Source organism: Ranitomeya imitator, chromosome 4, assembly GCF_032444005.1.
Source record: "Ranitomeya imitator isolate aRanImi1 chromosome 4, aRanImi1.pri, whole genome shotgun sequence".
NCBI classification, from domain to species: Eukaryota; Metazoa; Chordata; class Amphibia; order Anura; family Dendrobatidae; genus Ranitomeya; species Ranitomeya imitator.
In genome coordinates this window covers 428,064,125-428,186,020 of record NC_091285.1, presented here as the reverse complement: position 1 = coordinate 428,186,020, position 121,896 = coordinate 428,064,125, and the positions used below count along the sequence as shown (strand labels likewise).

General features: G+C 44.3%; 1 protein-coding gene across 1 annotated transcript; it reads right to left on the bottom strand.

Moving 5' to 3' along the window:
- Positions 1-760: 760 nt before the first annotated feature.
- LOC138676326 (TRPM8 channel-associated factor homolog) lies at positions 761-81,574 on the bottom strand. The gene is made up of 8 exons (XM_069765512.1): positions 81,408-81,574; positions 25,064-25,690; positions 23,982-24,934; positions 22,329-22,423; positions 21,951-22,164; positions 7,770-8,009; positions 7,228-7,562; positions 761-1,677 (listed from the first exon to the last, which is right to left on the bottom strand). The coding sequence occupies exons 2-8, from the start codon at positions 25,678-25,680 to the stop codon at positions 1,426-1,428; spliced, it is 2,706 nt and encodes a 901-aa protein (XP_069621613.1). The 5' UTR covers positions 25,681-25,690; positions 81,408-81,574; the 3' UTR covers positions 761-1,425.
- Positions 81,575-121,896: the final 40,322 nt, after the last annotated feature.

The following is a 121,896-nucleotide window of genomic DNA, read 5'->3' as shown; positions in this document are numbered from 1 at the left end:
GAAGAGGATTCTTTACTGTTAGGGCAGTGAGAATCTGGAATTGCTTGCCTGAGGAGGTGGTGATGGCGAACTCAGTCGAGGGGTTCAAGAGAGGCCTGGATGTCTTCCTGGAGCAGAACAATATTGTATCATACAATTATTAGGTTCTGTAGAAGGACGTAGATCTGGGGATTTATTATGATGGAATATAGGCTGAACTGGATGGACAAATGTCTTTTTTCGGCCTTACTAACTGTTACTATGTTACTATGCCTGACTGCTGTTGTGCTCATCTCATCTCTGTTTTTATGGTCTGCAGTCTATTGCAGCTATGAATCAATAGTATGTGTGCATTTAAAGACTGCACTTTGCAAGAAACGTACGGGAGTTGGCAGTAGGCTGCTAGTATACAACTTTCGGCAAGTGCAGGGTGCATTGCAAGAGCCTTGGTGGTGTGCATATAGTGCAGGTTTGGGAGAAGTCTTTATGTGACCACTGAAGAGGACCAAGCTGGTTCTAATGTGACAGCTAAGATGGAATGGGAGTGGGGGAATAGTGCTTCTGAACATTAAAAGGAGATGTGGGTCTGAGGTGGCTTGCTTTGACTTCTCTTCGGTCAAGGGCCACTTCTGCTATGACGTGTGTACTTGAGAGGTGACTGTACTGCTGTGACTGCTAATGAAATATCAGTGGGCAGTCTTTACTGTGGTGTTTTGGCAATTGAAATGAAGCCAATCTCACCATCTTTCCATGTAAAGAATGCACTGAACACACTTGCAAGTCAATAAAGGTTACCGGTAACCCAAATCCTTTTTATTTAAACATGGAATAATACAATTACAAAACCATGGATGTCGTGACCATACGTTGAACAGAACTACATATTTATACAGTAGTTTCTGCTTATTTCCAACCCATATAAGCCCATAATGATAAAAGTAGATTAAAATAAATTACAAGAACAAATGTGTTGTAGAGTTATAGCATAATACATCAACATTTATAAGAAGCATATTATATAACTTAAAGGGACACTGTCACCTGAATTTGGAGGGAACAATCTTCAGCCATGGAGGCGGGGTTTTGGGGTTTTTGATTCACCCTTTCCTTACCCGCTGGCTGCATGCTGGCTGCAATATTGGATTGAAGTTCATTCTCTGTCCTCCGTAGTACATGCCTGCACAAGGTAAGATTGCAGCTTGTGCAGGCGTGTACTATGGAGGACAGAGAATGAACTTTAATCCAATATTGCAGCCAGCATGCAGCCAGCGGGTAAGGAAAGGGTGAATCAAAAACCCCAAAACCCCGCCTCCATGGCTGAAGATTGTTCCCTCCAAATTCAGGTGACAGTGTCCCTTTAATAGTTAAACAGGAGATGGCATATTGCTTAGATTCCTGAATTATTAAGAAATTAGAATTCACTTTCAGATATTTTAAGTTTTTGGATTACTTTGAAGTGACATAAGACTTCATAGGATCCTTGTCCCATGCAGGCAGTGTAGATAGTTTGTTGTTGGTTGCATCATCAATGGGCCATCCCCAGGCCTTGAAGAATGGCGCTAAGTTTTTATTAACTGCATGAGAGAACTTCTCTGCCCAAAGATTCATCTTGACATTCTTGACTTTGCTGACATTGGTCATTGTTTGGTACTCTGAGAAAACTTGTTTAAATGGATCCCAACCAAAGCCTTCTTGTAGCTGAAAAAAGTAAAACCCACAAAGACTTTATCATGATTATCATGTTATCTTGATTACTGTGCAATATTCATTATTAGAAATTATATAATTAAAGTGGAACGGTCATTAAATTTCACAGTTTAAGCTTTAATAGATCTCTTACACCTGATTATAATGGTGAACTTACATTGAAAAGATATTTCAGAATGCCAACAGAATTCTGATTTACAGATAAGTATTTTATGAGTCAGGCATGAAAACTTTCAGAAAGTTTACATACTGAAATCTAGTGATAGATTATCTCTAAAGGGGCTTCCCTTAATTTAAAACTTATTGTGTATGCACCCCGAATGGGAAGTGAAAAACATGTACTCACTCCCCAAACTGGCATCACTTCTCTGCTACGGATTTTGTGTCTCCTCTGGTTTCCTTGGTATAAATAAAGTCACATGATGGTTGACACTAATCAGCAGCTACTAATAGGCTGCAGCCCCTCATATTGTTTCTGAACAGGAGCCTACATCCATTCTCTATTATACACTTACTGTGAGCAAGTGTGTGTAGGAATGCTTCTTTCACGATATTCAGTCTAAAGAGGATGCCAATCACCCAAAGACTAAAACAAACACTTGTTCGTCTGATGAAATTCAAATTTGCTGTGTTCAAAAAATCATTGTTCTAAGGGTACCGTCACCTTTAGCGACGCTGCAGCGATCTAGACAACGATGCCGATTGCTGCAGCGTCGCTGTGTGGTCACTGGAGAGCTGTCACACAGACAGCTCTCCAGCGACCAACGATGCCGACGTCCCCGGGTAACCAGGGTAAACATCGGGTTACTAAGCGCAGGGACGCGCTTAGTAACCCGATGTTTACCCTGGTTACCAGTGTAAATGTAAAAAAAAAAAAACACTACATACTTACATTCCGGTGTCTGTCGCGTCCCCCGGCATTCTTCTTCCCTGCACTGCTTTACGGCCAGCCGGCGCTGACACAGGATAGAGGAGGAGTGCAGGGAAGCAGAACGCCGGGGGACAGACACCGGAATGTAAGTATGTAGTGTTTTTTTTTTTTTACATTTACACTGGTAACCAGGGTAAATATCGGGTTACTAAGCGCGGCCCTGCGCTTAGTACCCCGATGTTTACCCTGGTTACCAGTGAAGACATCGCTGAATCGGCGTCACACACGCCGATTCAGCGATGTCTGCGGGAGATCCAGTGACTAAATAAAGTCCTGGCCTTTCTGCTCCGACCAACGATGTCACAGCAGGATCCAGATCGCTGCTGCGTGTCAAACAACAATATCACTATCCAGGACACTGCAACGTCACGGATCGCTAGCGATACCGTTGTTAAGTTGTTCAGTGTGACGGTACCTTAAGAGGCATACTATCCTTAATAAACAGGACATATGACGCAGAGACAATGGCAGTCTATGAGCACTGAATGACCGATTACATATTGTCCAGTGAACACCTGATCTGATTGCCAGTCATTTAACGGTGCAAAATTGATAAATTTGAAAGTAGAAGAAAAAATCCCATTTAGGCTCTTGCAGACCCCAGGGCAACCACCAAGTTTTCCTAACCTAAGCTGTTTCAGGAAAATGGCAGCGGTAGTTTTACCGAAGCAGCTTTGCCAGCAGTTTCACAGTTATTCTTGCTGCAGCCCGCATCTTTTACTCTATAGTAAAAACTTCTTGTGTACATAGCCTACAGATAAAATACACAGATAGGCTATTCTCTTGCTTAAATAGAAAACAACTAATGGGCCAAATCATTAAGCAGTTTACACCAGAAAACTGGTGTTAAAAAGAGGTAAAGTTTTGTCCAAAATTAGAAATAATCACAGATTTACTTAGGATCGTATAGTATAGATATAATTAGAACACTTAATTCACCATAGAGAGTACTGTACTTAAAAAATACTCATAAAATATAACTTTGATTGATCAGCTTAGAATTAAAAACCAAACAATAGTGAAACCACAAACAAATAATACTACTGTCACCAGAATGAACCAAAGGGCTGTGCCTGGCCCTGTTTCTCCACAGTAAATCCCTACCTTGCAGCGGAGGTTGGCACCCTATAGATAACGTGATAGGATCATTGAGGCACAAGTAATGATTCCTCCTGATAATATGCCAGATAGTACAAAACTAATAATAAACCTACACTCACCATATAAAATCAGGCATATCATCAGAGGGAATCATACCTTGTGCCTCTTTGACCCTACCACAAAATCTATGTGCATTATGTGACTTTACAATGACATCTGTTGGCTAAGTAACTTTTCAATACTATATTACCATTATCTAATACTCCTGATGAACCTTTGTAATAATGGAAAATGTGTCCAGTTATATGGTAATAAGATTGATATATTGACAATTTCTGTGACATGGTATAGTAACAGGTGTTAGAGGCCAGGACTTTCCTGATGGATGGCATGTATTGCAGGCACTATTGCTCTGGTCTGGTGCTTAGTGCAGATTTTGGTCCCAGCATCTTGCTCAGGCTCCAGTTTTACGAGTGGTTACTGCTGGCTCTCCAGCTAAAGTCTATGGTAACCAGTGGTATTCAGAGGCAACCCCACTCTCTGGAGTCTAAGTCTAGAAATCATCTTAATGAGCATTTCCATGATGTGGTGCCTTGTCATTGGTGCTTGTATGCTTTCTGCTCTGGTGATGTGCAGCTCTGGATTGGCCCATGGACAATGCCCTGTCCGACTTGGTGTGAGTGTTTGGGGTGGAGCCTGGGGCATAAAGGGCTTTCAGCGAAGCATGCGGTCATGCTAGTGTCACTTGTGTTTGGTGTGTGAGTGGGTGGATACGCTACCGCTCTGTCTGTGCTTTTGGTGTGTTTTGCACTGTATCAGCTACCAGTGGGACGTCAGTGATCTGTGTCAGCAAGTGTTCAGGGCTGGCCCAGTGCCAACAGAACTCCGGCACCTCTGGAGAGGAGATTGGCTGTGTGAGTTCAGGGCTGGCATCAAGCCATTAGAATTCCGGCTCCTCTGGAGAGGAGGTTTGCTGCATGTTCTGCTGACTGAGTTTTTGCTATCTGTTTTGTCCTGTGTGTATGCTATACTTCCCTGTGGAGTTAACAGGGTATTGCACCACAGATCAAGTTCTACCCACGTGTTATTTAGTATTGGTAACGGGTTATTGCACACTTCCTATAGTCCGTTGGTGAGGCCATATGGCTCCGGGCACTCCTGGTGAGGCTAAATGGCTCCGTGTACCTCTTAGTGGTTAGCTGATCTGGTACTAACCTTCCTTGTACCCCTCGTTGATTAGCTGAGCTGGTACTTACTGTCCCTGTACCTCTCAGTGGTTAGCTGAGTAGGTACTCTTTTCCCTGTGCACCTCTGAGTTATATTTCGGTTTGTTTTTTTGCGTTCCATTCACACTGTGTCGAGTTTAACTCAGTGTGTTTAAGTAGGAACGTTCACTAGTTATTTATCCGTCATTGTTCACACTAACAGCAGTTTAACATCTCTGCATGGTGAACCCCAGGTTGCGATTGCACTTTATAGTTTAATTTTGTGCAATCCGCCAACCCTAACAGGCTTACAGAATTGCAAGTTAAAAATTATTCTAATCTGGTATAGCAGCAATCCTATACTGACTGAAAATCTTATAAAGGTTGAAACATTTGCATAATATCCAGAGATCTGTTTGACCCCTGGACATGGGGATTACACTGTAGGTCTTCACTGGTGACTGTAAATCTCCACTTGTGTCAAGATGTGACTGTCCTGGTGTGACACGACCTGGCAGGAATGTCACGAAATGGCGAAACACACAAGGGTACACCGGGGACACTTTAACAACGGTGGGCCCTGTCGGTAGGGAATGGGGAATCGGCACCTCCTGCACTCTCCTGAGGCTGTGCCCTGATGTTGCTACCGTCCCTATACAGGTTCTTTCAACCCGTCGCCGACCAGGATACCTAGTCCCTCACTTGCCCTGGTCTAATCCCTATGTAGGGAACTGGCAGGTCAGAGCACTGGTCCCACCGCTGCACTAATACAACACTGGGAAAGTTACAAACAACAAAGGGACAATGAAACAATAACACCACACTTAGCTTTCTCTGCTGCAATGAACCGCACAGCAGAGTAAGGCACAAGGAATAAGTTTTCAGCTGTATAACAACAGCACTCAGCAAGCTCCTATTCCAGCAAGGTTGGTATCCAAAGGACCTGTATAACTAACAGTCAGCTGATGCACCAGGTGACCTTTTAAAGGAAGGTGGGAGTGGTCACCACCCACAACAGCAGAACAAGCTGCAATGCAATTACACCAGCGGCCACCGGGGAAAAACTGCATTAACCGCCAATGACCTGAAAGGAAAAAAGGTTTTAATCTGAAGGAAACCAGATCTGCCACAGATCCAAACATGGATCGTGACAACTTGATAATTCTTCCGAATGGATTTACCCTTAACCAAGTATCCCTAGAGAAATACGTTTTGAAATGCACTTGCACTTTTATGTAGTTATTTGTTTGACAAACGTGGTCATTCTAGGGTTTCCCTTCCAATACTAGGGCCTATTAGGGCCAGAAGGGATATCCACCTTTGAGTGGGGGCGCCAATAGCACAAATGATAGGGTGCCAAACTCTGCTGCCAAGGCAGGGATAATTTAGTGATTTAATAGGGTGAGTGTGGCTATATTAATAGCTTTGTACTACATGCACATTGTAATATGATGTGTGGTTCTTTTTTAAAGGAATTACTCTCTTATTGTAAAGTGGATGTTAACCTTCTGATGATCAACCTTTTATGTTGTGCTTAATATCTTGGGCACAAGAAACAAAGGATTCCCCTTTATCCAGTAGTGTGTTTTTACATATAGCATACAGATAAATCCTTGGTTCTTATTTAAGTCCCTTTTTCCTTTCCAAATTCAGGGCCTGGTAGGGGTCAGAAGGGATAGCCGTCGGTGAACAGGGTCACCATTTGCATTATTTCTAGGCTGTCAACCTCCACAGCAAGGTAAGGATTTACAGTGGAGAAATAGGCCCAGACACAGCCCTTTGGTTCATTCTGGTGGTGATGTTTGTTTGTGGTATCACTATTGTTTTTTTTATATGTTAAGCTAATCCAATAAAAATTATTGATATTTTGAATATTTTTTAAGTACAGTGCTCTATGTTGAAATAAAAGTTTTGCGCAACAAATAATTGTGTAAAAACTTTGCTACTTTTGGCGTTTTTATGTTAGCTCTGGCAGCTTTTTTAAAAGTATGTGGGGTGGAGCTTAGAGAAAGGGGAGTGGCCTACAGCACCTAACCTAATTCACTATGATCTGACTGGAGTGCAGTTTCTAATGCTGGTGCATGGACAGCTCTTAATGAATTTGGCATATCTTACTCCATCGGACTCTGGATCAAGTCTAGCATACCAGATGCCAGTCTTTATTAATTCTCCCCATAGAATATTCTTTTACAGCTACACTTTACATTAAAAATATAGGTATAGTAGACTATTAGTATCTTGCACAATATGATGAATTCTCCATGTTAACTATTATTTTTAAAATTATGAGTTTTACAAAAGTACCTGAAGATAAGTCTCAAGTGCTGTCCACATGCTCCACTCTTTAAGATTGGCTCCATTCTTCACATACTGCTTGATTCTGTTTTCCCTGGTGTCTGGCTTGAGGGCAGGATGTGCGTTACTCCTTGGAATTCCGAGAACTGTTTCATGCACATATACCGACCACAAGTTACAGGTGGCTTCTGTGGTGTGAGGAGGGAATTCCCAAACTCCTCTCTGCTCGTTGTGACCAAGCTCATGTATCGGCCCCCACAGACCTTCATTTATTTTTGTAACGCTTACTAAAGTTGATGCTGTTGGCAAATGACACATTATTGGGTATCCAGCATGCATCCAACCTGTAGTAGTAATTAAAAAAAAAAGTTAATGTGAAAAATAATAGCTACAATACAACCACTCTGAATACGGTAAATTAGTTATTTCTGCCATAATAAAATATACATGTTCTACCTATGTAACTATCATTAACACAATTATTAAATTAACTCTTAGAAATTTTGTTCAAAAGTACTGACATGAATAAAGTGTCGTGATGGTCTACATACCATTTGAAATTTGCACATCTGTAACGAATCTTTCTGGACGTGGAAACTTCTTTGGAATTACAGCAAGATCAGCTATAGCTTCCATAATCTTATCCCACTGAGCCATTAAAGCATCTGGATCTTCAAGTGAGCGAATCACATCAGAGGGGACAGTGAGAATAATGCTATCTGTAATAAGCTCAGCCCAGGGAGATGGATAGTTCCGGATTTCTTGCACCCAAGATGATTGGGTTGTCTTACCTAATGAAAAGTTAAGAATTACAAGATATTTGTGTTTTCAGGCACTTTGCTTGGTTACGTTGTTTTAAAGGAGAAAAAAAAATTATAAAATATATCACAATTACAGATGAGCTAATTGCTTCTAATCAAATCGTATTTATGTAGAAATTCAATGAATTTGCACAATTCAAACAATATCTACTTCACTTCCCATGAATCCTCTTAAATGGCAGTGTCAGGTGTCCAGGTTCAAACACTTGAACCTGTGCTTTTTGGTCAGCTTCTGTGACCACTGAGCCACAGCAAATACAATTTTTCTTATTTTGTTTAGTTTCTATTATCTTTGCTTCTGTCGTTTTAGAGTAACAGGTGTTTTCATTTTCTCAATTGTTTGCCCTATTACCTTTGAAGTGCAGTTTTATATACTTTTCCCCTGCTGGTATTTCCTGCTGGTGATAGTCTCATTTGGTTGCACAGCAATACTGAGATAGTTTAAGCCAGTTAGTGAAAGACTAGCTAGGGTTTCTCTCTTTGTTGTTTATGTTCTTTACTCTGCACCTATCTTATGTTTCTTTTTAGGAAGTAGGCAGCATATTCTCTAACAGTACGTTCTTAATACTTTATTTTGTATTTGATAGTTTGTTTTACTCACTCTGGGATCTCTTTCTATTTCAGCACACTTTATTCTTTTGCAGGTAATTTTCCCTCTGCTTTGCCTTCTGGTTCTTTTGGAGGAACGTAAAGCGCTCAACGGCCTTTCAAGTACCATAGGTCAGAATTACCATCATCTAGTCTGTGGTTAGCGCTATCTCATCTTGTGCAGAAACCACTAAAGACTGCGTGGTCAGGATCTCTAGTCTGTACAGGAATCGGGAAGGTAAGTTGCAGTTTTCAGTGTGTTATCTATCTTCCTGAATGAGTTGCTACATTATTCTACTGGCAGTTGCCATTTTACACATTGTTCAATGGCTGATGCAATTTTTGGTAATCACATTACGTCAGGTTTGATGGGGCAGGCTTTCCCATAATATTTGCAGCTATCAGATTACATTGGATAGTACAGTCAATTAATCAGTAGGGACTATCATAGCATGTACAGAAGCCGAAGCATGAAATGCAACAGCCATTTTGTGGTGAATCTGGATAGTGAGAATACATCACAGCTTAGTCATAGAGATAGGTAGAAATAGTCATAAAATGCTGAAGAAACTGTACTGATACTGTGGTTCAACACAGTAATGAAGTTAAGTATGTGAGGAAAAAAGGGAAATACAGATTTAGTTGATAGAGATAGAAGAGTTACTGTGTCTGATATATTGTGAGGCAGGGCCAGAGAGGGAGACATAGTTGCTTGCTTAAAGTGGACCTTTAGCTAAATTTTTCATGTTGAACTGGACATAGTAGAATTAAACATTAATTTTGATTTTCCTTTTCAAAGATATTAGCAAAGTATTTGGATCCTAATGAGTAAACTTTTTTTAAGTCCAAGTGGGTGCTGTGAGAGTCTTCACTTGCAGCACATACTTCTTTTCCCCGTATGATGTTGAGCAATCATAATCATTCAGCAACACTCAAAGGAAAGAACATGCTCCACCATAGTTTATAGAAATACCCTGGTTTAGGGAAAGAGGGGAAAAAAAGAGACAAGTGCGGCGCTTCCTCTGAGCGTAATACGTTTTTACCAACAAGTTAAAAACATTTCTTTTATTTGTAGTTATGCTCACCTTCTATCGGTAAGAAATGCACGTTGAGATTCTCAAGGAATCAATTCTTTAGGCAACTCTTCTTCGTATGTTGTATAATCCAATAAGGTGTACAGCTCACTTTGGAGAACTATGTGTTGATCCTACTTCAGATCCACATAGGTGGCGATTTCAAAGGGAAAAAAAACTCCAAGTAAATGTGGCGCTAAGCACCTACGGATTTTTTGAATACATCCACTTCAAGTGAAAAATGTTAAAAAATTCATTTATTTTCTCAAAATAAAAAAAAATAAAATATATTTGTAAAATATTTTTAAAAAACAGTACAACGCATTTCGGCTGCTATTTTTACAGTGCAGCCTTCATCAGGTAGCAAAAAAACAAAAAGAACAAACAATACAATAAGCACTATAAAATGATGTTACAACCTCCAAGTTCTCTTATTTATGAGGGTTCCTAGAAGGGATTAGCAGGGCGGGACCCGGGATCAGGTTCTCCTTTCCTGATGACTAACTACATGGTAGCCTCTAAAGAGACACATTTTTCTTATATATATAAAAGAGCAGTTTAGTACTTCTATTCTATCCAAAATAAGCTTTTAAATACATGGTATTACACTGTTCCGAACAAACACAACATTAAAAATATAGGTATATACACAGTCATAAATATGATTCACTCCAATACCTCATCAATACCATTACTATCAATTCATCCCATAAAATACATTTAAAAAAAAAAAAAAAAAACGAAACAAAAAAAAAAAAAAATATAAAAAAATATACAAACAAAAAAAAAAAAAAAAAAGGGAAATTTTTTTGTTGTTGTATTGACCCATGCGCGATGATGATGAAGGCTGCACTGTAAAAATAGCAGCCGAAACGCGTTGTACTGTTTTTTTAAAAATATTTTACAAATATATTTTATTTTTTTTTATTTTGAGAAAATAAATGAATTTTTTAACATTTTTCACTTGAAGTGGATGTATTCAAAAAATCCGTAGGTGCTTAGCGCCACATTTACTTGGAGTTTTTTTTTCCCTTTGAAACCACCATAGTTTATAGCAGAGATCTCAGTGTGAGAGAGGTACTGTATAATGACGGCCAGCTCTGATCTACTGGTCTAACCTCCTGCATGAGTCAATGTGGGAGTGAGCAGTGGCACTGAATTTAGCTGTGCCACATTACAAACCCTTCTATTAGCTCTCCTTATAGTGTTGACAGTAATGACACTTATGTCTGCTTTGCTTAAGCAACTTGTAATCGCTCTGCAATGAGATCAGGGCTGCTTGAACTCTCTTGTTGGAAGACCATTTCCGGTGACTACCTCTTGAGGCTCATCAAGAGAATGCCAAGAGTGTGCAAAGCAGTCATCAAAGCAAAAGATGGCTACTTTGAAGAACCGAGAATATAAAACATATTTTCAGTTGTTTCACACTTTTTTGTTCAGTATATAATTCCACATGTGTTAATTCATAGTTTTGATGCCTTCAGTGTGAATTTGCAATTTTCATAGTCATGAAAATGCAGAAAAATCTTTAAATGAGAAGGTGTGTCCAAACTTTTGGTCTGTACTGTATGATAAAAAGTAGTGGTGATTGCAATAACTGGCAGAAAGTAGAAGAAAGAATCCTATACCATGGTATCTGGCAATACGAATGTGACAAAAAGTAACAGCAAACGCACCACTATTGCCAGTTAGGGCTGTAGTGCTGCCAAATGCAAGTCACAATTATCTTTGTTTGTCTTCTGGAAGCATATTAGTGGGGAGATAACATTATGGGCTATATGGCACACCATTCATCTCAGTCCCAGAAAGATGATGTTCTTTTTGACACTGTCAATTTGAGTCAATTTCCTGTGCATCACTCCTCCTCAATCACCATAACAGGTAATCATTTTGATTGTGGACTTTAAATTCAAAAAATGACATCTCTGTCTTCTCTGACTGCTAGTGAAGTGCTTTGTCCCCAAATCCACTGCTCTTTAGATGTAGAAGAATATAATTCTTCTTTTACACCCAGATAATAACTTCTTCTATTTGACACATTGAATGAGAACATCCAGAATTTTGGTTTGGAAGAGACTAGGATGGAGGACATGACTAAAATGCCGAGCTGTGTTGGTGATGGTAGTAATAGTGGTGGCACTGTCAGCTATGGTAGCAGGGGCACTGGATGTAATGATGCTGAAGGTACTCACAGTATGGTCAAAATTAGGGATGGAAATCAGGAGGGGTCGAAGTACTCAAGACATTTCCCACACTTAGACACCTCACTTGATTGAGGGATGATGATTATGGTGGCTTGCAAAAGTATTCACATCCCTTTTTACCTATTTTGTTACATTACAACCTGCGTTTAAATATTTTTGTAATAGTCTAATTAGTCTAAGTTGGTGAAGTGAAAAATATATAGGCATAAATTAAATGTATGGGATCAAATAACTAAAAATTAGCATGTGCATATGCAGTCACCCCTTTTGTGATGAAACCCCTAAAAATTTCTGGTGCAAACAATTACCTCCATAAATCACATGGTTAGTGAAAGGAAGTCCACCTGTGTGCAATCTAAGTGTCCCATGGTCTATCAGTATATATACATCTTTCCTGAAAGGCCACAGAGGCTGCAACACCATTAAGCAAGAGGCACCACTAAGCAAACAATGATGACCAAGGAGATCTCCAAACAAGTCAGGGACAAAGTTGTTGAAAAGTACAAGTCAGGGTTAGGTTATAAAAAATATCCTAATCTCTGCAAATTCCCCAGAGCATCATCAAATCTATTAGCACCAAATGGAAAGAACATGGTATTACAAAATAATCTGTCCTATTGTTTGCTTCACAATAAAAATAAAACCAAATGTTCACAGTTGCAGTCATGTTCTTTACATGAACTGGTGCAAACCCTAAAACAAATTCCAGGCTGTGAGTTAACTAAAGACAAAAAATGCCAAGGCAATGGGGGGGGGGGAATACTTTCGCAAGCCACTGTATATGGTTAACAGGACCTGGGAACCAGATTTGGATGCTCTGTAGCAGATGTCAGAGAAGAAGGATGATAAAGTATGGAGCCGACATCCAGACAAAAGATCTTCCAGAGACAGATCTGCTTCGAATGTGGTCAGCTTGGGTGATGCTGATGCTGCAGCTGCTATTGTTAGAGAAGACTCAAGAGTGCATGAAAACTCTGGTCATGGTCTTGGTGGTGGCAAATCCAATCTGTGTCATATCCAGTGTGGGAATTCTTCTCCACATTGCTGGATGACAAATCTTTTGAACTGTGCAGGTTCTGCAGTAGGAAAATAAACCATGGATCTCCCAGCACAAATCGACTAGGAACTACAGGTCTACATCAGCACTTGAAACAGCATAACCTGCTTATATGTTAAAAGCAAACTGACCAGCAATATAAACAAGTCTGAAGACTGTTCTCCTCATCATGGTTGTTTTTCTTGTTGCCAGGCGACTTCTAAAGTAGTATATGGTTGGTGTCACCATCATCAGTTTCATCATCTACTGCTTGCCATAATCATCCTATGTTGCAGCATCACCCATACATGAATGTGTGGTCAGGAAACAACTACAAGTGCAAGTGCCCAGTCATTGGCTTCTGTGTCTACTGCTACCTGGTCAAGTTGCTGGTGGTGTAGTCTTGGCCCTGCCACTTATACTATGTGCTAATAGAGTGGTTTGAACATTTTGTGTGTGTGGATCGCTCAAGTAACAAATATAGCGTACCAACTGTTTGAATTTCTCTACTTATAAATATCAATGTAAATCTTCTTACATGTCACATGTAGAGTTTTAGCACTTTTTTCATTTTAGACTTTGAAAATGCTTTGTCAAAAATAAGAAAGTACAGGTGCTTCTCACAAAATTAGAATATCAAAACATTAAAGTATTTCAGTTCTTCAATACAAAAAGTGAAACTCATATATTATCTAGAGTCATTACAGAGTGATCTATTTAATGTATTTATTTCTATTAATGTTGATGATTATTGCTTACAGCCAATGAAAACCCAAAATTCATTATCTCAGTAAATTAGAATACTTTATAACACCAGCATGAAAAATGATTTTAAAATCTGATATGTTGGCCTACTGAAATGTATGCTCAGTAAATGCACTCAATACTTGGTCGGGGCTCCGGTTGCATCAATTACTGCATCAATGCCATGTGGCATGGAGGCGATCAGCCTGTGGCACGGCTGAGGTGTTTTGGAAGCCCAGGTGCTTTGATAACAGCCTTCAGCTCATCTGCATTGTTGAGTCTGGTGTCTCTCATCATCCTCTTGACAATGCACCATAGATTCTCTACGGGGTTAAGGTCCGGTGAGTTGGCTGGCCAATCAAGCACAGTGATACTGATGTTTTTAAAGCAGGTATTGATACTTTTGTCAGTGTGGACAGGTGCCAAGTCCTTCTGGAGAATGAAATTTCCATTAAACAAAAAGCTTGATGGCAGAGGGAAGCATGAAGTGCTATAAAATTTCCGGGTGGACGGCTGCGCTAATTTTGGTCTTGATAAAACACACTGGACCTACACCAGCAGATGACATGGCTCCACAAACCATCACTGGTTGTGGAAACTTCACACTAGACCTCAAGCAGCTTGGATTGTGTGTCTCTCCATTCTTCCTCCAGACTCTGGGACCTTGATTTCCAAATGAAATGCAACATTTACTTTCATCTGAAAACAACAACTTGGACCACTGAGCAACAGTCCAGTTCTTTTTCTCCTTGACCCAGTTAAGATGCTTCTGGCGTTGTCTATTGGTCATGAATGCCTTGATACAAAGAATGCAACACTTGTAGCTCATGTCCTGGATACATCTGTGTGTGGTGGCTCTTGAAGCAATGACTCCAGCAGCAGTCCACTGCTTGTGAATCTCTCCCAAATTTTTTTAATGGACTTTTCTTAACAATCCTTTCAAGTCTGCAGTTATCCCGGTTGCTTTTGCACCTTTTTCTAGCACACTTTTTCCTTCCACTCAACTTTCCATTAATGTGCTTGGATACAGCACTCTTTGAATAGCCAACTTCTTTAACAATGACCTTTTGTGGCTTAGCCTCCTTATGGAGTGTGTTAATAACTGCCTTCTGGACATCAGTCAAGCCAACAGTCTTCCCCATGATTGTGGAGCCTACTGAAACAGAGTAAGGCACTTTTTAAACACCTTTGCAGGTGTTTTTGTTAATTATTCTAATTTACTGAGCTAATGACTTTTGGGTTTTCATTGGCTGTAAGCCATAATCATCGACATTAACAGAAATAAAAACTTGAAAGAGATCACTCTGTAATGACAAGAATTATAATGGAAGAATTGAAATAAATTACATTTTTGCTGATGTTCTAATTTTGGGAGAAGCACCTGTATATGTCATATCTTTAAAACAGATCCTGATGGAAGTAGCTCTACACTCGGAACTTCCAAATCAAAAACCTACAATAACGCTTCAGGAAAAAACTGTTCCAAAATGCATCAGAATTGCTTAAAAAACTATTGTTTTTGAACAGCATATAAAATTCAATCTGCCCAGTAGATTCCATTGCCTTTTTAGGAAATTATGGTGTGAAATCAGCCTTGAAAGAGGATATCTAGCTGCCATTATGGCTCACAGAAAGTGGTGTCCACTCTATGCTCTCTCATACAATAGAAAGTGACCTGCACCTTGGTCTTACAATTGTGCTTGAAAAAGTGAATTGCTCAACTTGTGAAATAGCAATTCTAACCAAGAATACATGTTTTTGAGAGATCACTGGTTAAATTTGTTGATTGGCATGCATGTCTTCAGCAAGGATAGTTGGTGACACCTTCACAGTTGGGCACTACATCTGGTTCCAACACCAGGTGCAGTTTAGTAACCTTCTCAATGGACATATCCCTGTCCCCAACAGCAACATGTCAGAACCCTGAATTCACTCCCCACTCTCAGTCTTTTAGTTCTTGAATGCTAAGCACTGCCAAGCTATCTCACTTCTTTTAGACATGGGCAACAATAGTACAGTTGGGCAAAGCAGCAAGTGTTTCCCTATCAACTACAAATGGGCAACATAGCAAATGACAATGTCAGGAAGACTGTGCCTGCACTGCATTTGGGCACAGTAACACATGATCCGTGTATGATGCATGACTTGAATTTGAATGTGCAAAATTTTTTATCACTTGAAAAAGATGATACACATGGCCAGAAGCATGTCTGGGCATTTCAACTGTTCTATTTCTGCAAAGCCATTCTTCATTTAGTCTGACTGAGAACTGCCTGATTTCTGACATTTCAATGATATGGAATTAAATGCTGCATATGTTGGATTCACTGTATGAGCAGCGTAAAGCAGGGACAGCCTATATCATACAGTAGGCAAGCTGGAATTTGGGTTACTTTGAAAATTTACTATGGCAGCTGATGAGAGGGTGTGGAGCCTAATGAGGCCTTTCGAGGAGGCTACTAATTTTGTCAGTAGGGAAAACTGTCACGTCAATGATATCATTCCTCTCATATTTATATTGGAAAAAATGGTCCTAAGAATGCAACATGGGATGGAGGAAGATAAGCAACTTCTACATGATCATTGCTGCCCTTGGGCTGTTTATAACACACCATACACACCATACATGTGTATAGACATCAGCATGGCATGCATTTGCCCCCCAAAAGGGATCATTTTTGGTTAGATTTTTTTAATTTAAAAAAGCATAGAAAAATCTGACAGTACATGTGTTATTAACCCCTTAATCCCATATGACGTACTATACCGTCGAGGTGGGGTGGGCTTTAATTCCCACCGACGGTATAGTACGTCATAGGCGATTGGCCGCGCTCACGGGGGGAGCGCCGCCGATCGCGGCCGGGTGTCAGCTGCCTATCGCAGCTGACATCCGGCACTATGTGCCAGGAACGGTCACGGACCGCTCCCGGCACATTAACCCCTGACACACCGCTATCAAACATGATCGCGATGTGCCGGCGGTATAGGGAAGCTTCCCGCAGGGAGGGGGCTCCCTGCGGGCTTCCCTGAGCCCCCCGCAGCAACGCGATGTTATCGCGTTGCTGCGAGGGACTCCTACCTCCTTCCTCCTTGCTGGACCCGGATCCAAGATGGCCGCGGCATCCGGGTCCTGCAGGGAGGGAGGTGGCTTCACAGAGCCTGCTCAGAGCAGGCACTGTGAAGGCTGCAGCGCTGCATGTCAGATCAGTGATCTGACAGAGTGCTGTGCACACTGTCAGATCACTGATCTGTGATGTCCCCACCTGGGACAAAGTAAAAAAGTTAAAAAAAAAAATTCCAAATGTGTAAAAAAAATAAAAATATTCCTAAATAATGAAAAAAATATATATATTATTCCCATAAATACATTTCTTTATCTAAATAATAAAAAAAAACAATAAAAGTACACATATTTAGTTTCCGTAACGACCCGACCCACTAGTTAACCCCTTCAGTAAACACCGTAAGAAAAAAAAAAAAACGAGGCAAAAAACAACGCTTCATTATCATAACCGCCGAACATAAAGTGGAATAACACGCGATCGATCAAAAAGACAGATATAAATAACCATGGTACCGCTGAAAGCGTCATCTTGTCCCGCAAAAAACTAGCCGCCATACAGCATCATCAGCGAAAAAATAAAAAAGTTATAGTCCTGAGAATAAAGCGATGCAAAAATAATTATTTTTTCCATAAAATAGTTTTTATCGTATAAAAGCACCAAAACATAAAAAAATGATTTAAATGAGGTATCGCTGTTATCGTACTGACCCGAAGAATAAAACTGCTTTAGCAATTTTACCAAACGCGGAACGGTATAAACGCCTCCCCCAAAAGAAATTCATGAATAGCTGGTTTTTGGTCATTCTGCCTCACAAAAATCGTAATAAAAAGCGATCTAAAAATGTCACGTGCCCGAAAATGTTACCAATAGAAACGTCAACTCGTCCCGCAAAAAACAAGACCTCACATGACTCTGTGGACCAAAATATTGAAAAATTATAGCTCTCAAAATGTGGTAACGCAAAAAATATTTTTTGCAATAAAAAGCATCTTTCAGTGTGTGACAGCTGCCAATCATAAAAATCCGCTAAAAAACCCGCTATAAAAGTAAATCAAACCCCCCTTCATCACCCCCTTAGTTAGGGAAAAATTAAAAAAATGTATTTATTTCCATTTTCCCATTAGGGTTAGGGTTAGGGCTAGGGTTAGGGCTAGGGTTAGGGATAGGGTTAGGGATAGGGTTAGGGCTAGGGCTAGGGTTGGGGTTAGGGTTAGGGCTAGGGTTAGGGATAGGGTTAGGGATAGGGTTAGGGATAGGGCTAGGGTTAGGGCTAGGGTTAGGGCTAGGGTTGGGGCCACAGTTAGGGTTGGAGCTAAAGTTAGGGTTAGGGTTGGGGCTAAAGTTAGGGTTAGGGTTGGTGCTAAAGTTAGGGTTAGGGTTGGGGCTAAAGTTACGGTTAGGGTTTAGATTACATTTACAGTTGGGAATAGGGTTGGGATTAGGGTTAGGGGTGTGGTTAGGGTTACTGTTGGGATTAGGGTTAGGGGTGTGTTTGGATTAGGGTTTCAGTTATAATTGAGGGGTTTCCACTGTTTAGGCACATCAGGGGCTCTCCAAACGCGACATGGCGTCCGATCTCAATTCCAGCCAATTCTGCGTTGAAAAAGTAAAACAGTGCTCCTTCCCTTCCGAGCTCTCCCGTGTGCCCAAACAGGGGTTTACTCCAACATATTGGGTATCAGCGTACTCAGGACAAATAGGACAACAACTTTTGGGGTCCAATTTCTCCTGTTACCCTTGGGAAAATACAAAACTGGGGCTAAAAATTATTTTTTGTGGGATAAAAAAGATTTTTTATTTTCAAGGCTCTGCGTTATAAACTGTAGTGAAACACTTGGGGGTTCAAAGTTCTCACAACACATCTAGATGAGTTCCCTGGGGGGTCTAGTTTCCAATATGGTGTCACTTGTGGGGGGTTTCTACTGTTTAGGTACATTAGGGGCTCTGCAAACGCAATGTGACACCTGCAGACCATTCCATCTAAGTCTGCATTCCAAATGGCGCTCCTTCCCTTCCGAGCCCTCCCATGCGGCCAAACAGTGGTTCCCCCCCACATATGGGGTATCAGCGCACTCAGGACAAATTGGACAACAACTTTTGGGGTCGAATTTCTCTTCTTACCCTCGGGAAAATACAAAACTGGGGGCTAAAAAATAATTTTTGTGGGAAAAAAAATTTTTGTTTTATTTTTACGGCTCTGCATTATAAACTTCTGTGAAGCCCTTGGTGGGTCAAAGCGCTCAAAACACATCTAGATAAATTCCTTAGGGGGTCTACTTTCCAAAATGGTGTCACTTGTGGGGGGTTTCAATGTTTAGGTACAATATAAACACAGGGTGCACTCTAGCCGTAATTAAAATTAAAGAAAAAGGAAAGGGTGCAAGGCCAAGCCCACTATAATATAGCACGAAAAAGGAAGAAAAAAGAATGGACTAAATCAGGCCTGCACAACCATGTAACAAAAATACCAAAACATGTTTATTGAACACCACAAAAAACACTTAAAAACATTTAAAATACAACCGTGTGTAAAACACCCCAGTATATCCTGATAAGTAAACAGCAACCCATATATAATGTATAACATCCGACCATCCTACATATATAATTACATATGCCAATAGACCTACATATACCGTTCAAGGGAGCAATGTAAGCAGGTTTATGCTCCTATTTATATGTGGGTTGAACACCACATACCCCACTTCCCCTGAAGAAGCCGCTGCGGCGGCGATACGCGTGGGGCTCTGCTTTCACACCCCCTCCTGACCACTGACTGGCCATTCATGGCATGTGGCTCTGCAGCTGTATCTTTATCCTCTGACCCTCTGGTTCGCATCCATCATGACTTTAGACCCAGCTGAGCATGTATTCGGCGGCATGCCGACTTTATAGATCTTCCACAGGGGAGCTTTGCTCTACTTACTTAGGTCATATCTTACCTGGGTCACATTTTTTGGTTACTCACTCATTATTAACTCTGCCATCGATTGGTAATGTAATTTGATTTCTATATTCTATGTACCTTGGTTTGCATATGATATTATATTACATTGCTCCCTTGAACGGTATATGTAGGTCTATTGGCATATGTAATTATATATTTAGGATGGTCGGATGTTATACATTATATATGGGTTGCTGTTTACTTATCAGGATATACTGGGGTGTTTTACACACGGTTGTATTTTAAATGTTTTTAAGTGTTTTTTGTGGTGTTCAATAAACATGTTTTGGTATTTTTGTTACATGGTTGTGCAGGCCTGATTTAGTCCATTCTTTTTTCTTCCTTTTTCGGGTTTCAATGTTTAGGCACATCAGTGGCTCTCCAAACGCAACATGGCGTCCCATCTCAATTCCTGTCAATTTTGCATTGAAAAGTCAAACGGCGCTCCTTCCCTTCCGAGCTCTCCCATTCGCCCAAACAGTGGTTTACCCCCACATATGAGGTATCAGCGTACTCAGGACAAATTGTACATCAACTTTTGGGGTCCAATTTCTTCTCTTACCCTTGGGAAAATAAAAAATTGGGGGCGAAAAAATAATTTTTGTGAAAAAATATGATTTTTTATTTTTACGGTTCTGCATTATAAACTTCTGTGAAGCACTTGGTGGGTCAAAGTGCTCACCACACCTCTAGATAAGTTCCTTAGGGGGTCTACTTTCCAAAATGGTGTCACTTGTGGGAGGTTTCAATGTTTAGGCACATCAGGGGCTCTCCAAACGCAACATGGTGTCCCATCTCGATTCCAGTCAATTTTGCATTGGAAAGTCAAATGGCGCTCCTTCGCTTCCGAGCTCTGTCATGTGCCCAAAAAGTGGTTTACCCCCACATATGGGGTATCGGTGTCCTCAGGACAAATTGTACAACAACTTTTGGGGTCCACTTTCTCCTGTTACCCTTGGTAAAATAAAACAAATTGGAGCTGAATTAAATTTTTTGTGAAAAAAAGTTAAATGTTCATTTTTATTTAAACATTCCAAAAATTCCTGTGAAACACCTGAAGGGTTAATAAACTTCTTGAATATAGTTTTGAGCACCTTGAGGGGTGCAGTTTTTAGAATGGTGTCACACTTGGGTATTTTCTATCATATAGACCCCTCAAAATGACTTCAAATGAGATGTGGTCCCTAAAAAAAAAATGGTGTTGTAAAAATGAGAAATTGCTGGTCAACTTTTAACCCTTATAACTCCCTAACAAAAAAAAATTTTGGTTCCAAAATTGTGCTGATGTAAAGTAGACATGTGGGAAATGTTACTTATTAAGTATTTTGTGTGACATATCTCTGTGATTTAATTGCATAAAAATTCAAAGTTGGAAAATTGCGAAATTTTCATAATTTTCGCCAAATTTCCGTTTTTTTCACAAACAAACGCAGGTACTATCAAAGAATTTTTACCACTATCATGAAGTATAATATGTCCCGAGAAAACAATGTCAGAATCACTGGGATCTGTTGAAGCGTTCCAGAGTTATAACCTCATAAAGGGACAGTGGTCAGAATTGTAAAAATTGGCCCGGTCATTAACGTGCAAACTACCCTCGGGGCTTAAGGGGTTAAACACGCTGTTGGTTACCACCAATTACTATACATTTACCTGAAACCATATGTTTAGGAGACTTAGACATTACTAAGGCTGTCTTTCATTAAAGAGCTTGAATGAGGTTGGATACAGTCGTAGGAGTCATACAGTGTAATAAATCAGGACAATTGGAGGTTTTGGAGTACTTTCATCGCAAATCTATTTGCAGCACATTGAATTTCCCTGGCAAATTCGGCATCGATCCTTTCAGAAAAATCATTAATCACTCTTCTCAATGTCATATCTAAGCATTTGGAATGAAAGCTTTTGAAGCAAAAGTGGACACAACGCAAATTGTTTAGTTATTTCTAGGTTACTAATAGCATGTACTGTATTTCTAGATTATTGATGGCTACTTGATGTGACTATTGTGTTTTTGTTTGGCAGATCAACTGTGCTGTGGCCGTAAAAAAGTGGCAGATGCAAAATAAAATGTTGGTTGTAAGATAAAGGAGCAGCACCACTGATGACAAATTATTAACATGGCCTTCACTGGAATACGGTAGTATTCAGAGTTTCTGGAATATATGACTTGGCTATAGAGCACTGCCATTTATTGTGTGTGGTTCTGTTGACTTTAAGACCTATAGAGAAAATTAGGGCATTCTATACTTACCTTTTATAAACATAGGAGCAAGTTCTACTCCTTGAACTGAAATCGGAACATTGCCCAGTTGACTCTTGGCTTTGACAATAATGTACAGAAGTCCGCCCCAGACACAGGATATAGAAACCTTCTCATCAACCACGGCTTTTCTACGCACAACCACTGGTGCACGACAATACTGATTTGCACCACTCAGGTTATCTGATTGACAGCCAACCTGCACCTGTAATAAATATCAAGCTTTTACTACAGTTATCACCGAAGAGAAGGGATCATTTACAATATAAAAAGTAGTGGAATATTTTAAGAATTTGGGTGCAGTTTTAGAAGAGGATAGCTTGCTAACACTTATTAGTATTCAGAAACAGAATCATTCCTGTAGATTACCTCTAGACCTTTACCCACAGCTGAGGCAGGAAACACAAGAGTTACTGTTTTCCGAGGAGGTACGTAGAGTCCAGTACTTCTCCAGGCATCGGCACCTGGGGACAGAATATCCATTTATAAATATGTTGTTTTGGGCCCACTTTAGGTGGTTGTTCTGTGAAAAATCACAAATATGTGAATGGTCCCATTCAGTATTATAGATATGAGTGTTAAAAGTTAAAAAAGAGTGAAAGAGACTAATAGCATTTGTGCTAGACAAACTACCGTATGAATGATGCCTCAGATGCACTGAAATAATGGTAGTATTTTTCCCTAGAAGCCTTGCTTACTGTGTTGTTACTGTATTGAGGCACCATACGGAGGCATATAATGTGTTTACAGCTCTGAAGTATGAGCCATAGGGATTGTTTACAGGCTGTATACATTGCGCCAAACTCACATGAACATATTAGATTATTATTTTATTTTGTTATTATAGCGCCATTTATTCCACGGCGCTCTACATGTCAAAAGGGGTATATATAATAAAAAAAGTGCCCTCATAGGCCCTAATTATGGTAATTTATGCGGGCCCAGACTGAACTCTAACATCTAATAACAGGATCATAAGGATCTATGAGTACATGTGGGGGTTGCCTGGTTTCTAGGGAATCCCCACATGTAATCAAACTGGCTAATAGCTGTAAATCATTCAGCTTCGGCGATGAAAACTAAATCTCCGAGCACTAAAAAATACTCGGAGATCACCCAAGCGTGCTCGGGAAAACCCGAGCAACAAGTATACTCGCTCATCACTAGTTGTTAGCAATAACCTGCCTGTTTGTTCTTAGACCCAAGCACAAAAATAATAATTCCTGTAAAACTCCTTTCCTTTTAGTCTTATCTTTTAAATTATCATTTTCATGCTACAATGCTAGTGATGTGGTGGACTGTAAGGCTAGGTTCACATTACGTTATGTGAACCCGTTTAACGGACTACGTTACACCGCGGCATAACGTGGTGTAACGTAGTCCGTTAACGCCGCCATTGTTTGTAATGGCGAACGCATTGCTAGCGATGTGCCGTCATTTAAGTGATGGACCTCGAACGCTGCTTGCAGCGTTCGCGGTCCGTTCCTCGCTAGCGCAGATCGGGCATCTGCGCTAGCGGGATCGGCAAACGCGATCCCTTTTGGGACATTGCGTTAGCGCAGTCCGTAGCGCTATGCACTTAGCGGACTGCCCTAACGCATTGTGAACCTAGCCTAAGTGCTTGTTCACATATTTCACAAGACTCAGTTCATGCATTAAGGAAAATTTGTATTCCAATTAATCCCAATGGTTCTCACTGCGATAGTTAGTGTAATATTTATAGAAAAAAAAGCATCAATCCTGAGAGAATGCTTCAGGCAGAACTCCTCCAAATAGTACTATAAGAACAGTGTCCTGACAAATGAAAAAGATGTATACCGTATATTGGTACATGTACCTTTATCTTTAGTTTTGGGGGTGGGGGAAAAATAATACCCTGACTATGTAAACAAGTCTTAAGAGAAATAACGTTTATTTAAGGCAAAGAAATACATGATTTGATGATCTGTAGAAAAAATCATTGTTAAATATGAAACAAACATAAAAGTATATATATGATGAGATATGAGAAAAGTACTTTACCAGGGTTTGTGCCATCAATCTGCACCACAATAGGGGGTTTACAAATACCACTCTCACATTCTAGATCTTGCAACTTATCCAGACAGCTGACTTCTTGAGCGAGACACATCATGAAAGCTTCCTTAGAACAGCTTTTCGCCGGACACTGTTTGCTGACATTTGGGATACTACAACCATGTGCCAGATGTATCAATTCTTCTTGTAGAGAAGAAATAAGAGGGCTGGCTGGCATCCTCATGAATGTCGAAACATCTTGTCTGAGTTTAGGCAGCCAATCACTCAGGGATGGTGTTAACTGAGCGCCACTTCTCAAGTCACTTAACAGTTGAGAGACAGCTCTAGGAAAATGGTAAGTAGTAGCTTCTGCATTAGGATTCAAAACCTGATAGTTGCCCTTAGCAACTGTTCTCCCCAAAATGCTGATTCCAAGCTTATTGAGGACCTTGTTTCCTGGATATTGAGAAAGCACGTTTGGATTAGAGTAAGACCAGTACCAGGCATGGCCAGCAATAAGCAGACCCCCACCTTCTGCAACAAACTGTTGAATTTTTTCTGCCTCAGCATCACTGTATGATGTGCAGCAGTACACACTGAGCTCAGGCTCCAAATTAGATACCACACATTGTAAACCTTCAGCTTGTAGGACCTTTGCAAAATTAGCCAGTTTTTTTATAGCACCAATTTTTCCATGTCTTCCCTTATCCAGCCATGAGATCGCATTGAGCCAGAAGGTTTTGAGCTCCGGTTTGCATAAATAGCCTTCATGTGTCCCCACAACTATACGCCCTCTCCCGTAATATGCTGCACCAAAAAAACACTGGTTATTGCTGGCTAGACCAATTGGAAACGTCAGAGGTCCATGAAGGAAAAGTTCAGAGGGGACACACTGTCCACTAATATCCATGCTGCTAACACCTTGCGTAAGATGCTTTAAATCCGCTGAAAAGGTCACACTGTGCAAAAAAAAATTAAATAAAGTGAATATAATATAGTGTTATGTGATACTTAGAGTAATTAGGCAAAGATCTATATAATGACATTTAAATGAACATAAACAGTGAAGAACAATCCATAGTACTTACTCTTTGTAGAATGGGCACCATGGTATTTTTTCACTCACATTAAAGTTCCCTCTTTCTCCACACTGACCAGTAAAATATATCCCAGACACAGAAGTGATTTTGTTTCCAGGAAAATTGCACAGAACATTATCTTGTTTGTGGCTAGAAGACCAATGCCAGGCTTGAGCTCCAATGAGAAGACCTCCTCCTTCTTTTACAAAAGACACTATTTCCTGTGCCTGATTATCACTATATCCATTTGTACAGAGAACTCCCAAATCGTTCTTCAGACCAGAGATCTTTTCAACCTTGTGTCCAGAGGCAGAAATTGTCTGTTCCAAGTTGTTGAAGCTTTTGTCAACACCAATTACCGATTCTGAGGAAGGTTTCAGCCAAGATATTGCATTTTTTAGGAAATCCATAAATTGAGGCAGGTTCAGGAGTGCCTCGTGGCTCATGACCACAAGCCGACCCTTCCCATACTTGGAGGCAGCAATAAGGACATGTTTTTCTGGACTTGCTATGACCGGAAAAGCTTCGTCACCAGTCAGGAGGAGTTTGCAAGGCACATTTTTCCCAGAGAAATTTACACTACAGATATCTTTGACCAGAGAGAGGTAGTCTTCATTAGCAGCCATTTTCTATGTTCTGTAACACAAAATGAGCACTTTTTGAAAATAAAATAAAACAAAAAAAAAAGAAATGTCTGTTTTTAACATTTTTTTGTAATGCATAAAAGACCACTAAAATACGGTACATTTTAAATTGCGGTCCCCTTATTATAATAATTATTTTTATACATTGGACACACAATTTCTTATTCATTCTCGGGCAGGGCTAAAACCAATATTTTTTCCTTCTTTAGTGTATTTGCACATTTTTTTTCATCTATATCACACTCCTTGGCACTATAAGGCCGTAAAAGACCTTTGGAGGGCACTTCAACATTTAGCTACTTTTCTTTTTAATTTGATTTCCTCTGTAACTGGGGCAAGTATAATAGCCCCAGTGTCAAGGCAAATTCAATCTCCTAATTACAGTGCATAGATAATATGGGTCAGTTAGGGTCCAGAAGCTCATGTTCCCCTGGTAATATGATCACTGTAAGGCCGGGTTCACATTGCGTTAATAGCAGCCCGTTCAACACATACGTTAACTGGCTGCTGTTAATGCAAGTGCCGTTATGGCAGCACGCTAGCGCTGATAGAGCATCTGCTAGCTCTATGGCTACGTTCACATTAGCGTCATGCGACGCAGCGTCGCCGACGCAACGCACGACGCATCGGAAACGCATGCAAAAACGCACCTTTTTTGACGCAAGCGTCGGACGGATGCGTCGTAAAACGCAGCGTTTTTGGTGCGTTTTTGTTGCTTTTTTACAAAAAACGCAGCGTTTTACGACGCATGCGTTGTCAAACACTGATTAGATCTTTACACACAATTTAGTGTCTAGACACTAGATAACACCACCAATGAATAGAAGAGGGTGGGTCTAGTGTCTAGACAATCGATAATGCCACCAATGGGTAGATGAGGGTGGGTATTAATGTAATAGTGGTATATATACCCCGGCATAGATTATTTCCAACCATAGAGCATCAAGATGGATCGTTCCATGGAGAGTATCTACCTCAATTTTGAGCTGGAATTAGCCCTTGCTATTGCTTATGCTATTGCCTGTCATGAACAGAGGAAAAGAGACAAACTACGGAGAAGGAGTCGTCGGTGTTTTTGGCTACACCCTATAGCGGAAGTCCGAGAGAGTCGTGGAGCCTACCATTGTCTGTTTGGCGAATTAAATGACAACCAGGAGAAATACTTCGAGTACACCAGGATGTCACAAACCAGCTTCCGATATCTGCTGCGTCTGGTGGAAGGAGCCATTTCCAGGCAGGACACGCAGCTACGTAAATCGATTTCCCCCGAGGAACGTCTGCTGGTGACTCTACGGTACGTAATGCAATGTGAAGGATTTATATGTTCTTGCCATTTTTTCAAGTAACGTGTTTTGGTATTGTGGGGTGGGGGATTGTAATTAAGAATGAAAAATTTTTTCAAAACAATTTAATAATTACATTTATTTATTTTTCTTCTTGTCAGTTTCCTGGCTACCGGAGAGACCTTGAGATCACTGCACTTCCAGTTTCGGATTGGAGTCTCCACACTGTCTGGGATTATTGCCGACACATGCCGCGCATTGTGGGACAACCTCCGGGAGGAATTTTTACCCATCCCTACAACAGCAATATGGCAGGCCAACGCCCAAAAATTCGAACAAATGTGTTCTTTCCCTAACTGTATTGGAGCCGTGGATGGGAAGCACATTAGGATTACCAAGCCTTCAAGAAGTGGATCTCTGTTTTTTAATTATAAAAAATACTTTTCCACCGTGCTAATGGCAATTGCAGGTGCGGACTGCAGGTTTCTCGCTGTGGACATTGGAGCGTTTGGCCGTGCAAATGATTCACGGACATTTAAGGAGTCTGACATGGGCCGAAGATTGTACGATAACAATTTTAATTTCCCCCAGCCACGACCTCTTCCCAACACCGAAGGACCGGCCCTGCCATTTGTTGTGGTTGGGGATGAGGCTTTTCAAATGTGTGGCAACCTACTTAAACCGTACTCCAGTCGGGGGTTGGACCGCACAAAAAGTATTTTTAATTATAGACTGTCCAGGGCCAGAAGAACTGTGGAGTGCGCCTTTGGCATCCTGGTCTCCAAATGGCGTATCTTAGGATCCGCTATAAATTTGAAAATTGAGACAGTGGATGAGGTGGTGAAGGCGTGTGTGGTTCTACACAATTTTATTATTGATAAAGAGAGAGTCAACGTGGAACTCGATGAACCCATACCAAATCCATTGCCTGATTACCAAGCTCATCCTCTGCGGACAACTTTGGAGATTGCTCATATGAGGGACCAATTTGCTGCATACTTTGTTTCCGATGTTGGGCGTGTTTCATGGCAAGATCAAATGGTTTAATTCAACTTGTTGTTATGATGTCATGTAAACACTGTGGAGTCCATGTCATGTAACCATCCTATGTAAGGTTATTTTTATAATGTCACCCGATTGTCTAATGCGTTGTGTTTGTAAATAAAGTTCTTGTGCCTTTCCGTTTTCACAAAACAAATCTCCCATCCGTTTTTCCATAGTAATTGTAAAATCCAATTTTATTGAAAGTAATGTTTGTCCCACAAAATTTATGTGAGCACCAGTACCCAAATGGACTGTGACAAAACAAAAAAATTTTCAGCCGTGTGTACCATAGTTTTGACGTATAACATGATCGGCTCCCACCTTGTTAACCATTTTTAATACTGAAGACTATTTTCATATGGAACCTGGCTTGACAAGGAGGGAGACGATCATGTTTGCAAAACTCTACAGAGTTAACACTATTGTACTCAGGATGCTAGAATTTGTCCAGAGTCAAATAGTGGCGACACTGTGAACATTGCTTCCACCTCACCTGACCAATATAAAGGGAACCTGTCACCTGAATTTCGTGGGACTGGTTTTGGGTCATATTGGCGGAGTTTTGGGGTGTTTGATTCACCCTTTGCTTACCCGCTGGCTGCATGCTGGCCGAAATATTGGATTGAAGTTCATTCTCTGTCCTCCATAGCACACGCCTGCGCAAGGCAATCTTGCCTTGTGCAGGCATGTACTACGGAAGACAGAGAATGAACTTCAATCCAATATTGCGGCCAGCATGCAGCCAGCGGGTAAGGAAAGGGTGAATCAAACACCCCAAAACTCCACCAATATGACCCAAAACCAGTCCCGCCAAATTCAGGTGACAGGTTCCCTTTAAGGTACATTAATAAAACTATTATCCAACGATACCGACCAGTGATACGACCGGACCGTGATCGTTGTTTATTTGTCGCGTGGTTGCTGGAGAGCTGTCACACAGACAGCTCTCCAGCGACCAAAAAAGAGCAAGTCCCGTGTAATCTGGGTAATGTTATGAAGCGCATGGCCGCACTCACGATGTTTACCATTGTAAATGTAGTTATTAAAAATACAAAAAACCATTTTATTTCGGTGTGTGACACGTTCATTGCCGTCAGCTTTCCGTACTGTGCCAGCCCTAAACCACAGCACAGCGTTTATTATTAATTAGTCAACGGTGTGCTCTGCTTTACGGGCGGGAATCACAGTGTCAGTCATTGCGGAAAGATGATGGCGAGGGACGTGGTTGACACCTTTTTATATTTGTGGGGTATTGTTCAATTTTTATTTGAGTGTTTAAAACACTGCGCTAGTAACCCAATATTACCTATTTTAAAATAAAGACATCGCTGGATCGGTGTCTAACTCGCCGATCCAACAATGACAGCGTGGGTACCAAAAAAAAATCCTAATCATTCGCTGACACCAAAAATCTCACAGCAGGGGCTCAATCGTTTTACGATTACAGAAAAGATAACGTTGGTTACACAAAAAAACCAACTTTATCTATACTGAAATCGTTGTGTGATGGTACATTTTAAACTTGACATATTGAGCAATGCTGGTTGTGTTTGTAACAGCTGATAGTACAATGAGCGCCAGCCCTATAAAACAATTAATAAAAAAAAATGAAAAAAATATTGTCAGACATTGCACATCAGGTGTTACAAAGACAATATTTGTGTATACGGCGCAAGGTGTGATTTGGTGCAAACTTTATTTGAGACAATAAAAACCAATTTTTTAAAAAAAAATAACTTTTTTATTTACGGACAGGAAAAAACATAGGGAAATTTAATTAGGGGGTATCCACATCCACAACTAAAGGGGATTGATATCCCTCACTTCTGGTGGGTGTGGAGGAGAACGAGGAGGAGGACGAGGGGGAGGAAGCAGCAGCATAGTCAATGACACTTGACGGGATGCGGACATCAATCCATGGTGGCGAGACTGACAAAGCAGGAGGTGAGGGAGGAGGAGGGACGACCAGTGTCCTTGGCTGGCTACTCCGGCTCCGGGTCGACCCAGGCTGTGAAGTTGTGCTCCTTGTAGACCCAGGCTGGGTACTGGGTGTGCTCCGTGTAGACCCAGCCTGGGTACTTGGTGTGCTCCGGGTCGACCCAGGCTGTGTTCTGGTGGTAGTTGTGGGAGCAGCCATAGCCAAGGTCGTAGTACTGGTCGTCGTCGTTGTCTTCTTTTTTTTCCTCCTCTCTCCCTCTGGGTGTGGGTCGGCTTCCCGTCTGTGCCCGTGTGCCCTTGAAGGCCTGTCTTGCTCCGACCTTTGGGGCTCTGTTCTGTGGTGGCGGTGGTGGTGGCCCTCGGCACGCGGAGCTCTGTGGTGGTGCTCTGCAGCAGGAGTCGGAGTCATGGCAGCCAGCGATGGTACTGTGGGCACATTTGTCGCTGACTGCATGACCCGAGCCTGCTGCAGAGCAGTGACATAAACATTGTTGCAGCCCTGCATGACCGAAATCTGGAGTTCCGGCGTAAGATGTTCAACCATCCCGTTGTGAATGGCATTAAAAAAATGTTTGGCCGGCCTCGCGAGATCCGTTTCGATGTTTTCAAGACGCCGTTCGATATTGGACATTTTATCGCACAGCGCCTTGAAACCATTCTGAAATACGGTGCTCAAATGTAAAAATTCGGGCATGACCGCCCTGTCCGAGGCCCGCTGACGCTGTCGGGAAGACCCGAAGGAAGGAGCGACAGAGGCCTCGGCCAGGGGAACATCTGATGGACCGGCTGCCGGTTCGCCAGATTGTGGTGGTGCAGACCTGCTCTCGCTGTGAGATGGCTGCGACGCTTCAGATGGCGCTTCACGAAGGACCGCTCCAGAGGGTCGGACAGTCTCGCGGGTGCTGCTGTGTGTTCTGTGAAAACATAAGGAAAGCATTAGTATACTAAATATCACATTTCACATGCGTCATTAATTAACTTTACCGTCAGGTAACCATTACCGCCATTAATATTAACCTATTTTTAATATTGACACTACATATGCACCATCAATATTAAAAAAAATGCATTTATTTAATTCAAAATAGTCACCCATGGTTGCGGTTTGTAACGCCAGACAATTATGCTTACGTTGGAACTGCCATGACGTCACGGTCATGTGACCGAGATGTCATCACAGGTCCTGCAAGCTGAGCAACCATGGGAACATAACCTGCCTTGCAGTGGAATGTTTGCCGTGTCTATAATATTTTAATTTTTTGTGTATAACTAAATCTGGGATACACCTGGATAGGCACTATACTACTCCACTATGAAATATTGGCTGGGCATGGCCAATCTACTATCTTTCTGTGTTCTGTATACTTCAGATTTCAGGGAAATTGCTAGTCAAGCTCACCATTGTAGTAATCCCAGAAGGGAGCCGCTGTGTCAAGTGTGAGAAGACCAGAAATGAATCTAAATTCGAGGTCAACGAGGCGTGAAAAGTAAAAACAAAATACTTTATTCACTTCAATCAGAAGCAGAGGATGAAACATCTGCACAATACAATAAAAACACTATCTACGCGTTTCAGGTCTGATGTTCCCTGCCACCTGAAACGCGTAGATAGTGTCTATTGTATTGTGCTGATGTTTCATCCTCTGCTTAAGATTGAAGAGGATAAAAGTATGTATTTTTTTTCTTTTCACGCCTCGGTGAACTTGCCTTTTGTTGTTCATTTCTATACTTTGTACTTGCCAAAATAAATGGCTGGGCAATAAGCTACGTGGCTGGAATGTAGTATGTGAATATGAATGTTGTAAAAACTAGGTGTGTGCATAGGTACTATACTTACTCTCTGCTTTCAAGGACCGGTCGCAAGAACTGCAGTATACGGTTATACTTGTACACCGAGGTCCTTGAAGCCGCAGCACCACTACGGGTCTGTCCCTCCTTTTTCAGGCCCCTCCTGAAGCGGTCCTTCATGGAGCGCCATCTGGTCCTCAATTGTTTAACTGTGTATAAATTAAAAAAATAAAAAATGTTTTAGAGAATATATTGAAAACGATTACGCAACCGTGTGCAATACCAATAGAAGACATCACAGACGGTTGTGTAATCCTGGCATGATGGGTCACAGCAGCATTTTGGAAATACTTACGAAAACTAGCTTAGACCGTGAAGGAAGCGCTGTCGAAGCCATCCCACAGCAATTGTGCCACCTCTTTCCACAGACGCCGCAATATGCCCTGGTCCGCGTGCCGGTGGTCACGGCTGTCCCACAACGGGCCCCGTTCCTCTATGGATGCCACCATGAGGTCTATGTCCAGGGGTTCATCCAGGGCCCGTTGTGAAACCTAGAAAAAATGGAAAATATTAATTTTTGGAAGATAAATAAAAGTTGTCCCTACCTCCTCCACCGCCACCTACCACACACAACACCACCCCATCCCACCACCCCCCATACCCGCAAAAAAAAAAAAAATAAACCACAAAAATAAATAGGTTTGAAATAAAAACTTACTCTCCGTCCTGCAACCACAGCTTGGCCCCGTGGTCTCTGCTCCTGCTCCCTCTCTTCCTCCTGGCTCTCCTCCTCACTTGAAGAAGCCTGCAAAATAGTTTACCAAAAAGTTGAGTGACCCATCTACAAATGACAGCGAATATAGTAATAGTAGATCATGTACTCACCGGACTCCTCAGCGGTGGGGTGTGGCTGGAATCGCTGCCGCTGGCCATGACAAATGCAATTCTGAAATAAAGAACAAAATAATTGATCCTATGCTCCTATGCACAATCCAGCAATATAAAAAAAAAAAAAAAAAACTTTTAATTTAAACCACAAAGAACATTGCACTCCAACTACTAACGCTGAGCAAACAACACTGCCACATTGATTAAATTAAAGAAACAATGGCTGAGACAACCCAATGAGACAACCCAATGCCAGAGTAAACAAAAGCCTAAAGATAAGAAAACTAATCTACAACAGACCCAATGTAGTAATACCAAAAGAGTGTTTTTTTTTTTTTTTAAAAGTACAGTAATGCACTGAGCAAGCAACCCAAAAAATGCAATAGATTTTTGAAAGGTAAAAATTAACAAATAACACACCATACTTTACAATAAAACCGACAGGGCCGGAGACAATAAAAGGACATACAACGCCATACATCACAACCAGATATATACAACAATGTCTTTACACAACCACAGTGCTGAACATAATACACAACTTGCAATAAAAAATTATTAAATGTAACAAGGGCGCAGAATAATTCTATACACTACCATACTTTACAATAAAACCGTCAGGGCCGGAGACTATTAAACGCCATCATATAACGCAAGAATAAAACATCACAACTGAATACAAAAAACACCACCAAACCAAAAAATGGAAACTAAAATTCTATCCTGGAAAGAACAATAATCAAGGCCGCAGACAATGAAACACCATCCTATACAACGCCATACATCACAACCAGACTAAAAATACCACACTATCTTTAAACAGTGCAAAATATAATACACAACTTGCAAAAATAATTTTAAAACACATGTAGAAAATGCACAGAATCATTCTATACTTACATCTCTGGACAGCGGATGAGAAAACAGTTGCTCTGGTGTGTCTGGTCTGATGTAGACTGTTGTGTAGCCTGCTGCAGAAGTGACAAACAATCCAAAAATTTTCTTTATATATGGGGGATGTTTTTCTCACAGTTTGCACTGTCTAGACACTGTCTAGACACCTTTTTGTTTAATTTTATGTAACGACGCATGCGTCGTATAACGCACGCACGACGCACACACGCGACGCAAGTGCGTTGTCAATGTGTTTCAATGGAGATTTTAACGCAATGGCGACGCACGAGCGACGCAAGTGCGACGCATGCGTTTTTTGGACGCTACAAAAATGCAACATGGTAGCGTGTCCGACGCCACCCAGGTGCGGTGAAACGACGCATGCGTTGTGCGTTTTACTGAAAACGCACGACAACGCAACGCATGCGTCCCCAATGATAAATATAGGGGCGCATGACGCATGCGTTGTCATGCGTCGGCAACGCAGCGTCGCATGACGCTAATGTGAACGTAGCCTATCTGCGCTAGTGGTGACAGAACCGGAAACGCTGCAGCCCGCGTCTCGGGGTCCATCACTCAATGACGGCACATCGCTAGCGCACACCCATTGTGGGCGTGAGCTAGCAATGCGTCCGACATTGGACTCAATGACGGTGTTAACGGACTACGTTACACCGCGTTAATGCCGCGGTGTAACGTAGTCCTTCTAACGGACGCACCCAACGCAATGTAAACCCAGCCTAATTGGAGGAGGAAGTGCTGGTAGAACTTTCTGAACTATGTACATAGAACTTGCTAAGCACTGTGTATACAGTGATCAGGAAGTTATGAGAGTATCAAACCATCTTTGCCTTCTCTGTTGGCAGTCAAGCTGTGCATAACAGTCAACTCCTACACCTGAATAATCTTGTGCAACTGCTTACTCTGCAGTGACATTCTAAAACGTTATTGCACAGTGCAGAGGCGTAGCTAGGGTTTTGGTTCGGGGGGGGCGAAGCTTCTGAGTGGGCCCCTAACCAGGTAACCTTGATTACAATTCGGTGATGCACCCTAATATTGGAGGAGAACCAACACAGATATTACCACCATACGGTCAGTGGTAAGTACAGTCCTACAGAACATATAAGAGATCACAGCACAGTTACAGTTAATGTCTTACCGCTTATGTTTTCTGATGCAGTTGTTCACTTTTCCTGTCTTTTCCATCTGGCCCAGACCAACATGACAACTTCTTCCAGCCAGGACTCGTCTGCAGAGAATACAACAGACACATTTCACTTCTCACATTCCAGCCCCATCATCATCTATTCCCAACCTGCACAAACTCCTCATCCTGCTGATACCCAATACTGAGCCGCTGCTGCCGTATGTGTCCCTATTACTACACCTGATACCACAATACTGAGCCGCTGCTGCTGTATGTGTCCCTATTACTGCACCTGATACCCCAATAATGAGCCGCTGCTGCTGTATGTGTCCCTATTACTACACCTGATACCCCAATACTGAGCCACTGCTACCGTATGTGTCTCTATTACTGCACCTGATACCCCAATACTGAGCCACTGCTGCCGTATATGTCCCTATTACTACACCTGATACCCAATGCTGAGCCGCTGCTGCCGTATGTGTCCTTATTACTGCACCTGATACCCTGATACTGAGCCGCTGCTGCCGTATGTTACCCTATTACTACACCTGATACCCCAATACTGAGCCGCTGCTGCCGTATGTGACCCTATTACTGCCTCTGATACCCCAATACTGAGCCGCTGCTGCCGTATGTGTCCTTATTACTGCACCTGATACCCTGATACTGAGCCGCTGCTGCCGTATGTTACCCTATTACTACACCTGATATCCCAATACTGAGCCGCTGCTGCCGTATGTGTCCCTATTACTGCACCTGATACCCTAATACTGAGCCGCTGCTGCCATATGTGTCCCTATTACTGCACCTGATACCCCAATACTGAGCCGCTGCTGCCGTATGTTACCCTATTACTACACCTGATACCCCAATACTGAGCCGCTGCTGCTGTATGTGACCCTATTACTGCCTCTGATACCCCAATACTGAGCCGCTGCTGCCGTATGTGTCCTTATTACTGCACCTGATACCCTGATACTGAGCCGCTGCTGCCGTATGTTACCCTATTACTACACCTGATACCCCAATACTGAGCCGCTGCTGCCGTATGTGTCCCTATTACTGCACCTGATACCCTAATACTGAGCCACTGCTGCCATATGTGTCCCTATTACTGCACCTGATACCCCACATCTGCTGTGTAAATTCTAAAGCACCCCCTCTATAATATAATAATGCCAGGTGCAAGTGCCCTAGAAAACACTGCCCACCATATTTTGCCCCCTAGAAAGTAATATTGCCCTGTGTGCCCCTTTGATAGTCACAGTAACCAGAGTTCCCATAAAAAGAATAAGAAAACAGCGGTACTCACCAATTTTCTGATGCGCAGTATTTAATCCATGTACAGATTAATACAGTCTCTTGCTAAGAAGTTACAGGGTTGCGGGGAGTGCAGGAGGACGACGGCCGTTTCGTGCAGATAGCACTTCTATCATGCGATGACGGCGGGGGGCCCACTGCTGGCAGGGGCCCCATAGCGGCAGAGCAGGGAAATTGATTCTCCCTGCTCTGCCGGAGAATGTAACTGTATCGGCGCGCTGTTACAGTAGCGTAGCTCCGGTTGGGCCCCATCAGAGCGGGGGGCCCGGGGTGAGGCCCCCTCTGCCCCCCCCCCGGTAGCTACGCTACTGGCACAGTAATATGTGGACCGCCAGGACGATTAAAATCATTAGGAGGTCCGAAAGCAACTAAATATATATTACACTAAAGCCAATATAGTATGCCTACTTACTAAAGTCTGCCAAATGAGATAAGGTAGGAGCCTGGATCAAATGTATCTTTTTCATGAAGTCTTTATTTCCTATACAGCAGACTATGCCTCATCAGTCTTAAAAAATATGCTTGAGGTCTGAAATGCACATATCAATAATTAACCATTTTCATGGACAATGACCATAGTACCTCCAAAGATGAGTAGATAGCAGACTGCTATAATAATAACCAGATTATAAATGTTCTATTACTCTATGTAAGGCAAGTTGCATAATCTTGTTTAGGAAATGCATTGTCACACAACTTCTTGGGGCAATCGTTGTTAACAAAGGGGAGTTCAATAATTTGGAGCTTTGGCTACTAAAAGCATCCATTTCTTTTTTTTTTTTTTTCCTGAACATTTCTAATATCTGGCACTGCAGAGTAATTGAACACTTGCTGCCAGGCTCCCCCAAATATTACAGGAGAATCACCAATACATCCCACAATGGGTCACCTTTTGATAAGCTTTTTATGTGGCATGGGAAGCCTTTTAACAAAATTACAGTGTTTAGAGCAGTGGTTCTCAACCTTTCTAATGCCGTGACCCCGCAATACAGTTCCTCATGTTGCGGTGACCCCCAACCCAAAAAATAATTTTGGTGGCTACTTTAAAACTGTAATTTTATTAGTTATGATTCGGAATGTAAATATCTGATATGCATTATGTATTGTATTCTCATTTAAAACAGTATACTCAAAAAATAAAATAAATACATCACTGCAGTAATAATATCCCTTAATTAGCCCCTATGGTAACACTATTCCCCACCCTGGCCCCGTTTATCTCATTCCTGGCTCCAGCCATATGTTCTCGCATCCTGCCCTCATGAGTATCCATTCTACCCCATATGATATCCCCATCCTGCCCCACCAGCCTCCATCGTATCCGTCCTGCCCCATGATCCAATCCTGCCCCGTGTCTCCAATCATGCCCCGTATCTACATTCTGCCCATGCCTCAAGTCCTGCCCCCAGTGTGTCCAGCATATTACCCCCATGTTGTCCAGCAATCTGCCCCAGTGTGTCCAGCATATTACCCCCAGTGTGTCCAGCATATTACCCCCAGTATGTCCAGCACTGCCCCCAGTGTGTCCAGCAATCTGCCCCAGTGTCTAGCATTGCCCCAGTGTGTCCAGCATTGCCCCAGTGTGTCCAGCAATCTGCCCCAGTGTGTCCAGCATATTACCCCCATGTTGTCCAGCAATCTGCCCCAGTGTGTCCAGCATATTACCCCCATGTTGTCCAGCAATCTGCCCCAGTGTGTCCAGCATATTACCCCCAGTGTGTCCAGCAATCTGCCCCAGTGTCCAGCATTGCCCCAGTGTGTCCAGCATTGCCCCAGTGTGTCCAGCAGTCTGCCCCAGTGTGTCCAGCATATTACCCCCAGTGTCCAGCATTGCCCCAGTGTGTCCAGCATATTACCCCCAGTGTGTCCAGCAATCTGCCCCAGTGTCCAGCATTGCCCCAGTGTGTCCAGAAGTCTGCCCCAGGGTCTCCAGCATTGCCTCAATGTGTCCAGAAATCTGCCCCAGGGTCTCCAGTATTGCCCCAGTGTGTCCAGCAATCTGCCCCATGGTCTCCTGTATTGCCCCAGTGTGTCCAGCATTCTGCCCCATGGTCTCCAGTATTGCCCCGGTGTGTCCAGCAATCTGCCCCATGGTCTCCAGTATTGCCCCAGTATGTCCAGAAGTCTGCCCCAGGGTCTGCAGCATTGCCTCAATGTGTCCTGAAATCTGCCCCATGGTCTCCAGTATTCAGTGTGTCCAGCAATCTGCCCCATAGTCTCCTGTATTGCCCCAGTGTGTCCAGCATTCTGCCCCATGGTCTCCAGTATTGCCCCAGTGTGTCCAGCAATCTGCCCCATGGTCTCCAGTATTGCCCCAGTGTGTCCAGCAATCTGCCCCATGGTCTCCTGTATTGCCCCAGTGTGTCCAGCAATCTGCCCCATAGTCTCCTGTATTGCCCCAGTGTGTCCAGCATTCTGCCCCATGGTCTCCAGTATTGCCCCAGTGTGCCCAGCAATCTGCCCCATAGTCTCCTGTATTGCCCCAGTGTGTCCAGCAATCTGCCCCATGGTCTCCAGTATTGCCCCAGTGTGTCCAGCAATCTGCCCCATAGTCTCCTGTATTGCCCCAGTGTGTCCAGCAATCTACCCCATGGTCTTCAGTATTGCCTCAGTGTGTCCAGCATTCCGCCCCATGGTCTCCAGTATTGCCCCAGTGTGTCCAGCAATCTGCCCCATAGTCTCCTGTATTGCCCCAGTGTGTCCAGCAATCTGCCCCATAGTCTCCTGTATTGCCCCAGTGTGTCCAGCAATCTGCCCCATAGTCTCCTGTATTGCCCCAGTGTGTCCAGCATTGCCCCCAGACAGTCAGACATAAAGAAAAAAAAAAAAAACAGTAAAATCCTCACCTCTCCCGTTCCTAGCGCAGGTCCGGTGCAGTCAGCGTCTCTCCGGCTCTGCGACGCTCAGGACAGAGAGGCTGAGCGGCGCGCACAGTAGTGACGTCATCGCGCCCTCTGCTCTGAGACGTCGCAGAGTCAGAGGACGCTGAAGCCGCAGGAACCAGGAGAGGTGAGTATTAGAGCGGGGGGCGGGGGCAGGGGGGAGCCTGGTCGTGGCGGCGGACGGCGCCGCCCGAAGATTTAAAGGGGCGTCTTTTTTTTTTTTTTTTCTCCTCCTGCAGCGCCGGCCGCCCCCCGCATTGTGCCGCCCGGGGCGGACCGCCCCCTCGCACCTCTCTTCCGCACCCCCCTTCCTACGCCACTGGGTGGCGACCCCTGTGTTTTGGTCATTCGACCCCCCTCGGGGTCGCGACCCCCAGGTTGAGAACCGCTGGTTTAGAGACTACAGCTCATTGACATGATGTTGATCACCTACTAATCAGCTCATTTTTTTAAAAAAGGAATCCTAAAAAACAGCTTTTTACTTGCAGATATAGTGGTAATCTGCAGGTAAATAGTATTTAAATCATACAGTGGTTTACTGGAGCAACAGCTACAGGGAGAAAATGAAGGTATACCCTCCATGCAGCCACTTACTTCCAGTCATCGGGGAGGCGTAGGCTGAAGTTACAGCAACCGCTCACTACACAGTAAGTGCCGATGCAATCTCTACCCTGCATCTTGAGTGACAAAATCTTCTGCACACACACACCCTAATGACTGGAAGCAAGAAGCTGCAGGGAGAATATAATGCTTCCAGTAAACCAGCCCAACATGATTTAAACTATTTATTTTCACCTGCAGATTACCCTGATTATCTTCAGGTATATAGCTGTTTTATAGGTCACAGGTTTCTCTTGGAGAGAATCTGCCAGTAGGATCAACCCTCCTAAGTCGTATATATGGACATGTAGGTCACATGCAGCTGAATAAAATGATACCTTGATATCTGCGATATAATGTATTTTTCCAGAGAAATCCATGTTTTTCTTAATATGTAAATGAGCTGAGAAGATCTAAGAGCCGCACCTAGATCTCCCAGAGAATCTGCCTCCAGAGCTAATTTTAAATGAAAGGGGATGTCACCAGTGTGAGGGATATAGATCAGGAGAGCAGACTGTCATTACACAGCACACTGGCAACTCCCCCTTTCATTTAAAATAGGTTCTAGGGACAGAGACTGCGGAGACCCATGTGTTGTAAACAGTGCCTTCTCCACTCCCACAGATCCCACAGTGAAAACACAGATAGACCTGGATGGGTTGAACAGGTCGGTCACAGTTTATTAATGACATACACAGAGAAGGGCAATTACATGTCATAACGGGCTCATCGCCGAAGGCCCTGTCTGCGACCGACAGGCGAGCAGGCTAATGAGCAGTTACGAACCTTTGCCCCTCTCTACACTTCCGTTGTGACTTAATAACATATATATAGATATACAGTGGGGCAAAAAAGTATTTAGTCAGTCAGCAATAGTGCAAGTTCCACCACTTAAAAAGATGAGAGGCGTCTGTAATTTACATCATAGGTAGACCTCAACTATGGGAGACAAACTGAGAAAAAAAAATCCAGAAAATCACATTGTCTGTTTTTTTTTAACATTTTATTTGCATATTATGGTGGAAAATAAGTATTTGGTCAGAAACAAACAATCAAGATTTCTGGCTCTCACGGACCTGTAACTTCTTCTTTAAGAGTCTCCTCTTTCCTCCACTCATTACCTGTAGTAATGGCACCTGTTTAAACTTGTTATCAGTATAAAAAGACACCTGTGCACACCCTCAAACAGTCTGACTCTTTATATTTATCCTATCAGCACAAAACATCAAAGCCGGGTAGAAAGAGAGATTCACTGACCCCGGGTTCCTGCTTTTAACCCATGTAGGTGTGGCTGGACGCCCCTTCCCCTTTATTCCCGTTGCTCAGTCGGAAGTCCCAATTAGTGCATCACCTGGAGGAGCAGTGGGAAGGGGGAATTGGGCACTGCACAGTGTTTCCTTCTAGCTTTAACCGCTCATTTACATATTAAGAAATATGTGGATTTCTCTGAAGTAAAACATCAAATCACAAATATCAAGATATCTTTATATTCAACTTTATATAATGTGGATGCCTATACAGAGAGCTTAGGAGGGTTGATCTTACTTACAGATGCCCTTTAAAGGGCCCTTGTAACAAAATTAGATTGTTCAAAGTTTACAACAGAATCACTAGGCCTCTCAGCAGCAAGTAATCTTGCTATGAAAGAAAGAAATAATAACGCTACCTGGTAAAGGTACCGTTACACTAAACGACTTACCAACAATCACGACCAGCGATACGACCTGGCCGTGATCGTTGGTAAGTCGTTGTGTGGTCGCTGGGGAGCTGTCACACAGACGGCTCTCTCCAGCGACCAACGATCAGGGGAACGACTACGGCATCGTTGAAATTGTCTTCAACGATGCCGAAGTCCCCGGGTAACCAGGGTAAACCTCGGGTTACTAAGTGCAGGGCCGCGCTTAGTAACCCAATATTTACCCTGGTTACTAGGGTTGAGCGAAACGGGTCGGCCATTTTCAGAAGTCGACGACTTTTGGCAAGGTCGGGTTTCATGAAACCCGACCCGACCCCTGTGTGGGGTCGGCCATGAGGTCGGCGATCTTCTGAATCTGGTATCGGAATTCCGATACCGAGATCCGATATGTTTGCAATATCGGAAATCGGTATCGGAATCCATATCTAAGTGTAAAAGAAAGAATTAAAATAAAAAATATTGCTATACTCACCCTCTGACGCGCCCTGGTACTAACCGGCAGTCTTCCTTCCTTAGAATCAGCGCTTGAAGGACCTTCGGTGACGTCGCGGCTTGTGATTGGTCGCGCGACGGCCCATGTGACCGCACACGCGACCAATCACAAGCCGCTACGTCACCGAAGGTCCTTCAAGCGCTGATTCTTAGGAAGGAAGGCTGCCGGAAAGAAGCAGGGCGCGTCCGAGGGTGAGTATATTCTTATTAGGTATATACTCACCCTCGGACGCGCCCTGCTTCTCTCCGGCAGCCTTCCTTCCTAAGAATCAGCGCTTGAAGGACCTTCGGTGACGTCGCGGCTTGTGATTGGTCGCGTGAGCGGTCACATGGGCCGTCGCGCGAGCAATCACAAGCCGCGATGTCACCGAAGGTCTTTCAAGCGCTGATTCGAAGGAAGGAAGACTGCAGGTTAGTACCAGGGCGCGTCAGAGGGTAAGTATAGCAATATTTTTTATTTTAATTATTTCTTTTACACTTAAATATGGATCCCAGGGCCTGAAGGAGAGTTTCCTCTCCTTCAGACCCTGGGAACCATAGTAACCCATTGCATTGCATTGGGTTTCGGGTTTCGGCCGACCCCGACCCCGACTTTTTTATAGGATTGGCCGATTTCACTCGACCCGACTTTTGAGAAAATTGGGTTTCGTGAAACCCGACCCGATCCTATAAAATTAAAGGTCGCTCAACCCTACTGGTTACCATTGTAAAAGTAAAAAAAACCAAAAAAACACTACATACTCACATTCCGATGTCTGTCATGTCCCCCGCCGTCAGCTTCCCGCACTGACTGTGAGCGCCGGCCGGCCGTAAAGCACAGCGGTGACATCACCGCTCTGCTTTACGGCCGGCCGGCGCTTACACAGTGCAGGGAAGCTGAGGCCGGGGTACAGACACCGGAATCTAAGTATGTACTTTTTTTTTACATTTACAATGGTAACCAGGGTAAACATCGGGTTACTAAGCGCGGCCCTGTGCTTAGTAACCCGATGTTTACCCTGGTTACCAGGGGACTTCGACATCGTTGGTCGGAGAGAGAGAGAGAACGGGATTTTTTTAACAACAGCTCACCCAGTGACGCCGACTTTTTATTTGGTACCTAAAATACACAAGTCCATCAGTGTACCCCCAGGTAGACCAATTATCTCGGGTTTGGGGGGTCTCTATGAAAAACCATGTTCATATCTTGATTATTTCTTGCAGCCATTAGTAAAGACCTTGGATTCTCACGTAAGGGACTCGTCGCACCTCATAGAACTTTTTCAACCCCTGTTGGTACCGGATAATGTCATCTTAGTGACCCTAGACGTGGAGGCGCTGTACACGAACATAGAGCATAAACAAGGTATGATTACAACCTCCTACTTTTTAGAGAAACACTCCACAGGCGACAGGGGCCATGATGCATTTATTTTGGAGCTACTCAGATTTGTACTCGAGAAAAATTACTTCATCTTCGATAGAACCTTCTACAAACAAGCCTCAGGTACGGCCGTGGGGGCCAAATGCGCGCCCTCATACGCCAATCTATTTATGGGGTGGTGGGAGGAGACCCACGTACAAAAACTTAGAAGTTACTCGTTGCATGTAATAAAATGGTTACGTTTCATAGATGACATTATTATAATTTGGTCAGGCACGTCTGATGAATTGGGTGCCTTTTATTGAGGAGCTCAACAACAACTGCTGGAATATAAAACTTACATCAACTTTTTCTACTATTTCAGTTGACTTCCTGGACCTGAGACTGTCCATGGATCAAAACCGCATCGTGACTACACTGTTTCGGAAACAAACAGCAACGAACAACTTGCTTCACTTTGAGAGTTTTCACCCGTTACACCTGAGAAGAGGAATCCCAAAAGGACAATTCCTCAGATTGCGGAGAAACTGTACACGCACCGAGGATTTCTGCATGGAAGCCCGTCAACTGACCAATCGGTTTCGAGAGCGTGGATATCCAAAGAAAATCATCTCGGGTGCCTTTGAATTCTCAAGAACAAGGACCAGGGAGGAGGCCCTTCAACCCAGGGTTAGAACAGAAACAAACAAGATAAACTTGATTACAAAATTCAACAACCAATAGAATGACATCTATCATATTCTAAAAAAGAACTGGGGGATTTTAAGGAGTGAGCCGAAATTAAGACCATTCATTGGAGATAGACCGCAAATGGTGGCTAGAAGGGCAAGGAACTTAAAAGATCACCTGACCAATAGTCATTTTAGACGCCCTACCACCAAAATTGAAACAAGCCATTCAACCAAGGGCTCTTTCCCGTGTGGAAGCTGTTCTATTTGTCCACGTATGATTGCTGGAGAGGGGGTAAGGGTCCACAATCTTCCTACGCGGGTCAGTCGAGGACATACTTCAATTGCCGCACGCGGAATTTGATTTATGCACTGATCTGCAGCTATGTGGGACAAACCACTCAGGAGCTCCGACGTAGGACCCAACAGCACCTGTCCAGTATAGCCACTGCTAGGACAGATAGGTCCAGGGGCAAGATTATCACCTCAGTGGCTAAACACTTTTTAGAGGTACATGCAGGGTCAGGAGCCTCTCTGAGAGTTATGGGTCTTGAGAAAATTTATACCAACATCAGAGGGGGAGATCCAGTGGAAGACCTCCTCTGCCGTGAGGCAAGATGGATTTACGAACTGGACTGCCTAGTACCGCAGGGCCTCAATAAGGAGCTACTGTACTCAGGCTTTTATAAAAGGAAGTAGTTTGGGGTGAGGTTTAGGTGTACATATGTCCCAGGACATATTTTGGGGGGATGTACTACAATTATTCTTATTATTTTACTTTTTTCCCCCCTCTTCTTCCTCCTTTTCTTCCTCCCCTTCCATCCCGGTTTTCCCTTCTTTTTACTTTTTTTTTTTTTTCCCTTCGTATCCGAGTTTATTTTATTTTATTTTTTCTTTTCTCTGATATTTTGCCCTCCCTTTTTCTAGCTCTAAACACGACCATGGTCCAAGGAAGGGAGAAGAAGACGGACTCGTAATTGATACCGTACTGAAATCTGGAGCACTCAAGAATCCAAAATTGAACTTTGTATGGACTTTAAGCTCTATAGGTGTTAATGGCATGCCCCTATGGGATGAGCACCCTTTGCCAGCTTACTACTATGTCGAATCTATCATTGGGGGGATGGACTGTCTCTCTGGAAATGAAAGTTTTTTTTTAAATATTTTGTAAATTAAGGTTCATGTACCCATGGTGATTGGGGGAATACTGTTATGCATGTACAATGTCAGTGTTCATGCCATTTGTGCCCTGATAGATCTAAGGTGACAAGATGTGTTCCTCTGTACACTAGGGGAATTGTATCCTGAGCGCCTTTATTGTATATATTCAATAATAATATTTGAGCCATCTGTGTCCACATGGGCTTTGAGTAATTACGCATATGCATTGTGCATTTAGGGCAAAGGGGTAATGGTGCTGTACGCATCTATTGATGGTATTCTAGCCATCTGAGCTTATCTAGGCTTAGGCAACTAAGCATGCGCACTATGGATTATGGGGATAGCACCTTTGGGTGCCCCTGGCGGACTAAAGATGTTTTGCGTACTTGAGGCAGTGCAGCAGGGTGTTATACACTCTCCAGCATTGGTCCAGACTAGTGTTACCACAGATTCTGGACAGCTAACATCCTAGATGTCACTGTCCATAGCAGCAGAGGCATCTAGATGGAGCACCGAGTCCCAATGGTTACCATGGCAACTCTGAGACCAAATAATGGGCTAAAGATTTGCCAGCTATGATGGCCTGTTATGCCCTGCCATAAGCAGGGTCTAGCAGGCTGTGTCAGCATGACACAAACAGGTATGTAGTGCATGAACATGATATCAGCAGTTAATGTGTAAAGTACTCAAGTTGCATAGTGGAACTAAGTAAAAAAAAGAACAAAAAAATCACAGAAAAATGTTTTGCCACTAAAAACAAAGGTTTTATATATAAACAATAAACCCAAAATATACAAATAATTATGTGGAACAATCTGAACTCTAAAGCTTTCACATAGTTTTTCCCAAATGGTGAACACCGTAAAAATAAATAAAAAGTGCTGCTGTTTTATCACACTGACACACAAGAAAAGAGAGAAAAAAATTGTCTGTAGAAAAAAAAAGCCCACATATGATTATGTTGGTAGAATAACAAAAAATGTTATGCCCCCGTGTAATAGACTAAGGAGGCATATGGGATTATAAGACCAAGTTAATATTAAATGGTTGACCTTTTGCCCTTTGCTAATACTAAGTATGTCTGTGAGTGTCTTAAGGGTTAATCCTGATGCATTTTAGTGGGCTACCTCTTTGCTGGGCAGGTGTGGTGATGTTTTCTCGCCAAAATCCAGGAATCCCAGGATTGGTGGATCAGCTGGAAGGCGGTGGAGGATTTATCTATTTAATGGGAATGATGTGGGTAGAAAGGAAACTGGAGGTTTAATTGAGATAAAAAAAGATGGTTTTATTTAGTTATTTATTATTTCTTTCAATTCAGATAGTTTTTTCAGAGATTATTGCTAGGTTATTTTGTTCATGTCCAGAATACAAATTCATGGATAGAATCTGGAAACTTATTAAGAGGTTGATAAGTAATTTTCTGTCTTCTTTGAACATGTAGATTTGAAGGGTTTTATTCCTGGTTTATACAGATTCAATTTTGCACATCTCTGAAATTTTTCTGGACATATTCAACCTAAATATGCAGAACATGATTGAGGCCGCAGTGCTTGGAGGGCCCTATCATGTAGTTTCACTGATGGGCCTGGAGGATTACACCCCGCTCTCTGGCTGGGCGGTGCTGGTTAAGTTTAATTGTTTGTTATTGCGACTTGAGTCAATTAAGAATTAAGCTGCTGTTTACTGATTGGTCTATTTATTATTACATTGGTCTAAGATTGATTTATTTGTTAATAATCCCTTTAAAAAAAAATTGCGGCCTATTTTCCCAATGTCATAGTGTCATGTCTCTTATTTATTAGGTAAAGTAAAGGTAGAGTATAGCCTTTAGAATCCCATATTTACAGCTCTCATAGCAAAAAAAGTTTAGTGTGCAAAAGTTGCAAAATATAAAACTATATATATATATATATTTGGCTGTAATCGTTCAGACCAAATGAGTAAAGCTGTTTTATCAGTTATTCCACATGGTGAGTGGTGTAAAATAAAACAATACTTAAAGTTCTGTATATTCATTTATTCTCCCAAAAATTAGTATAGGGCTCAGTTCACAAAGGAGGCGTCCTCCTTTTTAGGCATATTTGTAACACAGAAAAGCACGGTCGCCTCTATTTTTGTACATGTCTAAAAAGATGGACGCTGCCACAATAGAGATCAGCCAGAATCCAAAGTGACTCCATTTGCCTCATTACAGTGAATTGTACTCAGTGTTGAACACAGGATAAATGTGAACCTAGCCTTTAGTGTAAATCAAATTGTTATGCAACCCAAAGCAGTAGCACAAAAAGCAGGCCCTCACTCAGATCTATCATCTTTCTATGAAAACGGGGGAAGTTTAATTTACTGTTAGCACAAAATCCCTGGATAAGTGACATTGCTCCCGAAAACCAATCCAGCAGAATCTGAGCCCCCAAATGTAAATGCCTCCCCCCCAAGCTGCTGAGCTTGACAGTGTACCTAAACCACAGTTAGTTTGGCATTACTATTGAAAAAGAACCCACTTAACAATTTACGGGACGAGTATCTCCAGAAATAGTCACTGCAACTGTGGATAAATTCATCGAGGGGTGATCCTTGTGTTTTTTTCTGCTGTTCTGGCCTTAGGGGCTTTGCAAATAGGGGACCACAATCTAATCCAGCAAAATCTTCACTCCGAAAGTCAGACAATGCTTCCTCTCTTGAAGCCCTGCTATGTGGCCAAACAGTAGTCCCGATCACATATAGGCTATCAACTTATTCACAAAAAAATTTCAAAACAAATTGTGTGATCTATTTTTACCCATTACCACTTGTAAAAATGAAATATTTGCAGCTAATATATCATTTTAGTAATAAAAATGTAATTCATTTTTTATTTCCACAGTTCAATGTTATAAAATTCTGTGAGGCATATGTGGGTTCAAAATACTCAATATACCCCTAGATGAAATTCTTGATTAGTATAGTTTTCAAAACGAAGTCTCTTCACTCATGAGATCTACTAATGCAACATGGTATGAGCAATCTATTTCAGCCAAAATTGCACTCCAAAAGTCAGTTAGCACTCCTTCTGATTCAAGATCTACCGTAAGACCAAAAAGTAGTATCCAACAATTTCTAGGAATATCACTGTGTTCAGGAGAAATTGCATAACAAATTGTGGTGTTCATTTTCTCTTATTACCCAAGCTTCTGTGAAGCACATCTGGGTAATAAATACCACATCCCTAGGCGCCTAAAATACCACACCCCTATATTAGGTCAGTATTTTACATCAGTATTCATAAGTCAAAACCAGGAGAGGGTGAAAAATACAGAAGTGGTGACTTATTGCTATTGTACTTTTCCTCTGTTTGTTCCAAACCTGATTTTGGCTTAAAAAAAAAGGTAAAAATATAACTAAACCACTGAACGTGTGAACGTGGCCTTAGTTTAATCGTTTGAGGCGTTTAGTTTCCAAAACAGGGGGATGTTTTCCTGCTGTTTTTGCACCTCAAGTATTCTGCAAATGTAACATGGCATCTGCAATTTCTTCCAGAAAAATTTGCATTCTTTCTCTTTTGTTTCTAAACAACAATTTTTTACTACAAAAGTGACATTGTCACATTTGGGATAAAATTGTGCAACAAATTATGGAGTCTATTTTCAACCAACTACCCTTTTGAAAATTAAATACACTGCTCAAAAAGTAAAGGGAACTCTTAAACAACACATTGTAACTCTAAGTCAATCACTCTTCTGTGAAATAATCATGTCCAGTTATGAAGCAACACTGATTGTGGATCAATTTCTCCTGCTGTTGTGCAAATGGAACTGCAACAGGTAGAAATGATAGGCAATAAGCAAGACAACCCCTATAAGGGAGTGGTTCTCTGTTCTCATCCTTTTTTGTCTGTTGCTTTGGTCACTTTTGCATTTTGTCATTGCTCTCACCCCTAGATGTAATGTAGAGTAGCATAAGGTGGTGTCTACAACCCACAGAAGTTGCTCAGGTAGTGCAGATTATCCAGGATGTTACATCAATGCGAACTGTAGCAAGAAGGTTTGCTGTGTCTGTCAGCACAGTGTCCAGAGCATGGAGCAGATACCAGGAGACAGGCCAGTACACCTGGAGATGTGGAGGGGGCCTTTGGAGGGCAACAACCAAGCAGCAGGACCGCTACCTCCTCCTTTGTGCAAGGAGAAACAGGAGGAGCAGTGCCAGAGCCCTGCAAAAATGATCTCCAGCAGACCACTGCTCAAACTGTCATAAACAGACTTCATCAGGGCATCAGGGGGTATCAGGGCCCGACGCACACAAGTGCCAGAGAACACCAAGATTGGGAGATTCAACATTGGCGCCCTGTGCTCTTTAAAGATGAGAGCAGGTTCACACTGAGCATATGTGACAGACGTGACAAAGTCTGTAAACACCATGGAGAACGTCCTGCTGCCTGCATCATCTTCCAGCATGACAGGTTTGGCAGTGGGTCAGTAATGGTGTGGGGTGGCATTTCTGTGGAGGGCCGCACAGCCCTTCATGTGCCAGCCCAAGGTACCTAGACTGCCATTAGGTACCAGGATGAGATGTTTTATTGTTTTCAAAGCATTCCACTATGTAATGAATAAAGATTTGCTACTGGACTATTTCTTTCGGTGATATCTAGGATGTGGTATTTTAGCTTGCCTTTACTTTTTTGAGTAGTGTATTTTAGGGTAAAGCGAAATGTTAAGAAATATAATTTAAATTTTTGCATCTCAATGTTATACACTTTTGCAAAGAACCTGTGGGTAAAACATGGTCTCATGTGGGTTTATGATGTTTTTGCATATTGAGGGCCCTGCAAATGTAATAAGTCATCCGCAACTTACTCCAGCCCAAATTTCTCTCCTAAAATGAAATGTGCCCCATTTCTTCCAAGCCCTGCCGCATGCCAAAACAGTAGATTTTAACCAAATATGGGTCATTGCCACATTTGTGAGAAATTTCATAATACATCGTGAAGTTAATTTTCTCCTATTAACACCTGTAACAATTGTAAAAATTGGGGCTTTTGCAATATTTTAGTGGAAAAACTGTAATTTTTCATTTTTTTTATTCCAATTTGTATTACTTCCTGTGAAGCACCTGAAGGGTTAGGCCGGGTTCACACTGCGTTAGCAGCAGCCTGTTCAGCACATTCGCTAACGGGCTGCTGTTAACGCAAGTGCCGATGTTTACATCGCGCTAGCGCAGATAGAGCATCTGCTAGCTCTATCTGCACTAGCAGTGACGGACCCGGAAACACTGCAGCCGTCCGACATTGCTTTCAATGGCAGCGTTAATGGACTACGTTACACCGCGTTATGCCGCGGTGTAACGTAGTCCATCTAACGGACCACCAGAAAGCTTTGTGAACCTGGCCTTAGCAAACTTTCTGGCAATAGTGTCTTTGGTTGGCTTGGCACTATGGTTGTATCTATAATAATCAATATGTTAATTTCTTGTAAATCATGAACCATTTGGTAAGTTTGGATTTGGCCAGGTACTTACCGGAAAAAGAAATGTATTATAAGGGGATCAGCAATCCCATCTTTTATTACCTTACAAGTTGTATGGTAATAGCAGCTTTTTGTTCCTTAAGGTACCATCACACTCAGCGACGCTGCAGCGATATAGACAACGAGCCGACCTAAACTAGATCGTTGGAGCGTCGCTGTTTAGGTCGTCGTAGAGACGTCAAACACAGCAACTCCAGAACGATGCAGGAGCGATCCAGTGACGTAACGGCGACTCACTTCTCGTTCTCGCTGGTTGTTAGCTCCATGTCAAACAGCCGGAGTGTACCAATCCGACACACATCTAGGGGCCCTATGCTCGTTGCTGGCATTGTTGCTTTTGATGTCAAACATGACGATACACGCCGACCTGGCGACGAAATAAAGTTCTGGACTTCTAGCTCCGACCAGCGATGGCACAGCGGGATCCAGATCGCTGCTGCGTGTCAAACACAACGAGATCGCTATCCAGGACGCTGCAACGTCACAGATTGTTGTCGTTCTCTTTGCAAAGTTGCTGAGTGTGACGGTACCTTAACTCAAGGGATATTGCTCTATGAGTACTTGTACAGTTCCAGGATTTAACTTGGTTTTTACCAAAGACACCTTTAAAACACCAACATCTGTTTTATCCTTTACCAATAACGTAGACGGTACTTTTGTAACTTTTGCTCTATGCCAACATCTGAATTGATCTCTAACAATAATTTCTTTCTTCTTCCCAAATTGCATAAAAGCGTTAATGGACACACTATGTCAGCCCCAATTTAATTTATATAAGCAAGGTTTAGAAACAAGTAGTTGAACACATAGACCCCAATTTATCAAGACCGTTATTGATCCCCATATATATATAGCAGCGTCTATCTTCAGTTATTCTATGTAAGTTTTCAGGTGATTTGCTAACTCTGTTCTAGACCCACTAGCACCACTGAACAAACACACGTGAACAGATCAAATGGTGAAACTTCTTCACTGATTAAATAATCACTTTTGTCGCCCAGGTAATTATCATCACTTACTGCACAATGTCCTATGTACTTATTGCCGGGCATGTGACATTTATGTTCTATTTCAGACAAAGGATGTCCTGTCCTATCTTTTTGTAATGTGGGACTGTGTGACAATTAACCCCTTCCCGACCTGTGACACAGCGTATGCGTCATGAAAGTCGGTGCCAATCCGACCTGTGACGCATATGCTGTGTCACAGAAAGATCGCGTCCCTGCAGATCGGGTGAAAGGGTTAACTCCCATTTCACCCGGCCTGCAGGGACAGGGGGAGTGGTAGTTTAGCCCAGGGGGGGGTGGCTTCACCCCCCTGTGGCTACGATCGCTCTGATTGGCTGTTGAAAGTGAAACTGCCAATCAGAGCGATTTGTAATATTTCACCTAAAAAACTGGTGAAATATTACAATCCAGCCATGGCCGATGCTGCAGTATCATCGGCCATGGCTGGAAACACTTATGTGCACACACCCCACCCCACCGATCGCCCCCCCAGCCCCCCGATCTGTGGTCCGCTCCCCTCCGTCCTGTGCTCCGCTCCCCCGTCCTTCTGTCCGCTCCCCCGTGCTCCAATCACACCCCCGTGCTCCAATCAAACCCCCCGCACTCCGATCCCCCCCGCACAGCAATCCCCCCCGTGCTCCGATCCACCCCCCCGCACAGCGATCCCCCACCCCGTGTTCCGATCCACCCCCCGTGCTCCAATCCACCCCCCCGTGTTCCGATCCACCCCCCGTGCTCCGACGCCCCGCCGTGCCCTGATCTCCCCCTCTTATACTTACCTAGCCTCCCGGCGTCCGTCCGTCTTCTTTCCTGGGCGCCGCCATCTTCCAAAATGGCGGGCACATGTGCAGTGCGCCCGCCGAATCTGCCGGCCGGCAGATTCGTTCCAAAGTGAGTTTTGATCACTGAGATATAAGCTATCTCAGTGATCAAAATAAAAAAAATAGTAAATGACCCCCCCCCCCCCCTTTGTCACCCCCATAGGTAGGGACAATAAAAAAAAAATAAAGAATTTTTTTTTTTGTTCCACTAATGTTGGGGTAAGAATTAGGGGTAGGGTTAGGGTTAGGGGTAGGGTTAGGGGTAGGGGTAGGGTTAGGGGTAGGGTTAGTGGTAGGGTTAGGGTTAGGAATGTGCACACGTATTCTGGTCCTCTGCGGATTTTTCCGCAGAGGATTTGATAAATCCGCAGTGCTAAACCGCTGTGGATTTATCGCAGATTTACCGCGGTTTTTCTGCGCATTTCACTGCGGTTTTACAACTGCGATTTTCTATTGGAGCAGTTGTAAAACCGCTGCGGAATCCGCAGAAAGAAGTGACATGCTGCGGAATGTAAACCGCTGCGTTTCCGTGCAGTTTTTCTGCAGCATGTGTACAGCGATTTTTGTTTCCCATAGGTTTACATTGAACTGTAAACTCATGGGAAACTGCTGCGGATCCGCAGCGTTTTCCGCAGCGTGTGCACATACCTTTAGAATTAGGCTATGTATACACGGTGCGGATTTGGCTGCGGATCCGCAGCAGTGTTCCATCAGGTTTACAGTACCATGTAAACATATGGAAAACCAAATCCGCTGTGCCCATGGTGCGGAAAATACCACGCGGAAACGCTGCGTTGTATTTTCCGCAGCATGTCAATTCTTTGTGCGGATTCCGCAGCGTTTTACACCTGTTCCTCAATAGGAATCCGCAGGTGAAATCCGCACAAAAAACACTGGCAATCCGCGGTAAATCCGCAGGTAAAACGCAGTGCCTTTTACCCGCGGATTTTTCAAAAATGGTGCTGAAAAATCTCATACGAATCCGCAATGTTGGCACATAGCCTTAGGGTTGGAATTAGGGTTGTGGTTAGGGTTAGGACTGTGTTGGGGTTAGGGTTGTGGTTAGGGGTGTGTTGGGGTTAGGGTTGTGATTAGGGTTACGGCTACAGTTGGGATAAGGGTTAGGGGTGTGTTTGAGTTAGAATTGAGGGGTTTCCACTGTTTAGGCACATCAGGGGGTCTCCAAACGCAACATGGCGCCACCATTGATTCCAGCCAATCTTGTATTCAAAAGGTCAAATGGTGCTCCCTCACTTCCGAGCCCCGACGTGCGCCCAAACAGTGGTTTACCCCCACATATGGGGTACCAGCATACTCAGGACAAACTGCGCAACAATTATTGGGGTCCAATTTCTCCTGTTACCCTTGAGAAAATAAAAAATTGCTTGCTAAAACATCATTTTTGAGGAAAGAAAAATGATTTTTTATTTTCACGGCTGTGCGTTGTAAACGTCTGTAAAGCACTTGGGGGTTCAAAGTGCTCACCACATATCTAGATAAGTTCCTTGGGGGGTCTAGTTTCCAAAATGGGGTCACTTGTGGGGGGTTTCTACTGTTTAGGCACACCAGGGGCTCTGCAAACGCAACAAGACGTCCGCAGACCATTCCATCAAAGTCTGCATTTCAAAAGTCACTTCTTCCCTTCTGAGCCCCGACGTGTGCCCAAACAGTGGTTTACCCCCACATATGGGGTATCTGCGTACTCAGGAGAAACTGGAAAACAACTTTTGGGGTCCAATTTCTCCTGTAACCCTTGGGAAAATAAAAAATTCTGGGCTAAAAAATTATTTTTGAGGAAAGAAAACGTATTTATTATTTTCACGGCTCTTCGTTATAAACTTCTGTAAAGCACTTGGGGGTTGAAAGTGCTCACCACATATCTAGATAAGTTCCTTTGGGGGTCTAGTTTCCAAAATGGGGTCACTTGTGGGGGGTTTCCACTGTATAGGCACACCAGGGGCTCTGCAAACGCAACGTGACGCCCGCAGACCATTCCATCAAAGTCTGCATTTCAAAAGTCACTACTTCCCTTCTGAGCCCCGACGTGTGCCCAAACAGTGGTTTACCCCCACACATGGGGTATCAGCTTACTCACGAGAAACTGGACAACAACTTTTGTGGTCCAATATCTCCTGTAACCCTTGGGAAAATAAAAAATTCTGGGCTAAAATATTTTTTTTGAGGAAAGAAAACGTATTTATTATTTTCACGGCTCTGCGTTATAAACTTCTGTGAAGCACTTGGGGGTTCAAAGTGCTCACCTCACATCTAGATAAGTTCCTTGGGGGGTCTAGTTTCCAAAATGGGGTCACTTGTGGGGGGTTTCTACTGTTTAGCCACATCAGGGGCTCTGCAAACGCAACGTGACGCCCGCAGAGCATTCCATCAAAGTCTGCATTTCAAAACGTCACTACTTCACTTCCGAGCCCCAGCATGTGCCTAAACAGTGGTTTACCCCCACATATGGGGTATCAGCGTACTCAGGAGAAACTGGACAACAACTTTTGGGGTCAAATTTCTCCTGTTACCCTTGGGAAAATAAAAAATTGCGGGCTAAAAAATCATTTTTGAGAAAAGAATTTTTTTTTTTTTTTTTCATGGCTCTACGTTATAAACTTCTGTGAAGCACTTGAGGGTTCAAAGTGCTCACCACACATCTAGATTAGTTCCTTTGGGGGTCTAGTTTCCAAAATGGGGTCATTTGTGGGGGATCTCCAATGTTTAGGCACACAGGGGCTCTCCAAACGCGACATGGTGTCCGCTAATGATATGAGCTAATTTTCCATTTAAAAAGCCAAATGGCGTGCCTTCCCTTCTGAGCCCTGCCGTGCGCCCAAACAGTGGTTTACCCCCACATATGGGGTATCTGCGTACTCAGGACAAACTGGACAACAACATTTGTGGTCCAATTTCTCCTATTACCATTGGCAAAATAGGAAATTCCAGGCTAAAAAAATCATTTTTGAGAAAAGAAAAATTATTTTTGATTTTCATGGCTCTACATTATAAACTTCTGTGAAGCACCTGGGGGTTTAAAGTGCTCAGTATGCATCTAGATAAGTTCCTTGGGGGGTCTAGTTTCCAAAATGGGGTCACTTGTGGGGGAGCTCCAATGTTTAGGCACACAGGGGCTCTCCAAACGCGACATGGTGTCCGCTAACAATTGGAGCTAATTTTCCATTCAAAAAGTCAAAAGGCACGCCTTCCCTTCCGAGCCCTGCCGTGTGCCCAAACAGTGGTTTACCCCCACATATGAGGTATCGGCGTACTCGGGAGAAATTGCTCAACAAATTTTAGGATCCATTTTATTCTATTGCCCATGTGAAAATGAAAAAATTGAGGCGAGAAGAAATTTTTTGTGAAAAAAAAGTACTTTTTCATTTTTACGGATCAATTTGTGAAGCACCTGGGGGTTTAAAGGGGATCACTAGGCATCTAGATAAGTTCCTTGGGGGGTCCAGTTTCCAAAATGGGGTCACTTGTGGGGGAGCTCCAATGTTTAGGCACACAGGGTCTCTCCAAACGCGACATGGTGTCCGCTAACGATGGAGATAATTTTTCATTCAAAAAGTCAAATGGCGCTCCTTCCCTTCCGAGCCTTACCATGTGCCCAAACAGTGGTTTACCCCCACATGTGAGGTATCGGTGTACTCAGAAGAAATTGCCCAACAAATTTTAGGATCCATTTTATCCTGTTGTCCATGTGAAAATGAAAAAATTGAGGCTAAAATAATTTTTTTGTGAAAAAAAAGTACTTTTTCATTTTTACGGATCAATCTGTGAAGCACCTGGGGGTTTAAAGGGCTCACTATGCATCTAGATAAGTTCCTTGGGGCGTCTAGTTTCCAAAATGGGGTCACTTGTGGGGGAGCTCCAATGTTTAGGCACACAGGGTCTCTCCAAACGTGACATGGTGTCCTGTTGTGAATTCTGGCTGAGTTCACTTCTGTGGTCACAAGTGGTATTGCAGTCTCTGGGCTTCCTCCCTCAGGTGTTTTGGTGAGCTCGTTGGCTGCCTTGCTATTTAGCTCCACCTGAGTCTGTCTTCCTTGCTCCTTGTCAATGTTCCAGTGTTGGATCTGAGCTACTGCATCTTTCCTTGGGCCTGCTGCTCTGCTTGATAAGTGCTTCTAGTTGTTTTCTGTTTTTTCTGTCCAGCTTGTTATTATCTTTTGCTGGAAGCTCTGAGAAGCAAAGGGGTGCACCGCCGTGCTGTTAGTTCGGCACGGTGGGTCTTTTTGCCCCTTTGCGTGGTTTTCGTTTTAGGGTTTTTTGTAGACTGCATAGTTCTCTTTGCTATCCTCGCTCTGTCTAGAATATCGGGCCTCACTTTGCTGAATCTATTTCATTCCTACGTTTGTCTTTTCATCTTGCTAACAGTCATTATATGTGGGGGCTGCCTATTCCTTTGGGGTATTTCTCTGAGGTAAGTCAGGCTTGTATTTCTATCTTCAGGCTAGTCAGCTCCTCAGGCAGTGCCGAGTTGCATAGGTAGTTGATAGGCGCAATCCACTGCTGCTTCCAGTTGTGTGAGGATAGATCAGGTACTGCAATCTACAGAGATTCCACGTCTCAGAGCTCGTCCTGTTGTTTTGGGTTATTGCCAGATCTCTGTATGTGCGCTGATTACTGCACGCTGTGTTGCCTGATTGCCAGCCATAACAGTACAAGGAGCCTTTCAATGATTTCCAATAGAGGGAAAAAAGAAATCCTGACATCATTTTTTTTTTCTTAGCTCTGTCTTCAGTCTTTTTTTTCCCCTAGACATTAGAGTGCTTCAGGACACAGCTGTGGACATGGATATTCAGGCTCTGTGCTCCTCAATGGATAATCTCGTTGTAAATGTACAAAAGATTCAAGATACTATTGATCAGAAATCGATGCTAGAACCAAGAATTCCGATTCCTGATTTGTTTTTTGGTGACAGAACTAAGTTCCTGAGCTTCAGAAATAATTGTAAGCTATTTTTGGCCTTGAAACCTCATTTTTCTGGTAATCCTATTCAACAGGTTTTGATTATTATTTCTTTTTTGCGCGGCGACCCACAGGACTGGGCGTTTTCTCTTGCACCAGGAGATTCTGCATTGAGTAATGTTGATGCATTTTTCCAGGCGCTGGGATTGCTTTACGATGAGCCTAATTCAGTGGATCAAGCTGAGAAAAATCTGCTGGCTTTATGCCAGGGTCAGGATGATGTAGAAGTATATTGTCAGAAATTTAGAAAATGGTCAGTACTCACTCTGTGGAATGAATCTGCACTAGCGGCTTTGTTCAGAAAGGGTCTCTCTGAAGCTCTTAAGGATGTAATGGTGGGATTTCCTATGCCTGCTGGTTTGAATGAGTCTATGTCCTTGGCCATTCAGATCGGTCGTCGCTTGCGCGAGCGTAAATCTGTGCACCATCTGGCGGTATTGTCTGAGAGTAAGCCTGAGCCTATGCAGTGCGACAGGACTATGACTAAAGTAGAACGGCACGAACACAGACGTCTGAACAGACTGTGTTTCTATTGTGGTGATTCTACTCATGCTATTTCTAATTGTCCTAAACGCACTAGGCGGTTCGATAGCTCTGCCGTTATTGGTACTGTACAGTCCAAATTCCTTTTGTCCATTACCTTAATGTGCTCTTTGTCATCATATTCTGTCATGGCGTTTGTGGATTCAGGCGCTGCCCTGAATCTGATGGATTTGGATTATGCTAAACGTTGTGGATTTTTCTTGGAGCCTTTGCGGTGTCCTATTCCGTTGAGAGGAATTGATGCTACACCTCTGGCCAAGAATAAGCCTCAGTACTGGGCCCAGCTGACCATGTGCATGGCTCCTGCACATCAGGAAGTTATTCGCTTTTTGGTACTGCATAATTTGCATGATGTGGTCGTGTTGGGGTTGCCATGGCTACAAACCCATAATCCAGTATTGGATTGGAACTCTATGTCGGTAACCAGCTGGGGTTGTCAGGGAGTACATGGTGATGTTCCATTTTTGTCTATTTCGTCATCCATTCCTTCTGACATCCCAGAGTTCTTGTCGGACTTTCAGGATGTATTTGAAGAGTCCAAGTCTGATGCCCTTCCTCCGCATAGGAATTGTGATTGTGCTATCGATTTGATTCCTGGTAGTAAATTCCCTAAGGGTCGTTTATTTAATTTGTCCGTACCTGAACACACCGCTATGCGCAGTTATGTGAAGGAGTCCCTGGAGAAGGGACATATTCGCCCATCGTCGTCACCATTGGGAGCAGGGTTCTTTTTTGTAGCCAAGAAGGATGGTTCGCTAAGACCGTGTATTGATTACCGCCTTCTTAATAAGATCACTGTTAAGTTTCAGTATCCCTTGCCATTGATTTCTGACTTGTTTGCTCGGATTAAGGGGGCTAGTTGGTTTACTAAGATTGATCTTCGTGGTGCGTATAATCTGGTGAGAATCAGGCAGGGAGATGAATGGAAAACGGCATTTAATACGCCCGAGGGTCATTTTGAGTATCTGGTGATGCCGTTCGGACTTGCCAATGCTCCATCTGTTTTTCAGTCTTTTATGCATGACATTTTCCGTGAGTATCTGGATAAATTCTTGATTGTTTACTTGGATGACATTTTGATCTTCTCAGATGATTGGGAGTCTCATGTGAAGCAAGTCAGAATGGTTTTCCAGGTACTGCGTGCTAATTCCTTGTTCGTGAAGGGATCAAAGTGTCTCTTCGGTGTGCAGAAAGTTTCATTTTTGGGGTTCATCTTTTCCCCTTCTACTATCGAGATGGATCCGGTTAAGGTTCAGGCCATCCAGGATTGGACTCAGCCGACATCTCTAAAAAGTTTGCAGAAATTCCTGGGCTTTGCTAATTTTTATCGTCGCTTCATCTGTAATTTTTCTAGCATTGCCAGACCATTGACCGATTTGACCAAGAAGGGTGCTTATTTGGTTAATTGGTCTTCTGCTGCCGTGGAAGCTTTTCAGGAGTTGAAGCGTCGTTTTTGCTGTGCCCCTGTGTTGTGTCAACCTGATGTTTCTCTTCCGTTCCAGGTCGAGGTTGATGCTTCTGAGATTGGTGCAGGGGCGGTTTTGTCACAGAGAGGTTCTGGTTGCTCAGTGTTCAAACCATGTGCTTTCTTTTCCAGGAAATTTTCTGCTGCTGAGCGTAATTATGATGTGGGCAACCGAGAGTTGCTGGCCATGAAGTGGGCATTCGAGGAGTGGCGTCATTGGCTTGAGGGTGCTAAGCATCGCGTGGTGGTTTTGACTGATCATAAGAACCTTACTTATCTTGAGTCTGCCAAGCGCTTGAATCCTAGACAGGCCCGTTGGTCGTTATTTTTTGCTCGTTTTGATTTTGTGATTTCATACCTTCCGGGCTCTAAAAATGTGAAGGCGGATGCTCTGTCTAGGAGTTTTGTGCCCGACTCTCCGGGGTTATCTGAGCCGGCGAGTATCCTCAAGGAAGGAGTCATTGTGTCTGCCATCTCCCCTGATTTGCGGAGAGTGTTGCAGAAATTTCAGGCTAATAAACCTGATCGTTGTCCGGCCGAGAAACTGTTCGTCCCTGATAGGTGGACTAGTAAAGTTATCTCTGAACTTCATTGTTCGGTGCTGGCCGGTCATCCAGGAATCTTTGGTACCAGGGAGTTGGTTGCTAGATCCTTCTGGTGGCCATCTCTGTCACGGGATGTGCGTGCTTTTGTGCAGTCCTGTGGAATTTGTGCTAGGGCTAAGCCCTGCTGTTCACGTGCCAGTGGGTTGCTTTTGCCCTTGCCGGTCCCGAAGAGGCCTTGGACACATATTTCGATGGATTTCATTTCTGACCTTCCCGTTTCTCAAAAGATGTCTGTCATTTGGGTGGTCTGTGATCGCTTTTCTAAAATGGTCCATCTGGTGCCCTTGGTTAAATTGCCTTCCTCCTCTGATTTGGTGCCTTTTTTCTTCCAGCATGTGGTTCGTTTACATGGCATTCCTGAGAATATTGTTTCTGACAGAGGTTCCCAGTTTGTCTCGAGGTTCTGGCGAGCCTTTTGTGGTAGGATGGGCATTGACCTATCTTTTTCCTCGGCCTTCCATCCTCAGACTAATGGCCAGACCGAACGAACCAATCAGACCTTGGAAACATATCTGAGATGTTTTGTTTCCGCTGACCAGGATGATTGGGTGTCATTTTTGCCGTTGGCTGAGTTCGCCCTTAATAATCGGGCCAGCTCGGCTACCTTGGTCTCTCCATTTTTCTGCAATTCTGGGTTCCATCCTCGTTTCTCTTCAGGACAGGTTGAGTCTTCGGACTGTCCTGGTGTGGATTATGTGGTGGACAGGTTGCAGCAGATCTGGACTCAGGTAGTGGACAATTTGACCTTGTCCCAGGAGAAGGCTCAGCTTTTCGCTAATCGCAGACGCCGTGTGGGTCCCCGACTTCGTGTTGGGGATCTGGTTTGGTTATCTTCTCGTCATATACCTATGAAGGTTTCCTCTCCTAAATTTAAACCTCGTTTTATTGGTCCGTATAGGATTTCTGAGATTCTCAATCCGGTGTCTTTTCGTCTGACCCTCCCAGACTCCTTTTCCATACATAATGTATTCCATAGGTCGTTGTTGAGGAGATACGTGGCACCTATGGTTCCATCTGTGGAGCCTCCTGCCCCTGTTTTGGTGGAGGGGGAATTGGAGTATATTGTGGAGAAGATTTTGGATTCTCGTGTCTCTAGACGGAAACTCCAGTATCTGGTCAAATGGAAGGGTTATGCTCAGGAAGATAATTCCTGGGTTTTTGCCTCTGATGTCCATGCCCCAGATCTTGTTCGTGCCTTTCATGTGGCTCATCCTGGTCGGCCTGGGGGTTCTGGTGAGGGTTCGGTGACCCCTCCTCAAGGGGGGGGTACTGTTGTGAATTCTGGCTGAGTTCACTTCTGTGGTCACAAGTGGTATTGCAGTCTCTGGGCTTCCTCCCTCAGGTGTTTTGGTGAGCTCGTTGGCTGCCTTGCTATTTAGCTCCACCTGAGTCTGTCTTCCTTGCTCCTTGTCAATGTTCCAGTGTTGGATCTGAGCTACTGCATCTTTCCTTGGGCCTGCTGCTCTGCTTGATAAGTGCTTCTAGTTGTTTTCTGTTTTTTCTGTCCAGCTTGTTATTATCTTTTGCTGGAAGCTCTGAGAAGCAAAGGGGTGCACCGCCGTGCTGTTAGTTCGGCACGGTGGGTCTTTTTGCCCCTTTGCGTGGTTTTCGTTTTAGGGTTTTTTGTAGACTGCATAGTTCTCTTTGCTATCCTCGCTCTGTCTAGAATATCGGGCCTCACTTTGCTGAATCTATTTCATTCCTACGTTTGTCTTTTCATCTTGCTAACAGTCATTATATGTGGGGGCTGCCTATTCCTTTGGGGTATTTCTCTGAGGTAAGTCAGGCTTGTATTTCTATCTTCAGGCTAGTCAGCTCCTCAGGCAGTGCCGAGTTGCATAGGTAGTTGATAGGCGCAATCCACTGCTGCTTCCAGTTGTGTGAGGATAGATCAGGTACTGCAATCTACAGAGATTCCACGTCTCAGAGCTCGTCCTGTTGTTTTGGGTTATTGCCAGATCTCTGTATGTGCGCTGATTACTGCACGCTGTGTTGCCTGATTGCCAGCCATAACAGTGTCCGCTAAAGAGTGCAGCCAATTTTTCATTCAAAAAGTCAAATGGCGCTCCTTCCCTTCCAAGCTCTGCCGTGCGCCCAAACAGTGGTTTACCCCCACATATGTGGTATCAGCGTACTCAGGACAAATTGGACAACAACTTTCATTGTTCAGTTTCTCCTTTTACCTTTGGGAAAATAAAAAAATTGTTGCTGAAAAATCATTTTTGTGACTAAAAAGTTAAATGTTAATTTTTTCATTCCATGTTGCTTCTGCTGCTGTGAAGCACCTGAAGGGTTAATAAACTTCTTGAATGTGGTTTTGTGCACCTTAAGGGGTGCAGTTTTTAGAATGGTGTCACTTTTGGGTATTTTCAGCCATATAGACCCCTAAAACTGACTTCAAATGTGAGGTGGTCCCTCAAAAAAATGGTTTTGTAAATTTCGTTGTAAAAATGAGAAATCGCTGGTCAAATTTTAACCCTTATAACTTCCTAGCAAAAAAAAATTTTGATTCCAAAATTGTGCTGATGTAAAGTAGACGTGTGGGAAATGTTATTTATTAACTATTTTGTGTCACATAACTCTCTGGTTTAACAGAATAAAAATTCAAAATGTGAAAATTGCGATATTTTCAAAATTTTCGCCAAATTTCCGTTTTTATCACAAATAAACACAGAATTTATTGACCTAAATTTACCACTAACACGAAGACCAATATGTCACGAAAAAACAATCTCAGAACCGCTAGGATCCATTGAAGCGTTCCTGAGTTATTACCTCATAAAGGGACACTGGTCAGAATTGCAAAAAACGGCAAGGTCTTTAAGGTCAAAATAGGCTGGGTCATGAAGGGGTTAAGAACCACATACAAGTTTTTCTGATACTTATATGCATAACATGTGTATAAGATATGGGCAAATGTGGATGTCATGAATAACACTGGGGAACAATTTGATAAAAATTTTCTGTTGAGTTAGGTTTTTGAGCTGATTTATGCTAAAATTGGCATGCTGATTCCAAAAATGTAGTCAGTTTTTTCTAGCACGTCAAGTTTTTCCTCCACAACTTACCTGCCAGAGAAGCACAATTGCACTGATATCTGTAAGGCTAGGGTCACATTGCGTTAGTGCAATCCATTTAGCGCTAGCGGATTGCGCTAACGCAATGTTTTTTTATGGGGCCGCGTTCGGGGTCGCGGTAACGTCCCCGCTCTCGCAGATCCCCGATCTGCGAGAGCGGGGAACGGACCGCGGGCGCGCCTCGGACGCTGCAAGCAGCGTCCGCGGCGCGCCAGGAATCTCCGGCGCGTCGCTAGCGCGTGCCGAACATGGCACGCGCTAGTGTAGCGCGTTCCCATTAGCGTGAATGGGCGCGTTAACGGCCGCGTTGCACGGCGTTAATTTCGCCGTGCAACGCTGTCCGTTTAACGCGGTCCCATAACGCAATGGGAACCCAGCCTTATAAGACTTGTTATCTGATTACAATTCGACTCATATAGGGCTACGTGGCAACTTGTAAGAGTAGTCACAACTGAGACAGTGTGGTGAGAGGTGTGTGCAGCTCCCAATACGTCATAATTATCAATATCTTTACACAAATAATTTATCATAGTAGGAATAAATAGGATTTGTGATAGCTTTTCTCTTTACATTGGGCGCTTAGTTGTAATTTATATATCTTTTATGATTTTTTCTTTGTTAGTTTTCAAAGCTTGTAACTTTCCATCTCAGTGTTTTATTTACATATGTACATATTTCCTTTGTTTCAGATCATGTCTGCTCCTTCTTCCTCTCATCGTAAATGCCTACTTGTACTATTTAAAAAAAACAAAACACTTTTTAGGTACAGTAGTTTACATATTTTTGAGAAGACAAAAATCCTATAGTTCAAAAACTTGACGTGATAGAGAAAAACTGAGATCATTTCTGAATTCAGCATCGAAAAATTAGTTAAGAACAGTTGTCTGACCTAACTCCTAAAAAATTGTGTTCCCCAGTGTAATCAGAATCTGTTCCTCCCGCTTTAATGATACTGTACAGATACAATCAATGAAAGTCATTTAATCATAACCAGTGCCTGTCATGTCTGTTTTAGCCTCTTTGTGATCTCACCAACAGCATTACATTATGTCTCAATATTTAGGAAATTAATTTATGTGGTTTGCCAAAATTACGGTAAATCTTAAATCTTAAATTTGGGAGTGTAAGAACCAAGTTATTATTGGGTGCTCTGAAATGGAAATGTATTCTTACTACTATAAAAACAGATGAGAAAATTTCCATCACACTCACATTTTAAGAAACACTTGTTTTTATTTTCCGGAGTACCATTCCAATTCTGATGACTGACCAGAAATATCCAATGCAATAATAAAGAAATTATTCTAGCTAGATAGTGAAGATATCAAAAAGCCTTACCTTTATTCGGTCATCCAGAAATAGGAATAAAAGCCACACAGTTGTGTCCACAAAATGTAATAGTAGTAAGAATATCCAATGCAAAAAAGAGGTAGACAGGTACATTCGATAATAAATAAATCTTCTAGCTTTATTCTAAATACATAGCTTTAAAAATTCATACAAGGATGATGTGGTACAGGAACTGCTCTGACGCATTTCTGGAGCCTTCTGTGCCCTTAGTTATAGAGCAGTAGGTGCCAGAAACGCGTCAGAGCAGTTCCTGCACCACATCATCCTTGTATGGATTTTTAAAGATATGCATTTGGAATAAAGCCTGAAGATTTTTTATTATTGAATGTGCCTGTCCACCTCTTTTTTGCATTGGATATTCTTACTACTAGTACATTTTGTGGACACAACTGTGTGGCTGTTGTTCCTATTTCTGGATGATCGAACAAAGGTAAGGCTTTTTGATATCTTCACCTTCTTCAATTAAGATCCCAGTAAATTTCAGTATTACTTTGTCATCTAGCACAAGGCTTTTAGGAAATCATGGGTCTTCCCAAATATGCAATACACCAGCACTAACACAAATGCAAAGTGGGTTAAAAACACAAGCACAAGAAAATACGGTTAAAGGCATTGTAGGAGAATCAGCAATGAAGTAATATCAGTCAATAAACTATCAGCAAATTAAATGATCAAATATCTACTTCAATTTTTCTCCGTTTACTTCTCCCAGACTTACCCAAAGAGCTTCCTTTTAGGATGGAAAGTATAGCGAGGGAAAGGCTAAATTGTCCGGGATTTATCTTTATGTCCAGGACAGAAGCTCTCCCGTTGTTCAATCCAGAAGACAGCATAAGGAGGAAAGGTTCTCGCCGGGGATCTAAAAGCACTTTTAGAGGCATGTATAATAGCTGAGTCCCACAGAACAATAAATATATAGGGTATACGGACGGCCACTATGCATTTGGCATTGCACATGATTAGAGTCCAATTCACTGCAGGAATTTCATTGGATCCTCTTGTACACCAATAAAAAAGGCAGAATTAGCGGCATAATTCTTTACGGTCATATAAATACCTAAACAAGGTGCTATTGAAAAGGTGCCAGCACAAACCAAGGAACATTCAAAAGAAGTCAAAGACAGCAACAAAGTCAGTATGGATGCAGCCAAAACCACTGCTTTATTACTTCTCCCAGTGGAAACATACACTGTACAACCAGCATTTTTGCTTTTTTTACTTAGCTATATCAGGGTTTTCATTTACTTTTTTCTCTTGTAGGTTTTAATGTTTTGTGGCCATTTTGAACATGCGTTTTACCTCTGCATGTATACCAACTTAAGTTAAGCTCAATTTTGTGTTTTTTTTTCTGTATATTGTTGCATTCTGTGCAATCCGGGGTGTGGCCTCCCTGTTTCTGAGCTAGAAACTATATAAGGCTTCCCTAGTCTAGTGTTTCACTGTTTGAGCTCAGTCCTTTCATCTGCCCTTATTCACACTGAGGTCAACAATGACACATGGTAAGGTTTTAATATTAGTTTAGGACTGTCCCGATCAGAGTTACCGTGACGAGGTGGGATGGCTTTTGTGCTATTTTTTGATCAAAAAACAATATTACTAAAAACTCTGTGTTATTTAAATGCATTTTTGCTTTTTTTACTTAGTTATATCAGGGTTTTCATTTACTTTTTTCTCTTGTAGGTTTTAATGTTTTGTGGCCATTTTGAACATGGGTTTTACCTCTGCATGTATACCAACTTAAGTTAAGCTCAATTTTGTGTTTTTTTTCTGTATATTGTTGCATTCTGTGCAATCCGGGGTGTGGCCTCCCTGTTTCTGAGCTAGAAACTATATAAGGCTTCCCTAGTCTAGTGTTTCACTGTTTGAGCTCAGTCCTTTCATCTGCCCTTATTCACACTGAGGTCAACAATGACACATGGTAAGGTTTTAATATTAGATAGTTTAGGACTGTCCCGATCAGAGTTACCGTGACGAGGTGGGATGGCTTTTGTGCTATTTTTTGATAAAAAAACAGTATTACTAAAAACTCTGTGTTATTTAAATGCATTTTTGCTTTTTTTACTTAGTTATATCAGGGTTTTCATTTACTTTTTTCTCTTGTAGGTTTTAATGTTTTGTGGCCATTTTGAACATGCGTTTTACCTCTGCATGTATACCAACTTAAGTTAAGCTCAATTTTGTGTTTTTTTTTACTGTACAACCAGTGTCTGGGAAGGTGGACAGGAAAAAGAAAGATGGCAGAAAATTTCCAAAACCAAAGGAGAAAACAGACTTTGGATGGTAGATAAGTGTTGCCTACCTAGAGCACTGTACCCTATTATGTGTGCTCTCTCTTGCGGTAAGGCCGGTGTCACACTTGCGAGTGTAATGCGAGAAACTCACGCATCAATACCCAGCACTGCAATACCTGCAGCTGCACACTCCGGTCCCGAGTGCCCGCGGCAGTACCGGGTATTGATGCGAGTTTCTCGCATTACACTCGCAAGTGTGACCCCGCCTAATACTTATCCATCTACAGGTGCAATGTGGGTTTGTTAAGAAAAAAAGGATGGGTAGCCCCAGGATTTCATTATGCATCTGATAAATTTGTACAAGAATGTGAAATCTGCACATGTCATAATGTTTGTAAAGCAGTGAAAATTACCTTCAAAACTTATACTTAAGGCATTGTATACATTTCAACTATTGCAAATACATTTTTTACAGCTTTCTAAGGTTGCAGAAAATCTGCAAAATCAAAAACTCACCAAAATCCCATTGAGGCAATGCAGCCTTAGGCTACGTTTCCACGGTGCATTTTTGACGCTGTGTATTTCCATAAAAAATGCAGTGCCTTAGAGTTCCAGCAATGTGGATGGGATTTAAGACCACTCTACTTTTATTTAACTCATCGTAAACTGACCTGTGGTGCATGTTTCAAATCTGCAGCATGTCAATTTCTTTTGCGGGTATGCTGAGTTTTATGTGCGGATTTTCCATACAGATTTGCATCGAATGCGGAAAATCCACAGGTTATAAAATACACATGAGTTTTTAGTGTGTTTCCCACAGTAGAAATGTATAAAAAACGTATGTACGCCACACCCAAGTATATTAAGAAAGTTTTGTTAAAGCCAAAACCAGGAATTATCAAAAACAAAGAATCTTTCTTTGAAGATGACACAACAAAAAGAGAGAAAAAACAAACAAACGTGAAAACGCATGTTAAAAATACACACACAAAAATGTAATGAAAAAACGTAGATAACCTAATTTAAAAAATATTTTCAGACATTGTGCAGTGTCAAATTCATCAAAAATAGCAAATATTGTTGCTAAGAAAATATTATCAGAAGGAGTGCACAGATGTGGAATTCCAGAAGTTATTGAGAATTTACTTCACATGTTTATCAAGAAATCATGCAAGCTATTGGAATAGAGAAAACATTTCAAATACATCACCACCCACAGAGCAGTGTTAAGGTAAAAAAACTAAAAAAATACAAAAAGCTATGGCAAAAACCTATAAGCCATGGACAAAATGTCTTCCAATAGCTTCCACATAGTAAATGTGACCCCTAACATGAAATTCTGTTTGGCACTCCTCCCAAAACAGTCTCATATTTTCCTCAACAATTTAAAACACCCCACTCAAATTCAACTGTATATGTGGGGGCATTGTGGAAAACTTAACAACCGATTCCCAATAGTGTTCTTAGTTCTGTTCTAGATCCATTATCCCTAGAGGGCACACGTGATCTGCAGCCTGGAGATTGGGTAACATTACAATAACATAGTGTATAAGTGAGAGTTTGGAACCGGATTTGAAGGGTTCTACCAGGTCCAGCTGACTGCACAGACTTCTGTGAAAGTTGAAGGAAAAACTACTTGGATACATCCTTCCCATTGTAACAGTTTCTATAAAAACTAATACTGAAGCAGAAGTAATATCCTATGTCCTTGTTTCTTATAATAGTCATGTTTTTGTCACCGTCAACAAATTATCTGCATATTCGACAAATTATCCAAACAGTGGAATAACAAGTTTGTTAACTATCATCACCTCATAGCACAGGCACAAAACTATTATTATAATTAAAAGTACCACATACAAAATATTTTTGGTTTGGAACATTTTTTGTCGCATGTTATAATTTTTTTCTTTTCAAAACAAAGCATACGCTAGGTATATTTTTTTTCTCAAATTTTTGACATACACTACAAAAAAAAGAAAGAAAAATATGGCCTGCAGACTTTTAGTATTAAATTTATGTACAGATCCAAAAGTATGCTGTGTAGCCAATATACAGACATATACCATATATACTCGAGTATAAGCCGAGATTTTCAACCCAAAAAATGGGCTGAAAGTGCCCCTCTAGGCTTATACTCGAGTCATGGAAGGCAGGAGGGTCAGAGGGGGAACGATGCCTGTCAAATACTCACCTGCTCCCAGCGCTCCTGGCGCAGTCCCCGCATGTCCCACGGTCTTCGGGCGCGGCAGCTTCTTCCCTTGTTCAGCTGTCACTGGTACCGCTCATTAAAGTTATAAATATGGACTCCACTCCCATAGGGGTGGAGCCGCATATTCATTACTGTAATGAGCGGTGACACGTGACCGCTCACTACAGGAAGAAGCTGCCGCTCCCGGAGACGTGGGACATGCAAGGACCGCGCCAGGAGCAGGTGAGTATGTTATATTCACCTTTCTGCGTTCCACCGCCGCCTCGTCTTCTGAGTCCTCTGCATTGACTGTTCAGGTCAGAGGGCGTGATGATGTATTAGTGCGCGCGCCGCCGTCTGCCTGAACGGGACGCTGAGGAGCAGCGGGCAGCAACAAGAGGTGAGTATGTCATTTTTTTTAGTGCAGCAGCAGCATTATATGTATGCTATATGGAGCGTCTATGGGGCCATAATGAACTGTATGGAGCATTATATGGAGCATCTATGGGGCCATAATGAACTGCATGGAGCATTATATGGAGCATCCATGGTGTTAGGGCTAGCGGAACGCACCAAATAATAAGACAGATAGTGTATGGTGCGTTCGCAGCCCGGGGTCCACCGTGCAGAGATGGAACCTGCTGCTAAGTAATGACGGACTATATGGCGGTACTCATAAGTATACACACGTGGGTTAAACTTCACCCAGCGTGAAGGAAGCGATCCTGTTGCGTCACAGGATCGCGGTACCGCACATAGAAGGCGAGCAAGTAGTCAGCGAACTCAACCCCAACTAGGATTGAAGTCCGATTAGACCCTTGCTGGCACAACACCGCAACTGGGTGTGTAAGGAAGCAGAATAACAATATTAGGGCACAAGAGTGCATGCGGTGCCGCACTGACGAACGCCACTAACCACCCACGCTAGGGTAAGGAAAGCACAGAGGAAGTGCACGGCGCCGTACTGGCGGTCACAGCAACTGGACGCTGTAACGTGTGATTAGTGCTGTAGGATAAGTCGGGCGCTAGATAGCAACCATACACCTTCCGCGAACAGACATTCAATAGGGAAGGGGTATCCAAGGACGACTTGCACTCACAACAAACACACGTAAGCAAATGTACACTAGCGCATGGCCGTGCGGTCATGCGCAGTTTATATAGTTGCAGCACAGGAAGTGGCCACAGAATCTTTGCCCTTCCAAGACCTGCCAAGAGGACCAATGGAATGTGCTGCAGAGCCTGAGCACATGACCCTCGATCTCCAACGGGAGATCTTGCCCTGGGCATGCTCAGTGTGTGCAGACAAGGACTTAGTCCCAGAGAAGTCCGCTCGCTGCTGACCAGCACTGGCTTTAATGGCAGAAGCTGAAGAAGCAGCAGTAACTCTCTGTACAGAGTGAGACTGAGCAAGACGCTGGGACCGACGTCCCTGCTGAGCAGACTCCACTGCGGCTGGATAAGAATGGGAGACCGCAGCGGAGATGGCCCGAGATTCCCCCTGTGCAGAAGCGGGAACTCGAGACCTAACATTACCCCCCCCTCCTAGGGCCCCCCCTCCTTGGGCCTCGCTACGCTCGAAGGCAGCAATGAGCTGTGGGGCCCGAATGTTTTCAGCAGGCTCCCATGACCTGTCCTCTGGGCCATAACCCTTCCAATCCACCAGATAGAACTTTTTGCCGCGTACCACCTTGCACCCCAAAATAGCGTTCACCTCGTAATCGTCCGTAGACGAACCCGATGTCTCGGCAGATGACTTGGAAAACCGGGACATGTATACGGGTTTCAAGAGGGACACATGAAAGGTGTCGGTGATACCCAAGCGTGGAGGAAGAGCCAAATGGTAGACCACAGGATTAACCTGTTCGAGAACCTTGAAGGGACCCAAGCAGCGAGGAGCAAACTTAGTGGACTCAACTCGCAGCCTGATGTTACGGGCGGAGAGCCACACCAAGTCGCCAGGAGCAAAGGTCGGAGCGGGGCGCCGATGAACATCGGCGGAGGGCCTCATTCTCTCCTTGGAGGCCCGAATGGCATCCTGCATGCGGTCCCAAATGTCCCGTGCCTCCACAGCCCAGTCTGCCACCCTGGAGTCAGCAGAAGACACAGGCATGGGCACAGGAACATGCGGATGCTGGCCGTAATTTAGGAGAAATGGAGTCTGACCGGTGGAGTCGGCTACGGCATTGTTAAGTGCAAACTCTGCCCACGGTAGCAAGGATGCCCAGTCATCCTGCCTGGCAGAAACAAAATGTCGTAAATATGTGACCAAGGTCTGGTTGGCCATCTCTACCAACCCATTCGTCTCGGGATGATATGCCGAAGAGAGATTCAACTCAATACTGAGTAGACGACAAAGCTCTCTCCAGAATAGAGATGCAAACTGGGGACCCCGGTCACTAACAATTTTGTCTGGCATACCGTGTAGGCGAAAGATATGCTTGACGAACAAGACAGCCAACGCCCATTCAGAAGGTAGCCGTGGAAGAGGCACCAAGTGCACCATTTTGGAAAAATGGTCGGTGATCACCCAGATAATGGTGCAGTTACGAGACTTGGGTAAGCCCACCACAAAGTCCATCCCGACCATCTCCCAGGGCCTGTCCGCCAGCGGCAGAGGAAAAAGCAAACCAGCTGGCCGTTGCCGAGGAGTCTTGTTCTTGGCGCAAGAGACACACGCCCGAACATACTCTGCGACATCACGAGCCATATGCGGCCGCCAGTACGTCCTCGCCAGTAACTCAGATGTCCTTTTGGTACCAAAATGTCCACCCACCCTGGACGAGTGTGCCCAAGAGAGAACCTTCGGTCGCAAATTGGATGGAACAAAAGTCTTGCCCGGGGGCACAGACTCTAGCGAAACCGGGGCCACAGTTCTCAAGCTCTCGGTGGGGACAATAAGCCGAGGCTCCTCCTCCTCCGCAGATGACACAACGGAGCGAGAGAGAGCGTCGGCCCGAATGTTCTTCTCCCCAGAAAGAAAATGGAGGGTGAAATGAAACCGGGAGAAGAATAAGGACCATCTGGCCTGGCGAGAATTCAACCGCTGGGCTGTCTGCAGGTACACCAAATTTTTATGGTCTGTGAAGACTTGGAAGGGAAAACGTGCTCCCTCCAAGAGATGTCTCCACTCCGAGAAAGCCAACTTCATGGCTAGCAACTCCCTGTCCCCGATGGAATAATTCCTCTCTGCTGGTGAGAAGGTCTTGGAGAAAAAGAAGCAAGGATGCTTCCGACCTTGAGCATCCTTTTGGAAGAGGACTGCTCCAGCACCAACAGAAGAGGCATCCACCTCCATGATAAATGGCTTATCAACATCGGGGCGATGTAGGATGGGAGCGCTAGCGAAGTGTGACTTTATAGAGTTAAAGGCCTTGGAGACCTCCTCAGACCACAATTTGGGATTCGCCCCCTTCTTGGTGAGGGCAACCAAGGGAGCTATCAAAGTTGAGAAGTGCGGAATGAACTGGCGATAATAATTAATGAACCCCATAAAGCGCTGCACCGCTTTAAGAGAATGGGGTTCCTGCCAGTCCATCACAGCCTGTAGTTTGGCAGGATCCACAGCCAATCCCTGGGCAGAGATGATGTAGCCTAGGAAAGGTAGGGACTCCTGCTCAAACATACACTTCTCCAACTTGGCATAGAGGGAGTTTGCCCGTAGGAGGTCGAAGACTTTGCAAACATCTCTCCGGTGGGAGTCAATATCTGGAGAGTAGATGAGAATATCATCCAGATAGACTACGACCGAGGTGGAAAGCATATCCCGGAAGATATCGTTCACAAAGTCTTGGAAAACGGCTGGGGCATTACAGAGCCCGAAGGGCATCACCAGATATTCATAGTGCCCATCCCTGGTGTTAAAAGCCGTCTTCCATTCGTCCCCCTCAAGGATGCGAATCAGGTTGTAAGCACCCCGCAGATCTAGTTTAGTAAATACCCTTGCTCCCCGAAGCCTATCGAAGAGCTCAGATATCAAGGGCAAAGGATACTTATTTTTAACGGTGATAGCGTTAAGACCCCTGTAGTCTATGCATGGACGCAATTCCCCATTCTTCTTCTGCACGAAGAAGAACCCTGCCCCAGCAGGTGACACTGACTTCCTAATGAATCCTCTTGCCAGGTTTTCCTGGATGTACTGTGACATTGCCTCCGTCTCCGGGAGAGATAGCGGATAGACTCGACCCCGGGGAGGCTCAGCACCAGGCAAGAGATCAATAGGACAGTCATAGGGGCGATGGGGCAGAAGGATCTCTGCCGCCTTTTTGGAGAACACGTCTGCATAAGACCAATACTGCTTGGGGAGAGAGGAAAGATCTGCGGGTACCTCTGTAGTAGCAACCTGAACGCACTCCCTCTGACACCTACCCCCACAAGATTCGCCCCATCCCAGGATTCTGCCAGAGGATCACTCGATATGAGGAGAGTGGTACCGTAGCCAAGGTATTCCCAACAGGACCTCATCAATTCCCTCAGGAATGACGAGCAGAGATATAATCTCCTGATGAGATGGCGACATGGACAGAGTAAAAGGGATGGTCTGGTGTGTTATCTGTGAGGGCAGTGTCGACCCATTCACCACTCGTACCGTTACTGGTTGAGCTAGCATAACCAGGGGTATTGCGTGACGTTGGGCGAAGGCAGAAGACATAAAATTGCCCTCCGCCCCAGAATCCACGCAGAGCTCTACCGAGTGGGAGAATGAGCCTATAGTAATTGTCCCCTTAAAGGACAATTTAGAGGCAAACGTCGCCGTGTCTAGTGTACCTCCACCTACTACCACTAGACGCTGACGTTTCCTCGACCGCTGAGGACATCTGGTGGCTAGATGTCCTGACTGCTGGCAAACATGACAGACCTTGAGTGCACAAGCGGTCCGAGACTTAGATCCCGCTTGTGACACTTCCCTGGCCTCATGTGACTCAGGAACCAGGACCGGAGATTCCAGAGGTTTGGCGAAGGTAGGAGCCAGCCGAAACCTCTGCCTACACTGGGCTCGCTCTAACCTCCGCTCGTTAAAACGGAGGTCAATTCGAGTGGAGACAGTTATTAACTCCTCCAGTGTGGCAGGAATCTCCCTAGTGGCCAGAGCGTCCTTAACGTGGTCAGCCAGGCCCCTCCAAAATATGGGGATAAGAGCTTTATCCGACCAATCCAGCTCAGAAGTGCGGAATTGGACGGCAAAATGACTGACCAAGGACTCACCCTGAGTTAATGCCAGCAGTTGGAGCGCAGTATCATGGGTGACTTGAGGTCCTAAAAAGACCTGTTTCAGAGTGCTCAGAAACAGCGGAGCACTCTGCACCACATGATCACCACGCTCCCACAGCGGCGTAGCCTATTCCAATGCCCTGTCCGACAAGAGAGACACTATAAATCCCACCTTAGCCCGCTCTGTGGGAAAACGTGCAGCCAGGAGCTCGAGGTGAATAGAGCACTGACTCACAAATCCCCTACAAAACTTGCTATCACCAGAAAATTTTTCTGGCAGCGGGAGGCGAGAAAATGTCGGAGCAGGGGTGGCAATGGACAGGGTTGCTGCAGCCACGCTAGCAGCCTGTACAGCAACTGCAGTAACATCCACAGCTGAGGTTGCGCTCTCAAGAGCCGCCAACCTACCCTCCAGCTGCTGGATATACCGCAAGGATTGCTGTTTGTCCGTCATTACTAGCCAGACCCTGGCGCTAGTGCAATGTTAGGACTAGCGGAACGCACCAAATAATAAGACAGATAGTGTATGGTGCGTTCGCAGCCCGGGGTCCACCATGCAGAGATGGAACCTGCTGCTAAGTAATGACGGACTATATGGCGGTACTCATAAGTATACACACGTGGGTTAAACTTCACCCAGCGTGAAGGAAGCAATCCTGTTGCATCACAGGATCGCGGTACCGCACATAGAAGGCGAGCAAGTAGTCAGCGAACTCAACCCCAACTAGGATTGAAGTCCGATTAGACCCTTGCTGGCACAACACCGCAACTGGGTGTGTAAGGAAGCAGAATAACAATATTAGGGCACAAGAGTGCATGCGGTGCCGCACTGACGAACGCCACTAACCACCCAGGCTTGGGTAAGGAAAGCACAGAGGAAGTGCACGGCGCCGTACTGGCGGTCACAGCAACTGGACGCTGTAACGTGTGATTAGTGCTGTAGGATAAGTCGGGCGCTAGATAGCAACCATACACCTTCCGCGAACAGACATTCAATAGGGAAGGGGTATCCAAGGACGACTTGCACTCACAACAAACACACGTAAGCAAATGTACACTAGCGCATGGCTGTGCGGTTATGCACAGTTTATATAGTTGCAGCACAGGAAGTGGCCACAGAAACTTTGCCCTTCCAAGACCTGCCAAGAGGACCAATGGAATGTGCTGCAGAGCCTGAGCACATGACCCTCGATCTCCAACGGGAGATCTTGCCCTGGGCATGCTCAGTGTGTGCAGACAAGGACTTAGTCCCAGAGTAGTCCGCTCGCTGCTGACCAGCACTGGCTTTAATGGCAGAAGCTGAAGAAGCAGCAGTAACTCTCTGTACAGAGTGAGACTGAGCAAGACGCTGGGACCGACGTCCCTGCTGAGCAGACTCCACTGCGGCTGGATAAGAATGGGAGACCACAGCGGAGATGGCCCGAGATTCCCCCTGTGCAGAAGCGGGAACTCGAGACCTAACACATGGGACCATAATAAACTGCATGGAGCATTATATGGAGCATTACATTGGGCCATAAAGAACTGCATGGAGCATCTATGGGGCCATAAAGAACTGCATGGAGCATTCTATGGGGCATCTATGGGGCCATAAAGAACTGAATGGAGCATTATATGGGGCATCTATGGGGCCATAAAGAACTGCATGGGGCATTATATGTGGCATATTTGTATATGGAGCATCTTATGGGGCCATAATGAACTGTATGGAGCATTATATGGGGCCTATTTTGTATGGAGCATCTTATGGGGCCATAATGAACAGTATGGAGCATTATATGGGGCTCCTGATTCAATATGGATATTCAAAAACACTTAACCTACTGATGTCGCAATTAATTTTACTTTTATTGGTATCTATTTTTATTTTTGACATTTACCGGTAGCTGCTGCATTTTCCACCCTAGGCTTATACTCGAGTCAATAAGTTTTCCAATTTTTTTGTTGCAAAATTAGGGGGGTCGGCTTATACTCGAGTATATACTGTACATACACAATGCATCAGCACAATGACTAATAGATACATGAACTCCATCCATATTAAAAGGTACACCTTGACGTAGTTGGATTCCTTTTGCGCTCTCTGAGCAAAAACGCTAACCAAGTAACTTATGTTTTTAACATTTGCAGCAATACTGGAATTCATGTATTCATTAGTCGTGGTGTGCCGATCATGTGTGTATATGTCTGCATGCTGGCCAGATAGTGTACTTGTGCACCTGTACAATAATTAAATGCTAAAGATAGGGTGCAGTAGGGTGACAGTCAAAAAATTTTGGTACAAATTTTTAGGTCTCACCTCTGAGAATAACTCGGTGTGATTGTAACATTCACAAAATTTCGTAACATTGCAACATTGTTTACTGGTGGCTCAATCATCTCAGAACTAACAATTCGCTTTGTTTTGCAGCAAAGTAAATGTACAATTTTACAGCAGTTTCACGGTTTCACTTTTTTTTTAACGAAGCATGCTTTATTTTGTTCAGAATAGTCATGGCGATGCTTCTCCACAAACTGGGAAATACATTGTTTCTGGTCTTCCTGGGTGCTGCATAGGCCTATTTTACTTTTTTTCCTTTATATAATGTTTTAATTGCAAACTATTTTGGCACATGGAGAGGTGAAACATAAGGTGGTTAGGTGCCATCTGTATTAAAAAGTTCACCTTGATGTGGTTGGATGGCTTTTGCACTCTTTGATTAAAAAATGCTTATTAAAGTACCTTATGTTTTTAAATTTTGACTTACACGTCTCAATCGGAGAAAATTCAAGTTTAACGTGTTACAAAAATGCATCAAATACTGTTGTGTTTTTTTGTTAGCATTTAGATATGCCAAAATAGTGTAATCTAGATGTGGAAATAGCTACTCATTCAACTTCTTTTATTTTAATTGGTAATGATTTGTGTTCACACCCTAGTTAATGAGGTCTTTATATAAGAAAAAAATCCATTTATAGTTAGGCTTAATTATCAATCGTTCTATGAATTCCTTTATTAATTGTTTCAAATAAATATTTATATTATAAACGTATTTCTAAAATTGGGTGACCAATTAAATGAGATGAGATAGACATCTGGACACACACCCATATCTGGTTACAACTTACCTAGAAATATTGAAACAGGGTGGAATTCTGTAGCTAATTTAGATTTCTCTTAAAGAAACACTCCCAGAAAGTTTGTATCCTCTTAATATATTACAGTTATCATATTATACAGCACTGTGGACTTACAATTGCTAATTTTTCCTTTCTCTCCAGTTAATTCTTTTCTTTCTCTGCTCTATGTAGAAAAAGGAAGACTCTTGTCCTGGCCTTTAACATTCCCCACTTTTTGACCCAGCTGAGCTTCCTCCCCCCTGCCAGGGGCTTTTGCAGCATCTCATGACTCATACAGGGAAAATTGTCCTCCTGTTTCTATAATGGCCATGTGACTCTTCCCTTAGCAAAAGTCTATGGTGTGTGGGTGCAGAATCTAAGATGATGTGGACACTGAGCTGTGAAGGTGATGTGTCCAGAGTGAGTGCTCCAACTTTTTATTAAACCTTGGTGGAGGTTGATATACTATTAATAAGAAATAATAGGGTTAGTTAGTATTCTATTTAATCTTTTATATGTCTTGTAATATCTTAGCTGAAGTAAAGAGGACATGATGTCACCTGTAGTTCCATAATATAAGTAACAAAAATCATAACTGTGCTTTCTTAATAATAGGGTGCTCCAGATTAATGGATATAATGTCCTCCACCCTGTAATGCACGTGGGAAATATTGGATGCTTATAGATGTGAAGAATAAAGTGTGATGTCTCAATTAAGTTAGGGGTCTGGTATGTGCACCTGTTCTGTCAAGGACTGGCTGGCAAATTTTGGCCAGGACAGCAATCTCGCAGCAGTGGCCCACAAGTTGTTGCGGCCCATTTTAACCTTCCGCAAAAAATCAGCAGAGGTAACAACAAGGCTTTGAAAAAGTGTTAGGCTACTTTCACATTGTGTTTAAGGACAGGCTCGGTGGCCCCATCAGGGCATACGTCCGAACCTCCCCCCCCCTTCCACAAAACGGGAATCGAGTATATGCGCTGACGAGGCTATAGACTATAACGGTGCCGTCAGAGTGAACATGCGCTCTGACTTGCATCATTTTTGGGAGTGTACACCTACAGGAGGCAGACACCCAAACATAGTCTACTGAGTCAGCATGTATGACTATAGTAGGAGTACATTCCCGTAAATAATGATGTCAGAGTGCACATGTGTCCTATGACGCCGTCGGCACAAACGTCCAGATCCCATTTTGCAGGGGAGTTCGGACGTATTCCACAACGGGCTACTGAATGCAACGTGAAAGCACCTTTACTGGGATCAAGCACACATTGTGCAATCCTATATACATTATTGAGCTGTTAGTAACATCATAATCATCTGAAACATAATTTACATACAGTACATACCCTTATTCGTAAAAAAAACTTGGTTACATTACCATACACAGTACGAATCTAAAACAGGTCACTCTCTATATTACAACTAGATGGTGGCCCGATTCTAACGCATCGGGTATTCTAGAATATGCATGTCCACGTAATATATTGCCCAGCCACGTAGTATATTGCCCAGCCACGTAGTATATTGCCCAGTGATGTAGTATATTGCCCAGTTACGTAGTATATTGCCCAGTTACGTAGTATATTGCCCAGTCACGTAGTATATTGCCCAGCCACGTAGTATATTGCCCAGCCACGTAGTATATTGCCCAGTTACGTAGTATATTGCCCAGTTACGTAGTATATTGCCCAGTTACGTAGTATATTGCCCAGCCACATAGTATATTGCCCAGTCACGTAGTATATTGCCCAGCCACATAGTATATTGCCCAGCCACGAAGTATATTGCCCAGCCATGTAGTATATTGCCCAGTCATGTAGTATATTGCCCAGCCACATAGTATATTGCCCAGTCACGTAGTATATTGCCCAGCCACATAGTATATTGCCCAGCCACGAAGTATATTGCCCAGCCATGTAGTATATTGCCCAGTCATGTAGTATATTGCCCAGTTACGTAGTATATTGCCCAGTCATGTAGTATATTGCCCAGTGACGTAGTATACAGCACAGAGCCACGTAGTATATTGCACAGCGACGTAGTATACAGCACACAGCCACGTAGTATATTGCCCAGCCATGTAGTATATTGGCCAGTCACATAGTATATTGCCCAGCCACGTATGTCACAGGTTAAAAAATAAACATATACTCACCTTCTGAGGGCCGTGACGTGATGGCATGTCCTTCTCGCGCAGGCGCGCAGGACCTGTGATGACGTCGCGGTCACATGACCGTGGCGTCATGGCAGGTCGTTCTTGCGCAGGACCTGTGATGACGTCACGGTCACATGACCGTGACGTCATGGCAGGTCCTTCTCCCATACCATCCTTGCCACCGGAACCTGCCGCTTGCATGGAGCGGTCACCGGAGCGTAGCCAGGATCGGGAAAGGCGGCGGAAGGTGACTATATAATTATTATTATTATTTATTTATATAGCACCATTAATTCCATGGTGCTGTACATGAGAAAGGGGTTACATACAGGGTATATATATATATATATATATATATATATATAGTAGATAGCAGCATAAGCCAAGTGAATACCTTTGAAAAATACTTAAAGGGATTTTCCCGAGAGCAAAAGTTTTAATCAGTAAATCTTGAAATAATACTTTCCAGAATTGGATGTGTTTAAATAAAATGCTCCTGTGCTGAGATAATCTTATACATGTGCCCCTGCTGTGTACTGTGTAATGGCTGTGTCTGACTGTGCAGGAACATGGCTCTTTGTCACGATTTATGATTGAATAGCACTATGCACCTTTAACATGTGCACTGCGTTGTTTTTTATCTGGCATAAATACAATATACAAATACATGCAGCACCAGCAAGCACTGAAAACAGCACCATTATTATGTGAAGGGAGCATAAGGTTTTTGTATGAGGAGTATGCCTTTTAGTTCTTTGCTCTCTTACTACTATGTGATTCATCTTGCTTTGTTGGAAATTATTTGAAGAATAGACTAGCACTCATGGCTTACTGACCCTCCATTAACATCATTGAATCACTTGAATTTTTTGCTTTAAGAAGTCTAACGATGTAGGGAGTTATTAATTATTTGAACATCCTATGTTTACGTACTTACGTCGAACTTTACAAGCACTAACCGCATGAACATTTTTTTCAAAAATTGGATTTTATTAATGCTGATTCCTCCTTTGTCCTAACTTAGCAACAAGAGACCAATTTATTTAAAAGAAAACAATAGTGTACACATATATTTTGGTTATAATATTCCTGTGTTTGCAGATCCATTTGGTGTATACACACTGAAAAATATATACATTTTTTTAAAGTGTTTGTTCTACAGTGTTTAATAAAGATTCTTGTAATTTTTAACTTACTTGACATCTGCTTCTTATGTATTTACAGTGCCTTGCGAAAGTATTCCCCCCCCCCCGGAACTTTTCAACCTTTTCTCAGATATCATTCTTCAAACATACAGATACCAAATGTAAATGGAACACAATTGTGAAGTTGAACGAAATTTATTGGTTATTTGAAATTTTTGTGGAAATTCAAAAACTGAAAAGTGGGACGTGCAATCCTCCTGCACTGCCTGTCAGATCGCTGATCTGACACGGTGCTATGCAAAGTGTCAGATCAGTGATCTGATGAAATATAGTGATGTCCCCCCCCCCGGGACAATGTTATAAAGTGTAAAAAAAAAATAATCCCCAAATAAAGAAAAAAATAAATAAATATTTTCCAATAAATCCATTTATTTATGTAAATTAAAAAAAACAATAAAAGTACACATATTTGATATCAACGCGTCCATAACGACCCGCTCTATAAAACTATCCCACTAGTTAACCCTTTCAGTGAACACAGCAAAAAAAAAAGAGGCAAAAAACAACGCTTTATTATCATACCGCCGGACAAAATGTGCAATAAAATGTGATCAAAAAGAGAGATATAAATAACCATGGTACCACTGAACAACACCAGATAAAACATTGCTTGTGTGAGCGAACACACGCTGACTCTGAAATCGAATGGGTGTCAGAAAAAGATGCCACACTGAGTAAAAAACGGACGGCACACAGAAGACAAGTAAGAAAAAAACATCCCATTTTTCGGTGTGAAAATTGAACCCATTTTTTATATGCTCATGTGACCCCAGCCAGACACAGATATCTTCCTACAGTAGGAGAGAACAGGAACCTGTGTGGTTTTGGGACATCCCTGAGTTGTACGATAGGTTCCTGCCATAGGATGTTATTACATAATAAGTACCCTATAGGGTGGTGCAGAACAGAGCGGACTATCTGACCCTGCACTGTATATGAGGATTGCCTTGTCCTGGGTATATGGGCACATTGTGTATGACACTACTTACTGTAGTAGGACCATCTCCCATACTGTCCATGGCCATTATCCCAGGGTCAAGAGTAAATCACATGGATCCGACACATCAAGCTACAATAATGTATATAGAGTGTGATAAGATACATACCTGTCACTGCAGAAAGCCCACACCGAACATGGAGATACAGCTACACCCACTGTGCCAACACAGATGTTATATGCACAAGAGGGTGTGACCTGTCATCTGCCCTGTCCGGCCAATCATGCACGGTGTATGGGTAAATCTGGGCAGGCACAGAGGTGACGGCACCAACTACTGATCACATTACAACGCTGGGAAACAAGGAAGTCACAAGTTTTCTTCTTACTGCAGGATCACTACTTCCAATAGATGGCAATAGAGTTCTAGTCCTCTTCCTCTCTGAAGAGACAATTGCTTCTTACTGCAGTGATTTACTGGAACTGCTGGCTGCAATGACAGCTGATCTCATGAGCAGGCCCCTTAAATGCAATGTGCAGTTTAGTGACATGGCCACTAGAGGGCTATAAGCGTTCTATGTGGATATCCAGTACATGTATGAGTGTGATATTGCCGCAAGCTCCAATGTTTATTGCTACGCTTACCAAGTTACCATCATTGTTAGGGTATGTGCACACGTCAGGATTTTTTCCTGACAAAATCCTGAGAATTCTGCCAGAAATCCGTGTGCTTTTTTAGCGCGGATTTTGTGCGGAATTTGCGCATTTTTGACGCTTTTTTTGCGCGGATTTTTTGCGTTTTTTTCCGGACACTCCAATTTGATGGGAAATCTGCAAAAAATCCGCAAAAATAATGAACATGTCCGGATTTTTTGCAGTATGCGTTTTTTTTGCGGAAAAAAACGCAAACATATGCACAAAACATGCGGAATGCATTCTAAATGATAGGATGCATAATGTTTGTGTTTTTTTAGCAATTTTATAGCGTTTTTATTTCGAAATTCCGCAAAAAAAATGCTAAAAATCCGGACGTGTGCACATACCCTTAAGGTTACTAATATAGGGAAAACCTACAGCTGTTCAGTCTCTAAAATGCCTCTATGGGATATTGTGCTATGGCCAGGGCTGGCCAATAACCTAATGAATTTATGTATGCTTATATACACTTTACATATGGTTCACTATTACACAAAAAAACTCAATTTTCTGCATATATCAGTATATCAGGTAATATTTTATGCTTACATAATGATATGTCTGTATGAGTTCTCTATGTGTCTTTTTTGATATTTAAGATTAATTTGATCTACTCAGCATGACAGCACCTTCTTTGAACTTTAAACTGATTTGTTTATTTGTGATATATACCGTATATACTCGAGTATAAGCCGACCCCCCTAATTTTGCCACAAAAAAACTTGGAAAACTTATTGACTCGAGTATAAGCCTAGGGTGGAAATGCAGCATTTACCGGTGAATTTCAAAAATAAAAATAGATCATTATTTCCCCATAGTTGTGCCATATAGTGCTCTGCACCGCTCATATTTCCCCATAGCTGTGCCCCATACAGTGCTCTGCACCATTCATTATTGTCCCATATCTGTGCCCCATACAGTGCTCTGCACCATTCATTATTGTCCCATATCTGTGCCCCATATAGTGCTCTGCACCGTTCATTATTGTCCCATAGCTGTGCCCCATATAGTGCTCTGCACCGTTCATTATTGTCCCATAGCTGTGCCCCATATAGTGCTCTGCGCCGTTCATTATTGTCCCATAGCTGTGCCCCATATAGTGCTCTGCACCGTTCATTATTGTGCCATATCTGTGCCCCATATATGCTCTGCACCGTTCATTATTGTGCCATATCTGTGCCCCATATATGCTCTGCACCGTTCATTTTGTCCCATATCTGTGCCCCATATATGCTCTGCACCGTTCATTATTGTCCCATATCTGTGCCCCATATATGCTCTGCACCGTTCATTTTGTCCCATAGCTGTGCCCCATGTATGCTCTGCACCGTTCATTTTGTCCCATAGCTGTGCCCCATACTGTGCTCGGCACCGTTCATTTTGTCCCATAGCTGTGCCCCATACTGTGCTCGGCACCGTTCATTATTGTCCCATATCTGTGCCCCATATATGCTCTGCACCGTTCATTATTGTGCCATATCTGTGCCCCATATATGCTCTGCACCGTTCATTTTGTCCCATATCTGTGCCCCATATATGCCCTGCACCGTTCATTTTGTCCCATATCTGTGCCCCATATATGCTCTGCACCGTTCATTTTGTCCCATAGCTGTGCCCCATATATGCTCTGCACCGTTCATTTTGTCCCATAGCTGTGCCCCATACTGTGCTCGGCACCGTTCATTTTGTCCCATAGCTGTGCCCCATACTGTGCTCGGCACCGTTCATTATTGTCCCATAGCTGTGCCCCATATATGCTCTGCACCGTTCATTATTGTCCCATATCTGTGCCCCATACTGTGCTCGGCACCGTTCATTATTGTCCCATATCTGTGCCCCATATATGCCCTGCACCATTCATTTTGTCCCATAGCTGTGCCCCATATATGCTCTGCACCGTTCATTTTGTCCCATAGCTGTGCCCCATACTGTGCTCGGCACCGTTCATTTTGTCCCATAGCTGTGCCCCATACTGTGCTCGGCACCGTTCATTATTGTCCCATATCTGTGCCCCATATATGCTCTGCACCGTTCATTATTGTCCCATATCTGTGCCCCATACTGTGCTCGGCACCGTTCATTATTGTCCCATATCTGTGCCCCATATATGCCCTGCACCGTTCATTTTGTCCCATATCTGTGCCCCATATATGCTCTGCACCGTTCATTTTGTCCCATATCTGTGCCCCATATATGCTCTGCACCGTTCATTTTGTCCCATATCTGTGCCCCATATATGCTCTGCACCGTTCATTTTGTCCCATAGCTGTGCCCCATACTGTGCTCGGCACCGTTCATTTTGTCCCATAGCTGTGCCCCATACTGTGCTCGGCACCGTTCATTTTGTCCCATAGCTGTGCCCCATACTGTGCTCGGCACCGTTCATTATTGTCCCATATCTGTGCCCCATATATGCCCTGCACCGTTCATTTTGTCCCATAGCTGTGCCCCATACTGTGCTCGGCACCGTTCATTATTGTCCCATATCTGTGCCCCATATATGCTCTGCACCGTTCATTATTGTCCCATATCTGTGCCCCATACTGTGCTCGGCACCGTTCATTATTGTCCCATATCTGTGCCCCATATATGCTCTGCACCGTTCATTTTGTCCCATATCTGTGCCCCATATATGCTCTGCACCGTTCATTTTGTCCCATAGCTGTGCCCCATATATGCTCTGCACCGTTCATTTTGTCCCATAGCTGTGCCCCATACTGTGCTCGGCACCGTTCATTTTGTCCCATAGCTGTGCCCCATACTGTGCTCGGCACCGTTCATTATTGTCCCATATCTGTGCCCCATATATGCTCTGCACCGTTCATTATTGTCCCATATCTGTGCCCCATATATGCCCTGCACCGTTCATTTTGTCCCATATCTGTGCCCCATACTGTGCTCTGCACCGTTCATTTTGTCCCATATCTGTGCCCCATATATGCTCTGCACCGTTCATTTTGTCCCATAGCTGTGCCCCATATATGCTCTGCACCGTTCATTTTGTCCCATAGCTGTGCCCCATACTGTGCTCGGCACCGTTCATTTTGTCCCATAGCTGTGCCCCATACTGTGCTCGGCACCGTTCATTATTGTCCCATATCTGTGCCCCATATATGCTCTGCACCGTTCATTATTGTCCCATATCTGTGCCCCATATATGCCCTGCACCGTTCATTTTGTCCCATATCTGTGCCCCATACTGTGCTCTGCACCGTTCATTTTGTCCCATAGCTGTGCCCCATATAGTGCTCGGCACCGTTCATTTTGTCCCATAGCTGTGCCCCATACTGTGCTCGGCACCGTTCATTATTGTCCCATATCTGTGCCCCATATATGCTCTGCACCGTTCATTTTGTCCCATATCTGTGCCCCATACTGTGCTCTGCACCGTTCATTTTGTCCCATAGCTGTGCCCCATATAGTGCTCTGCACCGTTCATTTTGTCCCGTAGCTGTGCCCCCATACTGTGCTCGGCACCGTTCATTATTGTCCCATATCTGTGCCCCATATATGCTCTGCACCGTTCATTTTGTCCCATAGCTGTGCCCCATACTGTGCTCTGCACCGTTCATTTTGTCCCATAGCTGTGCCCCATATAGTGCTCTGCACCGTTCATTTTGTCCCATAGCTGTGCCCCATACTGTGCTCTGCACAGTTCATTATTGTCCCATATCTGTGCCCCATATAGTGCTCTGCACCGTTCATTTTGTCCCGTAGCTGTGCCCCCATACTGTGCTCTGCACCGTTCATTTTGTCCCATAACTGTGCCATATAGTGCTCTGCACCGTTCATTTTGTCCCATAGATGCTCCACATAAATCTGTGCTGCCGCTGCAATAAAAAAAAAAAAAAACACATACTCACCTCTCTTGCTTGCAGCTCCCAGCGTCCGGTCCCGGCGTCTCTCTCTCCGCTCTGACTGATCAGGCAGAGGGCGCCGCGCACACTATATGCGTCATCGCGCCCTCTGACCTGAACAGTCAGAGCACAGACGCCGGGAAGAAGGAGGCGCCGGGAAGATGGAGCGGCGCCCGGTGGCTGGAACGCGGACAGGTGAATATTACATACTTACCTAGTCCCAGCGATCCTGACGCTCCCTCTGCCTGTCACAGCTGTCTTCGGTGCCGCAGCCTCTTTCTCTATCAGCGGTCACCGTTACCGCTCATTAGAGAAATGAATAAGCGGCTCCACCCCTATGGGAGGTGGAGCCGCTTATTCATTTCTCTAATGAGCGGTCCTACGTGGCCGCTGAAGAGGGGAAGAAGCTGCAGCACAGAAGACCGTGGGACGGCAGGGACAGCGCCAGGATCGCTGGGACTAGGTAAGTATACCTCAGCGCCCTCTCCCCCTCACCCGCCGACCCTGCCACCCACCTTGACTCGAGTATAAGCCGAGAGGTGCACTTTCAGCCCAAAAATTTGGGCTGAAAATCTCGGCTTATACTCGAGTATATACGGTATATATATATATATTTATATATATATATATACTGTATATATACTGTATATGCAGTATAAATAATTATTCATCTATGCCTGCCCATTTTTTTTAATCTGTCCAATGAGCCAGAGCCTTCTTTGGACTTTGTACTGATTTGTTGTTTATTTGCAATATACACTGCTCAAAAAATAAAGGGAACACTCAAATCCCACATCCTAGATATCACTGAATAAAATATTTCAGTTGCAAATCTTTATTCATTACATAGTGGAATGTGTTGAGAACAATAAAACGCAAACATGATCAATGTAAATCAAAATGAATATCCCATGGAGGTCTGGATTTGGAATGATACTCAAGATCTAAGTGTAAAATCAAATTACAAACTGATCCAACTTCAGTGGAAATCTCTCAAGACAAGGAAATGATGTTCAGTTGTGTGTGTATTGCCTCCATGTGCCTGTATGACCTCCCTACAAAGCCTGGGCATGCTCCTGATGAGGCAGCGGATGGTCTCCTGAGGGATCTCCTCCCAGACCTGGACTAAAGCATCCGCCAACTCCTGGACAGTCTGTGGTGCAACGTGACGTTGGTGGCTGGTGCGAGACATGATGTCCCAGATGTGTTCAATCGGAGTCAGGTCAGGGGAATGGGCGGGCCAGTCCATAGCTTCAATGCCTTCATCTTGCAGGAACTGCTGATACACTCCAGCCACATGAGGTCTGGCATTGTCCTGCCTGAGGAGGAACGCAGGGCCAACCGCACCAGCATATGATCTCACAAGGGGTCTGAGGATCTCATCTCGGTACCTAATGGCAGTCAGGCTACCTCTGGCAAGCACATGGAGGGCAAAGAAATGCCACCCCACACCATTACTGACCCACTGCCAAACCGATCATGCTGAAGGATGTTGCAGGCAGCAGATCGCTCTCCACAGCATCTCCAGACTCTGTCACATCTGTCATATGCTCCGTGTGAACCTGCTTTCATCTGTGAAGTGCACAGGGCACCAGTGGCGAATTTTCCAATCCTGGTGTTCTGTGGCAAATGCCAATTGTCCTGCACGGTGTTGGGCTGTGAGCACAACCCCCATTTGTGGACATTGGGCACTCAGATCATCCTCATGGAGTAGGTTTCCATACCTCCCAACCGTCCCGGATCCAGCGGGACTGTCCCAATTTTGACAGTCAACCCCGCGATCACATTACAACGCTGGGAAACAAGGAAGTCACAAGTTTTCTTCTTACTGCAGGATCACTACTTCCAATAGATGGCAATAGAGTTCTAGTCCTCTTCCTCTCTGAAGAGACAATTGCTTCTTACTGCAGTGATTTACTGGAACTGCTGGCTGCAATGACAGCTGATCTCATGAGCAGGCCCCTTAAATGCAATGTGCAGTTTAGTGACATGGCCACTAGAGGGCTATAAGCGTTCTATGTGGATATCCAGTACATGTATGAGTGTGATATTGCCGCAAGCTCCAATGTTTATTGCTACGCTTACCAAGTTACCATCATTGTTAGGGTATGTGCACACGTCAGGATTTTTTCCTGACAAAATCCTGAGAATTCTGCCAGAAATCCGTGTGCTTTTTTAGCGCGGATTTTGTGCGGAATTTGCGCATTTTTGACGCTTTTTTTGCGCGGATTTTTTGCGTTTTTTTCCGGACACTCCAATTTGATGGGAAATCCGCAAAAAATCCGCAAAAATAATGAACATGTCCGGATTTTTTGCAGTATGCGTTTTTTTTGCGGAAAAAAACGCAAACATATGCACAAAACATGCGGAATGCATTCTAAATGATAGGATGCATAATGTTTGTGTTTTTTTAGCAATTTTATAGCGTTTTTATTTCGAAATTCCGCAAAAAAATGCTAAAAATCCGGACGTGTGCACATACCCTTAAGGTTACTAATATAGGGAAAACCTACAGCTGTTCAGTCTCTAAAATGCCTCTATGGGATATTGTGCTATGGCCAGGGCTGGCCAATAACCTAATGAATTTATGTATGCTTATATACACTTTACATATGGTTCACTATTACACAAAAAAACTCAATTTTCTGCATATATCAGTATATCAGGTAATATTTTATGCTTACATAATGATATGTCTGTATGAGTTCTCTATGTGTCTTTTTTGATATTTAAGATTAATTTGATCTACTCAGCATGACAGCACCTTCTTTGAACTTTAAACTGATTTGTTTATTTGTGATATATACCGTATATACTCGAGTATAAGCCGACCCGAGTATAAGCCGACCCCCCTAATTTTGCCACAAAAAAACTTGGAAAACTTATTGACTCGAGTATAAGCCTAGGGTGGAAATGCAGCATTTACCGGTGAATTTCAAAAATAAAAATAGATCATTATTTCCCCATAGTTGTGCCATATAGTGCTCTGCACCGCTCATATTTCCCCATAGCTGTGCCCCATACAGTGCTCTGCACCATTCATTATTGTCCCATATCTGTGCCCCATACAGTGCTCTGCACCATTCATTATTGTCCCATATCTGTGCCCCATATAGTGCTCTGCACCGTTCATTATTGTCCCATAGCTGTGCCCTATAGTGCTCTGCACCGTTCATTATTGTCCCATAGCTGTGCCCCATATAGTGCTCTGCGCCGTTCATTATTGTCCCATAGCTGTGCCCCATATAGTGCTCTGCACCGTTCATTATTGTGCCATATCTGTGCCCCATATATGCTCTGCACCGTTCATTATTGTGCCATATCTGTGCCCCATATATGCTCTGCACCGTTCATTTTGTCCCATATCTGTGCCCCATATATGCTCTGCACCGTTCATTATTGTCCCATATCTGTGCCCCATATATGCTCTGCACCGTTCATTTTGTCCCATAGCTGTGCCCCATATATGCTCTGCACCGTTCATTTTGTCCCATAGCTGTGCCCCATACTGTGCTCGGCACCGTTCATTTTGTCCCATAGCTGTGCCCCATACTGTGCTCGGCACCGTTCATTATTGTCCCATATCTGTGCCCCATATATGCTCTGCACCGTTCATTATTGTGCCATATCTGTGCCCCATATATGCTCTGCACCGTTCATTTTGTCCCATATCTGTGCCCCATATATGCCCTGCACCGTTCATTTTGTCCCATATCTGTGCCCCATATATGCTCTGCACCGTTCATTTTGTCCCATAGCTGTGCCCCATATATGCTCTGCACCGTTCATTTTGTCCCATAGCTGTGCCCCATACTGTGCTCGGCACCGTTCATTTTGTCCCATAGCTGTGCCCCATACTGTGCTCGGCACCGTTCATTATTGTCCCATATCTGTGCCCCATATATGCTCTGCACCGTTCATTATTGTCCCATATCTGTGCCCCATACTGTGCTCGGCACCGTTCATTATTGTCCCATATCTGTGCCCCATATATGCCCTGCACCGTTCATTTTGTCCCATATCTGTGCCCCATATATGCTCTGCACCGTTCATTTTGTCCCATATCTGTGCCCCATATATGCTCTGCACCGTTCATTTTGTCCCATATCTGTGCCCCATATATGCTCTGCACCGTTCATTTTGTCCCATAGCTGTGCCCCATATATGCTCTGCACCGTTCATTTTGTCCCATATCTGTGCCCCATACTGTGCTCGGCACCGTTCATTTTGTCCCATAGCTGTGCCCCATATATGCTCTGCACCGTTCATTATTGTCCCATATCTGTGCCCCATATATGCTCTGCACCGTTCATTATTGTCCCATATCTGTGCCCCATATATGCCCTGCACCGTTCATTTTGTCCCATATCTGTGCCCCATACTGTGCTCTGCACCGTTCATTTTGTCCCATAGCTGTGCCCCATATAGTGCTCGGCACCGTTCATTTTGTCCCATAGCTGTGCCCCATACTGTGCTCGGCACCGTTCATTATTGTCCCATAGCTGTGCCCCATATAGTGCTCTGCACCGTTCATTATTGTCCCATATCTGTGCCCCATATATGCTCTGCACCGTTCATTTTGTCCCATATCTGTGCCCCATACTGTGCTCTGCACCGTTCATTTTGTCCCATAGCTGTGCCCCATATAGTGCTCGGCACCGTTCATTTTGTCCCATAGCTGTGCCCCATACTGTGCTCGGCACCGTTCATTATTGTCCCATATCTGTGCCCCATATATGCTCTGCACCGTTCATTATTGTCCCATATCTGTGCCCCATATATGCTCTGCACCGTTCATTTTGTCCCATATCTGTGCCCCATATATGCTCTGCACCGTTCATTTTGTCCCATAGCTGTGCCCCATATATGCTCTGCACCGTTCATTTTGTCCCATAGCTGTGCCCCATACTGTGCTCGGCACCGTTCATTTTGTCCCATAGCTGTGCCCCATACTGTGCTCGGCACCGTTCATTATTGTCCCATAGCTGTGCCCCATATATGCTCTGCACCGTTCATTTTGTCCCATAGCTGTGCCCCATATAGTGCTCTGCACCGTTCATTATTGTGCCATATCTGTGCCCCATATATGCTCTGCACCGTTCATTATTGTGCCATATCTGTGCCCCATATATGCTCTGCACCGTTCATTTTGTCCCATATCTGTGCCCCATATATGCCCTGCACCGTTCATTTTGTCCCATATCTGTGCCCCATATATGCTCTGCACCGTTCATTTTGTCCCATAGCTGTGCCCCATATATGCTCTGCACCGTTCATTTTGTCCCATAGCTGTGCCCCATACTGTGCTCGGCACCGTTCATTTTGTCCCATAGCTGTGCCCCATACTGTGCTCGGCACCGTTCATTATTGTCCCATATCTGTGCCCCATATATGCTCTGCACCGTTCATTATTGTCCCATATCTGTGCCCCATATATGCCCTGCACCGTTCATTTTGTCCCATATCTGTGCCCCATATATGCTCTGCACCGTTCATTTTGTCCCATAGCTGTGCCCCATATATGCTCTGCACCGTTCATTTTGTCCCATAGCTGTGCCCCATACTGTGCTCGGCACCGTTCATTTTGTCCCATAGCTGTGCCCCATACTGTGCTCGGCACCGTTCATTATTGTCCCATATCTGTGCCCCATATATGCTCTGCACCGTTCATTATTGTCCCATATCTGTGCCCCATACTGTGCTCGGCACCGTTCATTATTGTCCCATATCTGTGCCCCATATATGCCCTGCACCGTTCATTTTGTCCCATATCTGTGCCCCATATATGCTCTGCACCGTTCATTTTGTCCCATATCTGTGCCCCATATATGCTCTGCACCGTTCATTTTGTCCCATAGCTGTGCCCCATATATGCTCTGCACCGTTCATTTTGTCCCATAGCTGTGCCCCATACTGTGCTCGGCACCGTTCATTTTGTCCCATAGCTGTGCCCCATACTGTGCTCGGCACCGTTCATTTTGTCCCATAGCTGTGCCCCATACTGTGCTCGGCACCGTTCATTATTGTCCCATATCTGTGCCCCATATATGCCCTGCACCGTTCATTTTGTCCCATAGCTGTGCCCCATACTGTGCTCGGCACCGTTCATTATTGTCCCATATCTGTGCCCCATATATGCTCTGCACCGTTCATTATTGTCCCATATCTGTGCCCCATACTGTGCTCGGCACCGTTCATTATTGTCCCATATCTGTGCCCCATATATGCTCTGCACCGTTCATTTTGTCCCATATCTGTGCCCCATATATGCTCTGCACCGTTCATTTTGTCCCATAGCTGTGCCCCATATATGCTCTGCACCGTTCATTTTGTCCCATAGCTGTGCCCCATACTGTGCTCGGCACCGTTCATTTTGTCCCATAGCTGTGCCCCATACTGTGCTCGGCACCGTTCATTATTGTCCCATATCTGTGCCCCATATATGCTCTGCACCGTTCATTATTGTCCCATATCTGTGCCCCATATATGCCCTGCACCGTTCATTTTGTCCCATATCTGTGCCCCATACTGTGCTCTGCACCGTTCATTTTGTCCCATATCTGTGCCCCATATATGCTCTGCACCGTTCATTTTGTCCCATAGCTGTGCCCCATATATGCTCTGCACCGTTCATTTTGTCCCATAGCTGTGCCCCATACTGTGCTCGGCACCGTTCATTTTGTCCCATAGCTGTGCCCCATACTGTGCTCGGCACCGTTCATTATTGTCCCATATCTGTGCCCCATATATGCTCTGCACCGTTCATTATTGTCCCATATCTGTGCCCCATATATGCCCTGCACCGTTCATTTTGTCCCATATCTGTGCCCCATACTGTGCTCTGCACCGTTCATTTTGTCCCATAGCTGTGCCCCATATAGTGCTCGGCACCGTTCATTTTGTCCCATAGCTGTGCCCCATACTGTGCTCGGCACCGTTCATTATTGTCCCATATCTGTGCCCCATATATGCTCTGCACCGTTCATTTTGTCCCATATCTGTGCCCCATACTGTGCTCTGCACCGTTCATTTTGTCCCATAGCTGTGCCCCATATAGTGCTCTGCACCGTTCATTTTGTCCCGTAGCTGTGCCCCCATACTGTGCTCGGCACCGTTCATTATTGTCCCATATCTGTGCCCCATATATGCTCTGCACCGTTCATTTTGTCCCATAGCTGTGCCCCATACTGTGCTCTGCACCGTTCATTTTGTCCCATAGCTGTGCCCCATATAGTGCTCTGCACCGTTCATTTTGTCCCATAGCTGTGCCCCATACTGTGCTCTGCACAGTTCATTATTGTCCCATATCTGTGCCCCATATAGTGCTCTGCACCGTTCATTTTGTCCCGTAGCTGTGCCCCCATACTGTGCTCTGCACCGTTCATTTTGTCCCATAACTGTGCCATATAGTGCTCTGCACCGTTCATTTTGTCCCATAGATGCTCCACATAAATCTGTGCTGCCGCTGCAATAAAAAAAAAAAAAAACACATACTCACCTCTCTTGCTTGCAGCTCCCAGCGTCCGGTCCCGGCGTCTCTCTCTCCGCTCTGACTGATCAGGCAGAGGGCGCCGCGCACACTATATGCGTCATCGCGCCCTCTGACCTGAACAGTCAGAGCACAGACGCCGGGAAGAAGGAGGCGCCGGGAAGATGGAGCGGCGCTCGGTGGCTGGAACGCGGACAGGTGAATATTACATACTTACCTAGTCCCAGCGATCCTGACGCTCCCTCTGCCTGTCACAGCTGTCTTCGGTGCCGCAGCCTCTTTCTCTATCAGCGGTCACCGTTACCGCTGATTAGAGAAATGAATAGGCGGCTCCACCCCTATGGGAGGTGGAGCCGCTTATTCATTTCTCTAATGAGCGGTCCTACGTGGCCGCTGAAGAGGGGAAGAAGCTGCAGCACAGAAGACCGTGGGACGGCAGGGACAGCGCCAGGATCGCTGGGACTAGGTAAGTATACCTCAGCGCCCTCTCCCCCTCACCCGCCGACCCTGCCACCCACCTTGACTCGAGTATAAGCCGAGAGGTGCACTTTCAGCCCAAAAATTTGGGCTGAAAATCTCGGCTTATACTCGAGTATATACGGTATATATATATATATTTATATATATATATATACTGTATATATACTGTATATGCAGTATAAATAATTATTCATCTATGCCTGCCCATTTTTTTTAATCTGTCCAATGAGCCAGAGCCTTCTTTGGACTTTGTACTGATTTGTTGTTTATTTGCAATATACACTGCTCAAAAAATAAAGGGAACACTCAAATCCCACATCCTAGATATCACTGAATAAAATATTTCAGTTGCAAATCTTTATTCATTACATAGTGGAATGTGTTGAGAACAATAAAACGCAAACATGATCAATGTAAATCAAAATGAATATCCCATGGAGGTCTGGATTTGGAATGATACTCAAGATCTAAGTGTAAAATCAAATTACAAACTGATCCAACTTCAGTGGAAATCTCTCAAGACAAGGAAATGATGTTCAGTTGTGTGTGTATTGCCTCCATGTGCCTGTATGACCTCCCTACAAAGCCTGGGCATGCTCCTGATGAGGCAGCGGATGGTCTCCTGAGGGATCTCCTCCCAGACCTGGACTAAAGCATCCGCCAACTCCTGGACAGTCTGTGGTGCAACGTGACGTTGGTGGCTGGTGCGAGACATGATGTCCCAGATGTGTTCAATCGGAGTCAGGTCAGGGGAATGGGCGGGCCAGTCCATAGCTTCAATGCCTTCATCTTGCAGGAACTGCTGATACACTCCAGCCACATGAGGTCTGGCATTGTCCTGCCTGAGGAGGAACGCAGGGCCAACCGCACCAGCATATGATCTCACAAGGGGTCTGAGGATCTCATCTCGGTACCTAATGGCAGTCAGGCTACCTCTGGCAAGCACATGGAGGGCAAAGAAATGCCACCCCACACCATTACTGACCCACTGCCAAACCGATCATGCTGAAGGATGTTGCAGGCAGCAGATCGCTCTCCACAGCATCTCCAGACTCTGTCACATCTGTCATATGCTCCGTGTGAACCTGCTTTCATCTGTGAAGTGCACAGGGCACCAGTGGCGAATTTTCCAATCCTGGTGTTCTGTGGCAAATGCCAATTGTCCTGCACGGTGTTGGGCTGTGAGCACAACCCCCATTTGTGGACATTGGGCACTCAGATCATCCTCATGGAGTAGGTTTCCATACCTCCCAACCGTCCCGGATCCAGCGGGACTGTCCCAATTTTGACAGTCAACCCCGCGATCACATTACAACGCTGGGAAACAAGGAAGTCACAAGTTTTCTTCTTACTGCAGGATCACTACTTCCAATAGATGGCAATAGAGTTCTAGTCCTCTTCCTCTCTGAAGAGACAATTGCTTCTTACTGCAGTGATTTACTGGAACTGCTGGCTGCAATGACAGCTGATCTCATGAGCAGGCCCCTTAAATGCAATGTGCAGTTTAGTGACATGGCCACTAGAGGGCTATAAGCGTTCTATGTGGATATCCAGTACATGTATGAGTGTGATATTGCCGCAAGCTCCAATGTTTATTGCTACGCTTACCAAGTTACCATCATTGTTAGGGTATGTGCACACGTCAGGATTTTTTCCTGACAAAATCCTGAGAATTCTGCCAGAAATCCGTGTGCTTTTTTAGCGCGGATTTTGTGCGGAATTTGCGCATTTTTGACGCTTTTTTTGCGCGGATTTTTTGCGTTTTTTTCCGGACACTCCAATTTGATGGGAAATCCGCAAAAAATCCGCAAAAATAATGAACATGTCCGGATTTTTTGCAGTATGCGTTTTTTTTGCGGAAAAAAACGCAAACATATGCACAAAACATGCGGAATGCATTCTAAATGATAGGATGCATAATGTTTGTGTTTTTTTAGCAATTTTATAGCGTTTTTATTTCGAAATTCCGCAAAAAAATGCTAAAGATCCGGACGTGTGCACATACCCTTAAGGTTACTAATATAGGGAAAACCTACAGCTGTTCAGTCTCTAAAATGCCTCTATGGGATATTGTGCTATGGCCAGGGCTGGCCAATAACCTAATGAATTTATGTATGCTTATATACACTTTACATATGGTTCACTATTACACAAAAAAACTCAATTTTCTGCATATATCAGTATATCAGGTAATATTTTATGCTTACATAATGATATGTCTGTATGAGTTCTCTATGTGTCTTTTTTGATATTTAAGATTAATTTGATCTACTCAGCATGACAGCACCTTCTTTGAACTTTAAACTGATTTGTTTATTTGTGATATATACCGTATATACTCGAGTATAAGCCGACCCGAGTATAAGCCGACCCCCCTAATTTTGCCACAAAAAAACTTGGAAAACTTATTGACTCGAGTATAAGCCTAGGGTGGAAATGCAGCATTTACCGGTGAATTTCAAAAATAAAAATAGATCATTATTTCCCCATAGTTGTGCCATATAGTGCTCTGCACCGCTCATATTTCCCCATAGCTGTGCCCCATACAGTGCTCTGCACCATTCATTATTGTCCCATATCTGTGCCCCATACAGTGCTCTGCACCATTCATTATTGTCCCATATCTGTGCCCCATATAGTGCTCTGCACCGTTCATTATTGTCCCATAGCTGTGCCCTATAGTGCTCTGCACCGTTCATTATTGTCCCATAGCTGTGCCCCATATAGTGCTCTGCGCCGTTCATTATTGTCCCATAGCTGTGCCCCATATAGTGCTCTGCACCGTTCATTATTGTGCCATATCTGTGCCCCATATAGTGCTCTGCACCGTTCATTATTGTGCCATATCTGTGCCCCATATATGCTCTGCACCGTTCATTATTGTGCCATATCTGTGCCCCATATATGCTCTGCACCGTTCATTTTGTCCCATATCTGTGCCCCATATATGCTCTGCACCGTTCATTATTGTCCCATATCTGTGCCCCATATATGCTCTGCACCGTTCATTTTGTCCCATAGCTGTGCCCCATATATGCTCTGCACCGTTCATTTTGTCCCATAGCTGTGCCCCATACTGTGCTCGGCACCGTTCATTTTGTCCCATAGCTGTGCCCCATACTGTGCTCGGCACCGTTCATTATTGTCCCATATCTGTGCCCCATATATGCTCTGCACCGTTCATTATTGTCCCATATCTGTGCCCCATATATGCCCTGCACCGTTCATTTTGTCCCATATCTGTGCCCCATACTGTGCTCTGCACCGTTCATTTTGTCCCATAGCTGTGCCCCATATAGTGCTCGGCACCGTTCATTTTGTCCCATAGCTGTGCCCCATACTGTGCTCGGCACCGTTCATTATTGTCCCATATCTGTGCCCCATATATGCTCTGCACCGTTCATTATTGTCCCATATCTGTGCCCCATATATGCTCTGCACCGTTCATTTTGTCCCATATCTGTGCCCCATACTGTGCTCTGCACCGTTCATTTTGTCCCATATCTGTGCCCCATATAGTGCTCGGCACCGTTCATTTTGTCCCATAGCTGTGCCCCATACTGTGCTCGGCACCGTTCATTATTGTCCCATATCTGTGCCCCATATATGCTCTGCACCGTTCATTATTGTCCCATATCTGTGCCCCATATATGCTCTGCACCGTTCATTTTGTCCCGTAGCTGTGCCCCCATACTGTGCTCGGCACCGTTCATTATTGTCCCATATCTGTGCCCCATATATGCTCTGCACCGTTCATTTTGTCCCATAGCTGTGCCCCATATATGCTCTGCACCGTTCATTTTGTCCCATAGCTGTGCCCCATACTGTGCTCTGCACCGTTCTTTTTGTCCCATAGCTGTGCCCCATATAGTGCTCTGCACCGTTCATTTTGTCCCATAGCTGTGCCCCATACTGTGCTCGGCACCGTTCATTATTGTCCCATATCTGTGCCCCATATATGCTCTGCACCGTTCATTTTGTCCCATAGCTGTGCCCCATACTGTGCTCGGCACCGTTCATTATTGTCCCATATCTGTGCCCCATATAGTGCTCTGCACAGTTCATTATTGTCCCATATCTGTGCCCCATATAGTGCTCTGCACCGTTCATTTTGTCCCGTAGCTGTGCCCCCATACTGTGCTCTGCACCGTTCATTTTGTCCCATAACTGTGCCATATAGTGCTCTGCACCGTTCATTTTGTCCCATAGATGCTCCACATAAATCTGTGCTGACGCTGCAATAAAAAAAAAAAAAAACACATACTCACCTCTCTTGCTTGCAGCTCCCAGCGTCCGGTCCCGGCGTCTCTCTCTCCGCTCTGACTGATCAGGCAGAGGGCGCCGCGCACACTATATGCGTCATCGCGCCCTCTGACCTGAACAGTCAGAGCACAGACGCCGGGAAGAAGGAGGCGCCGGGAAGATGGAGCGGCGCCCGGTGGCTGGAACGCGGACAGGTGAATATTACATACTTACCTAGTCCCAGCGATCCTGACGCTCCCTCTGCCTGTCACAGCTGTCTTCGGTGCCGCAGCCTCTTTCTCTATCAGCGGTCACCGTTACCGCTCATTAGAGAAATGAATAAGCGGCTCCACCTCCCATAGGGGTGGAGCCGCTTATTCATTTCTCTAATGAGCGGTCCCACGTGGCCGCTGAAGAGGGGAAGAAGCTGCAGCACAGAAGACCGTGGGACGGCAGGGACAGCGCCAGGATCGCTGGGACTAGGTAAGTATACCTCAGCGCCCTCTCCCCCTCACCCGCCGACCCTGCCACCCACCTTGACTTGAGTATAAGCCGAGAGGTGCACTTTCAGCCCAAAAATTTGGGCTGAAAATCTCGGCTTATACTCGAGTATATACGGTATATATATATATATTTATATATATATATATATATATATATATATATACTGTATATATACTGTATATGCAGTATAAATAATTATTCATCTATGCCTGCCCATTTTTTTAATCTGTCCAATGAGCCAGAGCCTTCTTTGGACTTTGTACTGATTTGTTGTTTATTTGCAATATACACTGCTCAAAAAAATAAAGGGAACACTAAAATCCCACATCCTAGATATCACTGAATAAAATATTTCAGTTGCAAATCTTTATTCATTACATAGTGGAATGTGTTGAGAACAATAAAACGCAAACATGATCAATGTAAATCAAAATGAATATCCCATGGAGGTCTGGATTTGGAATGATACTCAAGATCTAAGTGTAAAATCAAATTACAAACTGATCCAACTTCAGTGGAAATCTCTCAAGACAAGGAAATGATGTTCAGTTGTGTGTGTATTGCCTCCATGTGCCTGTATGACCTCCCTACAAAGCCTGGGCATGCTCCTGATGAGGCAGCGGATGGTCTCCTGAGGGATCTCCTCCCAGACCTGGACTAAAGCATCCGCCAACTCCTGGACAGTCTGTGGTGCAACGTGACGTTGGTGGCTGGTGCGAGACATGATGTCCCAGATCATAGTAACATAGTAACATAGTAACATAGTTAGTAAGGCCGAAAAAAGACATTTGTCCATCCAGTTCAGCCTATATTCCATCATAATAAGTACCCAGATCTACGTCCTTCTACAGAACCTAATAATTGTATGATACAATATTGTTCTGCTCCAGGAAGACATCCAGGCCTCTCTTGAACCCCTCAACTGAGTTCGCCATCACCACCTCCTCAGGCAAGCAATTCCAGATTCTCACTGCCCTAACAGTAAAGAATCCTCTTCTATGTTGGTGGAAAAACCTTCTCTCCTCCAGACGCAAAGAATGCCCCCTTGTGCCCGTCACCTTCCTTGGTATAAACAGATCCTCAGCGAGATATTTGTATTGTCCCCTTATATACTTATACATGGTTATTAGATCGCCCCTCAGTCGTCTTTTTTCTAGACTAAATAATCCTAATTTCGCTAATCTATCTGGGTATTGTAGTTCTCCCATCCCCTTTATTAATTTTGTTGCTCTCCTTTGTACTCTCTCTAGTTCCATTATATCCTTCCTGAGCACCGGTGCCCAAAACTGGACACAGTACTCCATGTGCGGTCTAACTAGGGATTTGTACAGAGGCAGTATAATGCTCTCATCATGTGTATCCAGACCTCTTTTAATGCACCCCATGATCCTGTTTGCCTTGGCAGCTGCTGCCTGGCACTGGCTGCTCCAGGTAAGTTTATCATTAACTAGGATCCCCAAGTCCTTCTCCCTGTCAGATTTACCCAGTGGTTTCCCGTTCAGTGTGTAATGGTGATATTGATTCCCTCTTCCCATGTGTATAACCTTACATTTATCATTGTTAAACCTCATCTGCCACCTTTCAGCCCAAGTTTCCAACTTATCCAGATCCATCTGTAGCAGAATACTATCTTCTCTTGTATTAACTGCTTTACATAGTTTTGTATCATCTGCAAATATCGATATTTTACTGTGTAAACCTTCTACCAGATCATTAATGAATATGTTGAAGAGAACAGGTCCCAATACTGACCCCTGCGGTACCCCACTGGTCACAGCGACCCAGTTAGAGACTATACCATTTATAACCACCCTCTGCTTTCTATCACTAAGCCAGTTACTAACCCATTTACACACATTTTCCCCCAGACCAAGCATTCTCATTTTGTGTACCAACCTCTTGTGCGGCACGGTATCAAACGCTTTGGAAAAATCGAGATATACCACGTCCAATGACTCACCGTGGTCCAGTCTATAGCTTACCTCTTCATAAAAACTGATTAGATTGGTTTGACAGGAGCGATTTCTCATAAACCCATGCTGATATGGAGTTAAACAGTTATTCTCATTGAGATAATCCAGAATAACATCCCTCAGAAACCCTTCAAATATTTTACCAACAATAGAGGTTAGACTTACTGGCCTATAATTTCCAGGTTCACTTTTAGAGCCCTTTTTGAATATTGGCACCACATTTGCTATGCGCCAGTCCTGCGGAACAGACCCTGTCGCTATAGAGTCACTAAAAATAAGAAATAATGGTTTATCTATTACATTACTTAGTTCTCTTAGTATTCGTGGGTGTATGCCATCTGGACCCGGAGATTTATCTATTTTAATCTTATTTAGCCGGTTTCGCACCTCTTCTTGGGTTAGATTGGTGACCCTTAATATAGGGTTTTCATTGTTTATTGGGATTTCACCTAGCATTTCATTTTCCACCGTGAATACCGTGGAGAAGAAGGTGTTTAACCCCTTTACCCCCAAGGGTGGTTTGCACGTTATGGACCGGGTCAATTTTTACAATTCTGACCACTGTCCCTTTATGAGGTTATAACTCTGGAACGCTTCAACGGATCCCGGTGATTCTGACATTGTTTTCTCGTGACATATTGTACTTCATGATAGTGGTAAAATTTCTTTGATATTACCTGCGTTTATTTGTGAAAAAAACGGAAATTTGGCGAAAATTTTGAAAATTTCGCAATTTTCCAACTTTGAATTTTTATGCAATTAAATCACAGAGATATGTCACACAAAATACTTAATAAGTAACATTTCCCACATGTCTACTTTACATCAGCACAATTTTGGAACCAAAATTTTTTTTTTGTTAGGGAGTTATAAGGGTTAAAAGTTGACCAGCAATTTCTCATTTTTACAACACCATTTTATTTTAGGGACCACATCTCATTTGAAGTCATTTTGAGGGGTCTATATGATAGAAAATACCCAAGTGTGACACCATTCTAAAAACTGCACCCCTCAAGGTTCTCAAAACCACATTCAAGAAGTTTATTAACCCTTCAGGTGCTTCACAGGAATTTTTGGAATGTTTAAATAAAAATTAACATTTAACTTTTTTTCACAAAAAATTTACTTCAGCTCCAATTTGTTTTATTTTGCCAAGGGTAACAGGAGAAAATGGACCCCAAAAGTTGTTGTACAATTTGTCCTGAGTACGCTGATACCCCATATGTGGGGGTTAACCACAGTTTGTGCGCATGGCAGAGCTCGGAAGGGAAGGAGCGCCATTTGACTTTTCAATGCAAAGTTGACTGGAATTGAGATGGGACGCCATGTTGCGTTTGGAGAGCCACTGATGTGCCTAAACATTGAAACCCCCCACAAGTGACACCATTTTGGAAAGTAGACCCCCTAAGGAACTTATCTAGAGGTGTGGTGAGCACTTTGACCCACCAAGTGCTTCACAGAAGTTAATAATGCAGAACCGTAAAAATAAAAAATCATTTTTTTTCACAAACATTATCTTTTCGCCCCAAATTTTTTATTTTCCCAATGGTAAGAGAAGAAATTGGACCACAAAAGTTGTGGCACAATTTGTCCTGAGTACTCTGATACCCCATATGTGGGGGTAAACCATTGTTTGGGCGCATGGGAGAGCTCGGAAGGGAAGGAGCGCCGTTTGACCTTTCAATGCAAAATTGACAGGAATTGAGATGAGACGCCATGTTGCGTTTGGAGAGCCACTGATGTGCCTAAACATTGAAACCCCCCACAAGTGACACCATTTTGGAAAGTAGACCCCCTAAGGAACTTATCTAGAGGTGTGGTGAGCACTTTGACCCACCAAGTGCTTCACAGAAGTTTATAATGCAGAACCGTAAAAATAAAAAATCATTTTTTTTTCACAAAAATTATCTTTTCGCCCCCAATTTTTTATTTTCCCAATGGTAAGAGAAGAAATTGGACCACAAAAGTTGTGGCACAATTTGTCCTGAGTACTCTGATACCCCATATGTGGGGGTAAAACATTGTTTGGGCGCATGGGAGAGCTCGGAAGGGAAGGAGCGCCGTTTGACCTTTCAATGCAAAATTGACAGGAATTGAGATTGGACGCCATGTTGCGTTTGGAGAGCCACTGATGTACCTAAACATTGAAACCCCCCACAAGTGACACCATTTTGAAAAGTAGACCCCCTAAGGAACTTATCTAGATGTGTGGTGAGCACTTTGACCCAATAAGAGCTTCACAGAAGTTTATAATGCAGAGCCGTAAAAATAAAACAAAATTTTTTTCCCACAAAAATAATTTTTTAGCCCCCAGTTTTGTATTTTCCTGAGGGTAACAGGAGAAATTGGACCCCAAAAGTTGTTGTGCAATTTGTCCTGAGTGCGCTGATACCCTATATGTGGGGGAGAACCAGCGTTTGGGCGCATGGGAGGGCTCGGAAGGGAAGGAGAGCCATTTGGAATACAGACTTAGATGGAATGGTCTGCAGGCGTCACATTGTGTTTGCAGAGCCCCTAATGTACCTAAACAGTAGAAACCCCCCACAAGTGACCCAATATTGGAAACTAGACCCCCCAAGGAACTTATTTAGATGTGTTGTGAGAACTTTGAGCCCCCAAGTATTTCACTACAGTTTATAACGCAGAGCCGTGAAAATAAAATAAAAAATTTCCCCTCAAAATTATTTTTTAGCCCCCAGTTTTGTATTTTCTCGAGGGTAAAAGGAGAAATTGGACCCCAAAAGTTGTTGTCCAATTTGTCCTGAGTGCGTTGATACCCCATATGTGGGGTGAACCAGCGTTTGGGCGCATGGGAGGGCTCGGAAGGGAAGGAGCGCCATTTGGAATGCAGACTTAAATGGAATGGTCTGCAGGCGTCACATTGCGTTTGCAGAGCCCCTAATATACTTAAACAGTAGAAACCCCCACAAGTGACCCCATGTTGGAAACTAGACCCCCCCACGAACTTATCTAGATGTGTTGTGAGAACTTTGAGCCCCCAAGTGTTTCACTACAGTTTATAACGCAGAGCCGTGAAAATAAAAAATCTCTTTTTTTCCCACAAAAATTATTTTTTAGCCCCCAGTTTTGTATTTTCCCAAGGGTAACAGGAGAAATTGGACCCCAAAAGTTGTTGTCCAATTTGTCCTGAGTACGCTGATACCCCATATGTTGGGGTAAACTCCTGTTTGGGCACACGGGAGAGCTCGGAAGGGAAGGAGCACTGTTTTACTTTTTCAATGCAGAATTGGATGGAATTGAGATCGGTCGCCATGTTCGCCATGTCGCGTTTGGAGATCCCCCTGATGTGCCTAAATAGTGGAAACCCCCCAATTATAACTGAAACCCTAATCCAAACACACCCCTAACCCTAATCCCAACGGTAACCCTAACCACACCTCTAACCCAGACACACCCCTAATCCTAATCCCAATCGCAAATGTAATCCAAACCCTAACCCTAACTTTAGCCCCAACCCTAACTGTAGCCTTAACCCTAGCCCTTACCCTAGCCCTAACCCTAGCCCCAACCCTAACCCTAGCCCTAGCCCTAACCCTAACCCTAGTCCCAACCCTAACCCTAGCCCTAACCCTAGCCCTAACCCTAGCCCTAGCCCTAACCCTAACCCTAGCCCTAACCCTAGCCCTAATCCTAGCCCTAACCCTAGCCCTAACCCTAACCCTAGCCCTAACCCTAGCCCTAACCCTAGCCCTAACCCTAGCCCTAACCCTAACCCTAACCCTAGCCCTAGCCCTAACCCTAGCCCTAATCCTAGCCCTAATCCTAGCCCTAACCCTAGCCCTAACCCTAACCCTAGCCCTAGCCCTAACCCTAGCCCTAACCCTAGCCCTAATCCTAGCCCTAACCCTAGCCCTAGCCCTAACCCTAACCCTAGCCCTAACCCTAGCCCTAACCCTAGCCCTAACCCTAACCCTAGCCCTAGCCCTAACCCTAACCCTAGCCCTAACCCTAATGGGAAAATGGAAATAAATACATTTTTTTCATTTACTTTTATAGCGGGTTTTTTAGCGGATTTTTATGATTGGCAGCCGTCACACACTGAAAGACGCTTTTTATTGCAAAAAATATTTTTTGCGTTACCACATTTTGAGAGCTATAATTTTTCCATATTTGAGTCCACAGAGTCATGTGAGGTCTTGTTTTTTGCGGGACGAGTTGACGTTTTTATTGGTAACATTTTCGGGCACGTGACATTTTTTGATCGCTTTTTATTCCGATTTTTGTGAGGCAGAATGACCAAAAACCAGCTATTCATGAATTTCTTTTGGGGGAGGCGTTTATACCGTTCCGCGTTTGGTAAAATTGATAAAGCAGTTTTAATCTTCGGTTCAGTACGATTACAGCGACACCTCATTTATATCATTTTTTTATGTTTTGGCGCTTTTATACGATAAAAACTATTTTATAGAAAAAAATAATTATTTTTGCATCGCTTTATTCTGAGGACTATAACTTTTTTATTTTTTTGCTGTTGTTGCTGTATGGTGGTTCGTTTTTTGCGGGACAAGATGACGCTTTCAGCGGTACCATGGTTATTTATATCCGTCTTTTTGATCGCGTGTTATTCCACTTTATGTTTGGCGGTATGATAATAAAGCGTTGTTTTTTGCCTCGTTTTTTTTTTTTTTCTTACGGTGTTTACTGAAGGGGTTAACTAGTGGGCCAGTTTTATAGGTCGGGTCGTTACGGACGCGGCGATACTAAATATGTGTACTTTTATTGTTTTGTTTTTTTTATTTAGATAAAGAAATGTATTTATGGGAATAATATATTTTTTTTTTTTTTCATTATTTAGGATTTTTTTTTTTTTTTTTTTTTTACACACTTGGAAATTTTTTTTTTTACTTTTTTACTTTGCCCCAGGGGGGGACAATACAGATCGGTGATCTGCCAGTTTGCACAGCACTCTGACAGATCACCGATCTGTCTGAGAGCAGTGCAGCGTTACCAAGTGCCTGCTCTGAGCAGGCACTTGGTAAGCCACCTCCCTCCCTGCAGGACCCGGATCCGCGGCCATTTTGGATCCGGGACTTACTGCAGGGAGGGAGGTAGGAGACCCCCGGAGCAACGCGATCACATCGCGTTGCTGCGGGGGGCTCAGGGAAGCCCGCAGGGAGCCCCCTCCCTGCGCAATGCTTCCCTGCACCGCCGGCACATCGCGATCATCTTTGATCGCGGTGTGCCGGGGGTTAATGTGCCGGGGGCGGTCCGTGACCGCTCCTGGCACATAGTGCCGGATGTCAGCTGCGATAAGCAGCTGACACCCGGCCGCGATCGGCGGCGCTCCCCCCGTGAGCGCGGCCGATCGCGCTGGACGTAATATTCCGTCCTTGGGAATTAAGGCCCACCCCACATGGACGGAATATTACGTCCAATGGCAGAAAGGGGTTAATATGTTAGCTTTTTCCTCGTCATCTACAGCCATTCTTTCCTCACTATTTTTTAAGGGGCCTACATTTTCAGTTTTTATTCTTTTACTATTGATATAGTTGAAGAACAGTTTGGGATTAGTTTTACTCTCCTTAGCAATGTGCTTCTCTGTTTCCTTTTTGGCAGCTTTAATTAGTTTTTTAGATAAAGTATTTTTCTCCCTATAGTTTTTTAGAGCTTCAATGGTGCCATCCTGCTTTAGTAGTGCAAATGCTTTCTTTTTACTGTTAATTGCCTGTCTTACTTCTTTGTTTAGCCACATTGGGTTTTTCCTATTTCTAGTCCTTTTATTCCCACAAGGGAATATGTGTTCAATCGGAGTCAGGTCAGGGGAATGGGCGGGCCAGTCCATAGCTTCAATGCCTTCATCTTGCAGTAACTGCTGATACACTCCAGCCACATGAGGTCTGGCATTGTCCTGCCTGAGGAGGAACGCAGGGCCAACCGCACCAGCATATGATCTCACAAGGGGTCTGAGGATCTCATCTCGGCACCTAATGGCAGTCAGGCTACCTCTGGCAAGCACATGGAGGGCAAAGAAATGCCACCCCACACCATTACTGACCCACTGCCAAACCGATCATGCTGAAGGATGTTGCAGGCAGCAGATCGCTCTCCACAGCATCTCCAGACTCTGTCACATCTGTCATATGCTCCGTGTGAACCTGCTTTCATCTGTGAAGTGCACAGGGCACCAGTGGCGAATTTTCCAATCCTGGTGTTCTGTGGCAAATGCCAATTGTCCTGCACGGTGTTGGGCTGTGAGCACAACCCCCATTTGTGGACATTGGGCACTCAGATCATCCTCATGGAGTAGGTTTACATACCTCCCAACCGTCCCGGATCCAGCGGGACTGTCCCAATTTTGACAGTCAACCCCGCGATCCCGGGCGGGAGATTAGTTGTCCCACAGTGGTTGGAAGGTGTGCTGCAATATCAGGCGGTCAGCCTCATCCCTGCGCCCGCAGAGCAGCCTGAGCACAGCACACCACATAGTGGCTGCTCCGTGCGCACAGGACCTGTGATGAGGTAACATGAGGGGAGGAGTCAGGGGTCACATGATCGGGACCTCCGTGGATTGCAGGACTCGGCTGTGCTGGTTGCCATCTTGCCATGGTGCTGCTGGATGAGGTAAGTAAGCTGCCTTGTGTGTGGGGTCAGGAGGTGTTTACAGTGTGGATGTAGCAGAGCCATGTGTGTGCGAGGTGTACGGAGCAGAGCCGTGTTTATGAAGTGTATGGAGTGGAGCCATGTGTGTATGAGGTGTATGGAGCGGAGCTGAATGTACGAGGTGCATGGAGCGGAGCTGAATGTGTACGGAGCTTAGTCTTGTGTGTACGGAGCGGAGCTAAATGTGTACGAGGTGTATGCAGCGGAGCTGAATGTGTATGAGGTGTACGGAGCGGAGCCGTGTGTGTATGAGGTGTACAGAGCGGAGCTGAATGTGTACGAGGTGTATGGAGCGGAGCTGAATGTGTACGAGGTGTACAGAGCGAAGCCGTGTGTGTATGAGGTGTATGGAACCAAGTGTAAATTTCACCGCGCTCTCACAAGGAATATGATGCCAAATTATTAACAATTTTATTTTCATCATACTCGCTGTAAACTTGTTCAGAGAGTTTTTAGAGCTTATAGGGAGAATACGGATAAGGATCCCGGTGATGCTACGTTTGCGTAGTGCCCAGGCGTATTTGCGCAACGTTGGGACAACTTTAAATCTGGATAAAGGAGGAAAGTAGCGGTGCTCCCGTGCCTAGCTGCGGTGAGAGCAACACCGAACTCCGAACAAGTTTACAGCGAGTATGATGAAGGCTCTGGTGGAGCCGAAACGTCTCATCGCTTTTTTGAAATATTCTGTTATGCTCCCTGAACACATTGAATTAAATTGTTAATAATTTGGCATCATATTCCCTGTGAGAGTGCGCTGAAATTTATATTTGGTTATTTACGAGACCATTTGGTCCGTTACACCTGCACCCCAATTCTCTGACAGAATGCACGCTATATCTATTACTCCTATGAAGTGTATGGAGCAGAGCTGAATGTGTACGAGGTGTATGGAGCGGAGCTGAATGTGCACAAGGTGTACGGAGTGGAGCCGTGTGTGTATGAGGTGTATGGAGCGGAGCTGAATGTGTACGAGGTGTATGGAGCGGAGCTGAATGTCAACGAGGTGTACGGAGTGGAGCCGTGTGTGTACGAGGTGTATGGAGCAGAGCTGAATGTGAACGAGGTGTACGGAGCGGAGCCGTGTGTGTATGAGGTGTATGGAGCGGAGCTGGATGTGTATGGAGTGGAGCTGAATGTGTACGAGGGGTATGGCACGGAGCTGAATGTGTACGAGGTGTATGGAGCGGAGCTGAATGTGTACGAGGTGTATGGAGTGGAGCTGAATTTGTATGAGGTGTACGGAATGGAGCCGTGTGTGTATGAGGGGTATGGAGTGGAGCTGAATGTGTACGAGGTGTATGCAGTGGAGGTGTACGGAGAGGAGCTGTGTGTATGAGGTGTATGGAGCAGAGCTGAATGTGTACTGGGTGTATGGAGCGGAGCTGAATGTGTACGAGGTGTACGGAGCAGAGCCGTGTGTGTATGAGGTGTGTGGAGCAGAGCCGTGTGTGTATGAGGTGTGTGGAGCGGAGCCGTGTGTGTATGAGGTGTATGGAATGGAGCTCAATGTGTACGAGGTATACGGAGCGGAACTGTGTGTGTATGAGGTGTATGGAGCGGAGCTGAATGTGTACAAGGTGTATGGAGAGGAGCTGAATGTGTACGAGGTGTATGGAGTATAGCTGAATGTGTATGAGGTGTATGGAGCGGAGCTGAATGTGTACGAGGTGTACGGAGCAGAGCCGTGTGTGTATGAGGTGTATGGAGCAGAGCTGAATGTGTACGAGGTATATGAAGTGGAGCTGAATGTGGACGAGGTGTATGGAGCGGAGCTGAATGTGTACGAGGTGAACGGAGCGGAGCTGAATGTGTACGAGGTGTACAGCGCGGAGCCGTGTGTGTATGAGGTGTACGGAGCGGAGCCGTGTGTGTATGAGGTGTATGGAGCAGAGCTGAATGTGTACGAGGTGTATGCAGCGGACCTGAATGTGTATGAGGTGTACGGAGCAGAGCCGTGTGTGTATGATGTGTAGGGAGCGGAGCTGAATGTGTACGAGGTGTATGGAGAGGAGCTGACTATGAACGAGGTGTATGGAGAGGAGCTGAATGTGTACAAGGTGTACGGAGCGGAGCTGAATGTGTACGAGGTGTATGGAGCGGAGCTGAATGTGTACGAGGTGTATGGAGCGGAGCCGTGTGTGTATGAGGTGTATGGAGTGGAGCTGAATGTGTACGACGTGTATGGAGCGGAGCCGTGTGTGTATGAGGTGTATGGAGCAGAGCTGAATGTGTATGAGGTGTATGGAGCGGAGCTGAATGTGTATGAGGTGTATGCAGCGGAGCTGAATGTACGAGGTGTACGGAGCGGAGCTGTGTGTATGAGGTGTATGGAGCAGAGCTGAATGTGTGCGAGGTGTATGAAGCAGAGCTGAATGTGTACGGGGTGTATGGAGCGGAGCTGAATGTGTACGAGGTGTACGGAGCGGTGTCACGATATGGTATTTAATATCATATAAGTAATTTCTCTTGTTAGCAGGCTGCAGGCTAAAAAGCCCACCTTCCCTTACACTCAGCCAAGAGCTGCCTTGCCAATGTACATGGGGAAGAGAGTTTTATTGCCTAAAGGAATTTTTACGACCAGGCTAGAATCTTCCTCCAGCAGGAACAGGATTAGAAATCTCTAGAATATTGACCTGGAGAAGTGGAACAAACTGCACTTATCTTGGCTTGGAAGAATTAATGCAATCAAAATGGATCTTTTACCACGCATCCTCTATTTCTTCCAGACCATCCCTTTGTATCTCCCAGCCTCCTTCTTTTCCAGGCTCAAATCAGCGATAATAAGATTTGTGTGGTCCAGTAAACGTCCACGGCTGGCATATCACCTCCTGTGCAGTAGGAAACAGTCCGGAGGACTGGGCCTCCCGGACTTCTCGCTCTATAGCTATGCCTCTCTTGGAACCTGCGTTCTCGACCTGTTCCATCACAAGTCAAGTAAGAAATGGGTAGGCCTGGAGATGAGGCTTTCGTGACACGGTTCGGCGACACACTTCTGGAGAGAGGGCACTGGGGGAATCCGAGGAGATGACCAGCCTTTCGTTACTAGACATCTAACTCAGTTCATAAGCATGGCATCCAAAAATTAAATTTTTCCTCTATACCAGGCCCCCTGACACCAATTTTTGAAAATCCAGACTTTCCAGCAGGTCATGACAGGACCATGTTCCTTCACAAACATAGAGACATATGTCCGGTGGTCCATAACTACGTAGACCAAACCTCAATTAAGACCTTGGGGGCTATCTTTGCAGATGGAGAGCCGCCACCGGGCTCATGGTTCTTCTATGAGCAAATCAAAAGCTACCTCACAGTGTTATCTAGGCGGGCTGACATCTTTAGACAGCTAACTTCTTTTGAGTCCGTGTGCCTGGGTGGGAGCCCCTTGTCCCACACAATATCGTTGCTATATAGAATGTTCCAGGGCTGTCAGCCAACCTCACTTAACCCTCCTACATTTTTCTTAAGATGGGACAATGAATTTAGCACGCAACTGACTCCGGAGGTACGCCTCAAGAGCCTGCTATTTACCTTCAGATCTTCACTTTGCTCAGATTACCAAGAAAGAAGCTATAAACTCCTGGCCAGATGGTACAGATGTCCGTCTAGTATCCACCTTATGTTCCCCACCACCCCCGACACTTGCTGGAGATGCTGGAGCGACAGAGGTACCTACTCCCACATCTGGTGGTCCTGCCCTCCTATCCACGACTTCTGGGTGGGCATCATAGAACTTTATAATAAATTATCTCTCCACAGAGTCCAGCCCACCATGGAATTGGCCCTGTTGTCTGTATGTGACCTCCATCGCCAAATTCAAGAAAGGCCTGTTACGACATTTTCTAACAGCCACACGTAATTTGATCCCTCGCTTCTGGAAACAGTCAATATCCCCCTCGTGTGCTGACTTTGTGGTTGAACTTAATCACATTTACAGGATGGAGCAATTAGTTGGCCAGGATACTAGAACTTCAGATAAAGCGTTTAACACTTGGTCTCCCTGGATTGCTTTTAGAGAATCTGAGGAACTGAACACCTGGCTACATTGATTGATCCTATTGGCCCCCTTGCGGCCCATAATTATAACTCCCCTAAACAGTAAACATTGCATTAACAGCCTTACCCTAGCATAAAAGAATAATAATCTTAATCCAGTTAGGACTGAAGACCAGATTCTCTCTACCCTTATCCCACCCCCCTCCTCCTCACATTCCCCCCCCCCTTTTTTTTTTCTCTCCCTCTCTGATCTTTTTCTTCTCGACCTTCTCTTCTTTTCTTTCTTTTCTCTCAATCTCTCTTTTCTACTTTCTCTTCGCTTAGCCTGGCCTCATATAGATTTCATAACCGGCATTGAGTGCTCAGACGAGCATAGGTACTCTTGCTTTCATCCGGCGGCTTGGCCCCACCTGGAGCTGGTCGTTGGCTGAATAGTGGGAGCTTCTGACGCATACATCATAAGCAATCTTTTCAAACTATTAGACCTCTGATTAAGGCCGGTTTCACACGTCCAGATAATTCCAGTACCGTACAAAAACGGTACTGGAGTTATTTGTGTCCGTGTGCACACGTGGCACATCAGTGTGGCACATGTGCGGCACATGTGTGCCGCCCGTGTGCCCACTGGGTACCACACGCACCGTGCCGGAGACAGCGCTAAAGTTTAGTGCTGTCCCCGGTATCGTGCTGAAGCCCCATTCATATGTTCCCTGCAGCAGCATTTGCTGCAGGGAAGATATGAATATTAGTGTGTAAAATGCAGATCCAGGTCCCCCTCCCTCCCACCCCCTGTGCGAAAACCCCCCTCCCACCCCCTGTGCGCCACCCCCCCCCCAGCTGTGATTAAAATACTCACCTAGCTTCCGGATCCCTCGCCGCAGCGTCCTCTCCTGGCCGCATCGTCTCCTGTATGCGGTCACGTGGGGCCGCTCATTTACAGTACTGAATATGCGGCTCCACCCCTTTGGGAGGTGGAGCCGCATATTCATGATTGTAATAGGCGGCCCCACGGGACCGCATACAGGAGAAGATGCGGCCAGAAGAGTCCTTTGTTCCATTATTGTAAGATATTACGCAAACCATTTAAGTTAAGAACACGAAAATATATATTCTTAATCTCCCTTGGTGGATCTACCCATCACTCTAAACACGGTCTTCTAACTCCATCTGGTAAAGACGTAGGGATTTCTCTGTAAATATGTATCCTAGATAGGACATATTTGATCTCATTAGAATGCCCACGTTAATCCGAGATGAATGCTGGGTTTGTTATGACTATGACATGTTTTGTAGCGAAGTTATGGAAAGTAGACAAATTTAAGGTTAAAATACTCAGAATGTAGAGAGAGGAGGGTCTGGATAAGCCAGCCTTTCTGTGATGTCACAGGCTGCAGGTTTTTAAATCTCTGGCAGGCTCCCAGCAGGTCTTCTTGTCTTTTTCCTGGAGAGCCCTGAGCACGTATCATGAACTGGGACGTATGGAAGCTCCACTAGCCTGGGTGCCTGCAATGCTCTGAGAACATGTGTGTGTTATATTTTCTCCTGTAATCCCTTTATGTTATAATTACCTTGTACATATTTGCAATTGTCTCATTTGTAACATCTTTGTAAAATATTTTGATAAAGCACTGCCTAAATTTTGTGGGGTATATTATTTAATACTAGTTCTTTCTCCATGCTCTAACCATACTCTGTCTTCTGAAGGGAACTACGCTACTGTGTTGGGTTAGCTTCGGACCCGTCTAATCGAAGCTGGTGGCAGCGATAATGTGCAGGCTTTTGGGGTGATGTTGTAGCGACTGCGGCGTTGATAATTATTGTTCCTGCCTGAGTGGGAGTAGTTTATCGCGTCGCTGCAGCGTGCCCAATAGCCAGTACATAGCAGGCAGCCTTTCTGGTGACTAATTACCCCAGGTGCAGTACCTCATCTGACCTGAGAGTAAGGGGGGTGCCAGAGAGCTGCAAGTTTTAAGTGGAACTGTAAGCAGGATATACATAAATCCCTGCAGTTTGTGGTATATTGAGCAGTGGGATACCTAGAAAAAGCCCCTGTTGTAAACAAAGAGGTCAATAGCCTTGTGTGTGTTTTTTCATCACATTGTTAGCAGTGGAGGGATAACTAAGATAAGCCCCCTGCACATGTGATAGCCGTCTGTTGGCCTAAAGTCACCCCAATCCGTGACGTAGGGGTGACGGTCACGGAGTGAATCGTGACAAGCGGAGCCGTGTGTGTATGAGGTGTATGGAGCAGAGCTGAATGTGTACGAGGTGTATGCAGCGGAGCTGAATGTGTACGAGGTGTATGGAGCGGAGCTGAATTTGTAAATGGTGTATGGAGTGGAGCTGGATGTGTACGAGGTGTATGGAGCGGAGCTGAATTTGTATGAGGTGTACGGAGTGGAGCCGTGTGTGCATGAGGGGTATGGAGCGGAGCTGAATGTGTACGAGGTGTATGCAGCGGAGCTGAATGTACGAGGTGTAAGGAGCGGAGCAGTGTGTGTACCAGGTGTATGGAGCAGAGCTGAATGTGTACAAGGTGTATGGAGCAGAGCTGAATGTGTACGGGGTGTATGGAGCAGAGCTGAATGTGTACGAGGTGTACGGAGCAGAGCCGTGTGTGTATGAGGTATGTGGAGCGGAGTCGTGTGTGTATGACGTGTATGGAATGGAGCAGAATGTGTACGAGGTGTATGCAGTGGAGCTGAATGTGTACGAGGTGTATGGAGTGGAGCTGAATGTGTATGAGGTGTATGGAGCGGAGCTGAATGTGTACAAGGTATATGGAGAGGAGCTGAATGTGTAAGAGGTGTATGGAGTGGAGCTGAATGTATATGAAGTGTATGGAGCAGAGCTGAATGTGTACGAGGTGTACGGAGCAGGGCCGTGTGTGTATGAGGTGTATGGAGCAGAGCTGAATGTGTACGAGGTATATGGAGTGGAGCTGAATGTGTACGAGGTGTATGGAGCGGAGCTGAATGTGTACGAGGTGTACAGAGCGGAGCCGTGTGTGTATGAGGTGTACGGAGCAGAGCCGTTTGTGTATGAGGTGAATGGAGCAGAGCTGAATGTGTATGAGGTGTATGCAGCGGAGCTGAATGTGTACGAGGTGTACGGAGCGGAGCCATGTGTGTATGAGGTGTACGGAGCAGAGCTGAATGTGTACGAGGTGTATTGAGAGGAGCTGAATGTGAACGAGGTGTATGGAGAGGAGCTGAAGGTGTACGAGATGTACGGAGCGGAGCTGAATGTGTACGAGGTGTACAGAGTGGAGCCATGTGTGTATGAGGTGTATGAAGCGGAGCTATGTGTGTATGAGGTATATGGAGCGGAGCTGAATGTGTACAAGGTGTATGGAGAGGAGCTGAATGTGTACGAGGTGTATGGAGTGGAGCTGAATGTGTACGAGGTGTATGGAGCGGAGCTGAATATGTACGAGGTGTACAGAGCGGAGCCGTGTGTGTATGAGGTGTACGGAGCAGAGCCGTGTGTGTATGAGGTGAATGGAGCAGAGCTGAATGTGTATGAGGTGTATGCAGCGGAGCTGAATGTGTACGAGGTGTACGGAGCAGAGCCGTGTGTGTATGAGGTGTATGGAGCAGAGCTGAATGTGTAACATAGTAACATAGTTAGTAAGGCCGAAAAAAGACATTTGTCCATCCAGTTCAGCCTATATTCCATCATAATAAATCCCCAGATCTACGTCATTCTACAGAACCTAATTGTATGATACAATATTGTTCTGCTCCAGGAAGACATCCAGGCCTCTCTTGAACCCCTCGACTGAGTTCGCCATCACCACCTCCTCAGGCAAGCAATTCCAGATTCTCACTGCCCTAACAGTAAAGAATCCTCTTCTATGTTGGTGGAAAAACCTTCTCTCCTCCAGACGCAAAGAATGCCCCCTTGTGCCCGTCACCTTCCTTGGTATAAACAGATCCTCAGCGAGATATTTGTATTGTCCCCTTATATACTTATACATGGTTATTAGATCGCCCCTCAGTCGTCTTTTTTCTAGACTAAATAATCCTAATTTCGCTAATCTATCTGGGTATTGTAGTTCTCCCATCCCCTTTATTAATTTTGTTGCCCTCCTTTGTACTCTCTCTAGTTCCATTATATCCTTCCTGAGCACCGGTGCCCAAAACTGGACACAGTACTCCATGTGCGGTCTAACTAGGGATTTGTACAGAGGCAGTATAATGCTCTCATCATGTGTATCCAGACCTCTTTTAATGCACCCCATGATCCTGTTTGCCTTGGCAGCTGCTGCCTGGCACTGGCTGCTCCAGGTAAGTTTATCATTAACTAGGATCCCCAAGTCCTTCTCCCTGTCAGATTTACCCAGTGGTTTCCCGTTCAGTGTGTAATGGTGATATTGATTCCCTCTTCCCATGTGTATAACCTTACATTTATCATTGTTAAACCTCATCTGCCACCTTTCAGCCCAAGTTTCCAACTTATCCAGATCCATCTGTAGCAGAATACTATCTTCTCTTGTATTAACTGCTTTACATAGTTTTGTATCATCTGCAAATATCGATATTTTACTGTGTAAACCTTCTACCAGATCATTAATGAATATGTTGAAGAGAACAGGTCCCAATACTGACCCCTGCGGTACCCCACTGGTCACAGCGACCCAGTTAGAGACTATACCATTTATAACCACCCTCTGCTTTCTATCACTAAGCCAGTTACTAACCCATTTACACACATTTTCCCCCAGACCAAGCATTCTCATTTTGTGTACCAACCTCTTGTGCGGCACGGTATCAAACGCTTTGGAAAAATCGAGATATACCACGTCCAATGACTCACCGTGGTCCAGCCTATAGCTTACCTCTTCATAAAAACTGATTAGATTGGTTTGACAGGAGCGATTTCTCATAAACCCATGCTGATATGGAGTTAAACAGTTATTCTCATTGAGATAATCCAGAATAACATCCCTCAGAAACCCTTCAAATATTTTACCAACAATAGAGGTTAGACTTACTGGCCTATAATTTCCAGGTTCACTTTTAGAGCCCTTTTTGAATATTGGCACCACATTTGCTATGCGCCAGTCCTGCGGAACAGACCCTGTCGCTATAGAGTCACTAAAAATAAGAAATAATGGTTTATCTATTACATTACTTAGTTCTCTTAGTACTCGTGGGTGTATGCCATCCGGACCCGGAGATTTATCTATTATAATCTTATTTAGCCGGTTTCGCACCTCTTCTTGGGTTAGATTGGTAACCCTTAATATAGGGTTTTCATTGTTTCTTGGGATTTCACCTAGCATTTCATTTTCCACCGTGAATACCGTGGAGAAGAAGGTGTTTAATATGTTAGCTTTTTCCTCGTCATCTACAACCATTCTTTCCTCACTATTTTTTAAGGGGCCTACATTTTCAGTTTTTATTCTTTTACTATTGATATAGTTGAAGAACAGTTTGGGATTAGTTTTACTCTCCTTAGCAATGTGCTTCTCTGTTTCCTTTTTGGCAGCTTTAATTAGTTTTTTAGATAAAGTATTTTTCTCCCTATAGTTTTTTAGAGCTTCAATGGTGCCATCCTGCTTTAGTAGTGCAAATGCTTTCTTTTTACTGTTAATTGCCTGTCTTACTTCTTTGTTTAGCCACATTGGGTTTTTCCTATTTCTAGTCCTTTTATTCCCACAAGGTATAAACCGCTTACACTGCCTATTTAGGATGTTCTTAAACATTTCCCATTTATTATCTGTATTCTCATTTCTGAGGATATTGTCCCAGTCTACCAGATTAAGGGCATCTCTAAGCTGTTCAAACTTTGCCTTCCTAAAGTTCAATGTTTTTGTGACTCCCTGACAAGTCCCCCTAGTGAAAGACAGGTGAAACTGCACAATATTGTGGTCGCTATTTCCTAAATGCCCAACCACCTGCAGATTTGTTATTCTGTCAGGTCTATTAGATAGTATTAGGTCTAAAAGTGCTGCTCCTCTGGTTGGATTCTGCACCAATTGTGAAAGATAATTTTTCTTGGTTATTAGCAGAAACCTGTTGCCTTTATGGGTTTCACAGGTTTCTGTTTCCCAGTTAATATCCGGGTAGTTAAAGTCCCCCATAACCAGGACCTCATTATGGGTTGCAGCTTCATCTATCTGCTTTAGAAGTAGACTTTCCATGCTTTCTGTTATATTTGGGGGTTTGTAACAGACCCCAATGAGAATTTTGTTACCATTTTTCCCTCCATGAATTTCAACCCATATGGACTCGACATCCTCATTCCCTTCGCTAATATCCTCCCTTAAAGTGGACTTTAGACAAGACTTTACATAGAGACAAACCCCTCCTCCTCTCCGATTTTTACGATCCTTTCTAAACAGACTGTAACCCTGTAAGTTAACTGCCCAGTCATAGCTTTCATCTAACCATGTCTCGGTTATTCCCACTATGTCAAAGTTACCTGTAGATATTTCTGCTTCTAGTTCTTCCATCTTGTTTGTCAGGCTTCTGGCGTTTGCGAGCATGCAGTTCAGAGGATTTTGTTTTGTTCCAATCTCCTCACTGTGGATTGTTTTAGAAATGTTCTTACCTCCCTTCTGAGTATGTTTTCCTGGGTCGTCTTTGTTCGAGTCTAATGTTTTTCTTCCCGTCCCCTCTTCTTCTAGTTTAACGCCCTCCTGATGAGTGTAGCGAGTCTTCTGGCGAATGTGTGTTTCCCAGGTTTGTTGAGGTGTAGTCCGTCTCTGGCGAGGAGTCCATCATACCAGTAATTCACACCGTGGTCCAGGAATCCAAATCCTTGTTGTCTGCACCATCGTCTTAGCCAGTTGTTTGCATCAAGGATCCTGTTCCATCTCCTGGTGCCATGCCCGTCTACTGGAAGGATAGAAGAAAAAACTACCTGTGCATCCAGTTCCTTTACTTTCTGCCCCAACTCTTCAAAGTCCTTGCAGATTGTCGGTAGGTCCTTCCTTGCCGTGTCATTGGTGCCAACATGTATCAGAAGAAATGGGTGGACGTCCTTGGAGCTGAAGAGCTTTGGTATCCTATCGGTCACATCCTTGATCATCGCACCTGGAAGGCAGCATACTTCTCTTGCAGTTATGTCCGGTCTGCAGATGGCTGCTTCTGTGCCTCTCAGTAGTGAGTCTCCCACCACCACCACTCTTCGTTGCTTCTTGGCTGTACTGTACGAGGTATATGGAGTGGAGCTGAATGTGCACGAGGTGTATGGAGCGGAGTTGAATGTGTACAAGGTGAACGGAGCGGAGCTGAATGTGTACGAGGTGTACAGAGCGGAGCCGTGTGTGTATGAGGTGTACGGAGCGGAGCCGTGTGTGTATGAGGTGAATGGAGCAGAGCTGAATGTGTACGAGGTGTATGCAGCGGAGCTGAATGTGTACGAGGTGTACGGAGCGGAGCCATGTGTGTATGAGGTGTACGGAGCAGAGCTGAATGTGTACGAGGTGTATGGAGCGGAGCTGAATGTGTACAGGGTGTATGGAGTGGAGCTGAATGTGTACGAGGTGTATGGAGCGGAGCTGAATTTTTATGAGGTGTACGGAGTGGAGCCGTGTGTGTATGAGGGGTATGGAGCAGAGCTGAATGTGTACGAGGTGTATGCAGAGGAGCTGAATGTATGAGGTGTACAGAGTGGAGCTGTGTGTATGAGGTGTATGGAGCAGAGCTGAATGTGTACGGGGTGTATGGAGGGAGCTGAATGTGTACGAGGTGTACGGAGCGGAGCTGAATGTGTACGAAGTGTACGGAGCGGAGCCGTTTGTGTATGAGGTGTATGGAGCAGAGCTGAATGTGTACGAGGTGTATGCAGCGCAGCTGAATGTGTACGAGGTGTACGGACCGGAGCTGAATGTGTACGAGGTGTATGGAGCGGAGCTGAATGTGTACAGGGTGTATGGAGTGGAGCTGAATGTGTATGAGGTGCATGGAGCGGAGCTGAATTTGTATGAGGTGTACGGAGTGGAGCCGTGTGTGTATGAGGGGTATGAAGCAGAGCTGAATGTGTGCGAGGTGTGTGCAGCGGAGCTGAATGTACGAGGTGTACGGAGCGGAGCTGTGTGTATGAGGGGTATGGAGCAGAGCTGAATGTGTATGAGGTGTATAGAGCGAAAACGTGTGTGTATGAGGTGTTTGGAGCGGAGCCATGTGTGTATGAGGTGTATGGAGCAGAGCTGAATGTGTACAAGGTGTATGCAGCGGAGCTGAAGGTGTAGGAGGTGTAGGGAGCGGAGCCGTGTGTGTATGAGGTGTATGGAGCGGAGCTGAATGTGTACGAGGTGTATGGAGTGGAGCTGAATGTGTATGAGTGTATGGAGCGGAGATGAATGTGTATGAGGTGTACGAAGCAGAGTCAAGTGGAAGGGTTATGGTCAGGAAGATAATTCCTGGGTTTTTGCCTCTGATGTTCATGCTGCCGATCTTGTTCGTGCCTTTCATTTGGCTCATCCTGATCGGCCTGGGGGCTCTGGTGAGGGTTCGGTGACCCCTCCTCAAGAAGGGGGGTACTGTTTTGAATTCTGTTGTCGAGCTCCCTCCTGTGGTCGTGAATGGAACTTCGGCGAGTTCTGTCTATGGGCTCCCTCTGGTGGCTATGAGTGAAGCTGCTGCTTCTGAGGTTCCTTACACAGGTGACGTGGTTTATCCTTTGGTTGGCTGCTCTATTTAACTTCCCTCAGATCGTTACTCCATGCCAGCTGTCAATGTTTTTGCATTGCTTCAGTTCGCTCCTGGATCTCTCTGGTGACCTGCCTTCTCCTGCAGAAGCTAAGTTCCTGATAGTCATTATTTGTTCACTGTTTTCTTGTCCAGCTGGTTATCATGATTTTGTCTTGCTAGCTGGAAGCTCTGGGATGCAGAGTGGCCCCTCCGCACCGTGAGTCGGTGCAGAGGTCCTTTTTGCACACTCTGCGTGGTCTTTTGTAGGTTTTTGTGCTGATCGCAAAGTTGCCTTTCCTATCCTCTGTCTATTTAGTAAGTCTGGCCTCCCTTTGCTGAAACCTGTTTCATTTCTGCGTTTGTGACTTTCATCTTTACTCACAGTCAATATATGTGGGGGGCTTCCTTTACCTTTGGGGAATTTCTCTGAGGCAAGGTAGGCTTTATTTTCTATCTCTAGGGCTAGATAGTTCTTAGGCTGTGACGAGGCGCCTAGGTCTGGTCAGGAGCGCTCCACGGCTATTTTTAGTGTGTGTGATAGGATTAGGGCTTGCGGTCAGCAGAGCTCCCACATCCCAGAGCTCGTCCTGTATGAGGTTTAACTATCAGGTCATTCCGGGTGCTCCTAACCACCAGGTCATAACAGTGTACGGAGCGGAGCTGAATGTGTACGAGGTGTACGGAGTGGAGCCGTGTGTGTATGAGGTGTATGGAGCGGAGCTGAATTTGTATGAGGTGTACGGAGTGGAGCCGTGTGTGTATGAGGGGTATGAAGCGGAGCTGAATGTGTACGAGGTGTATGCAGCGGAGCTGAATGTACGAGGTGTACGGAGCGGAGCTGTGTGTATGAGGGGCATGGAGCAGAGCTGAATGTGTGTGAGGTATATGGAGCAGAGCTGAATGTGTACAAAGTGTATGGAGGGAAGCTGAATGTGTACGAGGTGTACGGAGCGAATCCGTGTGTGTATGAGGTGTTTGGAGCGGAGCCATGTGTGTATGAGGTGTATGGAGCAGACCAGAATGTGTACAAGGTGTATGCAGCGGAGCTGAAGGTGTACGAGGTGTAGGGAGCGGAGCCGTGTGTGTATGAGGTGTATGGAGCGGAGCTGAATGTGTACAAGGTGCATGGAGAGGAGCTGAATGTGTACGAGGTGTATGGAGTGGAGCTGAATGTGTATGAGGTGTATGGAGCGGAGATGAATGTGTATGAGGTGTACAAAGCAGAGCCATGTGTGTATGAGGTGTATGGAGCGGAGATGAATGTGTACGAGGTGTAAGGAGTGGAGCTGAATGTGTACGAGGTGTATGGAGCGGAGCTGAATGTGTACGAGGTGAATGGAGCGGAGCTGAATGTGTACGAGGTGTACGGAGCAGAGCCGTGTGTGTATGAGGTGTACGGAGCGGAGCCGTGTATATATGAGGTGTATGGAGCAGAGCTGAATGTGTACGAGGTGTACGGAGTGGAGCCGTGTGTGTATGAGGTGTATGGAGCGGAGCAGGATGTGTATGGAGTGGAGCTGAATGTGAACAAGGGGTATGGAGCAGAGCTGAATGTGTACGAGGTGTATGGAGCAGAGCTGAATGTGTACGTGGTGTATGGAGCGGAGCTGAATGTGTACGAATTGTACGGAGCTGAGCCGTGTGTGTATGAGTTGTATGGAATGGAGCTGAATGTGTACGAGGTGTATGCAGTGGAGCTGAATGTGTACGAGGTGTATGGAGTGGAGCTGAATGTGTATGAGATGTATGGAGCGGAGCTGAATGTCTACAAGGTGTATGGAGAGGAGCTGAATGTGTACGAGGTGTATGGAGTGGAGCTGAATGTGCATGAGGTGTATGGAGCGGAGCTGAATGTGTACGAGGTGTACGGAGCAGAGCCGTGTGTGTATGAGGTGTATGGAGCAGAGCTGAATGTGTACGAGGTATATGGAGTGGAGCCGAATGTGTACGAGGTGTATGGAGCGGAGCCATGTGTATGAGGTGAACGGAGCGGAGCTGAATGTATAAGAGGTGTATGGAGAGGAGCTGAATGTGAACAAGGTGTATGGAGAGGAGCTGAATGTGTACGAGGTGTACGGAGCGGAGCTGAATGTGTACGAGGTGTATGGAGCGGAGCTGAATGTGTACAGGGTGTATTGAGTGGAGCTGAATGTGTACG

Excerpts from the sequence above, each read along its gene's own strand:
- LOC138676326 (XM_069765512.1), bottom strand. The coding sequence starts at position 25,680 with ATGGCTGCTAATGAAGACTACCTCTCTCTGGTCAAAGATATCTGTAGT. Across the intron at positions 22,424-23,981 it reads GATTGATGGCACAAACCCTG|GTGCCGATGCCTGGAGAAGT; the intron begins GTAAAGTACTTT and ends TTCTGTCCCCAG. Across the intron at positions 22,165-22,328 it reads CTGTGGGTAAAGGTCTAGAG|GTGCAGGTTGGCTGTCAATC; the intron begins GTAATCTACAGG and ends TATTTATTACAG.